General features: G+C 45.6%; 1 protein-coding gene across 2 annotated transcripts; it reads right to left on the reverse strand.

Moving 5' to 3' along the window:
* Positions 1-42,932: 42,932 nt before the first annotated feature.
* NYAP1 (neuronal tyrosine phosphorylated phosphoinositide-3-kinase adaptor 1) lies at positions 42,933-108,071 on the reverse strand. Of its 2 annotated transcripts, XM_033925239.1 has the most exons (7): positions 107,636-108,070; positions 92,864-93,115; positions 60,915-61,219; positions 57,566-58,924; positions 52,703-52,909; positions 48,354-48,463; positions 42,933-45,482 (listed from the first exon to the last, which is right to left on the reverse strand). In XM_033925239.1, exons 2-7 carry the CDS (start codon positions 93,061-93,063, stop codon positions 45,240-45,242), a joined length of 2,424 nt encoding a protein of 807 aa, XP_033781130.1. In that variant the 5' UTR covers positions 93,064-93,115; positions 107,636-108,070; the 3' UTR covers positions 42,933-45,239. The 2 variants fall into 2 exon arrangements, with proteins under 2 accessions (XP_033781130.1, XP_033781131.1); XM_033925240.1 differs by lacking the exon at positions 52,703-52,909 and having other exon boundaries at positions 107,636-108,071.
* Between the last annotated feature and the right edge of the window lie 17,667 nt (positions 108,072-125,738).

Raw genomic sequence — 125,738 nt, forward strand, 5'->3', positions numbered from 1 at the left:
GACCACCAGACCAATCGGGTTTTCAGGCTAGTCCTAATGAATATGCATGGAGCAGACTTGCATGCCTGTCACTTCCATTATATGCAAATCTCTCATGCATATTCATTAGGGCGAGCCTGAAAACCCGATTGGCCTGGTGGTCCTCCAGGACAGGGTTGAGGACCACTGGTCTAAGGTAAGAGAGAAGGAAACCATGGAAAAGACCAGAGCTATAATGCTGATTATCCACAGGGTTTATGGACTAGTCTAGGGGTCTCAAAGTCCCTCCTTGAGGGCCGCAATCCAGTCGGGTTTTTCAGGATTTCCCCCAATGAATATGCATTGAAAGCAGTGCATGCACATAGATCGCATGCATATTCATTGGGGAAATCCTGAAAACCCGACTGGATTGTGGCCCTCAAGGAGGGACTTTGAGACCCCTGGACTAGTCCTATGGTGGGGTCATATTTGCTCCCAAAGTGATTGCTTCATGTTGATAGTTGTTGACCCCTTTGTTACTTTATGAATGTTTGTGCTTCTTGTGTAGGAGCCAACTTATCCAAATGACTGCAGGTGCCAGGGTTGCCAGATGGCCAAAAAAAAAAAAGAATTCCAGCCCAATTTGTGTCAGAGTAGCCCCAACAATTGCCGCTGGAAACGCCTCTAATTTATCAAACAAATACAGGCTGTTTATTTATACACTGCACATACCCCAAACAGTTCATAATGGTGTACAAAAGACCAAAACTCAAATACAAAACATTCAGGAAAAACACAAATGTAAAAGTCCTTCCCAAAATTAAAAGCTCTTCAAACTTCTGGACAAAACGGGAGCATTCTGTATAGGATGCCCAGTCTCAGAAGCCACCTAAGAGGCTTTAGAGAATCACACATGGGCGTCCTATTTAGAATCATAAGAACATAAGAATTGCCGCTGCTGGGTCAAACCAGTGGTCCATCGTGCCCAGCAGTCCGCTCACGCGGTGGCCCCCAGGTCAAAGACCAGTGCTCTAAAATGAGTCCAGCCTCACCTGTGAATGTCCCAGTTTAGCAGGAACTTGTCCAGCTTAGTCTTGAAACCCTGGAGGGTGTTTTCCCCTACAACTGATTCCGGAAGAGCATTCCAGCTCTCCACCACTCTGGGTGAAGAACTTCCTTATGTTTGTATGGAATCTATCCCCTTTCAACTTTAGAGAGTGCCCTCTCATTCTCCCTACCTTGGAGAGTGTGAACAGTCTGTCTTTATCTACTAAGTCTATTCCCTTCAGTATTTTGAATGTTTCAATCATGTCTTCTCTCAGTCTCCTCTTTTCAAGGGAGAAGAGGCCCAGTTTCTCCAATCTCTCACTGTACGGCAACTCCTCCAGCCCCTTAACCATTTTAGTCGCTCTTCTCTGGACCCTTTCGAGTAGTACCGTGTCTTTCTTCATGTACGGCGACCAGTGCTGGACGCAGTACTCCAGCTTGAGGGCGCACCATGGCCCAGTACAGTGGCATGATAACCTTCTCCGATCTGTTCGTGATCCCCTTCTTAATCATTCCTAGCATTCTGTTCTCCCTTTTTGCTGCTGCAGCGCATTGTGCAGACGGCTTCATCGACAGACGCCTAAGCCTGCCTAGCCACCACGATTCTCTAACCGGTGTCCGTGTCAGAGGCGCTGGTTGCTGCTGAGCTGATCGCAGCAAGGGAATCTCCCTGCCATGATCAGTTTAGTGGCTGCAGCAGAGAACTGGCTTCCCTCCCCTCCTGTGAAGACGACTAGCAGGAAGGAAGCCCAGTCCCTCCTGCTGGAACCTCCAAAGCTCCACCCCCGAATGTCTGCGGCAGGAGTGTTCTATTCCTCCTGCCACCACTCCTCCCTCCCTCCTGCTGGAACCCCCCCCCCCCCCCCCCCCCCAGACATCCCCCGGCAGGAAAGATGCCCAGTCCATTCACTTAGGTCCCAGATTCCCTTTTCTTTGTTTTTGGTTATTTTACTTTTGTCCCCATCTGTCCCCTTCCATCTCCTGAGCTTTTCTGTGTTCCTCTCCATTCCCCTGCTTCAATTATCCCTTTGTCAGAATTGTCCCTTTTCAAGCAATGTCCCTGTGTCTAGCTGTCCTTTTATGTCCCTGTCTCAATTCTCTCTCCCCATCAATCATTCTTCTCCATGTCTGTCCCTCTCTGTGCCCAGCATTACTTCAGTGTCCCTCTCTTTACACTCATTTCCCATCTAGAATCTCTTCTGTATGAGTGGTGGACACCTGGAATGCGCTTCCAGAGGGTGTAATAGGGCAGAGTACAGTACAGGGGTTTAAGAAAGGATTGGACAATTTCCTGCTGGAAAAGGGGATAGAGGGGTATAAATAGAGGATTACTGCACAGGTCCTGGACCTGTTGGGCCGCCGCGTGAGCGGACTGCTGGGCATGATCAGGTCTGACCCAGCATAGGCATTGCTTATGTTCTTATGTTCTGTTCTTGGTGTGTTGGATCTTCCACTTCTGAGCCAGCATCTCTCCTTTACCCCTTCGTCTGTATCTCTCACTCATCCCTCTCTCTCATGCCTCTACCCCCTCATCCCTGAACCCCCAGCCAACTGTATACCCCTCTAGCCAGCATCTCTCTCATCCCTGTCTTCTTCCAGCCAACATTTCATACGTTCTTTCCTATCCCCTCTGAGCCAGCATTTATCACTTCCCAGCCAGCGTCTCTCCATGAAGCGATGCCGATTTCACTGGCAACCTGCTTCCAGCTCTGCGCTTTCTCTCCAGCCCACACTACAGCTAAATATACTCAGTCTCCCGTTCTAGACTGCACATGACCTCATAACGACCAATCAGCAGCCATGCTGTTCCTGCCGCCGTGCCGGACCAGTCTTGTCATAAATGAATTTTCATTGGTTAAGCTGGGGCACAATGGACCAATCACAAACAACCTCAGAGTTCCTAAGATCATTTATGATTGGCCCATTGTGCTGCAGCAGAACCAATGAAAAAAAATACCCACCCAAAATAGCCCTTTATTGAAAAACCAAAAACCCGCCATCTGCCCAAGCCCTTTATTTCCCGCTGAGAGGCTTAAAAAGTAGACCAACTGGCAACACTGGCAGGTGCTCAACTGGGTATTATCAAACAATCATATAGAAGTGAGGAGCTGGAGTAATAAACCCACAAATCACTATATAAATAAAACTCCAGTTCAATTTACTAAGAAACATACCATTAAATCATGATTCTAAATAAAAGTGGCTATTGGGAGGAATAAACCTCAGAATCTATGAAGAAAAATATCACTTCTTTAGCTGTGCAAACTGGCTCACCTTCACACTTCTATCATATAGCTAGAGTGCAAGTAAACAGGTTTTTGCTTAACATTGTAATATACAAAAAATATTCTTATCTGCAATGTGCCGATTCCTAGTAGTTTGCAGTTCAATAGAGCAGCTGGGGATAACTGAATGCTTTCAACTTGCCGGAAACAGTTCCGTGCTACAGAAACTCTCATGCCTGCTGCTGATACTCACATCTCACAGACACTGACGATGGTGCATCAACTGTTGTCTGTACCTGCAGGCTAGCTTGGCTCCAATCTTCTGGCCTCCGCCCCAGTGTTGATGAAAAAGTCACACTCTCGCCTTGCTCTGGTGAAAATCTTTCTGGAGATAAGGTTAAGGACCTGATTGAAAGCATCAAACAAGATTGCACAACTCTTGACATGCTTGAAGAGGATAGCTTACAACATTCAAAGCAGCCTTACAAAAAGCCACTTTATTATTCCAGTACAAAATCATATTCGACTAAGAAGTCTTATTTGTAAAACTCACAAAGATCAGGTCGACCTTCTAAACATCAGTCTGCACCTAGAACATCAAGAGACAAATGTCCACAGAAGCAGCACCAATCTACAGAGCAGAAATCGCAGCTATCCTTTTGAAGACATTCCTCACCCCAGCCTTCGAGTAGGGGGGTCGTTTACAGTTTTTCCACAATGCCTGGCAAGCTATAACAGCGGACGCTTGGGTTCTCAAGACTGTGGAACAGGGATATTGCATATACTTTCACACCATTCCTCTACATTGTCCACCTTTATGTCAAGAAATGCAATTGTCTCATCTTCTTCTTATGTTGTTTCTTATTTTCTTTATTTGGATCTTTTTCCATTCTTTTATGGGTGTTCTTTTGGCTCTAAAAGACTTTCACTTCACCTTTTAACCAGGCTGGTTGTTGTTTGCTCTTTTTTCCATCTTTGTTAATAAGTGGAATATGTCTGGTCTGGGCTTCTATAATGGTATTTTTAAACATTCATACTTCTTGTAAAGTCCTAACCACAACGGATCTTAGATATCACTCACAGCAGCTTTCTATGTGCTCAAAATGGCAGCTGAATACAAAAATAGGCCACCACCATCTTTTACATTTCTTATGTGATATCATCAGTGCTGAATGTTGATTGGTCTAAATAGTGCTATATTGACTATACTGTGTAACTCACTGATATTCAACAAAAAAAGGAATTCCACTTCAAGGCATTATTAAGACCATTAGGTTCTAGTGAATACAGCTTCAAAATCCACTTAGTCTCCCATTGTATTAACCTCTTAGCACAATCTCCTCCTTTTTTTGTTGATAGGCTCCATGTCTACGACAACATCGATTCTCAAACTTATGTACAGATACCATGGGAGTGGGACCTTGCGTAGGGTCTGAAAAAGCAAATGATGGTACCCAACAGGACCTGGTGGAAGGATCAGCGGAGATCCAGCAGAGCCCGGAAGACACGGACCTGAGACCAGAGAGACATCTGAGAAAGGGGAAATCTGCTGTTGTAGTGGGAGACTCAATCCTGCGAGAAGTGGACAGTCACATTGCCGGAGGGAGGGAGGACCGACTAGTGACATGTCTCCCGGGGGCGAGAACAACAGATGTCATCAGCAGAGTTGAGAGAATCCTGGAAGGAGCCGAGACGGAGGAGACGGCAGTTATAATCCACATTGGAACCAACGACGTCAGCAGGAAAAATTTCAACCGGACTACATTGACTGAGCAGTTCAGGATCCTGGGGCGGAAACTGAAGCTGAGATCGAGGAGGATAGCCTTCTCGGAGATCCTGCCAGTACCGAGAGCAGACGCAAGGAGACAGAGCGAACTACAGGAAATGAATGGATGGCTGAGGAGATGGTGCGAGGAGGAGGGTTTCCACTTTGTCCGAAACTGGACGACCTTCTTGGGGAAGAACAAGCTCTACAGGAGAGACGGACTGCACCTGAGCACGGCTGGGGCGAGGCTGCTGGCAAGAAACATCCAAAACGCCATAGACCTAGCTTTAAACTGAGGAGCAGGGGAAAGCCGGAAGTCGATCTGGCCTCGACACACCGGACATTGGTATCAAAAAATGATACTGAGCAAGGGCATCGCAAAAGAGAGCTTGGGATCGAGTGGGATCTTTTGGACAAAGGGACTGAGAGGAAATACTTGGGCAAAGGGACTATGAGGGGCTTCTTGGACAAAGGGACTGAGTGGACACTTTTGGGCAAAGGGACTGAGTGGGAACTCTTGGACAAAGGGGCTGAGAGGGACTTTTTGGACAAAGGGACTGGGAAGGAACTTTTGGACAAAGGGGCTGAGTGGGAACCTTCAGAAAAGGGACCCACAGATGGGACTGAGATGAAAATCTTGTACAAAGGCACTGAGAGGAAACTTTTGGACAAAGGGATTGGGAGGGAACTTTTGGACAAAGGGACTGAGTGGAAATCTTCAGAAAAAGTATCCACAGATACAATGCAGGGGCCCAGTGCCCAAATGAATCTAACAGGCAGGGTCGAGAGAGTAAAATGGGAGCCAGGGGACCATCCAAAAAAGGGGATACTGGCTGGGGGCAAAACGGACACGCCACGGGAGGTGGATGACCGAGTAAAGGCAAGCCAAGTGGATGCGCCGAGCCATGGAAAGAAAACAGCAGGGAGGGCGACAAATCAGGACCTATATTGCCTCTACACAAATGCGAGGAGCCTCAGGGCCAAAATGGGAGAGTTGGAAATTATAGCCAGTCAAAAAGCCCTAGACATAATTGGAATCACAGAAACGTGGTGGGCTGATGACAATAAATGGGATGTAGTCATACCAGGGTACAAACTTTACAGGAGAGACAGGACGCACAAGAAGGGTGGAGGAATAGCACTATACATAAAGGACTCCATACCCTCAACCAAAATGGAAACAGCAGTAAGGGCGGACGGCTTGGAATCACTATGGGTTAAGCTACCAGGAGGATCTGGAGCAGACATCAAATTGGGTTTATACTATCGTCCGCCTGGCCAATCGGAAGAAATCGACCGGGACCTGGAGACTGAACTGCGGCAGGTATGTAAAAATGGAAATGTGGTGATGATGGGGGACTTCAACTACCCTGGGATAGACTGGAGTATCGGGCACTCGAGTTGCGAGAGAGAGACCAAATTCCTGGAAGCCACGAGGGACTGTTTCCTGGAGCAGCTGGTCACGGAACCTACACGAGGAGAAGCTACTCTTGATCTAATCTTCAGTGGACTGGGGGGACCTGCAAAGGAAGTAATAGTATTAGACCCACTGGGAAACAGCGATCACAACATGATCCAGTACCGACTAGAACTGGGATCATCCAGGGTGAAAAGAACCACAACAACAGCGCTCAACTTCAGAAAAGGGAATTATGATGCAATGAGGAAAATGGTGGGGAAGAAACTCAACGGCAGCACAAGAAAGATAGAGTCCGTAGAAAGCGCCTGGACTATGCTCAAGCGTACGGTGCACGAAGCACAGAACCTGTACGTCCCCAGGTTCAGAAAAGAGTGCAAGAAAAATCGAATAAAGAACCCAGCATGGATAACGGCTGCTGTAAAAAAGGCGATCAGTGACAAGAAAGCATCGTTCAAAAAATGGAAACAGGATCAAACGCAGGCCAGCCAAAAGGACCACAAGGAAAAACAGAAGGAGTGCCACCGAGTGGTTAGGAGAGCAAAGAGGGAATATGAAGAGAGACTAGCGAGAGAGGCAAAAAATTTCAAATCATTCTTCAGGTACGTAAAGGGAAAGCAACCAGCGAGGGAGGAAGTGGGGCCCTTGGATGACGGGGATAGAAAGGGAGTAGTGAGGGAGGAAAAAGAAATAGCTGACAAGTTAAACGACTTCTTTACATCAGTCTTCACGAGGGAGGACACATCCAACATCCCGGAACCAGAGGAAATAGAAAATGGAGATCAAGATAGCAAGCTGATCCAACTAGAGGTGAGCCAGGAGGATGTCCTCAGGCAGATAGACAAGCTAAAGAGCGACAAGTCGCCAGGTCCAGACAGCATCCACCCAAGGGTGCTCAAGGAATTAAGGAATGAAATAGCAGAGACACTTCAGCAAATATGCAACCTATCCCTAAAAACTGGAGAGATCCCGGAGGACTGGAAAATAGCTAATGTCACGCCCATCTTCAAGAAGGGTTCAAGGGGCGACCCGGGAAACTACAGGCCGGTGAGCCTCACATCGGTCCCGGGAAAGATGATGGAGGCACTGATTAAGGACGGCATCTGTGATCATATCGAAAAAAATGGACAGCTAAGGTCGAGCCAGCATGGGTTCTGCAAGGGTAGGTCGTGCCTCACAAATTTGTTATACTTCTTTGAGAGGGTAAATAGCCAGGTGGACAAAGGTGAACCCATAGACATAATTTACCTAGACTTTCAGAAAGCCTTCGATAAGGTACCACATGAGCGATTGCTCAGGAAACTATGGAATCATGGGGTGCGAGGGGAGGTCCACCGATGGATTAAAAACTGGCTGTCGGAGAGGAAGCAGAGGGTTGGTGTAAAGGGCCACTACTCGGACTGGCAAGGGGTCACGAGCGGGGTTCCTCAAGGGTCGGTGCTGGGACCGCTCCTGTTTAACATATTCATCGACGACCTGGAGGCGGGAACAAAATGTGAGGTCATCAAATTCGCTGATGATACCAAACTATTCAGCAGGGTTGAAACCACGGTAGATTGCGAGGATCTCCAAAGGGATCTTACGACACTGGAAGAATGGGCAAAAAAGTGGCAAATGAGCTTCAACGTGGGGAAGTGCAAGGTCATGCATGTAGGGAGAAGGAACCCGATGTTCACTTACAAAATGGGGGGAACAATGCTAGGGGTCAGTAAGCTGGAAAGAGACCTGGGAGTGATGGTAGACACGACATTGAAGGCGTCGGCACAGTGCGCCACAGCCTCGAGGAAAGCAAACCAAATGTTAGGTATCATTAAGAAGGGTATCTCGACCAGAACGAAGGAAGTCATCCTGCCACTGTACCGGGCTATGGTGCGCCCCCATCTGGAATACTGTGTACAGTACTGGTCACCGTACCTCAAAAAGGACATGGCAATGCTTGAGGGAGTCCAGAGAAGAGCAACTAAACTGATTAAGGGTATGGAAAACCTTACATACACTGACAGACTGAAAAGGCTGGGGCTGTTCTCCCTGGAGAAGCGGAGACTCAGAGGAGACATGATAGAGACCTTCAAGATCCTGAGGGGCATCGAAAAGGTTGACAAGGACAGATTTTTCAATTTGAAAGAAACCACAAAAACAAGGGGCCACTCAATGAAATTGAAGGGGGACAGGTTTAGAACAAACGCAAGGAAATTTTTTTTCACACAGAGGGTGGTGGACACATGGAACACCCTTCCGGAAGCCGTGATAGGAAATAGCACAGTACAGGGTTTCAAGGAAGACCTGGATAGGTTCCTGGAGGACAAAGGGATTGAGGGGTACAGATAAGAGCAGTGGAAGGTTTAGAGATAAATGTAGAGGTAGGTATAAAATTAGTCAGGGACTGCTGCTCAGGCAATATGCCTGATGGGCCGCCGCGTGAGCGGACCGCTGGGCGGGATGGACCTCTGGTCTGCCCTGGCGGAGGCGACTACTTATGTTCTTATGTTCTTATGTTCTTACAGCAAGCTCATAGTGAATGACCAAAATTTTTACTCTCCTTTTTCTCATAATGTTGGATATATGTTCTTTCATTCTAATTCTTAAAGATCTTATGGACTGAGCAACATGCACTTTTTTTACATGAGCAAATTATACAATAAACCACTACTGTACTCAGTTGTACAGTTTATGAAGGAATGAAGCTTGTAAATACTGCCATCTAATGGATTTTCATATTCTTTCAAATAGAGTTATTTTGCATTGACGATTACTTATTGGGATTTATTAACCACCTTTATGAAGAGTTCCATCCAAGGCGGTATACAGCAAGTAAAATTCAACATAAAGCTTGCAATTTTGTTTACAGCATAAATAGCAGTAAAAAGGCCGTAATGAGTTGAAAGAAATTGAGATCAAAGACATAAAAATTCCATACAAAATTTTGAAAAGTGACACATGCGCACTTAAATTGAATTCTGAAACCAACTAGAAGCCAATGAAGTGCTTTCAGAAGAGGGGATACACGATCATATTTCTTTTTACCATAAATCAGTGGTGATGGTGGTGCTCAAGTGACAAGGTCAAGTAGGGGGCACATGGCGGAGTGATTTTGGATGTCACTTACCCGAGTGCCTCCACAGGAATATAATGGGCATCTTAGTGTTTAGTGCACGCCAATTATTGTAGCATGAGCTAAATCGCTTAGTGTCTGTTGATGAATTCCCCCCTTAGCGGTGGTTCCCGGGCATAAGTGCTATTCTATAAATCATACCTAACTTTAAGTGTGGTTTATAGACTGGCGTTTTTTCAGTGTTAATTTTTTGGGCACCATATCGAGAATTTACCCCTAAATGTTCTTATGTTGTCACATGCAGTTGCGTGAATGGTGACAAAAGGCATTTAGGGATTCAGGGATTACTTGGCAACTATTTCTACAGTAATTAGGATTTTAAATATCCCAAGAATGATTAAGTAATAATAATAACTTTATTCTTATATACCGCCAACAATCTTGCGACTTCTAGGCGGTTTACAATAAAGAGAAATTGTACAGACAGCGAATTACAGAGTATAGCAGTGTACATCTGATTATAACAACATTAATCGTGATAACAACAATTCGTATGCTGCAGGGCCATGCGGCTTACAAAGAATTAGAAAAATTCCATAAATTGAATGGAGTATTCATAGTTAGTGATTAGGGGTTAACAGTTTACAAGTTCGGTTTTGGGATGGTATTACGAAGGGGGGCTATTGTCCTGGTTCGTTCCCTAGGTATTTCGAGAACAGGTAAGTTTTTAGGTGTTTCCTAAATTCTCCGTATTTGTTTGTGTGTGTAATTAATTTTTCTAGGTCTTTGCCCCATAAGGCTGCTTGGTACGATAGAAGTTGTTGATGGTATCTCTTATATTTGCATCCTCTAGCCGGTGGGGAGACGAATTTCAGGTGTGTTCTTCTCTCATGTCTGTTGGTTGGGAATGACATATGGAAAAGTTATTTGCAGTTTTTCTGTATTCGCGGGTCTGTTAATCCCCTATCACAGCGAATACGGAGGGAGAAGTGTAGTACAATATTCTAAGTCAAATTCTGTGATATCGGAACACAACTTGCTCAACTTAAAATTATCTTGTAACACACTGAGACAAGTATACTGAGACCAGGTTAACTGATATCTCTTAAGAGTACGATAGTGAACTTCAAAACACCCAAACACTCTCCACCTTCCGGTGCTTTTACTGGGGTATGAATATCATCACTAGTTTACTTTGAACCCGACACTGGCTGTTTTAGAGTAATGCTGATTAGATACTATTTAGCTTTCACCCGACGGGAGCCCAGCCGTATCGCTATTGTCTGCTTTTCAGGGGTTGAAAGATCTTAACAGTCTATAATATATTTTTCTTATATCAACCTCAATTGCCCAAACCTTCAAAGATATCAAAAAAAGGTCCTTAAAGCCTACACCGTACTTATTACAAGAACTCTAAAACAGCCAGTGTCAGGTTCGATAGTACAATATTCTAATTATTCCCCATCAAGGTGCATTTCTTAGTCAGCCTTGCTAATAAAATAGCCCATCGAGCTTGTTTCTAAAGCGACAGTAGTCCCCCAACATTCAGATTTCATTTGGCATTTAGTTCCTTATAAAAGTCCCAGCTAGAGAAAAAGACTTGTGTCTCTGCCAATTGATATGACATGGCGGTGAGTAATTTCAGAAATCTAGGGCTTCAGAACATAGAGTTCTGTTAGGCAAATATGGCTTCACAGATGTCATATAAGAGGGTGCTTCTCTGGAGAATATCTTTTGAAAATCATACATAGCAATAATTTTAATTTAAACATGCTGGCATATTGGCAACCAGTATAATAAAGAAACAGTTGAATTAATACGTTCGAACTGAGAGGCTCCAGTTAGCAGCTGCAATCTGAATCCATTTTAATGCCTTAAACAAAGAGGAGGACAGGCCTAAGAACAAATCATTAAAATAACCCAAACGTACAAATACCAAGGCCTATAAAACTGCTCTAAAATTAGCAGGTGCAAGAATCGTTTTTTAAATTGCCTGTAAAAGACAGCTGAAAATACGAAGTAGGATCAGGCGTGTTGAAAAAAAGGCCTCATTGACTGGGGAGAGTCTAAAATTACTCCAAGACTTTTTCGTTTTAAAACAAATTCATACAGAATCAATATACCACAGATGACAGGAGTACGGTATAAACGACAGCTCAACTCTCCTTTGGCTTATGCTGCTATTAAAATTTGGAATAATCTACCTATTTACATTAGGCCTGATATCAATTACTTATGGTTTTGTAAAAATTTGAAAACTTTTTTGTATGACTTCTTGTAATATTTATGGTCTACAACGAAAAAGGGGGAAGGTCCAACTCTGTCTGCAGTGAGAAAACCAACCAGGAACAAACAAACAGAACTGCAGACGTGTACAACAACGTAGGCAAAATTTATTGTGACAACCAAAAAAATTATATATTAAAACCTTTTTACCAAACAGGGGACCCAACACGGTCCGTGTTTCGGACAACCTTCATCAGGGGTCCTATTTGAGTACAAAATGTAACACAAGATACAAATATTAAAATCATATGGTCTGATATTTTAATTGTTGATTGCTTTTGTATTCTCCCGTAGATTTTACCAGGGCTGTGGAGTTGGTAGGTATATGTTCCGACTCCGACTCCTCAGTTTTTTGTACTTCAGACTCCGACTAGGTACCCAAAATTTCCTCCGACTCCTCGGCTCTGACTCCGATTCCACAGCACTGGTTAATTTTCAGATCGTTAAAATGGAATGTCAAGTTGAGAGAAATGAGCATTTTCGACACCACCTTCTTTATGCTTTTAATCAAGGTTTTAAGGCCGCAGAAGCTGCTCGCAACATTTGTGCTGTGTATATAGTGGGTGCTATAGCTGAAAGAATCGCTCGTGATTGGTATGCCAAGTTCAAAAATGGAGTCGGTAGATAAATGTTCCGACTCCGACTCCTCAGTTTTTTGTACTTCTGACTCCGACTCCAGGTATCCGAAATTTCCTACGACTCCTCAACTCCGACTCCACAGCCCTGGATTTTACGGCTTTTTTGGTTGTAAATCGCCTTGAACCTTTTTGGACTAGTGCGATTAATAAGTTGTGTATTAGATTAGATTCAAATTTCCAGGGTTAGCGGATTCCACATAGAGGGACCTGCGCAGAAGAATGCGGAGGCCCATGGGGATTGCAATGTAAAATTCAGCAGCAGGGGTTAGTGCTTTGTGGTTCATCCCTGAGGGGAAGAAATTAAGGACCCAGCATTCAAAGGGGTTTAACCAGGGAAGAGGCGCTCCTGCCCAGTTAAACCCCACTGAGCTGGCAGGTCACCGATATTCAGCAGTACTTAACCAGTGTTGCTGAATATATCTCCTAACCAGCCATTCCCGAACTGGCTAGGTTAGGGGCGGTCGGGAGAGGGGGGGAGTGTTTGGGCAGAGCTCCAACTTAGTCAGTTAGCGGTGGTATTCAGTCCGCTAACCAGCTACATATGCACAGAGGCTCAGATTGTATAAATGTCTGAAGTTAGACACCTAGATTGGCATGCCTAGGTGATCTAGGTGACTATCTTACCCCCCCCCTTTTACTAAACCATGGGGCATTTGGCGCGGCTCCCTATGCTAATAACCGCTATCACGGGGGGGGGGGGTATTAATTACGTAAAAAGCTTAATTGGTGCCGATAATGAGCTCATAGTTGGCAAAAATAAAAATTAATTGGGAGGTAAGAGCCTAACTCATGAGACGCCTACAAATTTCAGGTAGGCGCTTAGTCCAAGGCGCCAACCATAAAGTGGGCATTGTTAGGAGCGGTTCTTGGGTGTGTTTTGTACATAGATACCTAAATTGGACTTAGGTGATGGTAGTTAGGCCAAGAAAACCATGGCTTAAATAGGGGGTGCCTAAGGGTTTGACCCCCCTACTGGTGCCTAAGTCCAATTTAGGTGCTGCTAGACAAGGGCGATCATGAGTTAGGCGCGATTTATAGAATATGCGCAGCACCCATATTTGGTTTTTAGGCGTGGCCATTTACGCCAGCGGAAACCTGCCACAGCTGCCTGCACCTAAACTGTGTGCAGATTCTAGAACAGTGTACTGAAGTTTTAGGAAAGCCCATGACTCACCCCTCCCCCTCCCACACCCCCTTTTGAAATCCATGCCCTAGAATTTACACGCACCACTTTACAGAATATGCTTAGAAAGTGGTGCGCGCGTGTTCTAATTAGCGTCAATAATTGCTTGCTAATTGGCAATGGTCAGCGCAGATTGGCTCGTTAACTAAGCTGCGCCTGCAAATTAGCAATGTGCACAGATTTGCACATTTATTCATTCAATTTTCTATACTGTTCTCCCAGGTGAGCTCAGAACGGTTTACATGAATTTATTCAGGTACTCAAGTATTTTTACCTGTCTGTCCTGGCGGGCTCACAATCTATCTAAGGTACCTGGGCTAATGGGGGGGGGATTAAGTGACTTGCCCAGGGACACAAGGAGCAGCGTGGGCTTGAACCCACAATGTCAGGGTGCTGAAACTATAGCTTTAACCACTGCAGCACTCTAGAAATCAAAGTATAGTAAAAGTGAGCCAAGTGAAGGACAATGAAGCCATTGTGACATCACTGATGAAGTTGGCTCTTAGGCATTGGTGGAATGAGGCATTATGATGTCACAATACCAGCTGAAACTTACACCATTTATTTATTAAATTTTCTATACTGTTCTCACAGGGGAGGTTAGAACAACATGAATTTATTCAGGTACTCAAGCATTTTTCCCTGTCTGTCCTGGCAGGCTCACAATCTATCTAATGTACCTGGGGTAATGGGGGGATTAAGTGACTTACCCAGGGACACAAGGAGCAGCATGGGCTTGAACCCACAACCTCAGGGTGCTGAGGCTATACCTTTTAACCACTGCGCCACACAGAATCCAGGGATTACTGCATGCTAATGTCCATTAGCACATACTAAGCTTTAGTAAAAATGCCTTTTTTTTTTTTTTTTTTAGTATGAGATGCAGAAAGCAGACACATCGAATGCAAAAATAGGCTCTTATCTCTCTTTTATTAATAGTGCACAGATCCACGCTACAAAAAAATAGTAAAGAAACTTTATACATAGGCAATTTATTTAACTTGCATTTCAGCAACAAAAAGGAATTTTTGTATTCTTTAATTATTATATTATACAGTATTTGGCGGCAACTCCCTTTAACCCCAAGGAGTCTACTTTATTAATATCAGGCAGTATTAAGACCTGGTAATCTAGAACATCCACTACTAACTGCTAGTTTGGGTTCATATGAGAAGGCTGTGTCCAGATGTCTTACAGGTATCCTTTGACCACAGGCTGCGAGGGGAAGCTTACCTAATCTCAGCTGTTATATAAAAGTACCCAGTGACGTAGCAAGGGTAAGAGGTGTCTCTCCCCCTCTCTCTTCTCCAACCATCCTCCCTCCCCCCTTCTGCCATGCCTATGCAGCTTCCCTTCCCCCGTACCTCTGTAAAGTTCCTGGCGCGAAGAGCAACCCCCCCTAGCTGATGTCACGTCCGCATCGGCTCTTCCTCTGATGTCATTTCTTAGGTGCGGGTCCATGAAGTGATGTCAGAAGAAGAGCCGACGCTGGCTTGACAACAGGTTGGGGCTGCCTTTCGCCACAGGAATGTTAGAGAGATACAAGGGAAACAGTGCGAATGCGCGACAGTGTGTGTGTGTGTGGGGGGGGGGTGGCGGGGAAGGATCAGAGAAGAGGAAGGGTGCCTGTGCCCTCACCCCCCCTTAATACGCCACTGAATGTACCTGATTTATAGGAGAGGTGGCTCTGTGCTATAGGCATGTCTGGTCTGTAGGAGACATTTCTCTGTATTACAGCTTTGTGTGGTATAGGACTAGATTCGAAAAGTTTAGTTTAAAAAAAAAAAGCAAGTTAAACAATGTAGTCTCCATGAAGGGTTAAAGGCTTAGTTCACCGAGGTTCCAATTTTTTCTTATCAGAGGAAAAACAGCTTAGGTAAAAACTGAAAACTCATTGGACTAAGGCCCACATTCTATGAACGATGCCTTAATGTAGGCACCGATAAGCGCCCTTCCGGCAACTAAAAGGCAAACGCCGCTTAGGAATTCTTTTAAAAAGACATTTCCAGGTGCCTAAAAAAGTGCACTGGAACCGCATCCCACCCGGAGGCGCCTACTGGCGTCTAACCTCACTGTAGGCGTGGCCAACGCCAGAAATGGCATCGAGCGCGATCCGCGTCAAAAGGCAGGCGCTGGAAACGCGGGCCTTGAAAACCCTGGCCTACGTTTCTGGTGCCTTCTTTCGCTGGAGGTGCGATTCTTTACATGGCGCGGCCGCGCGACTGACATGCGGTCGGCAGCCGCTGACAGCGGCGCTGTTTAGAGAATCCGGGCCTAACCCCCCCTCTTTCACAAAGGTGTGCGCTAAATGCTATCCTACGGACGCATTAGCATGTGCGTTGATTTAGCACGCGCTAAATCTGAGCTAAACGCTTAGCGTGCCTTTGTAAAAGAGGGCGTGCACGTTAATCTATGGACGCGTTAGCATTTAGCGTGCATTAATTGGTTAGCGCACCTTAGTAAAAGAGGTAAGTGTATAGCCCTCGACGAAGACTGTTTAACTTGCTTTTTTTCACCAAACTTTTCAAACCACCCTTGTATATATGGTGCCTAAAAAAATCTGCGCCCCCAAAATCCCCCCTCCCCCCCCCCCGCTGAGCATTATTCTATAAATGGCGCTCAGAGTCATGCACTATCTATAAAATAGCACTTAAGCCTCGAAACTTTAGACACAGCCATTTACACCACCGGAAACGTGGCGGAAATCCTCATGCCTAAATTAAGGGCAGATCGCCTCTTATTCTACAACTATGCGCGTAACTTGGAGGAACGCCTCCATTCATCCATTACCCTCCCATTTCTACGCCCCCCCTTTTTTGGACTCGTGTAAAATCTAGTCGCAGATCCTGCGCCTAATTTACGGGTGTAAATTTTAATATTAGCAACAAAAATTTGCTCATTAAGATCCCAATTGTTGTTGTTGAATTAAATTGCGTATACAATTTTTTAGCACTTTTCGTAGAATTTGGGGTATAACGGGGCAGATTCTGTGGCTAAAAGATGCACAGTAATTCACATTAGTTCAAACCTAGCTCAAAACTCTTTTGTAAACACACAATATTCTTAAATAACAATCAAAAGTTCAAGTTTTTGCATCTCAAGTCTATCATTTCTTTTGTACATGTAAAAATAAATATAAAATAAATAGCAAAAACAATATGTTACATTCTTTTTTTTCACAATTGTATTTTTATTTTTGTTTTGTTGGGTTTTTTTTTAAGAGGCTTTTCTACCTAGCTTACTCAAAATTCAGCTAGCTTGAAACACTACCGGAATTATGTGCTCAAATATCGCGTTATTTTCTCCTCTCGAGGGCCATTAACTTTGCTGAGAAAACTGATTTTGAATTAGTTCAATGTTTGTTATCACATTGCCACTAACTCCCGCTGGAGCCTATTGTGGAAGCCACGAGGAGAACATACTGCCAGCAAGGGCCTGTTGGAGACCATGTGTGCAAAATCACAGTTTATGGAAAAGACAATTGTTACTTCGAAACCTGCTTTCTCCTTTTGAGGGCTATTACGTCCTTTAGCACTCTACACACCATGGAATAATTGAAGAGTCCTGATTTCTGCAGCCGTCTTGAACTGTTTTTCTCTTGCCTTAATCAAAACTGCTAACCAGCTAGGAAATGTACGCAGGACGTACTTGAGATACTGAAATTGGCATGTGCGTGACATTTTGAGCAGCTGTGCTATCATATAGGCTTCTAGTAAGGCAGGGGTGTCAAACTCTAAATTAAAAACTTGGACAAAGTCGTGGGCCAACCTTGATATTTATTGAAAAAAATGTCTACAATTGAGGAAGTTTTTCCTTCTCATCGGATATAAGGATGACTAGGGCACAGGTGATGAATGTAGGTGAGAGGGAAAAAGAGGTTGTGACAAAAAAAGGAAATTATGCGTACCGAAGTTTGTGGGGAACACACACGTTGAGAACCTGGGCATCAACAATGTGCAACAAGTCTTGAAAGATAACAAAAGCGAACTTTTAATAAAAAAGTAAGATAAACCAAATAATAATTGTACAACTCCAAAAGGAAACTGTAGACAATGGGGCTCATAATCGAAAGAGAAAAACCCTCTAAAAACCGGCCTACGTCGGCGTTAGACGATCATAAATGAAAGACGTCCAAGTGCCGATAATCAAACCGAGATTTGGACGTATTTCTAAACGACCTAGGCCTTCATAGTGCCGCTGAACGGCCATAGCTAAATGGGGCGTTTCAGGAGGAGTGTCGAGGGCGGGATTTGGGCAGGCTTAGATTTAGTCGTACTGCTTGTATAACCGAAAGTTATACAGCACAGGATTGACGGAACTTGGACGTTGTGACTTAGACCATTTAAAACATGGTCTAAGTCACAAAAACCCACCTAAAGTCACCAGATAAGCACTGCAAACACATAATACAGACCCCCACATACGACCCCAGTGATCACCGACCGACCCCCCATCACAACTTGAAAATTGTGCCTCCAGAACATCATCACCTGGCCGCCTGGCATAGGAAAGCCTAGTTGTGCTGCACAGAGGCGTCTTAAACCATCTTGGGGGTGGGTTAGGAATCCATAGAGAGGAAGACCCATGCCCATAAGCCCCTGTAATCACTGCATTGATATTGAAATATGTATATATTCCCCAAACCCTTTTTTACCAGCATATAAGTGACTCTCGCAGCCATAAGGGCTATTGGGGTGGCAGATAAGTGGGTCTAGGGGATTCTGGAGGGCTCACCATGACCTATAAGGGAGCTGTAGTGAGATGAAGACATGGCACCCTTTTTGTGAAGTTCACAGCAGTGCCCTAAGGTACCCCACTATTTAGGTGCCATGTCTGGGTGTTCAGTCCATCACTTTGCAAGTCCAACAGGGTTTGTTCTAGATGTTTTTGACTTGGACGAAAAGTTGGATGAAAATGTGGTATAAAGATGGACGATTTAGCAGTTTGGACGATCAGATCGGCAGGACGTATAGTTAAAACGATTTTTGAAACGAAAAAAAATTTGGACGTATTTTTCGAAAATGTGTCCTAAGCTATTTTTTACTTTGGATGACTTGCGACTTGGACAAAAACGGACTCAGACGTTCCTTTCGATTATGCCCCTCCACATGTTTAAAAACCAATATATTTAAAAAAAACCAATATATTTAAAAAAACAATGACGCAAGATACAACTAGCCCATGATTAATGTAAAATAGTTGAGCCACTTAAAACAGAAAAACTACAAAGGGATTAAAACCAAAAAGGGATGAAATAAAATACCACGTGAATTAGCAACATACGTATGTTTGAAAAAGCGTAAAAATATAATTATAATAAAAACCATTACGTGAAGCAGAGAAAATGAATAGAAATATGGAAAAACACTAGCACCGGAAAAGAATGAGTACCAGAAAACAAAATGCCAAAATTAGAACATGATCAAAAGAATGTATATAACAAGGGATTAAAAAGAAGAAAAAATGATGAAAAAAATCAATACAAAAAATCTATTATAGAAGAGTCCAGAGCTACTGCGACGCAGTGTGAGACTGTGAAGAGAGACGGAGGACGCCGCAGGAACTTGTAAAAATGTCACACACGATGACCTGAGCCAATTGGGTCAAAAACCTGTCTACTGGTGGACCAGCTCTAGTAGACATTTGGAGCTCCTTTTAAACTAAACTAAACCTTAAGTTTGTATACCGCATCATCTCCATAAAGATAGAGCTCGGCACGGTTTACAGGTAATTCAATAAACGAGGGAAGGACACAATAAGACGTCCAAAAAGACGGTTTCAAAAATCAGCACTTGGATGTCTTGGTGATTAGGACTTCCAAGAGCCAATATGTGGTAGTGGTGAGGGGGGGGGGGGGGGGGTTGGTAGTAAAATCCAGACGTCTTGATCTGTCCTCCTTACTTCCATTGCTTTCAGTGACAATAAAACCCATGTGTCTACATCCATCCTCCTTTTTCTGGAGCCATAGGGTAACCCTAGCTCAGGGATCTCAAAGTCCCTCCTTGAGGGCCGCAATCGTCGGGTTTTCAGGATTTCTCCAATGAATATGCATTGAAAGCAGTGCATGCACATAGATCTCATGCATATTTATTGGGGAAATCCTGAAAACCCGACTGGATTGCAGCCCTCGAGGAGGGACTTTGAGATCCCTGTAAGTCTTTCAAGTCTTCTGTTTAGGAGTCACCAGTGTGTGTCTGACTCATGCAGAAAGTGAGTTACTTACCTGGACTAGGGGAGCTCAGTTGACAGCAGAATAAGTTAACCACTCAAACCCTCCTACCTCCTCTTTAGGGATGAACCTGCTTAGTGCCGGAGAAGAAACAGGTGGCCCGCACATGTTCAGAAAGGCCTTTTAGGCTTTTCTGAGCTCTAGAAAAGCTAATCTGTCTCTGACATCATTGGGAGATATTACTAGTTTATGGCTGACATCCTGCTGTCTTTGGAGAATCCCCATTACAGACAAGAACCTCACTCTGTTTGTATTAACTCCTGAAATAGCACCGGGACTTTGCCTGGCAATGGAGGCCTTTGCCCAGTGGGTGGCGCTTTGGTTTTATGTAAGGATGCTTGGCTGGCGCTGGGCTGTGTCTGCAAGCTTCTCTTGCTTAGGCAGTGCTAGAAGCACCCAAAGATAAGGCACTTAACCTTTTTGCAAGTAGGAACTAGCTTCGCTTAGAATCATTAGCAGTCAGTGCTGTCACAGGCCTTGAGGTCTTGGTGCGATTTGAAGCTTAATATGCAAGGCAGGAATGAGGTGCATTGGCAGAGCTGTGTTGTGTGTGGGGGGGGGGGGGAGAGAGTGAGGAGTTCTCAGTACTGGGGTAACAGAAGGTTGGCAGAACTGGAGGGGGGGGTGTGTGTGTTTGTGAGTACCAGAAGGCACTGCGAGGAAGGAACGGGGTATATTAGTAGATCTGTGTGTGATGGAGGGCACTAGGGCCAGCAGGAGTGAGGTACATAGTTAGAGCTGTAGAGGGGGGGAGAAGGAGGGTGTCCCTATTGCAAGGGAGGAGTGAGGTTTTCCCTCGCCTTTTCTTCAGTCCTAAAGTTCACATTTTCTGGCTTTGGCTGCCTTCAGCAGTCATGCGACCGGGTAACAAAGCCCCCTGACCCTGCACGCTGTCTGATTCGGCTGCTGTTGAACAGTTTGCGTGCCGGAACCCTTCTGAGTGGAATTTGGGCTATGAGCTGCAGGGAGTGGTTGTGAATTTCTCCGTGAGAACCTTGTGCATCCTCCTCCAGCTTGAGTTCCGATCCTCCCCGAGGCTGACGTATTTCCTGTTGCCTCAGCTTTCAACAGCAATCTGACCTAGAGGAGGGGAGAACAAGGCCTTGGAATGCATTTATCTGAGTTTGGGGTTTAGGTGCTGAATGTAAGACGCGCGCACGAGGACGCGCACGCGTAGACGTCCGCACGTAGACGCCCGCACTAGACGTCCCCACGTAGACGTCCGCACGTAGACGCCCGCACTAGACGTCCCCACGTAGACGTCCGCACGTAGACGCCCGCACTAGACGTCCGCACTAGACGCCCGCACTAGACGTCCGCACTAGACGTCCCCACTAGACGCCCGCACTAGACGTCCCCACTAGACGTCCGCACTAGACGTCCCCACTAGACGTCCGCACTAGACGTCCCCACTAGACGTCCGCACTAGACGTCCGCACTAGACGTCCGCACTAGACGTCCCCACTAGACGTCCCCACTAGACGTCCGCACTAGACGTCCCCACTAGACGTCCGCACTAGACGTCCCCACTAGACGCCCGCACTAGACGTCCCCACTAGACGTCCGCACTAGACGTCCGCACTAGACGTCCCCACGTAGACGTCCGCATTAGACGTCCCCACGTAGACGTCCGCACTAGACGTCCACACGTAGACGTCCGCACTAGACGTCCACACGTAGACGTCCGCACTAGACGTCCACACGTAGACGCGCACGAGGACGCGCGCAGCAAGGCACGGTTTCTTTTCTCGGTGCTCCCCCGCTGGAAGCCGGGAAATCAATGTCCATAATATCTTTTTCCTAACTTTTCTCCTCTGCACAAAATGCATCTGCTTAGAATTTGCCTTTCAGCAGTTTCCTGCCTTTGCCCTCTCCCCCACCTCCCCCAGATCAGCTTCTACTTTTAATGAATCCACATCCTTAATACGGATGGCATCATCTGATTTCTTTCCAAGTAACTCCCTAAACATTTTCTTTGCTTTTCGAACCGCTGTTGCACGGTGATTTTAGGATTTGATCCTGCAATTTGGATTATTCCTCCCCCCTCCCTCCGTATGTGCTGTATGCGCTTTGCATTTTATCCACATTACGTTTCAGCTGCCAGTTTTGACTCTCGCTCTCTGCAGCTTCTCACAATCAGCTCATGATTCAACTACTTTAGAATCATTTTTTGTCATCAGCAAATTTGATTTCTTCATTCATTGCTCCCTTTTCCAGATCATGCAAAAACCCCAAAACAGTATGAAGGGGTGCTGAAAAGTTCTCAGCCCTACCAAGAATGGAATGATGTGGAGCCATGAAACTTACATGTCTGAAGTTTCTGTAACCCCCCCCCAGAATACTCTGATGTCATGGAGTGGAGATTGATTTCAGAAACACTCGCTTTTCTACATTGAGTGAATGGAAGCTAAGTATTCATCATTTTCTCAAATCGGGGACATATGTGCATTCAAGTGATGACCTATAGAATTTATGTTCTCTTTGAATTTTTCATATGAACTGCTGGACTTTGAAACATATTGATTTGGATTTGTTCAGCGCTTTTCACTCAGACCTAATGGATTGACTGCCAGTCATTTTTTATCTTACTGCATGAATCTTTAGTCCCTTCTTTTAAGCATGTGATTTTGTATATTTGGACTTCTTGTCACTTTTTTCATTTTTTCTTCTTTTTTTCTTGGTGGGCGTGTTCACTTTTTTTCATTACTTAGTCTTGAACATTTCAATTTTTTCATCAGCACTTTTTTCAGTTATTTATACCATATAACATTTTATTTTAGCTTTAGCATTTTTTGCCACAGATACCTTATTTAACTCACCCTTAGGAGGTTATATGCCATATCTCGGGGATTTAAGATTGCAAGGGACAGTTTGGTGATTCATTTTTTTCACTTCTGTGGATTTGTTTTTTTTTGGCCATGGACAAACATGATGTATGAGGCAGCAATCTTTATCCAGATACTATCTGGATGATGCTAGTCATCGCAAAGTTACTGCCTGAGCCTTATACTGGGCACCTTTCACATGGCTCATACTGATGTCCATTAAACAAATAAAAAATAAATAATATAAAATAAATAATATATATATAAATATAAAAAATTATAGTTAAAAAACAAAAATATATACAAATCCACAACAAATTCGACAGCATTATCTTGTTTAAGGGTTGGGGATCATAGTTACATTTATACAACTATTTTTTTAGTTATTTATTTATTAGTCATCTGTCCTTTTCAATCTTTTTTCCTGTTTTGAATAAACGTTGACTGTGGACCAATTTTTGTTAGACATTAAGATGGAACTACTCCGCCACTTCAATCGCCTCTGAATCACTCGAAAATTGTTGACCTTTCAAACTCTTTTTAAGGTTTGGAAACAGAAAATAGTCAGATGGAGCAAGATCTGGTGAGTAGGGTGGATGGTCTATGCCAGTGTTCTTCAACCGCCGGTCCGTGGACCGGTGCTGGCCCGTAGAAATTTTCTGCCAGTCCACAGGGCTGGCACGTCCATCGGGCAAAAGACGGTGTTCTTCAGACTCCAGTCCACAGTGCGATCAACACGGCGTTTTTGGGCCGGCTCTCTTGAGTGCCGCAGTGCACAAAGCCGTGGGAAAAGGCTCCTACGCGTGTCCTGTGCCTGACCTTGAAGCCTTCTGTCTGACGTCGCAACGTCAGAGGGAAGGCTTCCAGATGAGGGGGCGGGACGCGCGCTGCCCACAACTTTGTGCAACGCTGCACTCAGGGAGCCGGCCCGAAGACGCTGCATTGATCTCACAGTGGACCGGCCCGAAGATAACACTGGGTGGCAGGCCAGAAGGCAACGCACGGCACAGCATGGAGGGAGAGAGACAACAACGGTAGGGGGAATCTTTTTCTTGTATGTTATGCTATGTTTGTCGTACCTTATTTTAAATTTTGTGCATCACATTGACGATACGATAATGCGTTTTAATCAAAATTGTATTCAACTTGAAACTTGAAATGAAATTCATGCCATAACTGGACACCCAGCGTAGTTTCCTGTTTTTTAGCTAGTTAACAAAAGCATGGTTAACAAAAGAAGTTAAGAAGGTGGTAGGAGATAAGAAAAAATCCTTCAGGACATGGAAAAAGGATAAAACTGAGGAAAATTGGAAAAAGCACAGGAAGCACCAAAAAGAATGCCACCGCGTAGTCAGAACAGAAAAGAGAGAATATGAAGAGAAACTTGCAAAGGAGGCACGGAACTTTAAACCTTTCTTTCGATATGTGAAAGGGAAACAGCCGGCGAGGGAGGAAGTGGGACCCCTGGATGAGGGGGATAGGAAAGGAGTGGTAAAGGAGGAAAAGGAAGTGGCGGACAGATTAAACACGTTCTTCTCGTCGGTCTTCACAAAAGAGGACACATCCAATGTTCCGGAACCGGAAAAATTCTTCAAGGGGGACCAAGAGGAAAAATTATCGTGCATGGAGGTAAGCCTCGAAGATGTACTCAAACAGATAGATAGGCTAAAAACTGACAAATCGCCAGGCCCGGACGGAATTCACCCAAGAATACTAAGAGAACTTAGAAACGAAATAGCGGAGTTACTGCAACAGATTTGTAACCTATCCCTGAAAACAGGGGTAATACCGGAAGACTGGAGGATAGCAAATGTTACACCTATCTTCAAGAAAGGAACCAGAGGCGACCCGGGGAATTATAGACCGGTCAGCTTGACCTCAGTTCCGGGGAAGATGGCCGAATCATTGATCAAGAACAGTATCAGTGAGCACATATAAAAAAATAAGCTGATGAGAACAAGCCAGCATGGTTTCTGTACTGGAAGATCCTGCCAAACAAACCTACTGCACTTCTTCGAGGGGATAAGCGGACATTTGGACAAAGGTGACCCCATAGATATAGTATACCTAGACTTCTAGAAAGCCTTCGACAAGGTACCTCATGAGCGCCTTCTAAGGAAACTGTGGAACCACGGGGTGGAAGGGGACATACACAGATGGATCAAAAACTGGTTGGCAAACAGGAAACAGAGGGTAGGAGTAAAGGGACACTATTCTGACTGGAAAGGGGTCACAAGTGGCGTCCCACAAGGGTCAGTGCTGGGACCGCTGCTATTCAATATATTTATTAATGACTTGGAAACAGGGACAAAGTGTGAAGTTATAAAATTTGCGGATGACACAAAACTCTCCGGTAAGGTTAGATCTGTAGAGGAATGTAAAAAACTCCAAAGGGATCTGGACAAACTGAGTGAGTGGGCAGATAAATGGCAGATGAGTTTTAATGTGGAGAAATGTAAAGTTATGCACATAGGGAAAGGGAACCTGATGTACAACCTTTTTGGACTAGTGCGATTAATAAGTTGTGTATTAGATTAGATTCAAATTTCCAGGGTTAGCGGATTCCACATAGAGGGACCTGCGCAGAAGAATGCGGAGGCCCACGGGGATTGCAATGTAAAATTCAGCAGCAGGGGTTGGTGCTTTGTGGTGCATTCCTGAGGGGAAGAAATTAAGGACCCAGCATTCAAAGGGGTTTAACCAGGGAAGAGGCGCTCCTGCCCAGTTAAACCCCACTGAGCTGGCAGGTCACCGATATTCAGCAGTACTTAACCAGACAGTGTTGCTGAATATATCTCCTAACCAGCCATTCCCGAACTGGCTAGGTTAGGGGCGGTCGGGAGAGGGGGGGGGGGAGTGTTTGGGCAGAGCTCCAACTTAGTCAGCTAGCGGTGGTATTCAGTCCGCTAACCAGCTACATATGCACAGAGGCTCAGATTGTATAAATGTCTGAAGTTAGACACCTAGATTGGCATGCCTAGGTGATCTAGGTGACTATCTTACCCCCCTTTTACTAAACCATGGGGCATTCGGCGCGGCACCCTATGCTAATAACCGCTATCACGGGGGGTATTAATTACGTAAAAAGCTTAATTGGTGCCGATAATGAGCTCATAGTTGGCAAAAATAAAAATTAATTGGGAGGTAAGAGCCTAACTCATGAGACGCCTACAAATTTCAGGTAGGCGCTTAGTCCAAGGCGCCAACCATAAAGTGGGCATTGTTAGGAGCGGTTCTTGGGTGTGTTTTGTACATAGATACCTAAATTGGACTTAGGTGATGGTAGTTAGGCCAAGAAAACCATGGCTTAAATAGGGGGTGCCTAAGGGTTTGACCCCCCTACTGGTGCCTAAGTCCAATTTAGGTGCTGCTAGACAAGGGCGATCATGAGTTAGGCGCGATTTATAGAATATGCGCAGCACCCATATTTGGTTTTTAGGCGTGGCCATTTACGCCAGCGGAAACCTGCCACAACTGCCTGCACCTAAACTGTGTGCAGATTCTAGAACAGTGTACTGAAGTTTTAGGAAAGCCCATGACTCACCCCTCCCCCTCCCACAGCCACACCCCCTTTTGAAATCCATGCCCTAGAATTTACACGCACCACTTTACAGAATATGCTTAAAAAGTGGTGCGCGCGTGTTCTAATTAGCGTCAATAATTGCTTGCTAATTGGCAATGGTCAGCGCAGATTGGCTCGTTAACTAAGCTGCGCCTGCAAATTAGCAATGTGCACAGATTTGCACATTTATTCATTCAATTTTCTATACTGTTCTCCCAGGTGAGCTCAGAACGGTTTACATGAATTTATTCAGGTACTCAAGTATTTTTACCTGTCTGTCCTGGCGGGCTCACAATCTATCTAAGGTACCTGGGCTAATGGGGGGGGGGATTAAGTGACTTGCCCAGGGACACAAGGAGCAGCGTGGGCTTGAACCCACAATGTCAGGGTGCTGAAACTATAGCTTTAACCACTGCAGCACTCTAGAAATCAAAGTATAGTAAAAGTGAGCCAAGTGAAGGACAATGAAGCCATTGTGACATCACTGATGAAGTTGGCTCTTAGGCATTGGTGGAATGAGGCATTATGATGTCACAATACCAGCTGAAACTTACACCATTTATTTATTAAATTTTCTATACTGTTCTCACAGGGAAGGTTAGAACAACATGAATTTATTCAGGTACTCAAGCATTTTTCCCTGTCTGTCCTGGCGGGCTCACAATCTATCTAAGGTACCTGGGCTAATGGGGGGGGGATTAAGTGACTTGCCCAGGGACACAAGGAGCAGCGTGGGCTTGAACCCACAACCTCAGGGTGCTGAGGATATACCTTTTAACCACTGCGCCACACAGAATCCAGGGATTACTGCATGCTAATGTCCATTAGCACATACTAAGCTTTAGTAAAAATGCCTTTTTTTTTTTTTTTTAGTATGAGATGCAGAAAGCAGACACATCGAATGCAAAAATAGGCTCTTATCTCTCTTTTATTAATAGTGCACAGATCCACGCTACAAAAAAATAGTAAAGAAACTTTATACATAGGCAATTTATTTAACTTGCATTTCAGCAACAAAAAGGAATTTTTGTATTCTTTAATTATTATATTATACAGTATTTGGCGGCAACTCCCTTTAACCCCAAGGAGTCTACTTTATTAATATCAGGCAGTATTAAGACCTGGTAATCTAGAACATCCACTACTAACTGCTAGTTTGGGTTCATATGAGAAGGCTGTGTCCAGATGTCTTACAGGTATCCTTTGACCACAGGCTGCGAGGGGAAGCTTACCTAATCTCAGCTGTTATAAAAGTACCCAGTGACGTAGCAAGGGTAAGAGGTGCCTCTCCCCCTCTCTCTTCTCCAACCATCCTCCCCCCCCCCCTCCTGCCATGCCTATGCAGCTTCCCTTCCCCCGTACCTCTGTAAAGTTCCTGGCGCGAAGAGCAACCCCCCCTAGCTGATGTCACGTCCGCATCGGCTCTTCCTCTGATGTCACTTCTTAGGTGCGGGTCCATGAAGTGATGTCAGAGGAAGAGCCGACGCTGGCTTGACAACAGGTTGGGGCTGCCTTTCGTCACAGGAATGTTAGAGAGATACAAGGGAAACAGTGCGAATGCGCGACAGTGTGTGTGTGTGGGGGGGGGGGGGGTGGCGGGGAAGGATCAGAGAAGAGGAAGGGTGCCTGTGCCCTCACCCCCCCTTAATACGCCACTGAATGTACCTGATTTATAGGAGAGGTGGCTCTGTGCTATAGGCATGTCTGGTCTGTAGGAGACATTTCTCTGTATTACAGCTTTGTGTGGTATAGGACTAGATTCGAAAAGTTTAGTTTAAAAAAAAAAAGCAAGTTAAACAATATAGTCTCCATGAAGGGTTAAAGGCTTAGTTCACCGAGGTTCCAATTTTTTCTTATCAGAGGAAAAACAGCTTAGGTAAAAACTGAAAACTCATTGGACTAAGGCCCACATTCTATGAACGATGCCTTAATGTAGGCACCGATAAGCGCCCTTCCGGCAACTAAAAGGCAAACGCCGCTTAGGAATTCTTTTAAAAAGACATTTCCAGGTGCCTAAAAAAGTGCACTGGAACCGCATCCCACCCGGAGGCGCCTACTGGCGTCTAACCTCACTGTAGGCGTGGCCAACGCCGGAAATGGCATCGAGCGCGATCCGCGTCAAAAGGCAGGCGCTGGAAACGCGGGCCTTGAAAACCCTGGCCTACGTTTCCGGTGCCTTCCTTCGCTGGAGGTGCGATTCTTTACATGGCGCGGCCGCGCGACTGACATGCGGTCGGCAGCCGCTGACAGCGGCGCTGTTTAGAGAATCCGGGCCTAACCCCCCCTCTTTCACAAAGGTGTGCGCTAAATGCTATCCTACGGACGCATTAGCATGTGCGTTGATTTAGCACGCGCTAAATCTGAGCTAAACGCTTAGCGTGCCTTTGTAAAAGAGGGCGTGCACGTTAATCTATGGACGCGTTAGCATTTAGCGTGCATTAATTGGTTAGCGCACCTTAGTAAAAGAGGTAAGTGTATAGCCCTCGACGAAGACTGTTTAACTTGCTTTTTTTCACCAAACTTTTCAAACCACCCTTGTATATATGGTGCCTAAAAAAATCTGCGCCCCCAAAATCCCCCCTCCCCCCCCCCGCTGAGCATTATTCTATAAATGGCGCTCAGAGTCATGCACTATCTATAAAATAGCACTTAAGCCTCGAAACTTTAGACACAGCCATTTACACCACCGGAAACGTGGCGGAAATCCTCATGCCTAAATTAAGGGCAGATCGCCTCTTATTCTACAACTATGCGCGTAACTTGGAGGAACGCCTCCATTCATCCATTACCCTCCCATTTCTACGCCCCCCCTTTTTTGGACTCGTGTAAAATCTAGTCGCAGATCCTGCGCCTAATTTACGGGTGTAAATTTTAATATTAGCAACAAAAATTTGCTCATTAAGATCCCAATTGTCGTTGTCGAATTAAATTGCGTACACAATTTTTTAGCACTTTTCGTAGAATTTGGGGTATAACGGGGCAGATTCTGTGGCTAAAAGATGCACAGTAAGTCACATTAGTTCAAACCTAGCTCAAAACTCTTTTGTAAACACACAATATTCTTAAATAACAATCAAAAGTTCAAGTTTTTGCATCTCAAGTCTATCATTTCTTTTGTACATGTAAAAATAAATATAAAATAAATAGCAAAAACAATATGTTACATTCTTTTTTTTCATAATTGTATTTTTATTTTTGTTTTGTTGGTTTTTTTTTAAGAGGCTTTTCTACCTAGCTTACTCAAAATTCAGCTAGCTTGAAACACTACCGGAATTATGTGCTCAAATATCGCGTTATTTTCTCCTCTCGAGGGCCATTAACTTTGCTGAGAAAACTGATTTTGAATTAGTTCAATGTTTGTTATCACATTGCCACTAACTCCCGCTGGAGCCTATTGTGGAAGCCACGAGGAGAACATACTGCCAGCAAGGGCCTGTTGGAGACCATGTGTGCAAAATCACAGTTTATGGAAAAGACAATTGTTACTTCGAAACCTGCTTTCTCCTTTTGAGGGCTATTACGTCCTTTAGCACTCTACACACCATGGAATAATTGAAGAGTCCTGATTTCTGCAGCCGTCTTGAACTGTTTTTCTCTTGCCTTAATCAAAACTGCTAACCAGCTAGGAAATGTACGCAGGACGTACTTGAGATACTGAAATTGGCATGTGCGTGACATTTTGAGCAGCTGTGCTATCATATAGGCTTCTAGTAAGGCAGGGGTGTCAAACTCTAAATTAAAAACTTGGACAAAGTCGTGGGCCAACCTTGATATTTATTGAAAAAAATGTCTACAATTGAGGAAGTTTTTCCTTCTCATCGGATATAAGGATGACTAGGGCACAGGTGATGAATGTAGGTGAGAGGGAAAAAGAGGTTGTGACAAAAAAAGGAAATTATGCGTACCGAAGTTTGTGGGGAACACACACGTTGAGAACCTGGGCATCAACAATGTGCAACAAGTCTTGAAAGATAACAAAAGCGAACTTTTAATAAAAAAGTAAGATAAACCAAATAATAATTGTACAACTCACTTACCAAGATGAGCGTAGAATAGAGCGCCTGGTGCAAAAATTTCTTTGGGCGGGTAAGAGACCTCGTTTATCTTATAAGAGGGCGGCGACTCCCTGGTATAGAGGGGGTTTGGGCTTATTAAATCTTCGTTATTTGACGATTGGTTGTGGCATGCGACATATTAATGACCTCTTTCGGGGTACTTCAGCTTTCACTAACACTTCTCTAGAACTTTCTTGTTTTTCTTCTGCTCACTTTAGTGCCTATCTGCATTCTGTCCCTTCTCTTCTACCTGAATCTCTTTCTATGAAAGTATTGCATCGACCCTTGAAGAAGGTTTGGCGTTGGGTCTGTAAATTTCACACTCTTTCTTCCTCTGTCTCTCCCTTTCTACCTCTTCGCTTTAATGGTTCTTTTCTGCCTGGGATTGATGGGCCGAGCTTTGTTCGGTGGGAAGCAAAGGGCATTCACTATCTATTTCATTTGGTTAATGATGATGGTACACCTAAATCTTTTGCTCAATTGCGAACAGAATTTGATATTCCCCCTTCCGATTTTTTTGCTTACATGCAAATCCATCATTACATCTCTTCCTTACCTCCTAGTTCCTTACAAGCCTCGTGCCAGGAGTCGTTGTCTACGGCCTTTACCATTGGTTCGCAGGAGCCGGTCCCTCTCAGGTTCCATCATCGCCACTTGAAAGATGAATGCCCTTTGTTTGACCATTCTCGGCTGCGAGATGCTTGGTCTTGCGATCTTGCTGTAGACTTGCCTTCGGACATACTCCTGCAGGCTGTCCGACGTCTGCCAGCATTTCGAAAATATACCACCTTTTGGGAGCAACATTTTAAGTTGATTTTTCGTTTATTTATCTCTCCTAAAAGAGCTTATTTGGCTCATTTTCGTTTAACCGCTGCCTGCCTTCGTTGTCAGGCTCCGGAAGCCAGTTTGGGACACATGTTTTGGACTTGTCCTCAGGTACAGCATTTTTGGACAGCTATCTTTGCTTTTGTTGAGACTCTTTGGCATGTTAACATCCGTAGTTCCCCTTTGCTTTTGTTTGGGACTATTCCTCACTACTTTCCACGTTCCAAAGGGGTTGCAGCTTTCCTCAAGTGGTCTATCCTGATTGCTTTGAAATGCATCTTGCTGAAATGGCTGGAAGTTGAAGCTCCGGACTATTCCCTTTGGAGGAGCCGCATGATTGCTCTCTTGATGTGGGAGCGACGGGATGTGACTGATTTGTCCTCTCGTCAGGGCCGCATTTTCCAGGCTACTTGGGAACCCTTCTGGACTACTTTGACCCCTCTGGCTCGTAGCCGGATACTCAATTGAGGTCTTTTGTACTGATAATTCTGTGCTTACTTTTGTGTGGAGTTTATTCTTTCTGTACTTTTGGTAATTGGAAGGAGGACCCAGGGGTGGGATTGGGTGGGGGAGGGTGGCTTGGGTTGGGTGGTAGGGAGGGGGGCTATTTGGGGGGCATACTTTAAACTTTTTTGAGCTAGTCTTGCTCTTGTTGTAACATTCTGTTGTCTTTCATGATTGCTCAATAAAATATATTTGAACATAATTGTACAACTCCAAAAGGAAACTGTAGACAATGGGGCTCATAATCGAAAGAGAAAAACCCTCTAAAAACCGGCCTACGTCGGCGTTAGACGATCATAAATGAAAGACGTCCAAGTGCCGATAATCAAACCGAGATTTGGACGTATTTCTAAACGACCTAGGCCTTCATAGTGCCGCTGAACGGCCATAGCTAAATGGGGCGTTTCAGGAGGAGTGTCGAGGGCGGGATTTGGGCAGGCTTAGATTTAGTCGTACTGCTTGTATAACCGAAAGTTATACAGCACAGGATTGACGGAACTTGGACGTTGTGACTTAGACCATTTAAAACATGGTCTAAGTCACAAAAACCCACCTAAAGTCACCAGATAAGCACTGCAAACACATAATACAGACCCCCACATACGACCCCAGTGATCACTGATCCCCCCCCATCACAACTTGAAAATTGTGCCTCCAGAACATCATCACCTGGCCGCCTGGCATAGGAAAGCCTAGTTGTGCTGCACAGAGGCGTCTTAAACCATCTTGGGGGTGGGTTAGGACCCCATAGAGAGGAGGACCCATGCCCATAAGCCCCTGTAATCACTGCATTGATATTGAAATATGTATATATTCCCCAAACCCTTTTTTACCAGCATATAAGTGACTCTCGCAGCCATAAGGGCTATTGGGGTGGCAGATAAGTGGGTCTAGGGGATTCTGGAGGGCTCACCATGACCTATAAGGGAGCTGTAGTGAGATGAAGACATGGCACCCTTTTTGTGAAGTTCACAGCAGTGCCCTAAGGTACCCCACTATTTAGGTGCCATGTCTGGGTGTTCAGTCCATCACTTTGCAAGTCCAACAGGGCTTGTTCTAGGTGTTTTTGACTTGGACGAAAAGTTGGATGAAAATGTGGTATAAAGATGGACGATTTAGCAGTTTGGACGATCAGATCGGCAGGACGTATAGTTAAAACGATTTTTGAAACGAAAAAAAATTTGGACGTATTTTTCGAAAATGTGTCCTAAGCTATTTTTTACTTTGGATGACTTGCGACTTGGACAAAAACGGACTCAGACGTTCCTTTCGATTATGCCCCTCCACATGTTTAAAAACCAATATATTTAAAAAAAAACCAATATATTTAAAAAAACAATGACGCAAGATACAACTAGCCCATGATTAATGTAAAATAGTTGAGCCACTTAAAACAGAAAAACTACAAAGGGATTAAAACCAAAAAGGGATGAAATAAAATACCACGTGAATTAGCAACATACGTATGTTTGAAAAAGCGTAAAAATATAATTATAATAAAAACCATTACGTGAAGCAGAGAAAATGAATAGAAATATGGAAAAACACTAGCACCGGAAAAGAATGAGTACCAGAAAACAAAATGCCAAAATTAGAACATGATCAAAAGAATGTATATAACAAGGGATTAAAAAGAAGAAAAAATGATGAAAAAAATCAATACAAAAAATCTATTATAGAAGAGTCCAGAGCTACTGCGACGCAGTGTGAGACTGTGAAAAAAGACGGAGGATGCCGCAGGAACTTGTAAAAACGTCACACACGATGATGTGCCTAACAGGGACGTGAGCCAATTGGGTCAAAAACCTATCTACTGGTGGACCAGCTCTAGTAGACATTTGGAGCTCCTTTTAAACTAAACTAAACCTTAAGTTTGCATACCGCATCATCTCCATAAAGATAGAGCTCGACGCGGTTTACAGGTAATTCAATAAATGAGGGAAGGACACAATAAGAAATTAGAGGTTATGAAGAGGATAGCTTTATGTTTTGGAGAAAAGCCAGGTTTTCAGATGCTTTCGGAATAATTGGAATGAGCCTAGGTTCGGCAGGGAGGTTATTCCAAAGCTCAGTGAATTTGAAGAAAAGGGATTTCCCTAATTTACCTGCATACATGACGCCTTTTAATGAGAATAAGAAAGAGAAAGAGAGAAAAAAAGAAGAGAGAGAGAGGAAGAGAGAGAGAAAAAGAGAGAGGAAGGGAGAGAGAAAAAGAGAGAGAGAGGAAGAGAGAGAAGAGAGAGAGAAAGAGAGAAAAAAGAGAGAGAGGAAGAGAAACGAAACTAAACCTTAAGTTTGTATACCGCATCATCTCCATAAAGATAGAGCTCGGCACGGTTTACAGGTAAATTCAATAAATGAGGGCAGGACATAATAAGAAATTAGAGGTTATGAAGAGGATAGCTAGCTTTACATTTTAAATAGATAGCTTTACGTTTTGGAGAAAAGCCAGGTGTTCAGATGCTTTTGGAATAATTGGAATGAGTTTAGGTTCCGCAGCGGGGCAGGAAGGTTGTTCCAAAGCTCAGTGAATTTGAAGAAAAGGGATTTCCCTAATTTACCTGCATACACGACACCTTTTAACGAGGGGAAAGATAGTTTGAGTATGTGGGCGGATCTGGTAGTGTCAAGTCTCGAAGAATTCCAGGATAGTGGGATTAGGAGAGGAAGAATGCCATGTAGGATCTTGAAAATTAGGCAGGTACATTTAAAGTGAATCCTAGAAATCACCGGAAGCCAGTGAAGTTTTGACAGAAGCGGGGAAACATGATCGAATTTGCTTTTACAAAGGCGCGGGAGCAGTTTTAGCGCACGCTAAAATGCCATGCACGCTAGCCGCTACCTCCTCCTTTTAAGCAGGCGTTAATTTTTCAGCTAGCGTGCGCTAATAACGCTAAGGCACCTTAGTAAAAGGAGCCCATGGCATGTGCTTGTGGGCCAAATATAATTACACTGCGGGGCCAGATTTGGCTCACGGGCCCGAGTTTGACACCCCTATAGTAAGGGACTATTCTTTTTTTGCTTATGCCGAGGAGAAAAAAAAAAAAAAAAAGATTTTACAGGCTATTTCTGGAAGGCAGTTGACATCTTGAGTCACTCTAACTCAGGGGTGTCCAATGTCGGTCCTCGAGGGCCGCAGTCCAGTCGGGTTTTCAGGATTTCCCCAATGAATATGCATTGAAAGCAGTGCATGCAAATAGATCTCATGCATATTCATTGGGGAAATCCTGAAAACCCGACTGGATTGCGGCCCTCGAGGACCGACATTGGACACCCCTGCTCTAACTTCTCTTAGCCTGGATGAACGTTAAAGGAAGCTCCTCTTGTGGGATGTTACCTCACTTGCATCTTGGGTAACGAGATGCCCTAGCATTCACCTACTATCATCAGCTGATTTCAAATTGTCAGGGACAGATTGGTTCATTCCTGGTTTTACTTCCGTGTGCAGTTGGGCAATCATTTAGACACCTCTAGTTAAACCAGGGATCTCAAAGTCCCTCCTTGAGGGCCGCAATCCAGTCGGGTTTTCAGGATTTCCCCAATGAATATGCATTGAAAGCAGTGCATGCAAATAGATCTCATGCATATTCGTTGGGGAAATCCTGAAAACCCGACTGGATTGCGGCCCACAAGGAGGGACTTTGAGACCCCTGAGTTAAACTGTACATTTTCATTGACTCCCTAGGTAGGCAAGCTGTTGCAGTTCTTATGTCCAAAGTTAAGCAGGAAATCTTTCTGCAAATTTGAATGCATAATTGGTAATTTAACAGATAGTAAATAATAAGAGAGGCAGATGCAAAAGTCCAGATTCCCTTCCATAAGAATAGCCTTACTGGGTCAGACCAATGGTCTATCAAGCCCGGTAGCTCGTTCTCACAGTGGCCAATCAAGGTCACTAGTACCTGTTCAAAACCCAAGGAGTAGCAATAGTCCATGCTACCGATCCAGGGCGCGCAGTGGCTTCCCCCCATGTCTTTCTCAATAACAGACTATGGACTTTTCCTCCAGGAACTTGTCCAAACCTTTCTTAAAGCCAGCAACACCCTTCGCTCTTACCACAACTTTTGGCAATGCGTTCCAGAGCTGAACTATTCTCTGAGTGGAAAAAAATATTTCCTCCTATTGGTTTTAAAAGTATTTCCCCGTAACTAGCACATTTTCAAATAGGTCAGTTTATGAGCATAACGCTCAAAGTTAGAGGAGCATAAAGCCTTTGAATATCAGGCCCACTGTTTCTATCAGTTCAAATTGCTAGCTGACAGCATTTAAGGATTTTGTTAAATAATTCATGCTTAGGAAAGCGAGGAAAAGCTATCTTTATTTTATTTTTCAAATGCTCATACAGCTGCTTAAGGAACATTTGGTTGTTGAAAGTAGACAGAACAACAGTCATAAGCCGAGTGGCTGCAAGTTTAGAATAGAGAATGTCACGGGGACAAATTTTTCTCCGTCCCCGCAGGAACTCATTTTCCCGTCGAGTTCTTTTCCTGTCCTCATCTGCACAAGCCTCAAACACTTTAAAATCATAAGTGTTCAAGGCTTGTGCAGTTAAGGCAGAGCTTACAAGAATGGGGCAGGAACAAGGACAGCGACAAAACCTGCGGGGACGGGGAGACTGAGTACCTGCAGGGACGGGGAAAAATTTGTTCCCGTGACATTCTCTAGTTTAGAAGAGCTGATCAACGACGACATTGTTTTCACCTAACTAGCCCCCCCCCTTTTTACTAAACCACAGGAGAGGTTTCTACCGCAGCCCGGGACGCTAAATGCTCTGGCGTTAGAAACATAGAACATGACGGCAGAAAAGGGCCACGGCCCATCTAGTCTGCCCACCCTAATGGCCCACCCCCTAACTCCCTCCATGAAGAGATCCCACATGCCAATCCCATATTTTCTTAAAATCTGGCGCGCTGCTGGCCTCAATTACCTGTTGCGGAAGATTATTCCAGCGATCAACCACCCTTTCGGTGAAGAAATATTTTCTGGTGTCGCCATGAAATTTCCCACCCCTGATTTTCAACGGATGCCCTCTTGTAGCCGTGGGTCCTTTAAGGAAAAAGAGATCCTCTTCCACCTCGATACGGCCCGTGACATATTTGAACGTCTCGATCATGTCTCCCCTCTCTCAGCGTTCCTCGAGTGAGAGTCGGGGCATTTAGTGCTCTGGGTTGTAGTAGAAACCTCTATCATGGTTACATATAAAGGGGAAGGGGATAAATAAAGCCCTAATCAGTCAGTAAAGTCTTATGAACAACTTTAAAAAAAATATAATGAATCAACAGGAAGGGCGTCCAAACTTTTGCACCTGTCATATTGTCTATTAATTGCAATCTGATAAAAACAGCAGTAAAGATTTTGCAGACAATGTATTAAAATATTTATATATCAAATGAAATGAAAGTAAAAGCAGAACGGATACACACAGCCGCTCCAAATCGCATATGGCTGGTGGTGGCATGTCTGTCGAGTCTGCTTAAAGTTGAACGCAAACATACATATACAAAAGCTTTAAATCTGCTGCGTTTGGGACATTTACATTTTGCAGAAACATGCCATGTTTTAACTTTGTACCATGTAGAGGTGCAGTGAAACAGTTTGACTTGGGTATCAAAATTGTTTGCATACCACAGAATCTCTGGATTCCGCCGTTTTCGGTTTTTTAAACCAATCAAAACAGCCTCTGTATTATATACAGGTACTTATTTTGTACCAGAGCAATGGTGGGTTAAGTGTCTTGCCCAGTGTCACGAGGTGCTGCAGTGGGTATCGAACCCACTTCCCCTGGCTCCGCCTATGCCTAAAGTCCTGGAACCAGCTGGTTACCCTATGACTGCCCTGCATAAATTTCAGTTACATTGCAGAAAGTTTTTTAAACCAGGTCCCCCAGTTTCTTTCTCTCCCAAGCACAGGGACAGTAGCTAGAGAAGCGTTTCTCAACTACTTTAGCCCAAGCTTCGCCTGCATTTTCAAAAATAAGTGGCACAATAGCTTCCTTGAATCAAGTAGCATTGAACTGGGAGTGGAGTCAGACTTCAAAGGTTGCAAATTTATCACAGCCACTGAGCAGGTTATAAATACAAGCATTAACCCCCCCCCCTTTTTTTTACAAAACCAACTTCACCTGCAGACAGTCTTTGCTCATTAGTAGAGAATGACATGGGGACAAATTTTTCCCTGTCCCCGCGGGAACTCATTTTCTCGTCCCGACCCCGTGAGTTCTTTTCCTGCAAGCTTCGTCCTCATCTGCCCAAGCCTCAAATGCTTTTAAATCATAAGTGACAACATTCTAGAGCTCAGATTGTGATGTCATAATGCCTCATTCCACCAATGCCTGAGCTCCGTCCTCATCTGCACAAGCCTCAAACCTTTTAAAATCATAAGTGGCAACATTCTAGAGCTCAGACTGTGATGTCATAATGCCTCATTCCACCAATGCCTAAGCTCCGTCCCCATCTGCGCAAGCCTCAAACATTTTAAAAAATCATAAGTGTTCAAGGTTTGTGCGGTTAAGGCAGAGCTTACAGGAATAGGGCAGGGACAGGGACAACGACAAAATTTACGAGGACGGGATGGGGAAATTGAGTTCCTGCGTGGACGGGAACAAATTTGTCCCCACGTCATTCTCTATTCATTAGCTGTTTGCTATCTGTTAGTCTTCTTTCAGTTGTCTGGGCTTGCTTCTAGTCCTAGATAGGAATCTTCTGTTGGATGGACTCTGTTGTGGCTGGGCTGGGAGGTGACACTGCAAGATAAGTCTTTCACTATGTAATTCACTATGAATAATTCATAAAGTATTAATTTTGAAAATAAGATAATGAGAACACGAATATTAAAAACATAAGAACTGGAAGCTGCGAATAACTGGGATTAATGGGGACTGCAGCCAGTTAGGGTTATGTTACCCGTCTGGCAATCTCAAGACATCACTGATGGACACATGCGCAGAAAAAAACCCCAAAACCAAAACACACTCTCCTGATTGGACGAATGGAAGGGAGAGGAGGGGAGAAGCACCGTCAACTTTTTTTTTTTTCAATCGCGCATAAAACATGCCTTTCTCTCCAAAAAAACTAATTCAGACAAATCTTGTAATTTGTTTTTAATGTAAAAGCCCACAGCCAGAAACGCAAAAGACAAGGGTATCGTTGGCTTTTAACAAGCGCGCATGAAACATGCCTGTCTCTCCCAAAAACTCAAAAGAAGCGTGATTTTACTACCCTTCACTAAAGATATAATATAGATACACATTTGGTTTTCATTAGCCACAGTCAAAAACACAAGTGCTGGCACCATAACGGCACTCCTGGACCAGTCGCTGCTTTTTGTCGCCAAAAGCCGACGCCGCTCTTCGAAAATGCCTCGGCGATTTTTAAGAATCCACCGGACGGCTCATTTCAATGTTAGAGAGCGCATTTGCATACCACTGTCGGAGACGGCTAGAAACCGCGCTAAAGACAGAGAGAATCCGTTTTGATAATCCGCTGCTACCATGCGGGCAGGCTAAACCTCTGGAAAACAGTTTAGCGACGGCATTAAAGTTTTGAGAATCTTGCCCAGAGAGTCAGGGGTAGAGCCAGGATTAGAATTAGGCATGAGGAAACAAAGGCACTTGCCCTGACGGGGTTAAGTAGAGCGGGAGACGGGATACGAAATCCTAGTTTCATCAGATCCCCTCCTTCCTCTTTTTCATTGGACAGGGTGGAAAGGACACATAAGAATGCCAGGGTGGAATTATAGTTCTTGCATACTTATGTGTCCTGCCTAAATTTCAAATGCACTAAAGACCAGCCAGAACATGTTCAGGGTGCTCTTAGCCCAGCCACAACAAGAGTCCATCCAACAGAAGATTCCTATCTAGGACTAGAAGCAAGCCCAGACAATTGAAAGAAGACTAACAGATGGCAAACAGCTGAATAAGTAGAGAATGACACAGGGACAAATTTGTTCCCGTCCCTGGCAAGAACTCAATTTCCCTGTCCCATCCTCGCAAGTTCTGTCCCTGTCCCATTTCTGTAAGCTCTACCTTAACCACACAAGCCTCGAACACTTATGGTTTTAAAGCGTTTGAGACTTGTGCAGATGAGGACAGAGCGTAGGCATTGGTGGAATGAGGCATTATGACATCACAATATGAGCTCTAGAATGGTGCCGCTTAGGATTTTAAAGGGCTTGAGGCTTGTGCAGATGAGGACGGAGCTTAGGCATTGGTGGAATGAGGCATTATGACATCACAATCTGAGCTCTAGAATGTTGCCGCTTAGGATTTTAAAGGGTTTGAGGCTTGTGCAGATGAGGACGGAGCTTAGGCATTGGTGGAATGAGGCATTATGACATCACAATCTGAGCTCTAGAATGGTGCCGCTTAGGATTTTAAAGGGCTTGAGGCTTGTGCAGATGAGGACGGAGCTTAGGCATTGGTGGAATGAGGCATTATGACATCACAATCTGAGCTCTACAATGTTGCTGCTTATGATTTTAAAGCGTCTGAGGCTTGTGCAGATGAGGACAGAGTTTGCAGGAATGGGGCAGGGACGGGAAAAGAACTTACGGGGTCGGGACAGGAAAATAAATTCCCGCGGGGACGGGGAAACATTTTTCCACATGTCATTCCCTACTAATGAGCAAAGACTGTCTCTCTGAAGGTGAAGCTGGTGGAAGGAGAAGGCATATGTTTAGTGTCTGAAGGAGGACACAGATGAGGCCCTGCAAGCTCAGCTATACTAACAGCTGTGCGCAGTGTTCACATTTTGGTCCATTACAAGATATCATTATCCTCCTTTAAGTCTTGTGACAATCACATGATGCGGGCATGCCGGGTCAGACCTAGTTTTCAACCTGGTTCAGGCATGGAGATATAATGGGGCAACCCTATGCCTGACACATCTTGTCCCAGGTGACAAGACCACTGACTTTCTCAAGCGGAAGATTTCCAACCAGCTCCAGGTCTTTAGGAGGTGCTGATCTGCTCCTGGTTTTCCCCTATGACATGCGTAAAATCGTGGCCATATTTTTCACAGTAAAATCAGATACAAATCCCTGCGTGCTGGTCAGTAAAACCAAGGACTGCTTCAACCTATCTTGAAAAGATGGGGCCAGAGGGCAACCCTACCCAAACCAGGTCTCAAATCTCGACCTTAAATTGCATATACAGAACTTCTAAGCTTGCCGACTGGCTCCATTTTGGTCAGGACAGGCTGAACCAATCTCGTACTGTTTACCACGTGGCACGGTGTGGAATTAGAGCTCTGGTTTCCTTATTGATGTCTTTGAGAAAAACAGTACAAGTCAATTCATGCAGTTGGATAAACACAAGACTGGAACAGCCTTTTATGAGAAACAGGAGCCACTCAGAAAGTTAAAAATCACCTCCCCAGCTCTTAACGCTCTCCTAGATCAGTGATTTAGAACTCATTCTTCAGACCATACGTAACTAATCACCATGAATATGTACAAGAGAGAGCTGCATGCAACGCTTTACTTGCCCAAAACCGTCTCGCGCGTGCTCAATGTGCGTATCCTGAAGCCCCCGACTGGCGAGTCTGAAGGAGCGAGTTGAGAACGACTGCTCTGGTACACCGACAAAGGGTTCCCATAATCCTCATCTAAACCTTCCCCTAGCACTAGATACCAAGTGAATATTTTAAGTGTAGTTGGGGGGGGGGGGTTTGGGGGTTTCCTTCCTACCCCCTCTCAAAACAGACAAAATAGTATCCGCCGTATGGAGCACCGTTGACGGCGTGCCATTTGCGCATTTGACGGGGCGCGATTCTCCTGCGCGCATTTGTCGGGTCACCACTGGTCTAGAAGCAGGCTTGAGGCGTAAATTTTGGAGACAGCACACCGTCTTGGGCCCCTGATTCTATAAACAGCGCCTAACTCCTAGGAGCCACTGAGCGCAATTGTCAATCATCCGCTAGCTGCTCAAGCGGTCATAGGCACCAGCAGGCGTTGAAATCTTAGGTGCACTCCCATTTAAGCCAGGGTTTTCTTGGCCTAACTGAGGGTGCCTAAGTCAAACCACGCCCAAAATCCACGCCAAATGCGCCCCTAAGCACGCCTGCTTGCCGGTGGGCGCCTCGGTGTAGATGCCTATCTCGAAGTGGCAGGCCCCTACCAGGTTAGGCGCCTACCAGCTGATTCATTTTTTTTAATGGTGCTTTAAATTATCAGTGCCAATTAAGAAAATTAAGTTAGTCATCATTTATAGAATCTGGCTTCCTTGGATTTAGAGAACGCAACATTTCCGTGCTTGGCTCCAGTTATACCCTGGTGACTTCATCCCCCTTCAAACACCGGGATATCAGTATTGAGAAATCTAATACATCTGTTCTTTTGGGTCCTCGCCCTTCGGCACACAACCAATGGGAGCTGGGCTAGTGGAAGCCATCTGGTCCAGGCAGCCTCCCCCCTTCATAGCCTCAAAAGAAGTTAACATGAGAATAATTTTTAAAGAGCGCTTTTTAACCATAAGAAAATGTCATAATTTAAAACAGCAATATTATCCTGACAATAGGCTTTTATAATATATACATTATAATTCATCATTTTCTTTTTTAAGTATTATATTGGATCGGACCAAAAATGATACTGTTTAAAATAAATAACCCTTTCCCTTTCGACCCAGCATAAATATTGAAAAGCAGAAGGTTCTACACTAAAACTGTTTCAAAGTTTAAAATAGTTTGATGCAGCAATTTCCCCCCCCCCCCACCCCACTTATATGCAGACCATCAGCACCGACTTTAGTTTTGCTCTGCTTGGTTTTTATGTGCAATCGCCTGGCTCCAGTCCAGTGATGCCATCTATTAAAGATTAAAAAAAACAAACACAACACGACTTGTAGACCGGGTCCAATTTCTGCTCTTTCGCCTAAAACCTTCACCTTTGCCCACTGTCAATGGCAGATGCTGGAAACACAGGCGCCAGTCTATTGGAGGGATGCCAGCCTGCCATGCTACCAACTATGTTTCAGCAAGTTCCTGCTTGCTGTTTGGAAACTGACTTCCATAGCTGGAAGGTTGGACATCCTCTGTTGACACAGTCATCCCTGCACAGAGGACGGGCCGATTGCCTCATTGGAGGGGGGGTCCTGCCCTTCTCCCCCTGGGGCATCCTGGTCCTACGCTCCGTACCTACTCCAGGCAGGCCCAAATCTCTCACAGTTTTTGATTCCATCCAGTGGTGTAGCGAGGGCGAAAGGTGGGTGCAGCAGTGGCACCCTTCCCCCACCTGCCGCGCGTGCACCTGCTTCCCTTCCCCCGCCCCTCCGAAATGTTCCCGGCACGAGCAGCAACGCCCAAGCTGCCGTCGCGCCAGCATCGGCCCTTCCTCTGATGTCACTGCCTAGGCGCAGGTCCGGGAAGTGACGTCAGAGGAAGGGCTGACGCTGGAGCGACAGCTGCTTGTGCCGGGAACGTTTTAGAGGTACGGGGGGGAAAGGAAGATCTACACACATGCGGCAGTGGGGCGGGTGGGGAAGGCGTTGGGAGGAGCAGGGGACGGGTGCCTATGCCCTCACTAAGACGGCATCCGGGGCGGACCACCCTCCCCCCCCTCCCCTACGCCACTGATTCTATCTACCTCTGCTTCTGGAGAATCCAGGCATCCTCCACCTTCTTAGTGGAAGGATTTTGTTTCCCCAATATTCACCCCCTAAAACAGATAAACAAGTAAGCAAAATGTTCTCAACCAACTTGCGCTAAAGACAGATGGTGATCAAAGCTGCCAAGTGACCCAGCTCTTGGTAGGAGGCTTAAGGCCATTCTTGCTATGGTGACTTTCCGCTTTTGGGACTTGTGCTCCTTTCAAATAAACAGCAGCAGGAGCAGCAAAACACTTTTTTTTTTGGGGGGGGGTCTAACTATATTCCACTCTGCCCCACCCCTCAAGCTCTCTAGTTGGTAATGCTACATCGGGCAAAAGGTTGGCCAGGCTATGACCCCCGTGGCCTCCCCCATTTCACTGCCTACGAAAAGCAGGCACTACAAACCTATAATGCACCGGGATGTCAACTAAAAATTTAGAACGGAAGCACGTGAGATCATAAATTAGAAATGCCAACCGACTAGTGTCTTGACAGCAATGATCTAGTCCTGATCTTTCCCCGTTGTACGGATGGAATTATAGTCCCAGGGTCAATATTCACAAGGGTTCAACCAGGCAGAAAGGGCCCCGTTGAGTCGGCCAGTCCTAGACAGTCAGCGGTATTGAACCAGATCCAGCTGCTCAACATCATCTCTGACCACCAAAGCAATAACCGGCTAGGTTAAAGGCAAAGCATGGGCGGAGCCAGCACTTAACAGGTTAGCGGTGATATTCAATTGACTAGCTGGTACATAAGATTAGCCTTACTGGGTCAGACCAATGGTCCATTAAGCCCAGTAGCCCGTGCTCACGGTGGCCAATCCAGGTCCCTAGTACCTGGCCAAAACCCAAGGTGTAGCCATAGTCCAGAATCTCAAAGAGTAGCAAGGTTCCGGAACCCAAAAAGAGCAACAGCATTCCATGCAAGCAGTGGCTTTCCCCCATGTCTTTCTCAATAACTGACCGTGGACTTTTCCTCCAGGAACCTGTCCAAACCTTTCTTAAAATCAGCTAAGTAGGACACGGTTAGCTTATGGTTTTGTACCACTGGCCTGCATTTTCAACACTGGAGGCTGGACATGCACCGGCCACTGAATATCCAGGGTGAACTCGGCCCGTGGCTGCGAGTGGCTCGCAAGGCGCCTATCCCCGTGGGCTGAATATCGACCCCCTTACTTCTTTTTGGGAAACGCAGTTGGGAAATCAGAACTAACAAGTCCCCGAAGTTCCGGCTCTGGGTGAATTCTGTGGGATTTAACCACTGGGACCTACTCCCCCCACCAGACTTATTTCAACCAGCCAGACCTTGCTTTCTGAGGCCTCCTCCTATGGATCGCAAATTGTTGCTGTGGATCCAGGCAGGAGCACCCTATCACCTGCTCTATTCGGTGATACACTTACGTATGCATTCCACTGGGGGGGGGGATTTCATACCCCCCCCCCCCGAGGTCGTCGTGAGACAGCAGAAGTTCTTGGCGGTATCAGTCAATCTGCTGCCTTCACTGTGCAACAACTTTAAGACACCTTAGCCCTGTTATGGGGCGTTCACCCTGTTTCTGCAGCGGCGGCAGACAAAGCAAAATCTATCACTTTATCTAGGTTCCTTTCTTTGTGGCGACTCTGCCGCTGCTTCCTGCCTCCTGCGGTTCCTACATTAAACACATGTTCTCGAAACCCTAAAAGGTGAATGCACACACACGCGCATGTATAATCCATTGGCAGTGCTGCTGCGGATTCTGTATATCAGTGCTCAAAGTCACCAATTAAAATAAATAAAGAAATAAATAACGGATGAAGTGATGCATATACCATACAGTTTCACTTATCATAATCCAGGATACTGCCTACCCACTTTAATTGTACTGTAGCGTCTCACATTCCACCCCAAGTCGGACTGCCCCACCCCCACCCGTCCCAACCTCTAACTCCCACCCAGAGGTCTTGCACATTTCTTCAGCAGAGGACTCCGGAGAGGCGGCCTCTTCTTCCTGCCCTAGGGACAGTCTGAGAACTGCCCCCCCCCCTGACGCGGCCAGCTGCGTCTACGAGGAATTTTGAGGCCCACGGACGTGGCATACCCGCTCCTCAGATGGCGGTGTCCCACAGCACAGTCTGCTGCCTGCGGCAGGGAGGCGTTCCTGTCTTGCGGCTCTCTGTATTCTTCTTCCAGCTGGGGAGGATTGGCATGCTTTCCTGCTTGCACAGGCTGCGCTCTGGCCTGTGCCGGGCTTTGATCTCTTTGCAGAGGTAGCGCTTCCTCTCAATCACCTCCAGCAGCTTGCCATCCCTCTCTCTACCTCCTTGGCACGGCTGCGGCTCCTGCACGCCCTGCCACAAAATAAAAAACAGATCAGGAGTCTTCGCTTTGTCAGCAAGAGCATTCTACAATGTGTCTAGGGTCGCCACCTCACCCTACGTCAGGGCTTCTCAACCCAGTCCTCGGAGGCCAGTCAGGTTTTCAGGATATCCAGAATGAATATGAATGAGATAAATTTGCATAAACTGCCTCCACTGTATGCACAGTCCTGAAACTGACTGGCTGGCTCAGTGGCGTAGAGAGGGTGAAAGACACCCACTCCCCTGCTCTATTCTCCACCCCCCCCCCCACTGTCGCATGTGTGCTCTGCTTCCGTTCCTCCGTACCTCTGTAGCGTTCCTGGCGCCAGCGGCAACCCCCAACCTGCTGTCGCGCCTGCGTGAGTTCTCCCTCTGACATCACGTCCTAGGTGTAGATTCAGGAAGTGATGTCAGAGGAAGAGCTGACGCTGGCTCGACAGCAGGTTGAGGGTTGTTGCTCGCGCCAGAAATGTTACTGAGGTATGGGGAAGGGAAGTGGGGTAGCACAGTAAGGGGGGGGCGGGGAAAGAGCGGGGGAGAGAGGAGGATGGGTGCCGTGCCCCTACCAAGATGGTGCCCGGGGCGGAAACCCTTGCCCCTTACTATGCCATTGAGCTGGGTTAATTGCAAGGACTTGGTTGAGAACCAGTGCCCTTGGTCAACTGAACAAGCTCAAAAGTAGACCTATGGATGCCTAGGTCAATCATTGTTATGTAAATGAATCAAAGGACGTCCAAATTGAGTCACTGCCCAAACCACGCCCATTCCACGCCTACGCCTATTGAGTTAGGCTTTGAGTTTTAAACATGGGCATCCATGAAATTGTGGCTGCGTCTACAAAGTGGCGTCCATGTCCTTTGGACGCCTAAGTACCAATTATCGCTAGTTAAGAACCTTAATTGGTTCATTAATTACTTAGATTGGACACCTAAAGCACGCCTAACTTTAGGCATGACTTAGGCGCTCTTTATAGAATCAGGGCCTATATGCATTTTACTAAGATTTTATCAGTTTCTACATATACATGGTTTTATATTGATGTTGTTTTTGGTAATCTTCTTGTTGGTTTTTATCTATGCATTATCTTTTATCATATCTTTCCTTTTCTTTTTTTAACATTAATGAATATGTTTTCAAGACCAATCTATTAAAATACTACAGCGTGCTTTAGAAGTTAATGTTTTTAAAAAAAGGTTGCCAAATCATGAGTAACACCTGTCCCTTCCTAGTGTATCATTCAGAAATAGACATACAGTCAAACCTCAGTTTGCGAGTGTTTTGCAAGACAAGCAAAACACTCAGCAAACTTTTGACTCATAAACCGAGCATTGACTCGATTTGCACAGAAAGTTGTACAGAAAGTTGGTTAGATGGAACAATTCTCTCAAAGTATAAAAACCTTCATGCCTTGTTTATCTTTAAAAAGGAAATAAAAACGGCCGATTGATATCATTTACAGAATTAAGGGAAGCTTATGATTTACCGTTGACTGATCATTTCCGCTATCGTCAGGTGCTGAATTTTATTGGTCGCAGGGATCTTTGTCTAGAAGAAACCACCCTGGAGTGGGCGATTATGGGTAATAGTGGTAAGGGGTGTATTACTAGATTCTATAAAGCCCTTATTCAACAACAGGCTCCCCCGATTAAATATCTATCTCTTTGGGAGGGACTCTTGCGCCCAGTGCCGCCGATTCTTAACTGGGAGCGGGTGTTCAGTCGCCTGCTCCGCGTATCAATTGCTAGTTCTTTGGTGGAAAATGGATATAAGATGCTTTATCAATGGTACCTCACACCCCAGCGTCTTCATCTTATGTATCCTTAACTTATGTTGGAGACGTTGTGGTCAGTTAGGTACCTTTCTTCACATTTGGTGGGACTGTCCGAGGGTGATACCATATTGGGATATGGTTTTTGAGATATTATCTGATATTTTAAGCACTACGCTTACTCGAACTATGGGTTGTGCTCTTTTACATCTCCCCTTGGTCCCACTGACTGTTAATGCCCATAAATTGGCCTGTTTTATTTTTACTGCTGCTCGACTTTTATTGGCAGCTTATTGGAAGCAGTCTTTTCCTCCAGGGCGGACTCATTTATTACGAAAAATAGATTTTATTTTCCGTATGTCTAAATTGACGGCATTAACAAAGACTTGTCTTACTCCCTTTTTTAAGGTGTGAAAGTCCCTCATGACCTATGATTATCTATATTTTTGTTTTTATTCTTTATAACCCTTATGTATATCTTTTAGATAAGTTATGTTTTTGATTTTTGGGGTGGGATGGGGGAGGGGTTTGATTTTGATGTATGTGATTTTATGCATTGTACTGAAGAGTTACGGTACAACTTTATCTTTCAATTTTTTCTTTGAATTTGAGGGTGGGGGGTTGGGGAGAGTGTGTCTTTTTGTGAATTTTTGGATTTATATTTGCTGTACCTCTGAGCTTTTGTATTGTATTTTGAAAATCTTTTCAATAAACAAATTATTAAAAAAAAAAAAAAAAGGAAATAAAAAATAAAGAGTTTATAATTTCATCTAGAACAACTATGTTTTTAACCTGTTATAACTGGATGTACGTATAAATGTAGATCTATATTTGTATTTTTATCTTTATTTATTTACTTTTTAATATTATCATGTTTATAGACTCCTAAGGCAGGCCCGTTTGGGCCAAAACACGATCGTGTCGAGTCTTTCTATTCAATAAACAAGAATGAATACCATTCAGTCACTTTCGTTGTTTTTCTGCTAACTTTACCTGTTGTACACCACCTTGGGTGAATCTCTTCATAAAAGCGGTTAATAAATCCCAGTGAATAAATACACATCCAGTGTGTTCCCGAGATCCTAGAGTAGTACCTGGTTCTGGCTCTCTTTGCCTTGGGTTGACTGTCTCTGCACATGAAAAACTGCATGGCGCACGCCAGAGGTAGACGCTGATCGCCCCAGGCGGTAACCGCTCATCAAATCTAGAAAAAGAAAAAATGCTCAGAAGAATAAAAAAACAAATTACGTAAGAGCCAAGAAAGGGGTCCTGGGCCCCCTTAAGCCAATCCCTGCTTTATTGATCTGCTTATATTAAACATTTCTATAACATAGGTGCTATCATTTAAACACCCAAGTTGGCATAAATGCCAGCATAGAAACGTGATGGCAGATAAAGGCCCAGTGGACCATCCAGTCTGTCCATCTGCAGCATTCACTATCTCCTCCTCTCCCTATTGGCTAAGGCTGTTAACATTTGCATCTCCTCTTCCTATAGGCTAAGGCTCTTTACACCTGCATTGTGAGGTCATAGAGTTTTAGAAACATGATGGCAGATAAAGGCCAAATGGCCCATCCACTATCTCCTCCTCTCCCTATTGGCTAAGGCTCTTAACATTTGCATCTCCTCTTCCTATAGGCTAAGGCTCTTTACACCTGCATTGTGAGGTCATAGAGTTTTATGGTTATAGAAACATGATGGCAGATAAAGGCCAAATGGCCCATCCGCAGTAACCATTATCTCTTCCTCTCTCTAATGGCTAGATTCACTAAAGACAGCGAGTCAATCGCTGCTGGCCGATTCCCCAACAGCGATTGATTCACTATCAAGTTTGCATGCAAATGATTTGCATGCAAAAGCAACCGATTCAATCGCTCAGTGAGCAATTGAAATATGCACACAGCCCTAACAGCAGTGACAGGGAAAGCAGACTCCTGTCACTACACCCCCCCCCCCCAGTGCAGTGCCATGCCCCCCCCCGAACCAAAAAAATATATAGCAAGAGGGTTGCCCACTTCCTCCTGCCACTAGATACTGACACTCCCACTCCCCCCTCCACCTGCTTGCAAGCCAAGAAAAAATGACAGGAGGGATACCCACTCCCTCCTGCCACCAGATGCTCCCCTGTTCCCGCCGAACTTAAATATGGCAGGAGAGATGCCCACTCCCTCCTGAAGGAAATCACTCGCTCTGTATGCTCTGACCGCCTCTTCCTGCACTAAAATCGGGCCTTACCAATCAGGAGTTGCGTGTCAAAGCAGCTCCTGATTGGTGAGGCAGGAAGGGCGGTCCTTCACTCGCTGGTGCTCCAGCTGCCTTCTCCTGTCTCCCCTGCCTAAAAACCGTATTTGCGGTTTTCAAAATTTTCAGGGGTTCCTGGAACGTAACTGCCGTGAATTTTGGAGGAGTACTGTATGCAGCTCTGTACATCAAAACACATAGACAGACCCTGCTCCTTACAATCTAGTCAAAATAGACACATAGACAAGCCAAGTACTTAGCTGCTCAGTCCCAGGGCTTCAACAGAAACAAAGAGATACAATCAGAGCCCATGAAACCATGGCAGAAAGATACAGAAATAGTCCCAGGTACACCAGGCTTAACAAATAATAACTTCCAAGTAAATCCTCATAGTTTGAATGGGATATATTACACCCAAAGAACTGCAAAAGGAAGTTCTCTTTTACATAATGTAAGCATTAAATAAACAATTATTAGTCAATTTTAGAGACTGACATTGTTTCCAAAATAGCCTATTTTAAGAGTAGGTTCCATTTGGAGACACTGCTCCGCAGAGAAAGCCTAGAGCGGAACCAAAGTATAGACAGATAACCTGAGGACAAGTACATAGTCACTGTCAAATCCAAGATTAGGACTGCTGACCTTGGATGTCTGTACCCTCAGTGTTTAATAACAATGAGTTACCAGCAGATGGCAGCAGAGACTGACACATCAACAATTGCACATTCCACAGATACAGCTGCCAACATCCTGCGATTCCAAGGCATCTTTGCCTCTTGCTACAGAAGGCAAGCATTTCTGGCAGGACTCAGAGCCTTGGACATTTCAATGAAACCACCCTATTTTTTAATTAAAATTTTGAATCTCGGAGGACACCTGGGAAATTTCCAAGTGCCAGTCAGTCCCCCTCCAATTCCCTGCAGGTCATAGGAGCCAACTTTTCAAATTGATTAGGGGTACTAAACCCAATGAAAATTACCCTTCCCAGGCCATAGTCAAGGAGTTTGCTCTTATCCTTGGTGATTTCAACATTCATTTACCCGGACATATCCTCTTTTTAGAGGTCTGTCCAGCCGCTCTGACAACTTTTCCAAAACTCAGCACTTTGTCCTGGTTTTGAAAGATTCGAGATCGGGGATCGCATCTGGAGGGCATCTGCGCGTGGGCGGATGCAATGTGGCGATGTCACACGCATGTGTGAAACATCACACGTCGCATCCGCAAACGCGTTGATGCCCTCCCAGACGCGGCCCAAAGAGATGAGGTTTGTGTGGGGGCCGGGCTTGGGGGATGCAGCAAGGCAGGGTTGTGGGCAGAATGGGGAGGGGCTGGGGGGGTGGATCAGGGCGGGGGTGGGGCAGAATAGGGCGGGGCCACATGTCTGCTTTTGCCCAACAAAAAACGGGTAACCCTAGTAAAAGAGAAAGAGAGTGTTAGAGGGTAGGGGTGAATGGAAGAGAAATTCAGCATCCACCCACCCCCTCACTAACCTACACCGAACTAGTCTTCAAATTCAATATGATAACTAAACACACTTCTACTTGTCATCAAAAACAAAACCAATAAAATGATATCTACTTTAGACTCAACCTGGCCCCTTTAAATTCTGCCCCATGCCAAGTTCCTTGCTATGTAAATGCACAAAATATTTCACGCAGAAATCTACTATGGATGCAAGTGATCCAGGAGCAAGTAATAACCCACAAAACTTTCATAGGGAAAGTACATTGGCTTCTTAATTTGCTGTATAAACATAGGAGCCACGTCTGTGGGTGTTGAACACCTCTAATATCGAGCACGCTTTCAGGGAAGGGTGAATATATTTACATTGCTGCGATATGCAGGCTTCCTTCACAGACGGAAGAAGTGGACAGAGATTTAATAGTAGACATTCAGAATATATCTAAACAAAAAGGGGAAGTTTTACTAATAGGTGATTTTAACATGCCGGCAGCCAATTAGCTAGTGGCTCCAGCCGTGATTCAGTATTTTGATCTAGAGTCCTTTCAGTTGTTGGTCCAGTCTACTGTACTGTCAGCTCTGGATTATTGTAATATTGTTCTTTTGGGGCTACCAAAAAAGATTCTATTAAGGCTTCGATTAATTCGTTTAATCTTTGGTCTTAAGAAGTATGATCATGTTAGTCCTTTTTATGCTAGACTGCATTGGCTACCTTTGGAGGCCAGAGTATCTGTTATAAGGCTCTTTTTGGTTTATTACCTTCCTATTTGGTATCTTACCTAAACTGTTTAATTCATTCAAATCTACCAGAAATTCAGGTCTGTTCCTCTTCCCTACCCCAAGGGCCTGTCACTATAAGACTTTTTTGGACAGGACACTGGAATATCAGGCGGGGAAGTTGAACTCCTGGATGAGTCCGCTGATTGTTCAAGCCTATTCTTATCTTACATTTAGGAAATGATTGAAAACTCACCTATTTGATAAACAAGAAGGTTGATATTTAAGAAGATATTAGGCTCTGTATTTTAAATGTACTTTTTATCTGATGCTGCATTTAATGGATGTAGCAGTTATAATAGTTGTGTTTTTTGAAATTGTATTTTTTTTAACTGAAATATTTCAGTTCTTCTGTTGTGAACCGCCTAGAACTACTAGTGGGGCGGTATACAAGAAAATAAAATTATTGTTATTATCTAAGCGGTTCACGCAAGCATTTTCTCTATCCGTCCTAGTGGGTTCACAATCTGACGTGGCTTGGGCAATGGAGGATTGAGTGACTTACCCAGGGTATTTCAGGGACCCTGTTGATGAAAAGAGAGGCTGCTGAATAAACCCCTAAAAACATGGCTGCTCCTCAAGAAAAGGCAGAGTGCATATCATGCTTTATTGAAGCAAAATCGGATACAAAGACTCAGCGAAACCGCAGGACTAACCCCCTCTTCAACGAAACCGCGCTAGCGGTTTTTAACGCAGAGAGCCGCCCTGAATGGCCCGCGCTGCTCCCGACATTCATAGGAACTCAGTGAGCGTCAGGAGCAGCGCGGCTCTCTGCGCTATAAAACGCTAGCGCGGTTTCGTAAAAGAGGGGATAAGTATGGAAAACCAAACTTTGTAGTTCCAATACCAAAATCCTTTGGTGTGAAAGGTGGCATGTTTTCAGGAGGCGGAAGGTGAATGCCAGCGATTAATTGGTGCAACCTATTTGAGCTCTCTCACTTGAGCCCCGAGCTTACTTCCTTACCTCCATTCCGATGGCAGGCGGGAAAGGTTTGGCAGGGCACAGGTAGCCCCGTCCTGCCCGGGGGTCTCACGCCGCTCCCATCCAAGCTCTGCTGAACGCGTACAGGTATCCCTGACTGCGAGAGTCCGTGAGATCCTTTCTCTTCCCTCTCTGCTTTGGTACAGAGGTCAATACAGCCATTCCAGGCTGGCACCTCATCTGTGGACTCTGTGCAAATGCATAATGACAGCAATCGTCTGTAAAATGCTTAGCCAATCACACATGGATTACATGATTACAGTAAAATCAGAGCAGAGGGGGAGGGGATAAGCGAAAGATACAACAGAACTGGTATCAGAGGGGGGGCACTATAGCCAGGGTCTATTTGTCTCTCAGCATTAGAGTTACCGTCAGAATGGTGGCAAAATGGAAACGATGAGGTTGAGTTCCAAAAATCCCAACAGAGAAAAATGAATGCCGCCTACTGTATCTCCCTCTCCCTTGGAGATCCAATGAAGTTGTCCCAAGCTTTCTTGAATGCATCTCCACCATCTCCGCTGTGAGGCCATTCTATAAATTCACCACCCTTTTTGTGAAAAAATATTTCTTTAGGTTACTCCTGAGTCTGTCCCCTTTCAAAGGGTCACCCGACGTCCGGGATCCCTACTGGGCTCACCTAACACCTCATTGTCCCGAGGCAAAAGGGCTATAAGAGGAAGTTTGCTGGACTCAGCTGCTCCCCCACAACTGAGCAAACCCAAGTGTTACTGGGTGGGAGAAGTGGGGAGGCATTTTAGAAAAGACGGCCAACTCAGAATGCCACAAATGGGTGTCCATATCACATTCCAGAGCTGAGACTGTGATGTCATAATGCCTCATTCCACCAATGCCTAAGAGCCAACCTCGGCAGTGATGTCATAATGGCTTGATTAGATCAGCAGTTGGAACCTAGGACAATACCAGGTGGACTTTACGGTCTATGGCCCAGAAATATCAAAGAAGAGATACGTTAATCTAATCATGAGTATAACTTGGCCAGACTGGATGGACCGTTCAGGTCTTTATCTGCCGTCATTTACTATGTTACTATAAGATACAAAAATACTTAGATTGTGAGCCCACTAGGGACAGAGAAAGTACCTGGATATAATGTATACAGTGCTGCCATTGGCGTAGTAAGGGGGTGGGCGGGGGATGGCCATTGGCATAGTAAGGGGGAGGGCGGGGGATGTGGACCACCCCGGATGCCTTCTCAATGGGGGCACCAGCACCTCTCCGCTGCGCCACACCACGCCATGCTTACGCTCTCCCTTCCCCTCTGTAGATGTTCACCTCTAAATCACTTCCGGGTCATGGGGCCAGGAAGTGACATCAGAAGGAAACCCAAAGCTGGTGCGAGCCGCATGCTGGAGAAGCCGCTCGCGCCGGTGAAGATTTACTGAGGTACGCGGGGGGGGGGAAGGGAGAGCGCGAGTGTGGCGTGGGGGGGGGCGGGAAGGAGTGGCAGGGGGAGAGGAGGGCACGGGGGCGCGTCCTTCCCCCGCTACCCCACTGAGTGCTGCAGAGGCCTAGTAGCGCTATACTTGTAGAAATGGTTACTAAGCGTAGTAGTAGTGTCACGGAAAATAACTGGTTAACAGCAAACTTAAAGCCAATTGTTTTGAGGGCTTTCCGGGGGCAGAGTTGGCACTTGGCCAGTTAAGAGCTGGAAAAATACAGCAGATACCAGCTGCCAACCAGCAACTGACGCAGCCCAATTAGCAATATTTTGGTGACTATTTTAGAAACTGTTTTAGGCCTCTGAAAAGTGGCATTTAGATGTCCAAATTCCACTTTTAGAAAAGCAGGACAGGCTCATATATTTGGCACTTAACCAACCAGGTTAACCATATAAATAGGACCACATAAAAGCCGATTCTATATTTATGCAGTGACCCCCCCCCCACACACACTCCCACCCCCCCTTTTAATAAGCCGTGGTAGAGATTTCTATTGTGGCCCGAAGGGCTAAATGGTCTGACCCTCATAGAATTCCTATGAGCGTCGGAGCATTTAATAACAACTTTATTTATATCCCATCATACCTTTCAGTTCAAGACGGTTTACAGCAAGAGAGACTGCGTAATGTGCAGCGAAATTAAGTTTTTATATACCGGCTATCTAAGCGGTTTTACAATCAGGTACTCAAGCATTTTCCCTATCTGTACCGGCGGGCTCACAATCTATCTAACGTACCTGGGGGCTATGGAGGACTGAGTGACTTGCCCAGAGTCACAAGGAGCAGTGCGGGGTTTGAACCCACAACCCCAGAGTGCTGAGGCTGGAGCTCCCACCGCTGCGCCACACACGCCTCCAGTGCGAAGTAGGAGCATACTAAGCAGACGTGTAGCGTAATTTCATCAGTAACAGGAAGTAGGAGCAAACAAGTAGACGTAGATCAAATCGGTCAAAGGAAGTTTCAACAAATTTGTTAAATAATTGAGTTTTCAGTGATCTTCTGAATGTTTGGCATGACAATGAGTTCAGGAGTAAGTCGCTTAAGGTAGTGTTCCAGATTCCTGCTTGGAAAGATAATGTCGTGTCGAGGAATCTTTTGAATTGGCATCCCTTGGGAGTCGGAAACGCAAACAGTAATGTTCTGCGTGAGAAGCGGAGTTTGTCCTGGAGGGACAAAGTGTCTCAAAAGGTAAACGGGTGCAATGCCGAAAAGTGTTTAGAAGCTTAGGCAACTAAATTTAAATATTATTCTGGCCTCGACCGGTAGCCAGCGCTCCAGGCCGCAGTAAAAACCTCTACCATGGTTTAGTAAAAGAGGCCCTAAGTGCCGAATATCACACTCAACCGGCCGTGTGTTTGCCAGCTCTGAAACCCCAGAAATGTAATGCCAGTGCCTGGACACAGCCCAGCATTGAATTTCCAGGTTTAACACCGGTGACAGTCAACAAAATGCTGATTTGACACTGGCTGAATATATCGGGCCTTTTGAATATCAAGTTACATAGAAACATAGAAAATGACGGCAGAAAAGGGCCATAGCCCATCAAGTCTGCCCACTCTAAAGACCCACCCCCCTGACTTTACTCCCCTAGAGATCCCACGTGAATATCCCATTTTCTTTTAAAGTCTGACACGCTGTTGGCCTCAATCACCTGCAGTGGGAGTTCGTTCCAATGATCGACCACTCTTTCGGTGAAGAAGTACTTTCTGGAATCACCATGAAACTTCCCTACTCAGTCCTAGTAAATTTTCAGAGGCCAATTTATGGGCTTATCTCTCAGTTATGAGCATAAATCCTTTGAATGCTGGGCTCAAAATTATACTGCAGAGGCCCTTCAGACAGAGATGCAACGGGACTAAAACCAGGCCTTATTCAACCTGCCTTCAATGACCTGAAGCCAAAGAATCACCTCAGTCAAATATCAGGTAGCCCCATGTGAACCTTCTCCATTTATACTAATTTCTCTCATATTGGGCTTCTAAATTGGAACTAAGGTTCTAGCGGCACTAGAAAAGATTCAAAGAAGAGCGACCCAGATGATAAAGGGGATGGAACTTCTCTCGTATGAGGAAAGACTAAAATGCTTAGGGCTCTTCAGCTTGGAAAAGAGACGGCTGAGAGGAGATATGATCGAAGTCTAAAATATCCTAAGTGGAGTAGAAGGGGTACAAGTGGATCGACTTTTCACTCCGTCAAAACTTACAAAGACTAGGGGACACTCGAAGTTTCATGGAAATACTTTTAAAACCGATAGGAGGAAATTTTTTTCACTCAGAGAATAGTTAAGCTCTGGAACACGTTGCCAGAGGATGTGGTAAGAGTGGATAGCATATCTGGTTTTAAGAAAGATTTGGATAATTTCCTGGAGGAAAAGTCAATAGTCTGTTGTTGAGAAAGACACGGTGGGAAGCCACTGCTTGCCCTGTATCGGTAGCATGGAATATTACTACTCCTTGGGTTTTGGCCAGGTACTAGTGAACTAGATTGGCCACTGTGAGAACGGACTACTGGGCTTGATGGACCTTTGGTCTGAACCAGTAAGGCTATTCTTATGTTCGTATGTGCTTAAGCATCAGGATGGGCACTGATTTTAAGAATCCAGTCCAGTCTTTAGATGGCCTTTTATACGCATGATGCTGATTAAGGATTTCTCCCCCTCTGAATGTGTGTGTGTAAATCATATTGGCCAAAATCCCACATAGTAAGGCACAATGTTAGCCAGTCCCTCAGAAGGATATATAGTGTTTTTGGCACATGCAGGCCATAGAAGCAACCCCCCCCCATAATTTAATGCTGCCATCAACTGCCATGCCTCTAGTCAGTGGCACAGTAAAGGGAATTGGGGGGGGGGGGTGGACTGCCCTGGGCACTGGCACCTCTCCGCCCTCCCAAACCATGCTCATGCCCTCCCTTCCTCCCCCGTATCTCTTTACATCTTCACCACCTTGAGCAACTTCTCCAGCCTGTTGCTCGTGCCGGCCTGGCTCCCCTCTGAAATCACTTCCTGGTCGCGGAGCCAGGAAGTGATGTCAGAGGGAAAGCCAATGCCAGCACGGGCAGCAGGCCGGAGAAACTGCGTGCGCTGGCGGGGGAGGAGCGGGGGGAGGTGTAGAAGGAGCAGGGAGCGGAGAGGAGGGTGCCTCCTACCCTCGCTTCGCCACTGCCTCTAGTACCTAATACTTGAACATATATAACATATTTAATCAGACTGTGAGCGCACTGGGACAGATAGGGAAAAATAATTGAGTATCTGAATATATGCTGATATAAATATATGCTGATATAAATATAACTAAATAAATATTTTAACAGGAATTTTGGTAATGGGCAGTCTGGAATTGGAGTCCGTCTCTATGAACATACAATTAGAAGCCCAACACACTTACTTTCACGGTCCTTGGACGGACGGCTGCACGAGGGCTTCCTATGCAACGCCCATCCAGAGAAAAAGGGCGGTTCCTCTGAAGGACTGGCCACACCCCTGGAATCCGAGTGACTTATCACACGAGAGCAAGAGATACTGGCAAAGTTCCCGTGGTCATGCACTTGAGTCCTGACCGTGGGCTGAGGCACAGAAGAGGAGCAGCCTTTGGGAGCCACTGTGGGTTTAGCGCCATCGTAGGCAGGGGGTCTCTTTGTTCCAGCCGAAGGATAGGTCCACAGCATGCTCAAAGGAGACGGTGTAGGTTGCTCCTGTAGGCTGTGGGGTGTAGAGCTCCTGGAGAGGACCGAGGCAGACTTGCCTTGAGCAGCAGTTTGGCCAGTGGAACAGAGCAAACCATGGACCACCGATATCTCCTTCTCGGTTTTCTGTTCGATAGAAGCTTGAGGCATGGGAAGCACAGAGTGGGTGACCTTCACTGCAGAGTACACCATGGTATACGAGACAGCTTTGTCCTTGGGCTGCCCAGAAGACTGAGGGACTGGAAGCAGTGAGTGAGCTGCAGCAGCTGACTTTGCTGGGGGGCAGATCATGCTGTGAGAGTTAGGAAGCTCCTTCCCCGGCCGTTGCTGGCCAGAGGCTTGAGGTGGGAGTGGGGTAGAATGGCTTCTTGCTCTACCGGAAGGGCAAAGCAGATTCTGGTCCTTGTCCTCTCCTCCCCCACCACCACCTCCTCCTCTCTGCTGCCCAGGCACTTGGGAAGTCGTTGGCATTGCTGAAAATTCCTTGGGTTGGACGCCCTGCAGCACAGGAAGTTTGGAACCCTGCTGTATTGTCACTGCCGCAACAGCCTTTGAGCCCTTCTGGGCCTTCGCCTGAGGAAGTGCCAGCAGCGGAGGACGGTGCTGAAGAAGGTTGGGAAATGGTGGTGGGATTTCACATGGAGACATTTTGGCTAGGGGAGCAGTAGGGATTTTAGTGGCCTCTCTCCTAGCCTGTTCCCTGGCCACCACTGAAGAGACCCCATTGGCCCTGGGGTCGGCAGAGTCCTCGAGGAGTGGGTACTTCATCTCTTCATATATGGCCTCACTTTCATCGGACTCCTCATCTGGGGTACCCTGCCCCCTGAAGACATCCCCTACCATCTCTATGTAGACTGGCTCCTCTTCCTCTACGTCAGAGTTTCTGACTTTCCGGTGTGAGTCTTTCCCTCGGATATCACGTGGTGCCCCTGCTCCTGGCAAACGGCCCAGGCAGGTTTCATCAAACGAGGCGGACAGATGTGTGTTAGGACTTCGCTTTGGCTTCTGGGGTGGAATTTTCCTTGCGAACTCACAACTCTCGGCTCCCATTTTCACCAATCCTGAAAAATGAAATACAGAAATCAAACATAATAATCTCGTACAGAGAAGGATGAACATTTTTAAGGCAAACAGTATAAATCTGGGGCTGAGGGGTTGAAATTCAAAATGATTTTAAGCGGGCAGGAGAGGCTCCTGCCTGATTAAATTGTGCCCCGCAGTACCACTGAATTATTTTGGGCGACTGCTGGTGTGGACAGAGCCCGGGCACTCCAAAGCAGAGCCAGGGGAGTCGCAGCAACCATTCTGAAGTTAGAGCCACAATGAGCAGGAGCAAGTGGGCATTGTCCCTGCCCTTTGAACCCTAGACTATTAGGAATTATGAATATGGGCCCTGGGACCGTTGTTAGGGAGACCTTGCCCTTCTGGAAGGGTTCGGGAGGGGAGATCAGAACGGGAGGATGTCCACTGCTCCTCAGAGATTGGAATTAGGAGTTCCAGTGCTCTACACGGATCAGAACAAGGGAGTTTTCAATGCTCTTCGAGAGGGGGAGGAAGCATTGGAACAGTAGAGCGGAAGACCTGACCAGATACCCTTATGCGGGTCCCGGCCAATATTCAGACTGTATATGTGACCTAATGCAGCATGCTGCGAACCAGGGAAACCAGAAACCCCCCACTAATGCTTCTTGTGACCTTGAGCAAGTCATTTCACCCTCTACTGCCCCAGATAACAGTTTAGCTGGTATTGTACTTAAACTGTAAGTTATCTTGATCTAAAATCCAACAAAATTAATTTCAGGTTATGCTGGAGAGGGTGTGATAAATTTGGAGCTTATTTTCGTAACAACATGTTTTGTTTTGTTTTTTTAAAAAAAGCAAAACATTTTAAAATTTTCTAATCAGCCAGATAGTCAAAATAATTTTACCAAGTGCCACAATAAGCACAAAACTTAATATCAAACTCTTGTGAAAATGACCATAATAAACTCCGAGGCCCACTGGAAGTGTTTAGACTCCTGAGAATGAGTGCTGTTTCCTGAAGAAGTCCCAAATTTTGGGGGGCCAAAAAAAAAAACCCCAAAAAAAAACCGGCTTGGCAGAGTCTCCAGAACAAAGAAAGATGCCCTTCTTAATATCGTAGCTGTTACCAAATGCAGGCCTCAAAATAACATCTTACCCATGACAAAAACTGAATAGAGAAGGTGGGTAATGAAATGTTTGTTTTTAAACCAATTTGTTAAATACAGTAAAACCTTGGATTGCAAGTAACTTGGTTTGCAAGTGTTTTGCAAGACAAGCAAAACATTTGATTAAATTTTAACTTGATATACAAGCAAGGTCTTGTAATTCGAGTACATACAGTATACATACATCATAACTGAGCCGATGGTTCTTCTCTGTCTGACCCTGTAGGAGTGTAGTGACTGTTCTAAATGAGTGAGGTCTTGCAATACAAGTACGTATAGTATTTTATATTAAAGTTTTTGGGTTGTAGAACGAATCGTCTGAGTTTCCATTATTTTCTATGGGGAAATTCACTTTTTTTTTTTAATATAATATTCTTTATTCATTTTCATATTTTACATCAAGTGCACAAAATATTAAATTACAACAAATTATTACACAATATCACTTTTATATCTACTGCATAAAATTCTAATAATATTTTTACCCCCCTCCCCCACCACCCACCCTTCAACTGCTTTCCAATCACCATATACACATTATATAACATATTATGTAATATTATTTCCATTACCCACCCCTCCTGATGTGCCATAAAGAAGAAAAAGAAAAGAAGAATAGAAAAACTGATGATTATTCACTACAATATTTTGTCAATGGCCGGGGAAATTCACTTTGATACGAGTGCTTTGGATTACAAGCATGGTTTCGGAACAAATTATGCTCGCAAAGCAAGGTTTGACTGTACTTGTAATCGCTAAGACCTGCTGACCAAAACTAAGGCCCTCTTTTACTAAGATGCGAGAACCGATTAATGCATGCTAAATGATAACGCGTGCGCTAATTCTATCATCCTCATCTTACCAGCCTTCTTCATCCCGCCGTGTTCGGACGTGCCGGCAGCCTTGCTCTCTCCAGATGTGCTGAGCTTGGTGCTCGGATGCCGCTTGGGCTTAGTTGGGGGCTTTCTGCCAGCAGCTGCCCCGTCCCCTCCTCCGTTCTCCACACCGCCCACCGAGTGGCAAGACAGGGAACGGGGCGCCATGCTGCTGGCGCAGGGGTGGGGCGCATGCTCCTGGGAGGCGGGCATAGTCAGAAACCCCATGCGGAAGTGCCTGCGGAAGGAGGATATGTCCCTCACCTTCCCAACTCCTACATCCTTGGCAGCACTGAAAGAAAGAGCAACAGAGGATGAGAGCAGTTCATGGCAAAAAAAAAAAAAAATCTACTTTAGGTTAAAGCAAGGGTCTCAAAGTCCCTCCTCCAGGGCCGAATCCAGTCGGGTTTTCAGGATTTCCCCAATGAATATGCATTGAAAGCAGTGCATGCACATAGATCTCATGCATACTCATTGGGGAAATCCTGAAAACCCGACTGGATTCGGCCCTCAAGGAGGGACTTTGGGGACCCCTGGTCTCTAGCAATTGAAAACACAAATAGTGAAGCAGCAATGCAGCTGGAGAATTCCCCTTCAGCTTAGAGCAGGGGTGTCAAAGTCCCTCCCCGAGGGCCGCAATCCAGTCGGGTTTTCAGGATTTCCCCAATGAATATGCATGAGATCCTATTTGCATGCACTGCTTTCATGGTATGCTAGTAGATCTCATGCATATTCATTGGGGGAAATCCTGAAAACCCGACTGGATTGTGGCCCTCGAGGTGGGACTTTCAGATCCCTGGGTTAAAGGGTGGCCAGCTGGTAGCAAAGCATGCACTTTAGAACAGTGGTCCCCAACGCTATCCTGGAGGACCACCAGGCCAATCGGGTTTTCAGGATAGCCCTAAGGAATATGCATGGAGCAGATTTGCATGCCTGTCACTTCCATGATATGCAAATCTCACTCATGCATATTTATTAGGGCTAGCCTGAAAACCCGATTGGCCTGGTGGTCCTCCAGGACAGGGTTGGGGACCACTGCTTTAGAACAACCTCACAAGAAGGTTTGTCCCTTAATAGGGAAAAGGCTTTTTTTTTTTTTTTTTTCAAACTTTACATTTTTATTGAATCCACACTATGGGGTCTTTTTACTAAGGCGCCCTAACCATTTTGGTGCGTGCTAAACACTAACGCGTCCATTATATCCTATGGACGCATTAGCATTTAGCGAACGCTTAGTAAAAGGGCCCCTAATTACATAACAAATGCATATGTTTATAGATATGTTTATTTAAGATTTGATATACCACGCCTGCATTTTACTGATTTAAGCGGTTCACAAAGTATCAAACTAAAATGAAATTAAGTACTTGAGAAAAACGACCCTATCTGTCCCGAAGGCTCACAATTTAGGCAATATGACATCACTGATGAGGTTGGCTCTTAGGCATTGGTGGAATGAGGCTTTATGACATCACAATCTCAGCTCTGGAATGTTTGCTACTATTTAGATTTCTGCCTGGTACTTGAAACCTGGGTAGGCCACTGATGGAAACAGGATACTGGGCTTGATGGACCTTCGGTCTTTCCCAATATGGCATTTCTTATGTTCTTATGTGAGCCAAGTGTAGGGCAATGTTTATGTTTAGGTAAGATTTGATCTACCACTCCTGCATTTTACTGACCTAAGCGGTTTACAAAGTATCAAACTAAAATGAAATTAGGCACTTGAGAAAAATGACCATATCTGTCCCGAAGGCTCACAATTAGAGAATGACATGGTGACAAAATTCATCACCGTCCCCATCCCCGCGGATAACCGCGGGAAACCATCTTCATGTCATTCTTTAAGGAAAGAGGGAAGAATCAGAGTATGAATGGCCACAACCACTGACCCGCAAGCTTTGCTTTGAATAATGCTGGTGTAGAAGGACCAAGGTTGAAACAGACACTGAAGAATGACAGTCTCTGGTCTCCAGAGCAGATATTGTGATGTCATAATGCCTCATTCCACCAGTGCCTAAGAGCCAATCACAACAGTGATGTCACAATGGCTTCATTATCCTTGGCTCCCAAAAGAATCAGAGTATGAATGGCCACAACCACTGACCCGCAAGCTTTGCTTTGAAGAATGCTGGTGTAGAAGGACAGAGGATGAAATAGACACTAGAAAATGACGTGGGATTATTTCCCGCGGTTATCCGCGGGGACGGGAACGGTGATGAATTTTGTCACCGTGTCATTCTCTACTCACAATATAGCTCAAGTACCTGATTAAAATTAAAATATGTAATACATTTCCACGATCAAAAAAAACAAAGAAATAGAAATAATGAAAGAAGATAAAAAATTAAAAACAAAATAAAACAACTCAAGTCTGCAAAACTAGGTCAACCGGCCGCCACTAAAGAAGCAGGACCAGGAGCCACACCAATGAAGACCATATCATTGCAACTCAAGAAAACTACCGACTCCATTTTTGAACCTTGATGCACTGTTTCAGCCACAGAAAAGAACTCGTATTTTCTCCCTGTTTTACGTTTAAATCTTTTTATGAACAAGAAAAAGAAAACACAAAAAGAGGCAAGTACACAGCCAAATTTATACAATAAGATCTACCCACCATGGAGGACTGTACTCTAAGATCCTCCACAGCACAACCAAGCCCCTCTTCCCCAGCGGAAACCCCTACCCACCCTACCCCTTCCCTATCCCCAACCATCCCACGTCCAAAAGAACCAAAGAACTTAGACAGATGGAGTAGTATACGGCTGAAGTCGATTTAAGATGCTACGACGACTTCCTGGAGGCAAAATGTTGAACTAAGGAGTCCAAGAATTGACAAAATCTCTGCTTTTTCTGCGAGAGGCCTATCTCCCTATTTTATATTCCATCTCCTAAAAAAAACCACAAACTAACATTTTTCCAATAGTCAAGGTCAAACCCAAATATCAACAAAGGACCTGCTCTGTTGTTCCTTCAGAGCATATTTTCACATTACCTCCCCCCCATTATACAGAAAACTTAACTTTTCCCCTAAAAAATAGGGAAAAAGTTAAGTTTCCTCTCTAATGGGGGGTTACAACCCCCCAAAACCACCCCCAACGGCAGTACGAACACTATTAAGTAAACTGGGGGGGGGTTTCCCCCCTCACATACTCCCGTCAGAGCTCTTTATGTTGAATCAATTTTTATTATCAAAATATACAAAATCACAAACCAACAAGCACGAATCACAATTACAAAGAATAATCAGATACAAGAGATCGGATTCAACACCCCTCCCACCCCACCCCCACCCCAAACCCCCTGATCTGACAAATAGCAGAACCCTAGTGCAGTAGGCTTGGACTCAGATAACCCACTGCCAGCGAGAAAAGTTAAACTCCAACACTGAGAAGAGAGAAAAAAAAAAAAAAAAAAAAAAAAAAAAAAAGGGGTGGGGAAGGGGGGGGGAAAAGAAATAGAAGGTGCCCTGGTGCCCTCACAAAAATACAACAAGCTCGGGGCCCAGAGAGAATTACAATAAATTAAGGATGTCACTTCGAGCACGTGGTGCTAATGAAAAAAGATAAGAATCCCAGATCCGCAGAAATTGGCGTTTTCTTCGCAGGCTAAAAGACGCATCCTTCCGCTCCAACAGCAGCAGAGCATGCAAACGATTCCTCCAAGCCCAAAAGGAGGGCAAGGTATCTCCAATCCAAACAGCCAGAATCACCTTCTTCCCCAGGACACCCACCCGTCTCATAAACTGCCGCTGACCCGAATCAGACAAACGAAAGGCCTCATATTTATCCAGCAGGAGACCAGCAGCAGAAAGGGGGAGTGCTTTACCAAAAATGCGCTCCACATAAGATAAAACCCGTCTCCAGAAGAGTTTAATTTTCACACAGGACCAAAAGGCATGAATAAACGAGTGGGGTTGCTGGAGACACTTGGGACACAACGGAGAATCCGTATAACCTGAATAATATAACTGACTTTTCGTAAAATAGCCGCGATGAATCACCCTAAATTGACACTCCCGGAGATCTGCATTAACAGACACTCCTGGAATTCTGGAAATTAAGGAAGGGAGATCCAAAGCGTCCTGAGCCATCCCCAAATCTTGACACCAGCGAGCTTGGAGTGCAGCACGATCAGCCGGACCTAACCAACGCTGGAGATCTTTATAAAGACCTGAAACCGTAAACCCAGTCTCCAAATAGGGATCCAGTAGTGTCGCAAATCTATCCTCGATCGGAAACGCCAAAGCGGCTCGGGGGAGAGATTGGATATAATGATGAAGTTGCCGAAACGCAAAAAAATCACCCTCAGAAAAAATTCCAGACCGGACTAGAACATCCCAAGATTTTAAAAAGCCATCAGCCTGGAGAACATGAGCAAGCAGCGTATAATCCCGAGATGCCAGTTTACGAAAACAAGCATTCTCTCTACCAGGGCTAAATTGCAGATTCCCCTGAATAGGTAAGTATCTGGTAGTCGAGGGAGTACCCTTCCAGGAATGCAATACATAAGACCAGATGATGCGTAGAGAGTGTAACAACACACTTCCCCTAAATGGCACCGGTAAGGCAGAACGAGGCGACTGCACCAAGGACAAAATATGCCAAGGGGCAAAAAAATCCTTCTCATAAGGTTTCGGAGTAAAATCCTGGCGATCCGAAAGCCACTCCCCCAGGTAACGCAACAAACAGGCCGCATTGTATAACCGGAACTGCGGTAACCCCAGTCCCCCGCTTCCCCACGAGCCAAACAGGTAACGCAACGCCACCCGTGGTCGTCGACCCCCCCAGCAGAATCTAGAAAGCATAGAATGCAATTTAGTAATGTCCCGTTTCAGAAGCCACAAAGGAAGTAATTGCAAAGTATAAAGCCATTTTGGAAAAAGGATCATGTTAAACAAATGGATCCTGCCTAATAAAGACAGTGGAAGAGGAGACCAACGAGCAAAACACGCAGTCGAGGAACAGAACAAAGAATCAATGTTGACGCGATATAACGTCGAAGTGCAAGGCGTCAACAAGATCCCTAAGTAACGAAACGAAGAGGAAGCCCATTGAAGCGGGAAGGGCCCAGGCCAAGAGTCCCGTAACGACGAGGACGTGGCCAACGCTAAAGATTTGTCAAGATTAAGCTTAAAACCAGAATAATCGCCATATTCCTGAAAAGTGGCCATCAGATTGGAAAGAGATACAATGGGATCTGAAATATGAACCAAGAGATCATCCGCAAAAGCTGAGATCTTGAATTCGGAAGAACCAATTCGAATGCCTGAAATAGCTCTATTAAGCTGAATATCACGGATCAAGGGGTCTAACGACAGAGCAAAGAGCAATGGAGAAAGGGGACAGCCCTGACGCGTACCACGACGGATGGGGAACAGAGGAGAACTATGGTCATTGACCCAAACGAAGGCTGTAGGTGAATGATAAAGCACCCGAATCGCATCCTGAAAAAACCCTGTTATGCCATACCGAGTTAAGACCGCAAATAAAAAGTTCCAAGAAACACGGTCAAAGGCTTTTTCCGCGTCAAAGCTGACCAATAGGGAAGGAAGCCGGGTCCTCTCCACAAATTCCAAGGAAGCCAATATGGATCTAATGTTTTTCACACTAGTACGCCCCTGCACAAATCCCACCTGAGGGGAAGCAAGCAAATCAGGAAGAACACAAGCCAATCGATTAGCCAAAACCTTGGCAAACATCTTGGCCTCCACATTCAACAGTGAGATAGGACGGTAAGAAGAAGAAAGGGCAGCATCCCTATTAGGCTTCAACAGCACGATTATTTGAGCAGAGGAGAGAGAATCCGGAAGGGTGCCCCGCTGGACAGCGGCCGTGAAGGTCTCAGCCAGTACTGGTGCTATGGTGGGATGGAGGAGTTTATAGAATTCCATCCGGAAACCATCCGGCCCGGGGGCCTTCAGCAACGACCCATTCTGTATTACTCCTGCTACCTCCTCAGCCGTGATAGGGGCATTAAGACGCAGCACTGCCTGAGCAGACAGGCCCGGAAGGGAAAGGCCATCTAAATAGGCCGTGCCATCCATTAAATCAGATTGTTGTGAATAAAGTTGTCTATAGTAGTCATAGAACACCGCGTTGATCTCGGCATCCGTCCGGACCATGGCCCCCCCATCTGAGCGAAGTTGGAGGACAGGAGTACGACCCGCTGACCGACGGACCACCCCTGCCAAGAGCGTCCCACGTTGGTTCCCATGGCGAAAAAGTTGATACCTATAATAAGCAAGCGACTTGACCGTTCTAGCATGCAACAATTCCTGAAGCTTGCACTGGGAGGCCAAGAGCTGAGAACGCAAAGAGGAAGTGTGAGAATGACCGTAAAGCCGACGTAGGTCACCTACCCTACGTTCCAAGTGTAAAATCTCCCTATCTCGAGCACGTCTTTGATGGCTGGAATATGACATGATCTCACCGCGCAGCACCGCTTTCGCAGCCTCCCAGAAGAGAGTAGAGTCAGCCCGATGTTCCATATTATGATGTTGATAGTCAGACCATTTCCGAAGCAGAAACTCCTGAAACTTCGGATCCTTATACAAACGGAGCGGAAATCGCCAGCGGAAGGAGCCCGGGGAAGAGACATCCAAATGCAAGGTCAACAAAATCATGGTGTGATCAGAGACATCAAAGGAACCAATCGTGGCCGACTCAATCTGAGAAAACAAAGAGCTAGAAGTCAACCAGTAATCAATCCGGGATAAAGAGGCATGAGCCCTAGAAATGTGAGTATAATCACGCTCACCTGGATGAAGCGTCCGCCAGACATCAAGAACATCCAATGATGAGCAAAGTAAAGAAATACCCCTAGTAGGATGCACCCTGTCTTGGGGAGTAGGAAGTGATTTATCCAACAAAGGGTCATGAACGCAATTGAAGTCCCCTCCCACCAATAAAGGAATATCCGAATGTTGACCAAGAAGGCGAATAAGCGAGGAGAAAAACCGAGAGTCATAGCTGTTAGGAGCGTAAACATTACAAAGAATCACAGGCTGACGATGAAGAAGCGCCTTAGCAATGATATACCGTCCCCCAGGATCCACCCACTGCTGTTGAAGGACAAAGGGCAACCCCTTCCGAATCAAAATCAGAACTCCCGCCTTACGGTTGTTCGCCGGTGCGCCCAAATGTTGACCAACCCACCAAGTCTGGAGTTTTGCATGCTCTGCCGCTGACAAATGCGTCTCCTGCAAGAAGACAAGATCAGCTCTCTGACGGTTCAAGGCTCTCAAAATTTTTTGTCGTTTAATAGGTGAAGTGACCCCATTTATATTCCAGGAAATACATCTAAGAGGCTTCATAAATGAAATTAGAAAGACAAAGGACAGGCAAAAATCCAAAAAGAGAACCGAGAGCAAGGCCGTCCCAGCCAGCGACCAGCTCCCAGGACCTCAATCCAGACCCGAGCTTCCACCACCAGACAAAAGGCCAACTGTAGGGCACCAGGAACACACAAAAATAAACAAAAGAAAAGGGAAGAAAAAAGAGAAAAAGAAAATAAAAAAAAGAAGTAGAAAGAGAAAAACAAAAAGAATACCCCACATACCCACCCACCCACCCACCCCGTCCTCCCACCATCCCCCCCCCATCCCTCTTGTGACCCACTAGTGGTCCAAGGGCCCTGTGAAGTAGCTCCCAACCCCCCCCCCTAGCAGACCATATGTTCAAGAAACAACCCTCGCCGAGTCAAAGCAACCCTAGCCATAGGCAGTCAAAAAAAAAAAATGCAATGCACCCCAGTATCCACCCCAAACAACACAGAAACAATCCCAACCACCCCTCGCCCGCCCGATGCCCCATAACAGACTAGGCATTAAATTTGGGCAACCACCAATCAGGAAACAATGCAATAGAAATCAACAAGCAAATGCTCAACGGAGCCACCATAGGTACCATCAACCCCCACTACCCAACACTCAAATATTCCCTCCCCGTCTTACCCAGCCACGCTAATCCCTCAATCATACAGTCACTCGGGAAGGGAGAAGCGCTCCCTATATACAAAACACTCCATCCAACTCAAACGAAACATGCACTCCCCTCCCAATCATCCACACATTCCAGGCAGGATAAGAAAAATATTGTCCGAAGGAAGTCCAGATCGGTCCATCACGCCTGCACCACATCAAGGTCCGCCAGCCCTCAAAATAAGTACTGCCCAGAGCAGACCACCACGGGAGCTGGCCATCTGGCATCAAGGCTTCCAGGACACATCAGACAGAGGAGGCATATAACGATCAGTGGAACTCCAGCTGAAAAGAACCAATGGCTATCAAGGAGCAGGGTCTGGGGCCTGCAAGGATTGCACGAAGCGAAGCGCCTCAGCCGCCACCACAAAGAAGTGAGTCTGACCAGCATGTCGGATCCGCAGACGTGCAGGATACAGCAAGGCAAAAGATATTTTCATCTGAAACAGCTGGGAGCAGATGGTAGTAAACTCCTTCCGTTTGGCTTGTAGAGCTGGGGAATAGTCCTGGAAACATAACACCCTGGAGTTGTCATACAGCAGAGGGCCCGAGGTGCGAATGGCTCGCAGAATCTCTTGTTTATGGGCAGAGTTCAACAACTTAAGGATGACAGTTCGAGCTCGCGAGCCTGGTGCTCCCAGCGGGCCCAAACGATGAGCGCGTTCAATTCTCAGGGGACCATGTGCTTCAGATAAGGTTAAAGAGCGCTGCAGCCAAGATTCCAGAAAGGAATGGAGCTCACCATCCTTCACTGATTCAGGTAAGCCTACCAGTCGCAGATTCCCCCGACGGGACCTATTCTCAAGGTCCTCCACCTTTGCTTCCATAGCGGCCAGCTGAGCTCGAAGTTGTTGATGGTCCCCTTCACGTTGTTGAACTCTATCCTCCAACGTGGTGAGACGCTGCTGATAGGAGGAAAACTCTCCCTGCAGCGTCTCCAGCCGAGTGTCCACAGAATCTAATTTGTCTCCAATCGGTTGCAGTTTCGTGGTCAGGGATCCCTCCAGCAGCAGTTTCACTTCGGCCACTATTTCAGACACCCACGCGGTCGGCGCCGGGAGCGGCGGAGGAGACTCGCGGTCGGCCATCTTGGACTCACCCGCGCGACCGCGATCCCTCTCCCGGCGCGGCAGCTTGCTGGTCATAAAGCCCCGATGGCAGGAAAACACTGGGAGAGAGTCACACCACCTCCAGCGCCAAAATCTGCGGCGAAATCGCGGCGTTCCGGGGTCAAAAATCGCCGATGGTGGGAATGGGATCGGGAGCTAACCCCACCGACGTCTGCTCAGCAGCTCGACATCACGTGACCCCCCCCGTCAGAGCTCTTTAAAATAAACTTTTACAGCACAGCGCTGGAGTCTTGCGCTCAACTGTCTGCTCTCTATTGTCGGCGTGGCTTTGTCCCGCGCGCTTATGACTGTGAACCCGCATTTACAGTTGCTCAGTGACGGGCATAAATGCCCACGGCTTTATTTTAGCAGTGATTTCTGCAGCTTTTGGGGGGGGGGGGCATCACAACATCTTGCCCCCACGTGTCTTCATCAAACAGGTTAAATGCGTAGGCCTTCTTGCCCTCTCGACCTACGCGACCTGTTATAAAATTAGAAGTCCAAGAGGAGATGTTGTGAGAAGAGGCCGTAGGGACAGGAATGAAGTAGCAACCGTTGAAGGAAAGGGCTACTTTTTTCCTCTGATCTTTCCCTGGTGAACGCCGAGCTTTCAAGAGCTGACTGGCTGCTAGCCAGTCCTTGTCCGCTTAGTAAGGGCAGGCGTATGAGAACAAATGGGAGAACGCCAACGCAGGCTGATTTTTTTCTCAAGCTGTGCCATGTGCACGAGGGAAAGCATCAACTGTTTGATTAAACGTTGACTATTTTCTTGGGGAAGGGAAGAAGACTCTTGATTTTCGGCTCGATTGTGCAATCCAAACCAGACGACACGAAGGCAGTTGTTGTGGCCTGGCTGACCCCTTCCTTCGGTCACTGGGGGAAGAGTCTGTCTGGGCCAGGTTTTGGAGGGCTAGGCCGAGGGGTCTGGACTGCCTCTCATGTCCAATATATCAAGGAAAGAAAGAGAGGGAGGAACCCTGCCAACAGCCTAATAAGGATTTCCCACACAGCCGCAGGAGCCTTGAAAGCGCCAGCAAAGGAATTGGAAAGAGAATGAACTGTAATCTACTTAAGTGCTTCCTGGCATTAATGGTCAAGGTATCTTCAGGGACCGCAAGAGGAAGAGTTTTATGAGACAACTTCAGCAGTTAAGTGGGATGTGGAGAGAACAGGATCAGGCTAAGCTTCCCTCAATTCTGAAAAGCCAGGATCAAATCCATAATGCCGCTGCCGTCCTACATAAAACCAAGCTACAAGAAATAAAGATGGAAGGGCTTTGCTGACCACTGCCGCCTGTATTCCTAGATATTTCAATGCTGGACGATGGCAGGGGACCAGCACTAAATACCTGGACCTATGTGACCAGTTAAAACTTAGCTAGTTAAGTGCGTTATACGAACCACATAAATTCAGGCCTGAATATTGGCGGTTACAGGTTTATTTACTTAATATCCAGTCCAAAAAGAAAACCAGAAGACCAGCGTAAAAATTAATTGTTTTACGGCATTGGCTATTGACAAGCCTCAATTGCCCTCTGTCAATGTCAGTGTTTGTCACCATAAAACAATTTATTTTTTTTTTTATGCTGGTCTGCTGGTTTTGTTTTTGCACTGGATCGTACAGATTTTGTAGATCGCTTGCCCATCTGTTTTTTTGGGGCCTTATTTAATTAATATACCGTGTTATTTCAACCTGCAATGAATTTCAGTGGTTTACAAATAAACAATCACAAGAAAGGAACTCCGTGGTTAAAACGGATACACCAAGCCTGTCTCATAAACCTCCCCAAAGAGTACCCAAAATAGAAGCCCATAAAAACTTAGGCCCTCTATTATCAAGCCGCATTAGGGTTTTTTTTATCGCCAGCCCCTGTGGTAAAAGCTCCGACGCTCATGAACATATATCTTTAGTGAACGCTCCTGATCCACGTATGCCCCCTCCCAAGGCCACATCCCCTTTTGATTTGCACATGGAACTTTATAGGAGTGTGTGGCACAGTGGTTAGAGGGTGACAGGACTAAATCGCGCGAGACAACGGCACGCCAACAACTGAGCGCAGACAGAGTGCAAGGTTGACGGCGCGCCGAAGAAAAGCACTATTTTAAAGGGCTCCGACAGGGGGTGTGGGGGGGAACCCCCCCACTTTACTTAACAGACATTGCGCTGGCGTTGTGGGGGGTTGTAACCCCCCCACATTATACTTAAAACTGAACTTTTTCCCTAAAAAACAGGCAAAAAGTTCGGTTTCAAGTATAATGAGGGGGCTACAACCCCCAAACCACCCACAACGCCAGCGCGATGTCTGTTAAGTAAAATAGGGGGGTTCCCCACCAACACCCCCATCGGAACCCTTTAAAATAGTGCTTTTCTTTGGCATGCCGTCAACCTTGCGCTCAGTTGTCTCGCGCGATTTTGTCTATGAACCAGTTAGAGCTACAGCCTCAGAACCCTGAAGTTGTGGGTTCAAACCCACGCTGCTCCTTGTGACCCTGGGCAAGTCACTTAATCCCGCCATTGGCCCAGGTACATTAGATAGATGGTGAGCCCACCAGGACAGGCAGGGAAAAATGCTTGAGTACCTGAATACATGTAAACCATTCTGAGCTCCCCTGGGAGAGCAGTATAGAAAACTGAATAAATAAATAGTGTGACAAGTTTCAGCCTCTGATAATCATATCTGACATCATAATGCCTCATTCCACCAATGCCTAAGAGCCAACCTCATCAGTGATGTCATAATGGCTTTATTGTCCTATACTTGGCTCACTTTTACTACATTTTGATTTCTAGAGTGGCGCAGTGGGGGGTTTGGGGGGTTGTAACCCTCCACATTTTACTGTAAACTTATCTTTTTCCCTAAAAACAGGGAAAAAGTGAAGTTTTCAGTAAAATGTGGGGGGTTACAACCCCCCAAGCCCCCCACAATGTGGCGCGATCTCTATTAAGTAAAGTGGGGGGGTTCCCCCACACACACCCCGTCAGAGCTCTAAAAACAGTAATTTTGGGCGGCGCGTGCCTCCGCGCTGCGCTCAATTGTCTGCGCGCGCCTTTGTCCTGGCGCGCTTTTGACCTGACACCCTGCAGCTCTACCCAGAAGCATTTACTGTCTAGAAGAAAATAATCTACAGTTTTTAACGGACGGTATTGCTAACCACAATTCTCCCGAGGAACGTAAATCTCTTGTTGATTTGCATACAATTATCAAGTCTGTCAAATAACTAGGGCATAACCCATATAAAATCTTAAAAATAAAAACCAAACTTTTAAAATCTATTCTTGCCTCAAGTGGCAGCCAGTGTAATTCTCGTTACAAAAGAATAGCATGATCGCATCTACTTCCCTCTAAAACTAATTTAGCTGCAATATTCTGCATAATCTCCAGTTGTTTCATCTGTTTAGCAGGAATGCCTAACGAGCAAATGCATGTACACTTCTCCCTCGTCATTCGCGGGGGATACGGGCAGAGCCGGACCGCGAATGCCGAAAAACCGCGATTATCCGGCTCTGACCCACCCCCACCTCCCTGCCGCCTTCCCGGCCTTACCTGGTGGTCTAGAGGGCTTTCGGGGCAGGAACGATCTTCCTACGCTCCTGCCCCGTGCAAATCGCCATCAGGAAATGGCTGTAGGGAGTTCCCGACGGGAACTCATTTTCCCATCCTGACGAGTTCTTTTCCTGTCCCTTCCCCATTCCTCCAAGCTCCGTCCTCATCTGCACAAGCCTCAAATGCTTTAAAATCATAAGTAGCAACATTCTAGAGCTCACATTGTGATGTCATAATGCCTCATTCCACCAATGCCTAAGCTCTGTCCTCATCTGCACAAACCTCAAATCCTTTAAAATCATAAGTACAACATTCTAGAGCTCAGATTGTGATGTCATAATGCCTCATTCCACCAATGCCTAAGCTCCGTCCTCATCTGCACAAGCCTCAAACACTTAAAATCCTAAGTAGCAACATTCTAGGGCTCAGATTGAGATGTCATAATGCCTCATTCCACCAATGCCTGAGCTCCGTCCTCATCTGCACAAGCCTCAAACACTTTAAAATCATAAGTAGCAACATTCTAGGGCTCAGATTGTGATGTCATAATGCCTCATTCCACCAATGCCTGAGCTCCGTCCTCATCTGCACAAGCCTCAAACCCTTTAAAATCATAAGTGTTCGAGGCTTGTGTGGTTAAGGCGGAGTTTGCAAGGAAAGGGACAGGGACAGCGACAAAACTTGTGGGGACAGGGAGGGGAAATTGATTTCCTTCGGGGACAAATTTGACCCTGTGCCATTCTCTACTGCATACCACTTGTTTTTAGGGCTCTTCAATCGCCGGCATTTGAAATTCTATTTTATTTATTTTTTTTTAATCTGTTTGCCTGTGATGCCTGAAAGGTGCTGACTGGGTAAGTCCCTGCAGCCGCTAACTGCCCGGATATTCAATTCTGGTACCTGGATTGGAACAATATTTAAGCACAATTCAGAAAGCAGCGGCAACCAGCATTAAAAAAAAAAAAAAAAAGCAACCACTGCTGGCTGATCATTATCCCCTATATGTTTCATAGTTCCAATAATAGTAAATTATGATTACAGGTTACAGACAGGTCAATTTTCAGTAAAACCTTGGGAATAATTGTGAACGATTAAGCTAGACATTTTACATTATTCTTGTATTGACAGGAAAAATACCTTTGGCTAGCGGCTAGCACTGTTCAATATCCAAATACTTAAGCTTTCACATAATAGCTATGGAGTTAATATTCAGCTGGTGGCAGTCAAGGTTAGTTTATGTTGAAATGATTTTTATTATTCCAGCAGTAAGAAGCAAATACAAACAGTAAAACCATTCAGGAAATAACATTTTCAACAATATAATCAGTTCCCCTCCCCTCCCCTCCCCTCCCCAAGAATCCATGGCCGGTCCAACAGCTGAGAGTGGGAATAAAAATCTTAAAGATTCAAAAGTCTACTGCGAGCAGGCGGTGTGAGGTCCTGCCAGAAGTGCTCCCACACCTGACAAAATTTGCGACCCGGGCCAAGAGTCAAGTCTTCCACCATGCGTCTCTCCAGTGTTGCGTGCACTATCATTAGGGATCTCCATTGTGCATATGACGGGGGAATCACGGGAGAGCCAGTTGGTGAGGATGGCTTTTTCCCCCATCAAAAGGGCTCTGGAGATAAATGCTGACATTCCCCTGGGTTTGGGCGAGGCTATATTATAAACTCCAAATAACGCCCTTGGTTGCGGAAGCCATCGCCGTCCCCAAAGCGATGTGGTATATAGGCCCAGATGTCTCCAAAACTGTTGGATTGCGGGGCAGGCCCAAAACATGTGACTCAAAGATGCGTGAGCCTGATTGCATTTCGGGCAAGAATGCGACGCAGTAATCCCCATCCGGGCTGCACGTTCCGGTGGAATGTAAAGTCTAAGAACAATTTTCAATTGCATTTCCCAGTGAGTAATATTGGGTGACACCTTCTGAATGTTCTTCAGGACCCGTTGTAACTGTTGAGCAGTCAACTGGCAATGCAAGTCCTCAGCCCACGCTGTCGCTAATATATCCAAATTCATACTTGGTTGGCAATCCCGGAGTCAAGGTTATTTTAAATGCTGACTGTATTCATTGCTGGCAAGCTGAATTGTTTCTGTGAATCAGTGCAATGAATACAGTTGTGCATGCTTGCATGTGGCACGCGCGTTGTCGGGGCGGCAGCCGGCTTGGCTCGGGAGCTGAGAGGTCGTTGCTTATGCTTGTACAGGATGGCGGGTGGCTTGAATCGGGAGCCGGGAGGCACTGGCGGACGGCAGAGGCATCGGCCGAAGTGCTAGGGCAGCCGCACGGGGACCCCGAGGGAAGGAAGCCACCCCGCTGAAGGGGCTGCAGCACCCACAGGCAGGTACCCACCCCTGGGCCACCATAGCAAACTTTGGTTGTGGAATGAATCGTCTGAGTTTGTTATGGCCTATGGGGAACCTTGCTTTGACATACCAGTGCTTTGGCTTACGAGCATGCTTCTGGAACGAATTATGCTCGTAAACCAAGGCACCACTGTATTTTATTTCGGCCCTTTTTGGTTTTAATCCCTTTGTAGTTTTTCCGTTTTAAGTTTGGCTCAGCAATTTTACATCAAGCATGGGTAAGTTGTATCTTGCGTTATTGTTTTTTAAACAATAATTGTCTACAGTTTCCTTTTGGGCCTACTGTAATAGTAATGAACCTCATTCCTAAGCCAGGTATGCGGAGTATGATCTCTGACTCTTTAATTTACTGCTAACAATCACCTTACGACTTGTATCAAGCCAAAGACAGCTTCTCTCTGGAGTTTGTACGATGTAACATGTATAGAAAACCTATCCAGGTGCACCTGGAAATTCTTTCCCATTGTTTTGGGTGCCAATCTATCAGATTATCCCAGTTAGATTATTGTAATGCTATTTATCTTGGCTTTTAAGATCATGAAGGGCATAGAGAGAGTAGAAAGGGACAGATTCTTCAAACTTTTGAAAAATAAAAGAACAAGAGGGCATTCGGAAAAGTTGAAAGGGGACAGATTCAAAATGAATGCTAAGAAGTTCTTCTTTACCCAACGTGTGGTGGACACCTGGAATGCACTTCCAGAGGACGTAATAGGGCAGAGTACGGTACTGGGGTTCAAGAAAGGATTGGACAATTTCCTGCTGGAAAAGGGGATAGAGGGGTATAGATAGAGGATTACTGCACAGGTCCTGGACCTGTTGGGCCGCCGCGTGAGCGGACTGCTGGGCGCGATGGACCTCGGGTCTGACCCAGCGGAGGCATTGCTTATGTTCTTATAACAAAGATCTGCCTCCAAAGACTACAACTGATACAAAATACCGCTGCAAAATTAATCTTTGGAAAAAGTAGATTTGATCATTTGTTTCTAAACTATTGGCTTCCGGTCCATCTTAGGATTCACTTTAAATGTGCATGTATTACTTTTAAAATTCTATATGGTATTTTAATTCCTCTTGTCCCTTTATTATGGAATGCCTATAGATTCTCCTATGCAAGAGGCACCCAAAACAATGGGAAATATTTTCCTAACCTTTCTGGCATACAGTATTATCTTGGTCTTGAACTGTGCTTCTTGGTACTCATCGTTCTGGTGTTTTCCTCTTTTACCACCATGTCTGGCTTCCCTGCATCTAGGATTACCACAGGGCTACAGAAATAGGAAGACGGATTGAGACACCCGGGTTTTACTTTCATTGAAAACAATGTAAATAAGGAGGACACACTGAGACATCTGGGTTTAATTCCATTGAAAGCAAAACCCGGATGTCTCAATCCGTCCTTTTTCTGGAGCCCTATGGTAACCCTACCTGCATCCATCTGTTTATCGGTTGGGATAGGGATGCTTCTCTGTGTGTCTGAGTGGCACAGGTCTCTCATACACGCAAGATGATTGCAATTTTTATTTTCCAAAACCTCTGCAGACTCTGACTTTTATGTTATTTTATGTTTCCCTAATTAAATTAATAAGCATTATGCGTGAAAACACCGTTTGCTAATTACAGGTTCAGAAAAATAAAATGGCTAATCTCAGTCACTCTTCCCTCCTCCTTCTGAACTGATTCCGAAAACAACATTCCACCTGCTCCCTTCCTGCCAAATCCCCAGCTGTTCCCATGGAAACCATGATTCGGGCCTTGGTTAGGAGCAGGCTACCCTTTGCCTGGTAACCCCTCTTCTACCAGGATCCAGCTTTGCCACGAAAAACCATTTGTAATTGTTCAGGAAAGGGCTCCAGCAAAAAAGAAAGAAAGATCTGAAGATGAAAATACCGAGGATGTCGCATTACCAGATTTTTTGCTAGGCAAATCCAGACCTGCCAAGTCTCCTGCATTCAGTGGGAGACTCCTGTTTTCTTGGGTCATCTCCCACACCCTGGTTGGGGAGCCAAGAACTCCCGCTCAGCAGCCTCCCCCTCCATTGGCAGCAGGCGATGCATTAATAAGATGCGATAAGAACTGCAAAATCTCACGATGCGAACTGCAAAATCTCACAGCTATTATTGTGAAACTGATCCTACGGCAGCAGGAGAGGAGATTACTAAACTCAAACTTAGCTTTGTATACCGGGTCTTCAACCAAAGTGGAGCTCGACTCGGTTAACAGAAACTAAAAAAAGAAAAAGAAAATAACAGACAGAGAATATTAGTAAGGTTGATTTCCAAAGTGATTAGCAAATAAAATAGTTTTTAATGATTTACGAAAAAGTTGAAAAGGACCAGGACCCCTTAGGATAAGTGGAAGCTCGTTCCATAGTTGAGATAATTTGAAGACTAAGGATTGACTGAAATTCTTGATTCCTTTAATTCCTTTTGCTGAAGGAAGGGAGAGTTTGAATTGTTGGGTGCCTCTTGCATAGGAGAATCTATAGGCAAGAGGACAAGAGAAATTAAAATACAATGTAGAATTTTAAAAGTAATACATGCACATTTAAAGTGAATCCTGAGACAGACCGGAAGCCAATAGTTTAGAAGCAAAGGATACACATGATCGAATCTACTTTTTCCAAAGATTAATTTCGCGGCGGTATTTTGTATCAGTTGTACTCTTTGGAGGCAGGTCTTTGTTATGCCAAGATAAATAGCATTACAATAATCTAATCGGGATAATATGATAGATTAGACCAGGACAGAAAAGTGTTGTTGGTGAAAAAGAGCTCTGACCTTCCTCAACATTCGAAGGCTAAAAAAGCACTTCTTGACAAGACAGTTTATTTGATTCTTAAAAGTAGGAGAGAAGTCTATGAGAATTCCCAATATCTTGGAAGAAAACTCAATCTGCAAGGAGACCCCAGAATCCAAGGTTACAGTTGGAGAAAGGCAATCCAATTTTGGGCCTAGCCATAAAAGTTTAGTTTTTGCAGCATTTAGTTTCTCAAGGTTGGTCAGAACCCAGCCTGAAGGGACCAGGAAGGCGACCGCAAATGTCGACAGTCCAATGACAGAATCAACTTTTCCCTTAGCGGGTTTGGAAACAATGCTAGCCCGCCGGAGAAGCGAAGCCTCAACGGGTCTTCTCAGCAATGGCACAGCTCGAAATCCCCTCAGCGGCACAGCGCCCGCCATGGTTACAACATTTTTGTTTCTTGACGCCTTTGAATCCTAACTGCCCTTGTAAGGGCAAAAAGATGCTGTTCTCCTTCGCAGCTACCCTTCCTATCGAACATCTCCCATTTGTACTCTCTTTCTCTCAAGAATATTGTAGTTCTTACCTTTTTACCTTCCGTTCCTATTTGTCTATGGTTTAAGGCCTTCTTTTACTAAAATGCGCTAACCGATTAGCTCACGCCACTTGAATTAGCGTAAATGTCCTTGGACGTATTAATTACCCTTAAAGATATCTAGTAATTTTTAAGTTCGTTCTGTAGTCGATGTATGGTTTTAGTATTACTGTACACTGCTTAGAAGTTTGATCAGCGAAAATAACAAAGAAGTAAAAATAAAAAATTAAGAATTATATTGGCTGAGACAGGAAGTCAAACAATCAATTTTAAGAGTGCTTCATATTCCACCTCCTATTTCAGTAGAACCGCTGGCTAGGATCAAAGAAAACATATTTTTGCTTTTGATACACTATCACACATTTACATGGGTGACGGAGAAAATAAGTCGCCCCAAGAGCTATAACACCTGGCTTTAACAAGAGAAATTTGCGTCGACGTTTTTGTGTGTCTCGTGACAGATCTGGATACATTTGTATTTTATATACTTCTTTGTTATTTTCGCTGATTCTACATTTTGGACCCATTTTGAGGAATTGAGTTAAAGTTATGATAATTAGGGTTGTTAGATTATAATCTGATTTGTAAATTTATTTCCTGTCTAACTTTATCTTTCTGTACAAGTGGATACTTGATATATTATTGAAAAATGATAAATAAATAATAATTAAAAAAAGAAGAAGTTTGATAAAGCGGCATAAGAAATTTTAAATGAACTTGAAACAAAATAGTGGAAACTGTTATAAAATTATGGCATCTATAACAATTTGGCAAAATGTATGGCGAGAGTAAATCTCTCACCATCAAACCCACTACAACGAGGCTATGCCGTGCACAGGGGAATTACAACTCAAACTTGAGAATTTAAAGATATTATGGGGAACAGACCTCAGGACTGGGGAACCTGGATTCTATAACAGTGTTCTTCAACCTTTTTGCACCTATGGACCGGCAGAAATGAAAGAATTATTTTGTGGGCCAGCATCGGTCCGCAGACCAGTGGTTGAAGAACACTGGGCTAAGTCGTGGGCCAGACCCTGCCCATCTCTACCCAATCTCCACCCCAGCCCCTGCCCCCATAGTCCTAATTGTAACACTATTTTTTCCATTCATATATACACACAATATAATCTTATTAACAACGCATCGATTGCAGCGCGGACCGGCAGTTAAAGAACACAGTTTGGAGCCTGATGCACTTGCCGCCCTGTGGACTAGCAGGAAATTTCTGTGGACTGGCACCGGTCCATGGACTGGTGGTTGAAGAACACTGTTCTATAAGATCCCCCGGGCTGATGACTCATATAGGAACAAGCCCTGTAAGGTAAAATGAGTCTGCCCCGTACATCATAATTATATTAGTGAAAAACCACCATCCCAAAATTAGTAAAACCATATATGCACAGTATCCCTTCATTGGGTAGGAAACAAGTCTTCAGTTTTCTAATGAAGCTGCGTTTAACGTCTAAAAAACAGCACGAAAAAAAGACATTAAAAAATATCAAAGATATCAACTGGTTGATGATTTACTCAGCTAAGGAAAGAGTAAAGTCTTGTTGGGAACTCACTTTCAACGCTTTTGGAATATATTTTCACTATTGATTTTTATCAGCCACGATTTTTTGGAAGATATGAATTTGAGGGGGTTTGGTTCCTGAGGAAGGTAGCGAAAACAGAGCTCTGTTGGGCAAGAACAGACTTTCCTTTCAAACCAGATAAGTTGATATCTTTTCTCGTGCTGATTTTTTGACTTTAAACATAGCTTCATTAGAAAACTGAAGACTTGTTTCCTACCCAATAAGGGCATAGAGATTTTTTTTAGTTAAATTTATATTTTTAGTACGTATTAAGAAGTAAGATAAAAAATGAATTCATGTTTTGTTAAAAGCTTGATTATACAAGATTGATGTTCTAAAAATATTTAAATTATTAATAAAGTGCATTTGGGGGGGGGGGGGAGAAAAAAAAGAAGAGTCTTGTCCCAATAAACCAGGAGGAAAATATAATGATAACAAAAATTTAGTTTACCATTAGAAACTAACATACAATCTGCACCACAATTGAACTCAAAAAGAATCTTCTTAAAATGAAGATTCAAAACAAATATTAAGCCCCTCCCCCTCTCTTATAACTACAAGACCATTCCCATCCAAAATCTACAGGCAGAGATAGGTACTAAGGGCTCCTTTTATCAAGCCGCGCTAGCGAGGTTAGCGCGCGCGACTTTTAATCACGCGCTAACCCCCGCGCTGGCCAAATAACTACCGCCTGCTATTACGCGCGTTAAACCGTTACCGCGGCTTGATAAAAGGAGCCCTAAGTAGAGATACTTTGTTAAAGTACTTAAGTATAATTTGCAGTACTTTTACTTGTAAACACATTACAGTTTTTGAAATACTTTTTAATTGAAACTAGTTACAAATAAGCAGTACTTTTCATATTTTTCTCGGTGAAATCCCAGATGCCTGGCCACGCCCTGTTCCACCCCTGGCCACACCCTATTCTGAATTCAGCCCACCCCATTCCGGCCAAAGCCCCGCCTCAAAAGACTCGTCTCATTATTCCTGACCTCCAGGCCATGTCCGGTGGGGGGGGGGCCTCCGAGCGTGCGCAGAAGCATGGTGACGTCATCCTCGCATGCTCAGAAGTCCTACACACACAGCCAGAGCTTTCCAAATCCCGGCCAACTGCTGGGTTTTGGAAAGTCCATCTGGGCACCCGGGCAATCCTCTAAAAAGAGGACATATCTGGGTTTTCCCAGACGTCTGATAACCCTACCTCTGGGTAAATGGCCTATTTGAAACCTGCCCGCTGTTGTTTATTTGAGTTTGCACAGTTGGCTGAAACTATGCTTTGATGACGCCTAGAAGTAAGTTGCTGCCCTAGGCGACTGCCTTGGCTTGCTTAATGATTGGGCTGGTGCCCAAGCCAAGGGGAATCATAGAAACACGATGGCAGATAAAGGCCAAATGGCCCATCTAGTCTGCCCATCCACAGTAACCATTATCTCTTTCCCTCTCCGAGAGATCTCACGTGCCTATCCCAGGCCCTTTTGAATTCAGACACAGTCTCTGTCTCCACCACCTCTTCCGGGAGACTGTTCCACGCATCTACCACCCTTTCTGTAAAAAAAGTACTTCCTCAGATTACTCCGGAGCCTATCGCCTCTTAACTTCATCCTATGCCCTCTCATTACAGAGTTTCCTTTCACATGAAAGACTCGACTCATGCGCATTTACATTACGTAAGTATTTAAACATCTCTATCATATCTCCCCTCTCCCGCCTTTCCTACAAAGTATACAGATTGAGATCTTTAAGTCTGTCCCCATACGCCTTACGACAAAGACCACGCACCATTTTAGTAGCCTTCCTCTGGACCGACTCCATCCTTTTTATATCTTTGGCCTCCCGAATTGTGTACAATATTCTAAATGAGTTCCCACTAGAGTCTTATGCAGGAGCATCAAAACCTCCTTTTTCCTACAGGCCATTCCTCTCCCTATGCAACCTAGCATCCTTCTAGCTTTTGCCGTCACCTTTTCAACCTGTCTGGCCACCATAAGATCATCATGTAAGAAAGGAAAATTTTTGAAAACCCATAAAACTCTTCTCTTCCTCTGCTTCAGGTGTGTATCCCTAACCGTGTTTCAACGTGCTCCACAAATCAACCACGTGCAGCACAGCCTCCCCTTCTAACACTTTGCTTTTATTTTGGCAGCCCATACTTTGGGACATATTGCAAACTGGATGTGTGGGAAGGCCTTGCCGCCGGAAATTATAATCATGCAATCTGTCTTAACGTGCAACGCTAAGAAGCTGAGTTTCAGTGCCAGATGGGATCACTAGGAACCCTGTTTGTTTCTACAACTGAATGGAGAAGAAAAAAAAAAATAAAAAGATTATTGTAGAATTCATAGCTGCAATGGTGATGAAACCAGGATTGGCTGAACCTGTTCCTGATAACCCAGAGCTATTTGATCACTCAGACCTAGGGGCTATTGTGGCGGAGTTTACGGATCAACCCAGCAGAAACAATACTCCCACTTCTCTTACCGGAACGTAAATTGTGTCCCGTCAGCAGACTGAAAAGAGCTGAACGAATCCCTGCAGGTGGATGACTCAGAGGTGCGAGGAGAAAAAAAAAAAGAGTGCAGAGAACTGCAACAGATTGGATTGAAAAGGAGTTCAGCACGCACGACACCAGCACAAGATAAGGGGGGGGAGTCATCCTGACACACCACTCACGATGCCACTTCCAGGGACGGTTGGTCTCCTCTAACGGAACACAGCGCGATTCCAGCAATTGTCTGCGCGCATCTGACCGTCCACCCAGCTGAATGCGTGATACGGACAATTATTTAACACCCCCACAGTTACGCTGTCGAAAACATGTTTACTTATCTTGATGATGAGATCACAATGGCGGTGCTAAAGCAGTCGTCATATTGGCATACGAAGAGATCCGTGCCACGGGTTGAGAAATAACAAAGGTCCCAATTGTGGCACCGCTAATTGGCAATTAGCACACTTTAATTTGTTTATCATTGCCATCAACTGGAAATTACGCGTACAGCTTTGTTATGTACTATGGGCTAGATTCACTAACCTCCTTTGCGTGCCCGATCCGTGGCCGATCCTTGCAGGCCCGACAAATTTACAAAATTAAAACGAGGGCGATGGGAGGAACGCCCCCCCTCCGACCGCATGGATCGCTAGTGTGCAATCCCGACGCATGCGCCGACCATCTGTAGATGGTCTACGCATGCGTCTAAGAGCCATCTAGAGCCGTGATTTTTTTTTTTACTTTTACTATCCCAGTGAGCCTGTGGTTTTAACCCACTTTAAACCCGCGGGTTAAAACCACGGGCTCGCAGTGCGGGGAAGGGGCAGGAGAGATTCGGGGCGAGAGCAGGGCGGTGAGTCGGGGGCGGCGGGCAGGAGAGATTCAGGGCAAGAGCAGGGCGGCGAGTTGGGGTAGAGCACGAGATCGGGGCAGGCAGGAGAGAGCAGGAGATCGAGGCTGAGACAGGGCAGATTGGGGCAGAGAAGTAGGTCAGAGAGCAGGACGGCAGAAGACAGGGCAGTCGGAAAGGACCTCAGCGACTGGTCTTCAGCAGTCGCTTATTTTGGATCGGTCAGCTCAGTCGGTGTTGCTTTTTTTATTTTAGTGAATCGCTTCCTGTCTGCATTTGAATGCCGTTCCCCCCTCATTTGCTTGCACAGATCAGAGGATGATCAGGACAAAAGTTAATGAATCGGGTAGGAAGGAAATCGGGTCGCAAAGGGCTCGCAAACCGATTGGTACACGATCGGTTTGCTTAGTGAATCTAGCCCTAAGTCCAGTGCACGAATCTAAAAGTGGGCGTGGTCATGGACAGATTTTGGGCGGATTATGGGCATTCCTAAAAGTTATGTCAGCGTTATGTTATCTAAAACCCCTTAATTCACCCTATTCCTATCTCCTAAAAACTTCTACTTCCCGTTGATAACTTTTTTTACCCGACATTTTTATTACCTTAAAAATTTTATGTCATCGCTTATTCTATTCCTTCAAATTTTGAATGTAATTCTTGTTTTAGTTTGGATGTAATCCGCCTTGAACCGCAAGGTAATGGCGGAAAGCACAGTTACTTACCGTAAAGCAATGTTACTTACCGTAACAGTTGTTATCCAGGGACAGCAGGCAGGTATTCTCACTAGTGGGTGATGTCATCAGACAGAGCCCCGGTACGGACGTCTCACAAGCACGTGTTGCTTGTAGAAACTTAAAGTTTCTAGATGCCCGCACCGCGCATGCGCCGGTGCCTTCCTACCCGGAGATCCGGGCGTGTCTCCTCAGTTCAGGTAGCTAGCCTGAGAAGCCAACCCAGGGGAGGTGGGTGGGACGTGAGAATAGCTGCCTGCTGTCCCTGGATAACAACTGTTACGGTAAGTAACATTGCTTTATCCCAGGACAAGCAGGCAGGTATTCTCACTAGTGGGTGACCTCCAAGCTAACCTCAGTGGGATGGAGGGGGAGTTGGCGACTTAAGAGAATAAATTTTTCAATACTGTTTGGCCAAACTGTCCATCCCGTCTGGAGAGGGTATCCAGACAATAATGTGAGGTGAATGTGTGAACCGAGGACCAGGTGGCAGCCTTGCAAATTTCCTCGATTGGTGTTGATCTGAGGAATGCTACTGAGGCTGCCATTGCTCTGACCTTATGGGCTGTGACCTTACAAGGAAGTGATAATCCAGCCTGGGCATAGCAGAAAGAGATACAAGCCGCCATCCAATTAGAGATGGTGCGCTTTGATACGGGTCTTCCCAACTTGTTAGGATCGAAGGAGACAAAAAGTTGAGGAGTGGTTCTGTGTGGCTTGGTGCGATCCAGGTAGAAAGCCAAGGCACGTTTGCAGTCTAGAGTGTGAAGGGCCGATTCTCCGTGGTGAGAATGAGGCTTAGGGAAGAATACTGGAAGTACAATGGATTGGTTGAGATGAAATTCGGAGACCACCTTAGGCAGGAATTTCGGGTGAGTGCGGAGGACCACCTTGTCATGGTGGAATACTGTGAATGGTGGGTCCGCCATCAATGCCTGGAGTTCGCTGACTCTGTGAGCGGACGTAAGGGCTACAAGGAAAAGCACTTTCCAGGTGAGATACTTCAGAGGGGCCCTGTTGAGTGGTTCAAACGGGGGCTTCATGAGGTGGGAAAGGACTACATTGAGGTCCCAAACTACTGGGGGTGGTTTGAGAGGAGGGTTAACATGGAAGAGTCCTTTCATAAATCTGGCGACCACCGGATGGGCCGAGAGGGGTTTCCCTTGTAGAGGCTGGTGGAACGCCGCAATAGCGCTCAGGTGGACTCGTATGGATGTGGACTTGAGCCCAGATTGAGATAGGTGTAGGAGATAGTCCAGCACGGAGGATAAGGAAGCTCGCTGAGGTTCCTTTGACTTAGAAACACACCATGAGGAGAATCTGGTCCATTTCTGGGAGTAGCATTGTCGAGTGGCGGGCTTCCTGGAAGCTTCCAAGACCTCCCTCACTTCTTGTGAGAATTGGTGAGGGGTTACGTTGAGAGGAACCAAGCTGTCAGGTGGAGAGACTGCAGGTTGGGATGAAGTAGTGATCCTTGATGTTGAGTAAGTAGTGAAGGAAACACTGGAAGTGGTACTGGTTCCCTGCTGCTGAGTTGAAGTAGGAGGGAGAACCAAGGTTGTCTGGGTAACCGAGGAGCTATTAGAATCATGGTGGCCCGTTCGAGTTTCAGCTTGACCAGAGTCTTCTGGATCAGCGGGAATGGTGGGAACGCATATAGAAATCGTTTCCCCCAGTTCAGTAGAAAAGCATCTGCCTCGAGGCGATGAGGAGTGTAGATCCTGGAGCAAAACTGAGGCAGTTTGGCGTTGTGGGGAGCCGCAAAGAGGTCTATCTGAGGCGTCCCCCATTGCGTGAAGATTTGGTGAAGGGGGTTGGAATGGAGAGTCCATTCGTGCGGTTGTAGCAGACGGCTTAGTTTGTCTGCTAAGACGTTGTTCTCCCCCTGGATGTATACTGCTCTGAGTAGGGCGTTGTGGCGCACCGCCCAGTCCCAGACTCGTAGAGCTTCCTGGCAAAGGAGGGCCGAGCCCGTGCCTCCTTGCTTGTTGATATAATACATGGCGGCCTGATTGTCTGTGCGAATGAGGATTACCATGTCGTGGAGTCGGTGTTGGAAAGCTTGGAGCGCATTGAGGATGGCTCTGAGTTCCAATAGATTGATTTGGTGTAGTCTTTCCGCACTGGTCCAGAATCCTTGGGTGCGGAGACCCTCCAGATGGGCCCCCCATGCGTAGTTCGACGAGTCGGTTGTGAGAACTTTCTGATGGGGGGGAGAGTGCATCAGCAAACCTCTGGATAGATTCGAAGAGGTCATCCACCAAAGTAGAGACTGCCGAAGAGCAGGTGTGACTACGATGCGTTTGGACAGTGGATCGGATGTCTGATTCCACTGTGATGCCAGGGTCCACTGGGGGATCCTGAGGTGGAGTCTGGCAAAGGGTGTCACGTGTACTGTGGAGGCCATATGGCCCAGGAGCACCATCAGTTGTCTCGCCGGTAGGGTTTGGCGAGTAGCCACCGACTGGCAGAGATGAAGAAGAGACTCCATGCGTTGCCGGGGCAGGAATGCTCGGAGTCGGGTGGTGTCCAGGACCGCTCCGATGAAGGGGAGGGACTGGGCGGGTTGTAGATGAGACTTGGAGAAGTTGATCTCGAAGCCCAAATTCTGGAGGAAGTAGGTTGTAGCCAAGGCCGCCGAAGTGACCTCTGGGGCTGACGGGGCCTTGATGAGCCAGTCGTCGAGGTATGGAAACACCTGTAGACCCCTGTCCCGGAGTGCTGCGGCCACTACCACCAGGCACTTTGTGAAGACTCTGGGGGACGAAGATAGGCCGAATGGTAGCACTCGATACTGTAGGTGCAGATTTCCCACCCGAAATCTGAGGAACTTTCGGGAGGCCGGGTGAATGGGGATGTGAGTGTAGGCCTCCTTGAGATCCAGGGAGCATAACCAGTCGTTCTGCTCGAGGAGGGGGTATAGAGAAGCCAAAGTCAACATGCGAAACTTCTCTTTGACCAGGAACTTGTTGAGGGCCCGAAGGTCTAAAATGGGTCGCAGGTCGCCCGTTTTCTTCGGGACGAGGAAGTACCGGGAGTAAAACCCTCGGTTCAATTGGTCTGACGGGACCGGCTCGACAGCCCGAAGCTGAAGTAAGGTTTGGACTTCCTGAAGAAGAAGGGCGGTCTGCGTCGAGCTTGAAGGATACTCTCTTGGAGGATGGTCCGGGGGGGCCCGGTGGAATTGAAGAGAGTATCCTTCTCTTATGATGGAGAGGACCCATAGGTCCGTGGTTATGGCCTCCCATCGGTGGTAAAAAAGATGGAGGCGGCCCCCTATGGGAGAGGCCGAGGTTATGCTCCCGGGAGGGGCGTCAAAAGGGCTGGGGAGCCTTAGGTACAGCCGGTGGCTGAGTTTTTTGCTGAGACTTCTGGGGAGGTTGTCTCTTCGCAGGCTGTCTCGCAGCAGGCGTTTGTCTGGGCATGTAACGCCGCTGGTAAATCAGGGGTGGCCTGGAAGGTCGAGACTGTTGAGGTTTGGGTTTGGGCCGCAGGATGGATTGAAAGGATTTTTCATGATCCGACAGCTTCTTGGTAACAGTTTCGATAGACTCATCGAACAGGTCAGCTCCAGCACATGGTACGTTGGCGAGTCTGTCCTGTAGGTTGGGATCCATATCGATAGTACGGAGCCATGCCAGGCGACGCATAGCTACCGCGCTTGCGGCGGCGCGTGCCAAGAGTTCGAATGCATCGAAGGAGGATTGCATCAGCTGGAGGCGTAATTGGGAGAGGGAGGCTACCACTTCCTCGAACTCGAATCGGGCTTGGTTGTCTATGAACGGAGTGAACTTGCGGAGCACCGGCAAGAAGAACTCCAGATAGGAAGAGAAAAAGAAGTTGTAGTTTAGCACCCGTGACGCCATCATGGAGTTTTGGTAGAATTTTCTACCAAATTTGTCCATCGTTCTCCCCTCTCGGCCCGGCGGTACAGAGGCGTAGACCTGGGAGGGATGAGAGCGTTTAAGGGAGGACTCGACCAGTAGGGATTGGTGGGAGAGTTGAGGGCCCTCGAACCCTTTATGGTGCACGATGCGGTATCGAGCATCGAGTTTGCTGGGGATCGCCGGTATGGAATACGGTGTTTCGAAGCACTGCATGAAGGTCTGGTCCAGTAATTTATGCAAGGGGAGCCGAAGCGACTCCGTTGGAGGGTTAGGTAAATGCATGGTGTCCAGATACTCTTTGGAGTATCGGGAGCCCGTGTCAAGGGTCACATCCAGATCATCCGCCATTTGTCGGAGGAATGATGAGAAGGACAATTGTTCCGCCAGCGTCGGTCTGTGGGACGGGCTGGAGGAGGAGGAGGCCTCCAGGTCCGTGGACATCGGGGAGTGACAAGGAGAATCGGGCACCGGTGTCTCCTCGTACTCCGGGCCCCTCGGAGGGGACACCTCTGATGAGGAGTATCCCCTACGTTGCAGTTTTTTCTGCGGTGACACCTCCGAATGGCGTGAGGAGTGCCAGGATGAGTGTCTCGATCGGTGCCCGTCTCGGTGGCGGGACGGGGATCGGGATCGTCTGTGCATCGCATGGTCTCCCGAGGCCCCCAAGTGGATAGGGCTGGAAGCAGTGGATCGCAACTGGGTTTGCGATGCGGGTTCTTGCGATGCTACCCAAGTCTGGTAAGGAGTACGGAAGAACTCTTCCTGACTATGCCCAGGGCTTCGAGTATCGATCGGGGGTCTGGTCCCATGTTGGCGCGGAGGCGTAATGGGTTCTAATGGCGGCATATCGGTAAGCGAGGCTTGCCGCGCGGGCATCGCCGCCCTCCCCCGTTCGTCCTCGTCGGTTGTCGAGGTCGAACGGTGTGGGGGAGGGGGAGGGGGCGGGCCGCCCCTTTGGACCGGTACCGGGAGGTCACCCTGTATGGCAGCGATGAGCCCGGGTCCGATGGTCTGCATGAGCTCAACGAATTGAGCTTCCAGCACGGACCGTAGCGAAGCCGATAAGGAGGGATCCGCACCGAAAGGGGGTCCTCCTGCACGGACATCGCGCTCCTTCGAGGCCGAGTGCTTCTGCTTAGTAGCTTTCGGCACTTTGATGACCATTGGTGGCACTGTGGAAGGAAGAGGTACCTGAACCGAGGAGACCGGGGCAGGCACCGACGTCGAGCTCGTGGAAGGTGTCGGGGCGAGCGATGCCGGTTTCACCACGCTCGATGCAGGAGGGGTCGATGCCGGTTTTGCCCGAACCGGGGAGGTATCGGATGAAGTGGAGGCTGAGGGATCCTTAGCTGCGTCCATCTTGAACATCGATTCCCACAATAGGCAACGCCGCTTGAATGAGCGTGCCGTCAGGGTAGAGCAAGGCCTGCACGATTTCGGGATGTGGTCAGGGCCCAAACACTGCAAACAGCGCCAGTGAGGGTCCGTGAGTGAAATCGCGCGTTGGCACTTGCTGCACTTTTTAAACCCGGTGATTGGCCGGGACATAGGCCGGAAAATCTCCGCCGCAAGGTCGAAACCAGTGGGCCTAAGCCACGTGGCTGGCCCGTTCGACCCGCCGGAGGAAATAATCTTCTTTTTTTTTTTTTTTTTTTTTAACCGAAAAGAAAAGAACTGTTAACTGTAATTAAAAGAAAGCGAAAACGCGGACAAGGAAGGCAAATTTAACTGAATTCAGCTAGCGCATGAAGAAGTTGAACTTCTCAGCTCCGCGGAAAAGAAAGAACTGAGGAGACACGCCCGGATCTCCGGGTAGGAAGGCACCGGCGCATGCGCGGTGCGGGCATCTAGAAACTTTAAGTTTCTACAAGCAACACGTGCTTGTGAGACGTCCGTACCGGGGCTCTGTCTGATGACATCACCCACTAGTGAGAATACCTGCCTGCTTGTCCTGGGATAACAGGTGTTATCCAGGGACAGCAGGCAGATATTCTTGACTGATGGGTGACGGCACCGACGGAGCCCCGGTACGGACAATTTTAGAGTGATTGCACTCTAAGAACTTAGAAAGTTCTAGCTAGGCCGCACCGCGCGTGCGCGAGTGCCTTCCTGCCCGACGAAGGCATGCGGTCCCCAGTTAGTATAAGCCAGCTAAGAAGCCAACCCGGGGAGGTGGGAGGGACGCAAGAATATCTGCCTGCTGTCCCTGAATAACACCTGTTACGGTAAGTAACTGTGCTTTATCCCAGGACAAGCAGGCAGCATATTCTTGACTGATGGGTGACCTCCAAGCTAACAAAAAGAGGGATGGAGGGAAGGTTGGCCATTAGGAAAATAAATTTTGTAAAACAGAACCGCAAGGTAATGGCGGAATAGAAATCACTAATGTAATGTAATAACTTAGGCACCTAAAAGTTCTGACACGCAGTGGTACTGTGCATGATTCTATAAGGTGTGCAAATGTTTACTGAATTGCACTTAAAGCCATACTAGTCAGCACTGATATTTTTTAGACATAGAGGCTCATTTTCAAAGCATTGATATTTCGTGTGTCTAAGTGCATGAAAGCCCCCCAACATGCATAGAATCAGGCCCCAATTGAATAAAACAAGTACATGCGTTCTTCCCATCATGCCTGCTTTTTATACATGGGATAGTTTTGTAAGAGGCATTTTCCTGTGTGCACGGTCAAAATGCCTTTACAATATTACCTCATCTCTGCATTCTTTCTGTGGAATCAGGATGCCTAGGAAGGGGTGAAAGGTCAGCCACAGAAACTGTGAGTGCACACTCACTGCAACCCTGCCAAGTCACTCTGTTCCTTAAGAGTTGTCTTTGTTCCAAGGTTGCACCAAACTATCTGACCGATAGCTTTCTCATAGCATTCCATAAACATAGGAGAGAATCGCATGCATTGTTTAATTTTCCGTCTGCTCAAGGTTGTAAGAGCAAGAAATCCTTGCAACATACACTGGCATTTCAGGCTGCTTTCTATGACAGGGAATTTAGGCCACCGTTGCATAGTGCTTGATCTTACAAGCACTTTAGAACTCAATTGAAAACTCATCTTTTTTCAAAATATTTAGCGAACCAATTTAAATCATCCTTAGGTTATGTTATTTTTAATCTTTTGCTCACCGCATTGAACTTACAGTTATGCAGTTTATAAGTACGATGTTACGTTATGTTATGTTACCCCAGTGCATTGTGGTCTTTGTAGTTCCTGCTTTAACCATGTGAAATTCAGCGCTATACATGCGGAAATCATCCGTATCGGGGCTATGAAAGATCCAACACTGATCTAAGCCTTCCCTCCAGAAACTGTCAGCTCTGAAGTTCCGGTGCCATTAAGAAAAGGAAAACCCGAACAAACGAAGCTGTGGAAATCCAATGTTTATGATGCTTCTTTTATTATTCAGTTAATCCTTTAAAATACAATATCCACATTGGTCATGGAGGATCTGAGAAAATGAATACACAAGCTTTTGCAAATGTGGGACAATATAAATGTCTTGGCTCAGTTTGCTTCTGCAGTGCTCAGGTTTTGTGTCTCTCTGACTATTTTCAGTTTGGTTTGTCAAGACATTTATGTTATCCCACATTTGCAAAAGCTTGCCTATTCATTTTCTCGGATTTCCACAGTTTCATTTGTTTGGGTTTTCCTTTTCTTAATGGCACCAGAATTTCATAGCTGACAGTTTCTGGAGGGAAAGCTTAGACCAGTGTTGGATCTTTCACAGCCCCGATATGAATGCTTTCCGCATGTATAGCGCTGAATTTCACATGGTTAAAGCGGGAACTACAAACACCACAATGCACTGGGGTAACATACCATAACATCCTTTTCTCCTGTGGAAATTTGGGTCTTCTCTTCTTGTCGTGCCATTAAGAAAAGGAGCAGCAACCACAAAGGCACAGAGACAATAGAAAAAATTAAGCTGAGCTCAGTTTAACCAACAGAAATGGAATCAAAGCACCACTCCACATTGCATTTAAAAATGAGCATCCTTCCCGCCCCACAGGTAACCTCTAGTGTTGTACTTTTCTGGACAAGGCCCCCGTACCTCTTCTTGGGGTCATCTTCCTTGTGCCTCCACTCAATCTTGGCCTTGCGGTACAGCAGGTTCATCTCGACGCACAGCTGGTGGCCGTCGCTCCTGTGCAGGCTGTGTGCGCTCAGTGACCCACAGGCCCCGATGCCTCCCTTTCCAGCAAGCTGCAGGCACGGTGAGATGGCTGCTGCATCCTGGGGGCCAGTGGTCATCTTCTGGGGCCCGCCTGCGTTAGGGGAAGGCGGAGGAGCCGAGCTTGCAATCCTGAGAGGGTGAGGAGAAGACATGAAGTTAGAGACCAAACGTCAGGGATTTTATTCAGTAGCACGGAGGACGAAGGCCACCCAGCAAATCTCTCATGCACTCTTCTGTCACACGGTCCCATGTTTCACACTTTCTACTGTCACTTGGCCCTGTCCGATCCCATTCCTCACTCTCTTACACATTCTCTCTTACACATTCTCTGCCTTCACCGCCTTCCAGTATTTACCCAAAGTCTACTTGATTCACTTAGGGGTCTTTTTATCAGGCTGCGGTAGGGGGTTTATCGTGCGTAATACCGCACGTTAAACCGCCTGCCGCGCACACCTGCAATGAGCCGACTGCGGGGGTTAGCGCATGGTGAAATATCCGATGCGCTAACTCCGCTAGCGCGGCTTGATAAAAGGACCCTTTAGTGCTTGCTGCCTTTCTAGACCAGGGATCAATATAACAAAAATGCTACTATAGGAACCCCCCTCCTCACTTTTACAAAACCGCAAAAGCGATTTTTAGCGCCGGGCAGCGCGCTGAATACTGTGCACTGCTCCGACGCTCATAGGAACTCTATGAGCGTCTGAGCAGTGTGGAGCATTCAACGTGCCAGCCGGCGCTAAAAATCGCTTTCATGGTTTTATAAAAGTTTTTTTTTTGGGGGGGGGGGGGTTAAGTGAATATCAAAAATAGCAAAAAGGTCCTCAAAACTTAAGGGAAGCATCGACTCATAGGGACTGCGGCTATCCTGAACAACAGAAATATGATACATTTTTATTCCAAATTTTTATTTTGTGTATCTTCAGAGCGTAGCCTTAAAATAAAAATTTAACATATTTCTGTTGTTCAGGATAACCGCAGTCCATATGAATCGATGCTTCTCTTAAGTTTTGAGAAGTTTTCTGCTGTTTCTAGACCAGGGAGCAATTAAATTCTTGCTGATCCTACCATCGGGGATAATGTATCAATACCACGCTTTGAACTGCCTTGGGTGTCCTTCAGAACTTGCCCGCCCCTTGCAATCTAAACCACGCTATTAATACACCACTCCCACTGGCAGGAACTGCTCACCCATCCTTTCAGCCATGCTTCCCCAGAGATGCCAAGGGTGAACCATCCCAAAAAGTGAGATTTACCATGCCAGGCGTGAGTTTGAAGGCCACAGAGCAGGGGTGTCAAAGCCCCTCCTCGAGGGCTGCAATCCAGTCGGGTTTTCAGGATTTCCCCAATGAATATGCATGAGATCTATTTGCAAGCACTGCTTTCATTGTATTCTAATAGATCTCATGCATATTCATTGGGGAAATCCTGAAAATCCAAATGGATTGCGGCCCTCGAGGAGAGACTTTGACACCCCTGCCATAGAGTGAGATTGTCCAGGGTATACATCTGGAATGATTTAAATGCAATATTGTTTTTCCAAATGAATCGAGGCAGCATTAAATGATAGTGGCTTTTCTTTGGAGCCTCTGAAAGAATACAGACAACGTGGGGAGGAATTTGGGAGCCGAAAATTGTCTTCTACCCAGTCGTTACCGGTATGTTCATCGGTTTCTGAGCACACGTACTCGCAGCAAAGGGGAAGCAAATGTGCTCGGAAACTGTTGAACATAGAATTGCTATGAGCGTCCGAGCTGTTACCACTTCAGCCAGTGCTAAAAACACTAGCGCGGCTTTGTAAAGCAGGGGGTAACGAATTTACAAACTCTTTTATCACAAGAAGCTGCCTGAAAAGATAGGAGTTGTTGAAAATAGCTCTTGTATAAGCAACCCTTTACTGATGGAAAAGCAAACAAATTGCAATTACGTCATGTGTGTTTTCGTCATCTCACAACTACAGGTGCCCTAGGCGACTGTTTATTTCACCTAGTCGAGAGACCGGCATGATTCCATTTAAAATGTATATATTTTGGATTTTTACTCACACTTTTTTTCCGTAGTAGCTCTTAAAAATAGCCCGTCAAGTCTTGTATTCTAGTTTGTCAAACTCCAACCCACCTTATAAGCTCCAATATCGGTCTTATCTAGGGTTACCATATGGTCCAGAAAAAGGACAGATTGAGGCAACCGGGTTTTACTTCCATTGCTTTCAATAGAAATAAAACCCAGATGTTTCTATCTATTCTCCTTACTTCCTTTGCTTTCAATAGAAGTAAAACCCAGATGCCTCAATACATCCTCCTTTTTCTGGAGCCATATGGTAACCCTATCATTCCCTCTGTAATTTTCCCCCTCCCCGAGTGTAGTGTACTGATGCACCTTCTTGTCCAGTTTGTCTATCTTGACTAGAATGTAAGCTCCTTTGAACAGGGACTGTCTTCTATGTTTTGATATTCAGCGCTGTGAATGTCTAGTAGCGCAATAAAAACGGTTCATAGACAAAATTGCGCGAGACAACGGCGCGCAAACAACTGAGCGCAAGGTTGACGGCGCGCCGAAGAAAAGCACTATTTTAAAGGGTTCCGACGGGGGGTGTTGGTGGGGAACCCCCTATTTTACTTAACAGACATCGCGCTGGCGTTGTGGGGGGTTTGGGGGGTTGTAACCCCCCTCATTATACTTGAAACCGAACTTTTTGCCTGTTTTTTAGGGGAAAAAGTTCAGTTTTAAGTATAATGTGGGGGGTTACAACTCCCCAAACCCCCCACAACGGCAGCGCAATGTCTGTTAAGTAAAGTGGGGGGGTTCCCCCTCCCCCACACCCCCCTTCGGAGCCCTTTAAAATAGTGCTTTTCTTCGGCGCGCCGTCAATCTTGTGCTCAGTTGTCTGCGCGCCGTTGTCTCGCGCGATTTAGTCCCGTCACCATAAAAACGATTAGTAGCAGTACTTCTCAGTTTGTCATTCCCTGTACATGAGTCACGGATTTGATATACCACCTTTTTGTGGCACAATCAAAGTAGTTTACATGTTCTGTGATGAGCTCGCCCTCTGACATCACTTCCTGGTACCTCAATCTGGTAACTCTAAACTTGGAACCTTGAAGTTTGTGTTTTGGCCTAGCTGGCCTTGTAGACCTGTTAAGAGACTGTGCTGGTAACTCTGGATCCAGGAACCAGGCCAGAGGCCAGTAAGAGCTGCTGCTGAGCTGAGAGGTATTCCTGGATGTTGTGATCCTACAAGAGCAGGCCACACAAGGACACTTAAGTTTACAGAGCTAGCTTTGGAGGATTGTGTTTTGAAATTGCTTTCAACTCTTAACTCCCCCTCACTGTTGTTAGATATCTTACCCACTGTATCATTTCCTCCACCATAATCTCCCCAACCCTAAGATGTCCTGTCCATCTAAATTAGATTGTAAGCTCTTCTGAGCAGGGACTGTCTATTCTATGTTAAAATGTCCAGTACAGCGCTGTGTACGCCTTTCAGCGCTATAGAAATAATAAATAGTAGTAGTAGATTTTCTCCCTTCCTGTGAACAGGAGATCTTATTAAACAACTTTAATAAATACAGTATTATTTGCTTCCCCTATAATTTGCTGTGTGTGTGACTTGATTTTCCACAGCCTGCCCTCACACACATTACTAGGGTTACCATATTTAAGAAAGGAAAAACCCGGACACGTGGCCCCTCCTCCAGCCCCACCTTGTTCCGCCTCCAACCTGCCTTCAGCCCCGCCCCCCCCCAAAGCCTCGCCTCTTTTCTGCCAATCTCCAGGCCGCGTCTGGAGGGCCTCTAGCATGCGTGGATGTATGCGACATCTTCCGTGCATGCTTGTTGAAGGCCCTCAAAATGCGGCCGGAGCGCGGGGCTTTCCAGAACCCGGACAAACCGCCGGGTTTTGGAAAGTCCGTCTGGGTTTTTCCCAGACGTCTGGTAGCCTTACACATTACCACACAGAGACCCTTAACTTAGTAGCTGGGGGCAAAAGAAGGTGAAATTCCCAAGTTCCCAAAGAGTTATCAGAGGGAGAAGCATTATTAGAACCAGCCTCCTTCGAGTCTCACGGAACGGCTCACTAAGCTATTCTTCCAACCTGGGGTGAAATGGTAGCTTTACTAGAATCGGGAAGTAAAAGGGAGGCCTGCCGGGGCAGAAGGTTCCTGTAGCAAGCGTTCTACAAGGAAAAATTTCTTGCATCACTTACAATTCCTCAGCTCCTGCCACTCCTCTGCACCTGAGAGTTTGCTGCAGCACTCAGGAAAATCCCAGTGGTAATGTCCAACGTTCATTTTATTTTCATCTGCAGGCCAGTTCAGTACAGGCAATAAATCTCGGGAAAGACACGAGCACGTTGCCAGTGAGAGCTGGGCGATTACAGCCTTGCACTTATTTTTTTCTTTAGTGTACACTTTATAACCCCTTTACACCCTGGAGGGTGGGGCGGGTCACATCTGTGGTTCACAGCCCCCAGAACGCAGGTCCTGGGATGCAGCTCTGAGCACGATTTCTCTTTCCACGGAGGTCTGCGGCTAGCCTAATGCTCTTTTCCTGGAAGTTATTCATTTAGCAGGGCTTGGCTGGGCTGATCGATAGCCTTGTCAGAGGATAACCACAACTGCAGCACCGCAAACTCCCACAGCGTTACAAGCCACAAAAACACCACCGACATCACCGGGTGACATAAGAGCACAGATGCGTAATTCCTGCTGTATTCCAGTGGCCAATACACACAACTGGGTGAAAATTCAAACTCAGGGTTTGTTCCCAAAATTCATCGATACAGCAACAACTGTTGAAGGAACAAACAGTATTTTAAATACCTTTTTAAACTTCAGTGGCGCTCAGAGTCCAAGATGGAGTAAAAAACCTCAATGTGGGGTACAAAACCCCTAAAGAGTGTTTTTTGTAGAATCTATCATTGCACCATTAAAAGTGAAAAGGTAATAAAAGTGCTTATTCAAAAAACTTGCTTAAATTATTATGTCCATATAGCAAAATAATTCTTCAATATGTGAGTTCTTTATGAACTCACGTTTTTTGAAGTTATTCACATATTGAAGAATTATTTTGCTATATGGACATAATAATTTAAGCAAGTTTTTTGAATAAGCACTTTTATTACCTTTTCACTTTTAATGGTGCAATGATAGATTCTACAAAAAACACTCTTTAGGGGTTTTGTATCCCACATTGAGGTTTTTTACTCCATCTTGGACTCTGAGCGCCACTGAAGTTTAAAAAGGTATTTAAAATACTGTTTGTTCCTTCAACAGTTGTTGCTGTATTCCAGTGGCCGCCATAAATTCCACTTTCTGACCCCGTGCTGGAAGCACAGAGCTAGAGTTTCTGTTATCCTCCTGAAATTTTTAAGCACGGTTCCTCCTTCTCCCATCCAAGCCTGAAAGAAAGCCGCATGATGAGGGGCCTTACTGCAAGGTTCGTGCTCTAGAGCCATCCTTGGGGCACAACCAATCAGTCAGGATATTCACAATTATTACAATTGCTATTTATCATATGTAGCGCTGTACATTTGACATTTAATCGACTGTCCCTGCTTGGAAGAGCTTACAATCTAACTTGGACAGGGTTGGGGATGCAGAACCCAAGGTGAGTGATGAAAGAAATCTCAAAGAGGTGGGTTTTTAACTTGGCCTTGAACACTGCCAGAGACGGAGCCTGCTGTAGGGAGTGGAATAGAACGGGCACAAAAATTACAAAGACTAGGGGGACACTCGATGAATTTACAGGCAAATACTTTTAAAACCATTAGGAGGACATATTTTTTTCACTCAGAGAATAGTTAAGCTCTGGAATGTAGTGCCAGAGGTTGTGGTAAGAACGGATAGCGTAGCTGGTTTTAAGAAAGGTTTGGACAAGTTCCTGGAGGAAAAGTCCATAATCTGTTATTGAGAAAGACATGGGGGAAGCCACTGCTTGCCCTGGATCGCTCTTACCTTAGGTTTTGGCCAGGTCCTAGTGATCTGGATTGGCCACCGTGAGAACGGGCTACTGGGCTTGATGGAACATTAGTCTGACCCAGTAAAGCTATTCTTATATTCTTATTTGGGCAGCTTGTTCCAAGCATACGGCGCAGAAATGAATATGCCTGAGAGAGATCTGCATAACAAAGAGTCAGTACATGCAAATTTATCTCATGCATATTCATTGAAGGTATCCTGACTGGCTGGGTCTGCCCCAAGGACTTGGTCGAGAATCACTGCTCTAAAGCCAGCATCTCCCACCCCCTCATACAGCTTTCTGTCAGATGTACTAGGATGCAGCAGAGCTTAAGCATGGCCCTGACTCCAGCAAGGTAAACATGACAGGAGGGGCTCCATTTTTCCCTGGTGCCCCCCAGACATTGGCGCATCCCTGCCATGCTTACCCTGCATATGTTGTGTCAACCCTAGTGTCTGGGCCAATCAGAGCCTTAGGCCCCTCCAAACACCGGGTTTTGGAAAGTCCATCCAGTCCTCTAAAAAGAGGACACGTCCGGGCTTTCCCCAGACATCTGGTAACTCTGGTTCAGACAACCCCGCGAAAGACAAAGGCGCGCGCCGACAACTGAGCGCAAGATGGAGGCACACGCCAAAGAAAATTACAGTTTTTAGGGGCTCCAACGGGGGGTTTTGTTGGGGAGCACCCCCAGTTTACTTAATAGAGATCACGCCGGCGTTATGGGGGGTTGTAACCGTCCACATTTTACTGTAAACTTAACTTTTTCCCTAAAAACAGAGAAAAAGTGAAGTTTTCAGTAAAATGTGGGGGGTTACAACCCCCCAAACCCCCCACAACGCCCCCACAACGCGGCGTGATCTCTATTAAGTAAAGTGGGGGGGTTCCCCCCATGCCCCCCCCTGTCGGAGCCCTAAAAACAGTAATTTTCTGCGGTGCGCACCCCCGCGCTGCGCTCAATTGTCTGGGCGCGCCTTTGTCCCAGCGCGCTTTTGACCCGACACCGGTAACTCTAGTTTTGGTCATTGACTGGGAGGAACACACAGGAGTAGGGGTGGACCAACCATTTTCCTGGGCACAGAATATACAGCATTCTTTAATTAAGAAAGCACCGACAAATAAAAAGACCTGGCAAGTAACGTGTTTCGGCGGATAACCGCCTGCTTCAGGGGTCATCAATACTCTGACAGATGTACCATTATGTCAAAAGATGTCAGAGTCTTCATCTGATAGTGCCCACAGTGTGCTAAAGGCAAAAACCCCAAATTGTCAGTTTCGCAGCCAGCTTGGTTTTCTTGCCTTTCTCTTTTTATCTGTCAGCGCTTTGCCAATTAAAGAGTGATTTATATTCTACACTCGTGGGCAGGAAAGTTCTCGGTCCACCCCTCTATTTCTGTGTGTTCTTTGGTTTTGTTAGGTAGGGGTTTTCTCCTTCCTTTTTTTTTTTGTTGTGCTGACTAGGAGGTGGGACGGCAATCTGAAACGATTTTGCTTCAGTAACTAAGCAGTTCCCCGGGTAAATTCCACGGTCTGCAAAACGCTGCTCCTAAAAAAGGGCGGGACATGGGACGGGGGGGAATTGAAGTACATTCAGTTGAATGTCGGTACAGAAATGCAGTATACAAACAGTTTAAAATAAAGTTTGAAATTTCCGCACATATATGTTCGCATTTCGTGCCAGGCGATAAGGCAGATGCAGAGTCTGCAGTTGCAAAATTACTCGCAGCTCAGATTCCACGAGGAGTTTTGCACCCTGAAGTGAACTCACAGAGATTTACCACTCAGACGAGTAAGACTGAAAGCCAAAGTGAAATGTTTCAGACTCTGCTCCCACGCTCTGGAACGCACTCCCACTAGAGCGATGAGTATACAAGGGTAGAAATGTGGTAATGGGAAGTAGATCAAAGAGAATAGGGGGCTGAGAAATATGAAAGCTAGGGGATGAGCGAAAGAGATCCTGTTTCTGTCTCGACTGTAAGCTCTTTCGAGCAGGGACTGTCTTTTTTTTTATACAGCACTGCGTATGTCTCGGTAGTGCCATAGAAATAATAGCAATTGTTATAGTAGAGAGAGAAAGTTGTTTAGACAAAAAAAAAGTGAAAAGGTATAAATCAAGCTTGAACTTTCTCTGGAAAAATTCTGATCCAACATCAAAACTTTTCTCTTCAAGGACGCCTACAATGTCTGAGATTTCTCTTCTTCTCCAGACATGGATGGACGCATTAGCAGAGAACAACAAACACTTCCTAAGAAGCGACCCCCCCCCCCTCCCTTTTGTGCTTTATCTCAATGTAATTACACTTCTCCCTCGGTATTCGCGGTTTCAGCATTCGCGGTTTCAATTATTTGCGGTTTTTAGCTTGCTGGTTCCCCCCTCCCCCCAAATTACATCAGCTCGCATAGAGAAATCACTGATTCCAAGCGTTTACAGAGAAAAATTGCCGATTCCCAGCACGTTCTTCACCGTGTTTTGCCTCTCCTTCAGGAACAGGCCAGGTCTCCCGCCATGTTATTCGCGGTTTCACCATATTCATGATGGTTTTTAATAGAAAACTGTGAATAATATGAAAAAGTTATTCACTGTTTTTCTGTATTCGCAGGTCTCTTAATCCCCTATCACAGCGAATACGGAGGGAGAAGTGTATATTTCCCCGTGTCCTTTCCTACTACTTATGTCCGTTCTTGTCTTGTTTTAATTCCTGTTCTATTTGATTATACATGATATTGTTTTTAACTCTTCTTTCTCTCTTTGTTTTATTATATTTACTCATATGCAACCTATTATAAACTGTTTAGATCATGCTTGATAGACAGTATATCAAATGACAAATAAACTTGGAAACTTCCAGAGTTTAATTCCAGAAAGATTTACGCATGGCCCGTGCAACATGGTAAGCACATCAGGGGGGCATTGACATTTGAGGGGCATCAAAATCTACTGTGAGCAACAGTGCCACTCTACCACCTCTTGTGCCAGCCCTCTCTGCAGGTACAACCCAGGTTTTTTAAAGCTTTAAGCAGCGCAGTACAAGAAAGGACTATAGGGAAAGTCTGCAAGACTTGTACCAGAGTTCCTTCCTGTACCATATGTAGGGTTACCAGCCCCGCCCCTAGAAGGAATCTGCGCATGCGGACACAATGCAATAACATCACCGTGTTGCGGCCAGGCATGCGCGGGGATGCCCCTTCCTGATGCGATTTTAACGAGAAGCTTTGCAAACGAAATAAAAGACGCAGCGAGACCCGGAAACCTGCAACAACATGTAACCCAGCTCCGTGGGGAGAACCTCTTTAAACCCACCAGAGACTTTTCCATTCTATGGAAAAAGAGACCAGCTGGCTTTCACCACAAAATTCAAATTTCTGACCAACTGACTTTCCCGCCAAAATTCAAAATGGTGGACTTTCCCTGTTCCCAATCAGGTCAGTGAGCCCACTATTTTACAAAGACAAACTGCAGACCCCACAGCACGCTGGCTGACACGTCGGTTTCTACCTGACAAGACACGGCGAGACCCGGAAACCTGCAACAAGCACAATGCCAGCTGGGAAACCCTGAGAGAAATTGGCTTTTGTTTGAAGCCTCTGAAAAGATGCAGACGGAGTGGAAGCATGGGTAGGGTTACCAGAAGTCCGGAAAAACCTGGACATGTCCTGTTTTCAGAGGACTGTCCAGGTTCTCAGACTGACTTTCCAAAACCCAGAAGTTTGCCTGGGTTTTGGAAAGCTCCGAGCTTCGGCCACACCTGGAGGGCCTTCAGCAAGCGTGTGCAGGTGAAGCCGCATATATCTACACATGCCGGAGGTCCTCCAGACGCAGCCTGGAGGTCGGGAAAAAACAGACGAGGCTTTATGGGGGCGGGGCTGGAGGCAGAACGGGACTGAGCTGGGGGCAGGATGGGGCAAATGTCCGGGGGTCCGGACGGCTTTTCAAAACCCAGCACTTTCTCCGGGTTTTGAAAAACCGCCTAACAGAATCACGGCGCAATTCCAGTGGCATTTTATAGACGCCAGTGGGCACCTACATTTTTTTTTTCTTTTAAATGCTTTTTGGACTTTTTTAAAAACGGCGTTTTCAGCTTATCTTTGGTGCCTAACTTAACATGCCTTTTACAGAATCTGGGCCTCAGTGTCTTCTTGAGCTAGGGTAAAGCCTGCGATGCTGTTCAACTCCTTGCAACAAGGCCTCACTGACCATCGAGCTCAATGGGCACCGAGTCAGTTTTGCGCAGTGGCCCTGTAATTAGGGTTACCAGACGTCTGGATTTCTTTTCGAAGACATGTCCGAGAGGTCCAGACGGCTTTTCAAAACCAGATGCAACGTGCTGACATCACACAGAGTGGGGCTGGGGAATAATGTGCTGGGACGGGTGAAATTGGGCAGGTCTGGGGGTCCAGATTTTATTGACATAAAATCTGGTAACCCTACCTATAATCAAATATAGTAACATAGTAAATGACGGCAGATAAAGTAACAAACCCACTACCAAATTCCACTTACTGACCTACAAATGCACTCACTCAGCTGCCCCTCACTCTCTCGCTTCACTTATCTCCCCGCTATGATCAGCTCCGTAAGCTCCACTCCCTCCTATCTGTGCCCTTCTCTTCAACTGCCAACTCCAGACTCCGTCCCTTCTGCCTTGCTGCACCATTATGCTTGGCATAAACTGCCCGACTCCCTCTGGCAATGTTCAAGGCCCGTTTAAAAGCCCACCTCTTTGAGAGTGCTTTCAACACCTTTCACCTTGGGTTCTGCATCCACAACCCTCTACGTCACGTCTGTCTGTTCAAGTTAGATTGTAAGCTCTTCCAAGCAGGAACCGTCTATAAATGTCAAAATGTACGTACACCTTTCAACGGTTCAGACATAATCGCGGAAGACAAAGGCGCGCGCCGACAACTGAGCGCAAGACGGAGGCGTGCGCCGAAGAAAATTACAGTTTTTAGGGGCTCCGACGGGGGGTTTTGTTGGGGAGCCCCCCCCCACTTTACTTAATACAGATCGTGGCGGCGTTGTGGGGGGTTTGGGGGGTTGTAACCCCCCACATTTTACTGGAAACTTAACTTTTTCCCGAAAAACAGGGAAAAAGTGAAGTTTTCAGTAAAATGTGGGGGGTTACAACCCCCCACAACGCAGCGCGATCTGTATTAAGTAAAGTGGGGAGGTTCCCCCCACACCCCCCGAGCCCCTAAAAACAGTAATTTTCTTCGGTGCGCGCCTCCGCACTGCGCTCAATTATCTGCACGTGCCTTTGTCCCGGCGCGCTTTTGACCTGACACCCCTTTCAACGCTATATAAGTGATAAGCAGTGGTAGTAGTAGCAGTACCAGGTTACAGTAAGAAATAGTACTGTTACAGATAGTGGGCTCAGAGAAAACGCCTCAGAGTTAATGCCTTTGTGTGTGGGGAAGTAGATATAGCCTTAAATAGCTGATGTGTCTTATTGCCTCGCGTGTTAATGTGGTGGGCAAGATATGCTTTATTTGTTTCATGAATCATGGTCTTATAAGTGATATAATTAGGCTCCCTACATTTTCCAACTTAACCCACAGGAAACACAAAAGCTTTTTTAAAAAAAAAAATAGTTATTCTAAATATCATTGGCTTGGAGTCTTAGCGGATCTAATTTAAGAGGCTCACTGAAGCCTTGTTGCAAGGAGTTGAAAGGCATCACAGGCTATACCTGACTATCGCAAGAAGTTCTTCTACTTATTGTCGGCAGACTTCTGGTTTACTGTGTTCTCACAAAATGATTATCGAGTCTAGTAGTAGAGCACAGGTGTCAAACTCAGCCCGCCTGATTGTTTTATGTGGTCCGCGGTGCGATTGATGCAACGTTTTCATTGCGCACAGGTGTCAAACTCAAGGCCCGAGGGCCGAATCCAGCCCGCCTGGTTGTTTTATGTGGCAAGCGGTGCGATCAATGCAACATTTTCATTGCCGTCCCCGGTGTTATCTTCTGGTCGGATCCCTCCTCCTCACTGCCATAGTGCACAAAGCCACGGGCAGCGGCAGCTCCTACGCGCATCCTGCGCCTGAACTCTCTGACGCCACATCAGAGGGAAGGCTTCCGGATGAGGCACAGGACGTGCGAGAAGCCGCCGCATGCGGCTTTGTGCACACTGCGGCAGTGAGGAAGAGGAAGCTGGCCAGGAGATTACACCGGGGGCGGCAATGAAAACGCGTATCGCACCGCAGGCAGCATAAAACGGCCAGGTGGGAGCGGGCCAGAAGGTAAGACACCCGCCAGAGGTAGGCACCCTAATTGAGGCACAGCATGGAGGGAGGGAGACGACAAAGGTAGGGGGAATTATTTTATTTTCAAGTTAGTGAAGGAATTGTTTCAGTTTTGAGAATTTACTAAAACGGCTACTGCACCTTAGTAAAAAGGACCCCTAAGTTGCATGTTTCAAATTCTATCATCTCCATGTGGCTGAATACTGATGTTTATCCCCGGATTCTATGCAAGGTGCTCAAAATCGTGCGTGCAAATTTGAACAGGAGCCCAACTTGCGTCCACAATTTGAGTAATGAACCAATCGGCACCAATAATTGGGCGCTATTATCGGCGCTCAGCACCGATTGTAGAATTTACGCACACATCCTGCTAGGCACTATTCTTTAAAGATATGCATGTACTCCAAGAGTTTGCGTGCACTGTTAACAGAATGCGCCTGACCCGCGCCTAATTTAGGCCTGGGGATTTACGCCAGGTTTCAGCTGGCGTAAATATTAGGCGCAGATCCTGGCGCTATGTGCTAGTTTATAAACGGCACCCAACTCAGAGCGCCATTTATAGAGCAGCACTTAGGCCCAGACTATATAAATGACGCTTAAATTTAAGCGCCTAAATCAACACGCCTAGCTGATCTAGGCACCTAACCCCCCCCCCCCCTTTTATGAAGCCGCATTAACTTTTTTTTTTTATCACCGGCCGCAACGGTAAAAGCTCAGACGCTCATAGAATTCCTATGAGCGTCGTAACTTTTACTATCGTGGCCTGCAATAAAAATCCGCTAATACGGCTTCATAAAACATTTATTGTCGCCAATAACAAGCAATCAGCACCCCCATAATTGGCTTAAATTAAAACCGATTGGGTGGTAGGCGCCTACCAGAATGTAGGTGTGGTTAGGTGGGCAGATCGTGGGCATGTTTTGGACTTAAGCGGCGGTATTTAGGCCATGAAATCACCGGCACAGGGTGCGCCCACCAGCTAGGCACGATTCTATAAACGGCAGCTCACTTATGATTAGCATGCGCCATGCACTGCACTTCTCGGCGCCTATAGAATCGGGACTCTTGCGCTCATTTTTATCAGCGCCAGATATAGAATTTGGTCCTGTATGTGTACAGTTGCATGCACTGGAGGGTCAAGTGGCTTGGAGTATGAATCACACTATTGACAGAGCAATACATCTGGGAGGCAGGGTCAGGCCTACCGCTCAGCGACTGTTTCTCACACACGGCCCCTGCTTTTCAGTCCTTATAAACCAGGGGTGTCCAACCTGCGGCCCCGTGAAGTATTTTGTGCGGCCCCGGTCGAGGGCGATGCGGTGTTTTCCTCTGCTGCCCCCGGGTGTTTACCATCTTGCCAGCTCCCTCCTGTGTCTTGCAGCAGCGTTTGAACGTTTGTGCGGCCCCCAGAAACATTTTTTTCGGCCAATGCGGCCCAGTGAAACCAAAAGGTTGGACACCCCTGTTATAAACCTACGCAAATGACACCCACGAGGAGTCTCTCCACACATGACCCCATTTCCTTCTGTATCCCCATCTGGCAGGATGGCGGAGCCTGGACCACTCCTATCTGTTACACAGGCACGCTTTCTGAAAGGGGCAGACTGGCTGGAATTCTAGGTCACTCTAGAGCAGTGGTCTCATGCGGCCCGCCAGGGACTATTTTGAGGCCCTCGGTATGTTTATCAAAATCACAAAAGTAAAATAAAACAGTTTCTTGATCATAAGTCTCTTTAGCTATAAATGACAATATTATTAAGACTTAGCCAAAAGGAAAGATTTATAAACTATAAAGAGTTTTACCTCATGCAAAATGGTCATTTCTTGAATAAGACATTAACTATTTTTTCTGAGGCCCTCCAAGTACCTCCAAATCCCAAAATGTGGCCCTGCAAAGGGTTTGAGTTGGAGGAGACCACTGCTCTAGACTCTAGAGGGTAACATGTTTGGGAGGGGCAGGCAGGTAGAAGCCTGCAGCCCTCTTTCTGTAGCATAACATGCCTGGGAGGGGGCAAGCTTCTGGGTCCCTCTGTAACATGCAGAGCCTTGCAATAAAACCAAAGAAACCACAGTAGCAGAGTTGAGAATGGAGCTCAGCTTCCCTCCCTGGGCTTCTCCTGCTCCCTCTCTGCATCCACGCAGCATCTTTTCTCCATAGCCTGGCCTGCGCCTTTCCCCGATTTTTCTCTCTCTCTCTCTCCCCCTTGCCCTCCTCTTCGCATCCCCAAAGCATCCCCGGTGCTTTTCTTTTTTTTTTTTTTTTGCATCACTCCACCTGTCTGCCCTTCCGCCTCCTCCTCCCCTGCCGCATCCAGGCTTCGCAAATGCAAGCGCGCGGCGGGTTAGGGAAAAGGCGCGCGCGCACACACACAAGCAGCAAAAAAAAAAAAAAAAAAAACAACCATGGAACGAGCAAGAAACAGGGCTGGGAGTGTGTTTTGTTTTGTTTTTTACCTGCAGCCGTCCGCGCGCCACTCGCCTCCGCCCAGGCTGGGCTGCCGCGCGCAGGACAGCCCCGGGGCTCGGCGGCGCCTCCTATGCAAATCGCCGCCTCTCTCCGGCCTCGCGCTCCGAGGGGAGCTGCAGAAGAGCCCCGCGCGCGAGGCACAGGCGCTGCATCCGCGCGCCCAGCCGGCCCCTCGCGCCGCCGACTCCCATGCCCGGTCCCTTCACGGGGGCTTTCCCCCCCGAAAGCTTCCTGGGGGGGGGAGGGCGGATCAGAGGACCGCTTCGGCCATGCCGGGGGGGGGGAGGGCGGCGAGGAGGATCCGGGGCTCTTCCCGCCCGGATTCCTTAGTGCCGGCGCCTCGCTTCAGACGCCCGATGCTTGCAACCCCCGTCGGTGTAGACGTCCATGTGCTTCCGGGTCTCGGAGCGGCCCAAATAGCTGACGAGAGCGATTTTTTTTCCTGGCTTGGGGGGGAGGGGGGGGGAGGAATGTCGGTTTGAGGGAGAACAGCACCTGAATGAAAGAGGCGGGAAAATTGCAAAGAGAGAATTGAGAGGGCGATGCCACTGATGTGGGAAAGAGATGTGGAAGAGAGGGTGATGCCACTGGAGGCTGGGGAGGTGGTGCCTGATTTTGCAATGAAATTAACCAAATCATTTACCTGGCTAAATAATGATGTAAGTGGGCGCTTTCCAACTACCTGTACATCGAAAATCTGAAGAGCTAGTTGTAAATTCCACTCCTCTCCATACTTTTCCAAATCCACATTGGATTTGTTCTCTTTTCTTTATATAAAAAAACATATGTTTATTATAAGTGGAAAGGGGCACAATACAAGGCAAGAGGTGAAAACATCAAAAACAGTCAAATACAGCAAAGGCCCAGGAAAAAAACGCCCGAGCCCCCATTGAAAACGGTGCCCAGCTCTACTGTTATAGACAAGATGCGGTAGATAAGCCTAAGGTTTAATTTACATTACATTAGTGATTTCTATTATGCCATTACCTTGCGGTTCGAGGCGGATTACATAGTAGCTGTCAGGACACTTAGGAGGACATTAGGAGTTGTTTGGACGTTTTCGTAGGTGCGAAAGGGTGAGGTGGGTTGCAAATGGGGCTTGAGATGGATCTTGCTGCGTTAGTTTTGTCATTATGGAGTTTTTGATTAGCAGGGTTTTTATTTCTTTTAGTTTAGTAAACAGGCCTGACTGGGAACTGCCTTCCTTTAGCCCACTATGCACAAGCAGAATAAACAGCACACTGAAGAGGAAAGTCTATATATGGCTGCAAAATTTGGCGCAGAAAAAAAAAGCACTATTCTATAAGCCACATTTAAAAGATGGACGTGGTTTATAGAACAATGCTTACGTCCTGGAATTTAGCCGCGCGGCCAAATTTCCACACACAACTATAGTCGCCATATATAGAATCAGGGAGATACTGTACAAGGGTGTTATGAAAAGTATGGTAAAATAATCAAGTTAAAGAGCTGTAGTCTCTCCATTGAGGGCTATACACAGTCCAATGAGTTTCCAGTTTTTTTGGTATGGAAGGAAAAACAGCTTGCCTCATAAACTGGAACCTGGCTGGACTAACCCTCTCCCCTTCCACTAAACCGTGATAGCTGTTATTAGCGCAGCGAGTCGCGCTGCTCCTGACGCTCATAGGGCAGCTCCCTGCGCTAATAACTGCTATGGTGGTTTAGTAAAAAGGAGTGGGGGGAAGTGTATAGCCCTGGATGGAAAGACTACATTGTTTAACTTGCTTTTATGCCAAACTTTTCAAACCACCCTTGTACAATGTCTCCCAGGTTCTATATATGGTGACTGCAGTTGTGCGTGCAAATTTGGCCATGCAGCTTAATTAGAATTTATGTGCACAACTTTTCTAAGCATATTTTATAAATTGGTGCATGTAAATTCTATGTATATTGTTAGTTTCTTTTTATTGCTCCTTATTGATTTTGTGCATCGCTTAGTAATTTTAATAGGCGATTAATCAAATACACTAATAAACTTGAAACTTGAATTGCCATGGGAGGGGCAGGGTATGGGCATTCCCAAAATTTTCATGCACTGTTAGAATTTGCCCGATCCATGCTGAATTTAGGTGCCATCGACTCGTGTTCAGGTCCTAGTAACTTGTTTATTTCTCACCTGCACTTATCCAGGGTGAGTTACATATTAACATACAAAATAAAACTTCTACATTTGTCGCACAAAACACGTCAAGGACACAATGTAATAAATTACATACTTACATATCAAATCAAACTACATGTAACATACACGTCGCATCAACGACGAATATCAGTTAAGGCCAAAAATTGGCCAAACCCACACATGCATCAAAATATAAAATTCCACAAATCCTGAAGAACTATTACCGCCATTCACCCAAGTGTATTATTTACCCATTAAAAGGGAAGAAAAGTTAAAAGATCAAGATCAACAATTGCTTAATATTTCTACATTGTTGGAACTTTCAGATAAGGAAGTCGCAAAGCCGGCAACACTTCTTACACTTGCCTTAGCACCGGATAAAAACTGGCTATTAAGACTTTTCTTTAAAAATAAACAGAAAAATTTTCTAGGGTATAAAATACAAATGTATCCAGACCTATCACGAGATACACAAAAACTTCGACACAAATTTTTGTTGTTAAAGCCAGGTGTTATAGCTCTTGGGGCGACTTATTTTCTTCATCAAATGTGTGATAGTGTATCAAATGCAAAAATATGTTTTCTTTGATCCTAGCCAACTGACAACCTTCTTGTCAGCGGCTCGACTGAAAATAGGAGGTGGAATATGTAGCACTCTTAGTTTAGATTGATTGATTTCCTGCCTCAGCCAAAATAATTGTTCATTTTTTACTTTCATTTTCCTTGTTATACTTCGCTGATTCTACATTTTGGATCTATATTGAGTTAAAGTTAAGATAAATTTGGTTATTAGATTATAATTTGATTTGTAATTTATTTCTTGATTAACTTTATCTTTCTGTACAAGTGGATACTTGATATGTTATTGAAAAATGATAAATAAATAATAATTAAAAAATTCCACAAATCATACAAGATGCCTCAATAACAGACATCATTAAACCAAGTAAAACACCAGACTATCGAACACCTCCATGACCAGCACTCAGCAGTCAAGAGTCGTCACTCCTCCCTCGGCCAAATTCAGACCCTATATTTCATTTTACGGAACAGATGTCTTTTTAGCAGTTTCCTAAAGTTCTGTACATTATGCTGTACAACTTGATGAATTACAGCTCTAAAAAGAGATTGGTTTTGTGCTAGTCCGGAAAGGTCCTCCAGCGTCATCCCCGTGGCTGTTTTCAACGTGTCCAGGTCACAGGTCCATGTGCAGGTCACACTCTTCGCCTGGTTCCTTCGATCTTCCCAAACATGATGTCCTTCTCCAATGATCTCTCTCTCTTCTGACAGTCGTAACTTCATCATTTGGGTTTCGAGTGACAAAGCCAGTTTGATCTCTTCCAGAATTGATTTGTTAGTTCTTCTGGCGGTCCACGGCAGGCTAAAATCTTTCTCCAGCGCCAATACTCAAATGAGTCAATCTTCTTTCTGCCTTGTTGTGTCCAGCTTTCGCATCCGTAATTGACCACTGAGAAAATGAGTGTGTGGACAAGTCTGATCTTCGTTTGGGGTGTTATGTCCTTGCCTTTGAATACTTTGCTAAGAGCCTTCATTGGAGAGTGACCACACCAGGTTTTAGTTGGCATATGGTCATGCCTAAACTTTAGGCATGACCATATGCCAACTAACTTTAGGCCTAACTTTAGGCACAGTTTATGGAATACTGCAAAGCACATTTTCATTCCATATGCCAACTAACTTTAGGCCTAACTTTAGGCCTAACTTTAGGCACAGTTTATGGAATACTGCAAGGCACATTTTCATTCCATATGCCAACTAACTTTAGGCCTAACTTTAGGCACAGTTTATGGAATACTGCAAAGCACATTTTCATTCCATATGCCAACTAACTTTAGGCCTAACTTTAGGCCTAACTTTAGGCACAGTTTATGGAATACTGCAAGGCACATTTTCATTCCACGCCTATTTTTTCCAGCACCATATATAGCATTTATTTATTTAAAAGTTTGCATCCCTTTTATACCTAAGTGGATTACAAAAAAGAAACATAATTAAAAGGTAAAAACTGTATAAAACGTAATAAAACAATATATAAACATATCCATTATTCATTTCTTTCCTTCTTAACCACATATGTTGCTGTTTTACCCTAATCAGCCGTGCAAGCAGATGGTGCAAAATACACAAGCGCGCGTTTATCACACGCTAACGCGTCCATAGGATAACATGCACGTGTTAGCGTTTAGCACATGTTTAGCGTTTGATAATATTTAGCGTGCACTATAAAGCATAGCGCACCTTAGGAAAAGGGGGGGGGGTCAATGATGTAGTAAGGGGGAGGGACCGAGGCGTCCGCCTTGAGCGCCATGTCGGTGGGGATGTGGCACCTCTCTGCCCCCCCTCTTCCTGCTCCTCCCCTTGCCACGCACATGGCCCCACTTCCCTTTCCCCCCTACTTCTAGTTCAGTGTATCTGAAACTCTGCCGCGGCACACTAGTGCGCCTCCTGAGATTTCAGGTGTGCCGCGGCACACTGAGGAGGAGGAGAGGCGCCGGCTGACTGCCTACAGGACGTGCCTCTCGTGGCAATCAGCGGGCACTAGCACCTCTCCGGCCCTCTTCCCTGCCAGCACCCCCCCTTGGGGGTCTCAGGGCCCTTCTGTAGGGCCTTCGCGCATGTGCAGCCATTGAAGTGATGAAGTCGCACATGCACGTGGCGGCCGCTAGCTTTAGTGTGCCGCGGCTCGAGGAAGTTTGCGAGACACTGCTCCAGCTCACGGGCGTGAGCAGCAATTTTAATGCGCTCCTTGCAACTGCGTCATCTCCTGCTTACATCACTTCTGGGTGCCCCCCCTCCCCCATACACACACACACTTACTACATCACTGGAGACAAGCAAAGTTCTGAATTAGGGATATATGGAGTCGCATAGTCCAATAAATAAAAAAGGAAACCAGAAAATTAAAAAAAAAAACCCCACGAAGAACCACGATCAACAGTCTGGACTTAATGCAATAAAAAAAATAAGAAGCCAGTGTAGTTTCACAGGACTAGGAGTAATATAATCTCTCTGATGAGCTCCTACCAAAATCCTAACTGCAGTATTTTGCAGCGGTTGGAGACACTTTAGAGAATTACGTGGCAAACCATTATAAATAATGCTACCATAGTCAATTCTAGTCGTAACAAGAGCATGGACCACGTCTTTAGCTCCTTCTGCTCCAGGATGCCCCAGGGGACCTTACTTGTCCAAGTACAAACAACTAAGACTTAACCACAGTCAGGCAGACCCATAAAATAGCCACAGATTCGTTGATGATAAAAGAGAAACCTCTAATACTTGGAGCCGTACTCAGAAAAGAACTTCTGCATCCAAGCCATATGACCTCACAATCATACTTAGTGGTATTAAAATGAAGCCCATTTTGATCAAGTCTGTTTGTTTATTACATTTATAGCCCACACAATACTTTAAGCTCTTGGCAGGTAATGATAACCACAGACAATAGATCAAAACAGCAGGGACAAGCTGACACAGATTTTTTAAAAGGTAGATAAATAAAATTGATTTCACTTTTTCCGAAAAAATGCTTTCCTGCTGAGGTAACCCAGGACTTTGAGATTTCTCTCTATGCTCTGGCTTTAGGACTGAATCTGATCCACAAAATTTGGTATTCGCGGTTTGCTCGTTGGCTGACCCTTGATGCAGGTGTTGTATGCCAAAACACGGCTCATGGTGGGTCAACGAAGACAAGTCCCTGTTCACTGAGGTCCTTTGTGCATTTGTTTTTTTTGCTAAATAATAAAATCAGAAATCGTACGTAGCTCTACCAGAAGAGTATTTTCTATTTGATGACCCGTCAATTGCGCATAGGACAAACGCATGCCGACAGTTGTGCCCCCGACATTTGCGCGCATGACAAATGCGTACGGGGTGGTCTGCCCTGACGGGATACTTTTTTGTCTTTTTGAGGGTTATAAAGCAACCCTCTACACACACACACACTACACTTAAAGGATTCACTTCCTATCTAGTGTTAGGGTTAGGTTTACAGCATAATTATGGGATTTAGTGGATATCTGGAGGGACGGGGTCTGAGGAGTCTCAGCAAATCAGGGCCTTCCATATATCCTTCACGGGCCGCATTTGTCCTGTGCGCACTTGTCCGTGCGTGCAATGGTCAGGGCGCATTTGTCAGAGCGGAATTGTCCTCCGCGGATTTGTCGGGGTACCTTCTATTCTGGGGAATATGTTCCCGAGGCGTATGCTTGAATAGTTGTTTAACTATGGAAAAACAAATATTGAAAACAATTTGGGCAGGATGCATGCAATTGCAACTGTTATACAGATTAAAACCTTTCGACTTCCGTAGTGTAGTGCAAGCGCTGACCCTGGGCAAGGTGGGTTATTGCAATGCACTAGACCTGGGAGTTGCTAAAGTGAAGATGAGTGAGGGCACTGCAGATTCCGATGAACTCTGCGGCAAGATTGATTACCGGTGCCCCGAGAACGACTCGCGTAACCCCGGTGCTGAAGCAACCGCATTGGTTACCCGTGCAACGCAGAGTTCACTTTAAGATTCTTTCGACTGCACATCGGATTTTGTATCATGTCTCCCCGGCTGTTTTACAAGGATCTTTTGAAATTTATCAGCCAAGCAGGTGCCTGGGATCAGAAAATAGTATGAAACTGAGCTTAGAGGGTACGATGTCAGTCTCTCATGTTAGGATTGGTACACCGATGCTGTCTGTGGCAGGTGCTAAGCTTTGGAATGCGTTGCCTAGAATTTTGCGATGCTGGGCTGGGAGGATGGATTTTAAGAAAATGCTGAAAACTCAAATCGTTTGTTAGCACTTTCCTGTGTTAGGTTTATTAGATACTGGTCTGAGCTGTCTGTTTTTTCTTTTCTTTTTCCTTTTTTATGAGTGTTCTGCAATTGTGTTCATATGTGGTGCTTAACCTGTTATGGTTGTAATCTTTGTAAACCGTATAGTTAATATGCGGTATATAAATTTTTTAATAAATATTTCCACAGTGGGGGCAACAACATAATGAATAATTTTGACATTAGGTACAACATAAAAGCAAATTTATCCCCCCTTTACAAAATCATAGTGCGGTTTTTAGCGCAAGCGCTATAAAACATGTTACTTTTTTTGTAAAAGGGGGGAATAAGTGCAGGTTATCAGGCATATAGTGTTGGGGTTCCAAGTGTGCTTGTGTTAACATAATAATGAGGTCAGCCACTTTGTTGGCAGGCTGGATGGATCGTTCAGGTCTTTATTTGTCGTCATTTACTATGTTACTATATTGTTTGTAAGGGCCCAGTGATTGAGGATTTGGTGAAAGAATATACATTGGACGTCCTACGTTGAGTCTTGACTGCCAGATGCTCCAGGCCCTGTCATGTTGGGTGTCAAGTGAGAGAAAGAAGTTAGGTGCCAATGGCGGTTATATTTAATGAAGTGCTGCTAGTGCACAAAGGGTCTAGTGCAAGAGTTTTTGGGAGGCGAGGGTGTGTCGATTAGGATTTTACAACTGTATTAATTGTCCAGAGGACTTGTTTGATCAAATAGCTTTGGTATTGGTTGAATATCCTGAAATCCTGATGGTACAGGATTTAATTGTGGATTGAACATGGTGGGGAACAAGAAGGTAAGGAATTTGGGGCAATTTCTGGAGTTTTTGGTGCTGTAAAATATGGTTACTAACCCCGCACATGAAAAAAGGACATGCTTTAGATTTGATATCAGTTCCTGTTTCCCTGAGGCAGCAGTATAGGGTGGAAGATTGTTGGCCATTAATTTGAATGGACCATATTTAAATCATATTTATTGTTCAAGTTTTGTAGATCTGAAGGGGGTGTGGGTGGAGAGGCTATATTGATTCAGGTCGGTTTCTTCTTAAAATGTTCTCAACTTTATCTTTCGACACTTTGAGGACCTTGGATACAAGGGTGGAGTCTCGGGATGAGAGTTTGAAGAATGTACGTAACTGATAAGGTGGCTCCCCTGAGGAAATGTTGAGGGATTGAGCGGCCACAATTATCTTTCTCCAGAACTATTAAGCAGAACAAGGGTGCAGTGATATTTTAGTCCAGAAAATGATTTTAATTCTAGGTATCATTCATGCGTAAAACATTACATTTTAATTATTTTATTCTACTTCTGTCAATGATGTCAATTTTCATTTTTATTTCAGTCCTCTCCCAAAAGAGTTTAGTTCTTATCCAGTCCACAAACTTACAACAAATAATTTCACTTCTTGCTTTTTTATTGTGAGAAAATTGACTCTACTGCAAACATATCAAGAACAGCCAACATAGTCTCATATAGTAGGGCTGTAGGTGTTCCGATGTCCATAGTATATGAATCTTACTGATAAAAAGCTGAAAGCAAGGAATCTGAACACAGTGGTGAAAGAGAAAACCACCACAGAGGCACTGATCATAGAGGTGTCAGTTTCAAGCAATTACTCTGTGAATCATAGAGAGAGAGAGAAAAAAAAGATCTTCAAGTGCCAAGAAATGCAGTGTGAGATCAAGAAAAAATGGCAGAAGGAAACAGAAATATTTCCTATCGTTTTGGGCACCACAGGCCTGACACACACTTGGAAAAGTTGTCTATGCATAGGGTTACCATATGGCTTCAGAAAAAGGAGGACAGATTGAGGCGTCTAGGTTTTCCTTCCACCCCCGCCTAGAAGGCAAGAACGCCCTCCCTTCTACCTATCCTCAAATGCCTTCAAGGGCCCCCTTTCCAATGTCGGCCTATCCTGCCCCCTCAGAAGCAAAGGAAGACTCTCCCCCACTTGATCCCCTTGCCCCTCCATCCCTGGAAATGCAGTCCCCTAATGTTAGTGGACTTACCTGCCTATTTGCCTGGTAGTCTAGTGAGAAATATGAAGGAGTGATAGCCACTCACTCCTGCCATTCACCAGAAATCTTTTCCACTTAAAATTCCCAGCATGCAATAATATAAAATCTACCGGGCAAATTACCTTATCCATCCAATATCAATTAGCAAAATGCTGGAAACCAACTACCGCTTACACTACGATCTTGTGTCCACCGTCTCAGATTCAGAAAACCTTTAAAAGCATTTGTGTACCAAGACAGAGAGCCACCCCAGAAGTAACTGAAATGAGAATTAAGAACAAAAGAATAGCCTTACTGGGTCAGACCAATGGTCCACCAAGCCCAGTAGCCCATTCTCACGGTGGCCAATCCAGGTCACTAGTACCTGGCCAAAACCCAAGGAGTAGCAATATTCCATGCTACCGATCCAGGGCAAGCAGTGGCTTCCCCCATGTCTCCTCCTGGGACATAACGATGAGCCAAAGATGACCTTCTTAAACTTGTAACTATGACCTACCTGTGCTAGAGACTATTGAATGTCCGTGTCAAACTCTCCACTGTAATTCCCTAGGTAACTGACCCAACCTCTTATAATGTAATCCGTCCTTGAACCGAATAGGTAAACACGGAGCAGAAAACCTGATCAAACACTTTCATCTTTTTATCAGTTGGAATGGGCATGTTTCATGTGATCATAACCCTCTTCATTCTCCCTGATTCTCTTTAGGTCATGATCCCAATGCTTTTCTGGCACAGCGATATTGTAATGTTTACAGATGTTCCAGAGGATGAGACGTGTTCCTTTCTGTTTAGAAATTTTCTGCCATCAAAACTGTACAGCCAGCTTACAAGACGTGTGAATTTTTCTAACAGAATCTACAGATCTCTGTTGCATCTGTTTGGGGTTTGTTTTTGTTTTTCTAAGCTTGCTGTAAACCAGTGTCTCTCAAACTTTGTGCCATGGCATTGTAATGTGCCCTGAAGAGATTCCTGATGTGCTATGAGAGATTCCAGAATTTTATTTTAGTTTTAAAAATTCCCTTCATAATAAGTATACACGAGAATAGATGACATGCAAGAGTCTGTCAATGTTATGAGTGACTGTGCGTAAGGATACAACCGCCCAGACAAGCATCGTTCTTTGATGTGATTAGACCTTGAAAACTAAAGGCAAGTCATTTTTATTTTTAATTTTTTTATGCAGTAGTTATCCTAACTTGAGCAACAAAGCAATCGAGGCTTTGTTACCGTTTTGATCTTCTTATCTTTGCAAGCTTGGATTTTCAGCTCTGACAGAAATTAAATTGAAAAAAAAAAAAAAAAAGAGAGCGACTGCAGATGGTGGATGATGAAATGCGTGTTTGCTTGTCAACTATCGTGCCGCGTTTTGAGTTACTTTGCACTCAAAAACAAGCACATCCATCGCATTGATTAGCAATTCTATTCTATCTACTTTAGTTTCACCGTTGTTACAATTACCCATAATGAGCTTAAAATAACCCAAGAGCCGGGGCCTGAGAAGTCTAAGCAAATCAGGGTCTTCCAGATATCCACTTATGGCAGATTCAGATTGGTGTGCGCATTTCACGGGGCACAATTGTTGTGCACACACTTGTTAAGGCACAATTGTGTGCGGATTTGTCGGTGTGCCCTTCTCAGTCTACCCCCTACAATATCAATTCATGTTCTCTAGTTGTACCATTTTCCTTTCTCTGGCAAAGGTTTGTTTCTATATGAATACCTTTCAGGAACTTAACTGTCTCTATTCATATCTCCCCTGTCCCTCCTGTGCTCTAGGATATTCATATTCAGGTCTTCCGGTCTCTTGCACATCTTATGGCACAAGAACCCTAAAGTTTTTTCTGCCTTCCTCTGGATCGCTTAAAGTCTTTTTACATCCTTAACCAGCTACGGCCTCTAAAACTGAGCACAGTGAGTTGTACAGGGGCATCAACACCTCCTTTCTTCAGCTAATATGGCTGGCTCTCTTTTGGGGTTTTTATTTCTAGCTGTAGCTGCTGGATATGCTTGTGAATCAGTTTGGTTTTTTTTGCTTTCCCTTTCTCTGGAAAGAACACACTCGCTCTTTCTGGAGTCCTTCCGCTTTCTCCTTAGCTACATTTTTTTTCTAATTCAGGGCGTATGGTCTCTCTGTCAATGCCTGCTTCTTTTAGTTATGGAGACCAGGGTCTCTCTATAGAGCCTGCAGCTGCTCTTGTCCCTTTAGAACAGCTTGTCTGCATGCAGCTCTTCTGTATTCAGATCCTTCTGTGTCCAGTATCTGCAGGGGCTGTGTTTGCAGCCCTTGTCCATGCAGCTCTGTGCCTGCATCCCTTGTCTGGGCAGTGTCTGTCTGCAGACCATCTCTGGGCAGCTCTGTGTCTGCAGTCCTTCTCAGCTGCGGCCGCCTGATTTGGCAAAACTCCAGCCACGGCAACCTGTAAAGGATAGCTTGGCAGTAACCTTTTCTGTGGCATAGTTTCAGCAACGGCACAGCTGTGCGACATGATTTTACTATGATCTCTTCTAAGCTTTGACTTCTGTTTAAATTGCATATGCTGGACTATCCAGGGATATTATAAGGTACTTAGGGCAAGATTCTCAAAACATTAACGCCGTCGCTAAACTGTTTTCCGGCGGTTTAGCCTGCACGCATTTTAGCGGCGGATTATCAAAACGGATTATCTCTGTCTTTAGCGAGGTTTCTAGCAGTCTCCGACAATGGCATGCAGATGTGCTCTTTAACACTGAAATGAGGCCTCCGGTGGAGGCGTTTTCGAAGAGCAGTGTCGGTGACAAAAAACAGCGACTGGTCTGGGGGTGCTGTTACAGTGCCAGCACTTGTGTTTTGACTGTGGTACATGGGGGAAAAAAAAGTATATCTATATATTTTTAGGGTGGCAAGTCAAATGTGCACAAGACAAAAGCGCGTGGACAATTGCGCGCAGACAATTGAGTTCTCAGTTGTCTTGCGCTCAGACGTCTTCGCTTAGTTGTCTTGCGTGCAGATGTCGTGCTCGTGCATTTTACTATGAACCATTCACGCTCAGATGTCTTGTGCTTACTTGTCTTTGCGCTCACTTGTCTTTGCGCTCAGATGTCTTGCGCTCACTTGTCTTCGTCCATTTGTCCGTGCACATATGTCTTGCGCGCATCTGACTATGAACCATTTTTTAGTGGAGGGTAGTAAAATCGTGCTTCTTTTGAGTTTTTGGGAGAGACAGGCATGTTTCGTGCGCGCTTGTTAAAAGCCAACGTTTCTTCTTGAGCGTGTTTATGATACCCTTGTCTTGTGTGTTTCTGGCTGTGGGTCTTGATTAAATTTTACATTAAAAATAAATTAGAAGATTTACCTGAATTATAGTAGGTTTTTGGAGAGAAAGACATGTTTTATGCACGATTCAAAAAAGTCGACGTTGCTTCTCCCCTCCTCTCCCTTCCATTCGTCCAATAGTGCAGCAGGAGAGCATGCATGGTTTTTTTTTTACAGCGTTTTTCTGCGCATGTGAAGATCAGCGATGGACACATGCAAATGTAGGAAATCTTCGCTGCTGTCCGCTGATCTTATTTATTTATGTATTTTTAAACATTTTTATTATTTTATTAAGTTACAACAGTGTAATATATTTGATTGAAAATAGTAAATTATTACAGAGAATACACTATTTCAAACAAATAATATATAGAATCATAACTATACCCACCCCCTTCCAACAATTATTAATAATAATAAAACTAAATATCTTTATTGCTTTAATATGAAGATTTAATATCCATTTTCCCAGTAACTTTCCCTACCTTACCCTCCTCCCATCCCAGATGTGTAATGAAAAAACTCAGAAGGTAATACATTATCTTTTAATGTGAAGCAGCAAATAAAGCCAATGGACTCCATATTTTGTTACATAAAACACAAAACCCCAAACATTCTGCGTTCACTCTCATATTTATAGGTATTACATATATTTGTCCACCAAAATGTATAATTTAATCTATCATGGCTTTTCCAGTTTTTTGTGATCAATTGAACCGCAATTCCAGTTAAAATCAAGAAAAGACGGCTTTTAAATTTATCAAGGGGAGGTTTAATAAGTAACATAGTACCACAAATTATTGCTTCGTATGTTAATGGAATATCCGATTCTAAAACTATATTTGTCCCCAAATCGACTTCCAGAAACTAAATATCAGTGGACAAAAAAATAACAGATGATCTAAAGGCCGCTGATCTTATTTGCGTGCACAATTTTTAAAGAATGTCTCGGGTTTTCAGAATCCGTATCCAAAACGGCTGCGGTAGCAGACCATCACGTTTTAACACGGGTTTTTGAAAACCCAGAGCTTAATGGGGAATTCATTAATGGGTAGTAACTGATTTAGTGTGTGCTAAATGTTGATGCCCATAGGAATATAATGGGCATCTTAGCATTTAGAGCGCACTAATCATTACTGCGTGTTAATGTGATTAGTGCTCAGTAAATCAGTTAGCGCCCCTTGATAAATTCCCCCCTTAATTGGATCGTGCCGCTGAATATGTCCTCTAACCACCATTTTAGATTGTGGGTGGACCAGGGGTGGAGATAGGGCGGAGCGGTTCATGGCAATTTTCAATCCATTAAGGCCAGGATTTTCAAAAACCCACGTTAAAAAGTGATGGTCTGCTAACGCAGCCATTTTTGATACTGAATCTAAAACCCCAAGACATTCTTATAAAATTGTGTATGCAAATAAGATTGGCGGACAGCAGCAAAGATTTCCTATATTTCCTAGAGCTCTGATTGGCCCGGATACCCCATAGGTGGGACCTTAGTCATCTGGGCCAATCAGAGCCTTAGGACCATTCCCGATGAATCTGGGGAGGGGCCTGAGGCTCTGATTGGCCCACAGTGTTTAAGACACCTCCTATGGGAGGGGCCTTAAACAACTTGGGCCAATCAGCAGGGGGGTGGAGCCTGGGTGGGACTGGGGCTGGGGATGAGCAGAACTGGGCAGGCCTGGGGGGTGGGTTTAGGGGTCTGGATTTTCCAATTGGAAAATTTGACAACCCTAAGCAGGCTTATCTTTAGCCATATTACCTTAATCAGTCAGCGTTGAATATTGACTTAGCCAGTTAAGTTAACACCAGCCAACCCCCCCCCCCCCCAGATATTCGATGCTGTCACTGGAAATGGCTCAGCATTGAATATCTAGGCTTGTGGCATTAGCCAGGCTGCCTCCCATGGTCTGAATATTAGCCCCTCATAGTTTAAATAGCTGAACTACTGTGTAGGAAAGGTGGAGGGAATCGTCAGTGGTGGTTCAGAATCAAAGTACCATATTTTTTGCTCTATAAGATGCACCTGACCATAAGACGCACCTATATATAGAGGAAAAACCAAGAAAAAAAAATTTGGTTTAGAATTGTTTTTTTTCTTGGTTTTTCCTCCTCTACACGTAGGTACATCTTGATTTTTCCTCCTCTTACTCGTACACACTGTTCCAACCATGTCAACCCACCCCTGAAGCAATATCACTGGCTTCCAATGCCTTTCTGGATCTAGTATAAGACTCTGTGACTCATAAGATTCTACACTCTGCAATCCCACTTTATCTTTCAACTCTCATTGTCCCATACCAACCTTTGTATATTCTCCATTCTTCCACTAGTAGCCAATTATCCATTCCTTCCATTCACTATCCTCGCTTTGAATCAACCAGATGTAGCCCCCCCCCCCCCCCCGTACCTTTTTTTAAAAGCTGGTGGTCCAGCGTGGTCTCACCAGGAGCTTTCCTGCGATTCACGAGAACCGACGGCAGCCATTCACGAAGCGGCGCGGGACCAGGCAAAAGCGAAAAGCTCACACTCCTGCCTTATTCACCACTCTGCAGCAATAAAGGAGGCAGCCATCCTGCAGGAGCACGGAAAGCTCCTGGCAAGACTGCGCCGGACCACCGGCGTTTAAAAAAAGGTAAAGGGGCAGTGGAGGTGTTTAAAAAATTGTATTTACTCCATAAGACGCACCCACTTTTCCACCCATTTTTTGGGGTGGAAAAAGTGTGTCTTATGGAGCGAAAAATACAGAGCCAGCCAGAGAGTGTTATAACTGACCTTGAGCCACAGAAGACCCCGGAGAGACAAAAACAGAGAGATTTCCCTTAATGCTTAAAGAGAGAAGTTAAAATTAGGAGGCTTTGGATGCCACAGGGAGGAAGAAGGAGCCCAGATGTGAAAGGGAAGATCTGCCTTCAAGTAAAGTACCCTGTTTCCCCCAAAATAAGACCTATCCTGAAAATAAGCCCTAGCATGATTTTTAAAGATGCTCCTAATATAAGCCCTACCCTAAAAATAAGCCCTAATTAAGATCAACCTCCGAAGCCCCACCCCACCCAAATGTCCCCGACACTCCCTGACTCCATCCCTGACACTAGTGCTGCTCAATTTGCTGAAAAAAAAATCATACTGGTCGATTCAGCGATCCCCACCCTGGTGAGACCTGCATACCTCCGCTCTGAGTCCTCCATAAACAGCTGCCGTCGCTGCTATTTTTGGAGGCCTCTGAGCGGAGGTATGTCAGTCTCACGGTGGGAGGGTCTGCTGCACAAGGGGATGGGAAGGAGGGATAGCAAGATGCTGCACAAGGGGATGGGTGACAGGGGAGGAAAGATGCTGCACATGGGTGGGGGTGGGGGCGAAAAAGGAAAGAGGAAGAATTGGGGTGTACATGTACATGAAAAAAGAAATAAGACATCCACTAAAAATAAGCCCTAATGTGTTTTTTGGACCCAAAATTAATATAAGACACTGTCTTTTTTTTCATGGAAACACGGTAGAACAGACGTGCCCTCTAGTGATAAGCAGGATTCATTGCAGTCTGGTGCACATATTCTGTATTCCCAGCTAGGGATATGCAGCCAAAAACAAGTTCGGTTAGTCTTTGTGATCTTCTATTGTGTTTTTTCCATGCATTGCAACTTTTTGTGCACACAGATCGATTTTGCATATTAGTTCGCTCAAACGATTTGCAAGCTCTTTAAATATTTAGACACCCTTACGGCCCGAATGGGCATTCATGAATGTACACCCCTATTCCCTCCTCTATATAAAAATAAATTTGTAAAAGGAGCCCTTAATTTTTTAATATGTGTTCGTAACTAAATTGTACATTTCCCCATTTTTATTTTATTTTATGTAATTCTTAGGTGTAATAGTCTAGCTTCTTTTAATTGTTAACCGTTTAGATGTGTGAGGTGGAATCTGTTATATTATGTTATGTTATACTAAGACCCTGCTTATAAGAGCTTACAGTCTAGTCAAGACAGACAAACTGGACAAGAAAAGTACACTGTGCTCATGGGGGAGGGATAACAGAGGGAATGATAAGAGATATTGGTGCTTAGCAGGTGGGTTGGCATTTAGAATTAAAAGCATCTTCAAAGCCCCCTAGAAGACAGCAGACTACCTACTGTACCAGAATTTTACTTGAATTGAAAGAAAGATGTGATATTAATCCAAATCCAAAATCCAGTGCCAGCCCTTAAATGTAGTCATCTGTACCTGGGTCCCCTTGGCCAGGGTACCTTCTCAGAGGTGGGGTGTGGCCAGAGAAATCACTAACCAAATCTTGGCTAAAGTGAAATGTCAAAAAGAAGCTGGGTGCGGATTCTCTAACACTCGCTCTATAATCCGACAGGCATTCCCTCCCGTTCCGCTGTTGCACAACCCACCAACATCCCCACTCCCAGCAGCGAGAGAGATGCCTTTTCCCTCCTGCCATCGCCCGACCTGCCGACAACCCCCCCATGCCCCCGATGTGCTCTATGGGAGAGGCCTTTGGCCTTAAGCACCTAAGCCAATCAGAGCCTTAGGTCCCTCCCCAGTTCATCCCAGGATGCACCGGGAAGAGGAAGGCCTGCCATTTTGAAGAGGCGGGCCTGCCAGCTGGAGGACGTAGACATCCCTCTGGCTGGCCTTTGTGAAGAAGGCAGGGGGTGGCATCAGGGGCAAGGGGGGCTGTCGGGGGTTATGCGGCAGCAGCGGGAGTGAGCATCTCTCCCACTACTGGGTGGTGTCGAGGGGTTGTGTGACAGCAGGAAGGAGTGGGCATCACTCCCACTGCCTGGGGGTGACGGTGATGGCGGAAGGGAGTGGGTATCCCTCCTGCCGATCTTCGATTTGGGGTCTCTTTTTTTAAATCTGTGGGGGTGGGGGTGTCTTAACTGTCCAACCTTACTTTCCTGTCAGTGCCTGAGCCAATCAGTGCTCAGGCATTAATCAGAAAGTAAGGCTACGACAGCTCAGACCCTGCTGGAAAAACGTGCCCGCAAATGTGCTGCAACGAGGTTAGGGAATCACCCAACGATGATAATCGCCCGGAGTGCTCGTTTTTATATTAATGACCTCGTTGTACTGCCTTTGCATGACAGCTAGGAAGCTCGGGAAAGACCACAGTGAGCCGTTCTGATAATCGGCCGGTAAAATACTGCCCCGCTAAATCGGCTACAGCCGGTTTAGCGACCGCATTAGAGGCACATTAGGTTTTGAGAATCTTCCCCCTGTTTACGTACCTTGTGATGGTTAAAGAGAATCAGATTTGGTGTTATGTTTTTCTAACATTCTCTGAGATAGGAATGGATATGAGACTGTTCAAAAGTGCGAAGGTTATATTTATTACACTCTGATCCCAATAAATAGGTTAATAAATTTAAAACAGATTAAAATCCTGTAGGACATTCAAATATTACAGTTTATGCTTTAAAATAATTTGTGTTATTTCCCTCTAGCCTAGAACCGAAATAAAGATTGCCCTGCTCTGTGATGCACTACTGTATGATTGGATGTGAGATAGAGGCAGCCCCTGCGTTTTGATGCATCCTGGGAATCCTCCCTACATCTATAAAGCATGGATACCATGTGGGGTTCGCTCTCTTGGCTTTCTCTTTGCTCTTTTTCTTCCTGGATCACCATGCTGCAAGATCACTATCTCTACAACTTCACCATGTGCTGTTCTAAACATGTGCTCGGCCTTCTAAGGACATTTCAACCACCAGTGTGAGTAACTTTGAACCTCTAATCTTAAAGAAATTTTGTCTGTGTATGTCTGTTAATTCTTAGCTCAAAAGCTCCCATTTGTAACAACTGCCTACCTGCATG

The sequence above is a fragment of the Geotrypetes seraphini genome, chromosome 16, assembly GCF_902459505.1.
Source record: "Geotrypetes seraphini chromosome 16, aGeoSer1.1, whole genome shotgun sequence".
NCBI classification, from domain to species: Eukaryota; Metazoa; Chordata; class Amphibia; order Gymnophiona; family Dermophiidae; genus Geotrypetes; species Geotrypetes seraphini.

Coding starts and splice junctions, on each gene's coding strand:
- NYAP1 (XM_033925239.1), bottom strand. CDS start 93,063: ATGACCACTGGCCCCCAGGATGCAGCAGCCATCTCACCGTGCCTGCAG. Junction 58,925..60,914: donor CGGCGGGATGAAGAAGGCTG/GTAAGATGAGGA, acceptor TTCATTTTTCAG/GATTGGTGAAAATGGGAGCC. Junction 52,910..57,565: donor TCCGTCCAAGGACCGTGAAA/GTAAGTGTGTTG, acceptor GCATTTGCACAG/AGTCCACAGATGAGGTGCCA.